This window comes from Bos mutus, chromosome 9 (genome assembly GCF_027580195.1).
Source record: "Bos mutus isolate GX-2022 chromosome 9, NWIPB_WYAK_1.1, whole genome shotgun sequence".
Lineage (NCBI taxonomy): Eukaryota > Metazoa > Chordata > Mammalia > Artiodactyla > Bovidae > Bos > Bos mutus.
In genome coordinates, this window is record NC_091625.1 from 23,857,857 (window position 1) to 24,002,035 (window position 144,179).

Sequence of the window (144,179 nt, forward strand, 5' to 3'; positions counted from 1 at the left end):
GAAGAAGAAGAAGAAACAAAAAACTTCCTTCCTCCCATCAATTCCTTTTGACTCCATGCTTGCCATAACCTGCTACCGTGAGAATGTTAGGTTCAGCAGCTTTCAGATCTTCGTTTTACAGCGGTAGAGTGGGGTGGTGATAGCGCCTCCCCGGGCGAAATGAGAATTGACAATTCTGCATCCTATTTGTAAAGTCAAGGCTTCTATAAAGCGCCTTTCAAATCTCATTTTCTAGGGCTTCTCCTGTTGGGGGAATCAGCCTTTGCTCTGTAACAACGCAGACATGCTGTGTGCTTTCCTTCTTTTGTTTCCGTCTCAGATTAGAAAGGAAGGTTGGTGGCAGTGAAGAGGGAAGCGAATGATCTGGTGATGGACTATTGTAAATCACGTCCCTTAGATTCTTCCTAGACCGCCATGAGTCAGCCACCGACGGGGGGCGCTGCCCCTCTCACAGCCGCGGCTCCTGCCGCCACCGGTGCCACTGAGGCTCGCTTGCACCCGGAGGGCAGCAGCAGAAAGCAGCAGCGTGCTCAGTCACCCGCTAGACTGAGGGACAATTCTGTCCGACAGGCAACCGCGACCACCCGGGCCCCAGTAGGGGCTGGCACTAAACTCAATTCTAGTCGACAGCAGCAGCTGCAGCAGCAGCAGGGCAACAAGACCGGGAGCCGCTCAGCGCCTCCGGCCAGCGCCCGGGGAAGCGGAGGCGGAGCGGAGAAGGCCGCGCCCCCGGCGCCCAAGGGGGCGGCCTCGGGAGCTGTCCAGCCTGTAGCTGGTGCTGAAGCAGCCCTAGTGGCGACCGTGGCCCCGGTGGGTGTCAGGAGGCCTGGTCTGTCGGAGGAGCCGCTCCGGGAGCTAGAGCCCGCGTCCTCTAAACTCGGGGAACCCCCTCCGCTAGGAGAAGGAGGAGGAGGGGGTGGGGAAGGAGGAGGAGCCGTCAGTGGCTCCGGGGAAAGGGAGGGGGGCGCTCCGCTGCCACCGCCGCCGCCCAGGGGCTGGCGAGGGAAAAGCGTCCGCGCTCAGCAGAGGGGCGGCAGCGGCGGGGAGGGGGCCTCCCCTTCGCTATCCTCCTCCTCCTCTGCGGGCAAAACCCCAGGCCCCGGCAGCAGAAATTCCGGTCTTGGCGTGGTGGCGGGTGGCGGCGGTGCTGGAGGGAGCTACTGGAAGGAAGGATGTCTGCAGTCTGAGCTCATCCAATTCCATCTGAAGAAAGAGCGGGCAGCGGCGGCGGCCGCGGCTCAGATGCACGCTAAGAACGGCGGCGGCAGCAGCAGCAGCCACCGCAGCTCTCCGGTCGCCGGCGCCCCTGCCGTTTGTGAGCCCCTGGCGGTCCCTCCCGCTTCCCCAATGGCGGCGGCGGCAGAGGGCCCCCAACAGAGCGCAGAGGGCAGCGCGAGCGGCGGGGGCATGCAGGCGGCTGCGCCCCCTTCGTCGCAGCCGCACCCGCAGCAGCTCCAGGAGCAGGAAGAAATGCAGGAGGAGATGGAGAAGCTGAGGGAGGAGAACGAGACTCTCAAGGTGAGTGGCGGAGGGGGCGGGGGGGTGCGGTTGGGGGAGGGGAGGAGTGGGCCTCGGAGGATTAGGGCGTGTCCTGGCAAAGTGAGAGGCGGCTAACCCTCTCTCACTTAAAGAAGAAGGGAAGGGGGACAGGAAATGAGAAGAGGGGGTTCCTAGGCCCCTTCCGGATCTCAGAGGGCTCGAGATCAGTAGCGTTAGGTTTTTATTTGGCTCCAAATCCGGGCCTTCGTTTCTCTGGTTATTATGGTTTGTCTCACTTTTTCATGGAGAGCACTCGAGTTAGGAGAGCGAGGGAAGGCCAAGGGCCCGTTTCCTTAGTTTCTTGTTCGTTCAGCTCCGTGTCATCCCTGTCCCATGGAAAGGGGCCGCTAAAGCTGAGGATTTGGAGTTGGAATGGGGTATACGTGCTATGTGTCCGAGGGGTGTGGTGGGGTGGGGGGGCGAGGCCAGTTTTGATCCGCGGCCTGTCCCCGCCTCAGAACGAGATCGATGAGCTGAGGACCGAGATGGACGAAATGAGGGACACTTTCTTCGAGGAGGACGCCTGTCAACTGCAGGAAATGCGCCACGAGTTGGAGAGAGCCAACAAAAACTGCCGGATCCTGCAGTACCGCCTCCGCAAAGCCGAGCGCAAGCGGCTCCGCTACGCGCAGACCGGCGAGATCGACGGGGAGCTGCTGCGCAGCCTGGAGCAAGACCTCAAGGTCTGCGGCGGGCGCGGGGGACGGGACGGGGGTGGGGACGCGGATCCAGGGCTCTTTGCGTCGAAAGGCCTTCAGTGGGGAGAGGCCAAGAGCTTTAGGGACGCGGGAGTTTTCGCAGCGCCTATGACAGCAATTCAAGGTCCGGGAAGGGGAGGAGGAGGAACAGACAGGTGGATGTGAGAGTCCTGTGTGTACGGAAGGTCTTTCGGAGGGCGAGCTCGGGGTACTCTCCTGGGAAGGAACCGTGACTCTTACCGAGGTGGGAGGAGGGCGCCTCCCTCCCTAGCGGAACAAGGGTGTGGCAGAGCGCCGGCTCCGGCCTGGATCTGGCTTCCAGAGAGCCTCCTCCAAATGCAGGCCGAGTGGATGGATTCAGGCACTCAGGAGCAGCGCGGTGAAGACTCCTCGGGGGAGTTGAAGCCCAGAATAGGGACAGCTCCGGGGAAGATACTAGAATTGAGATTTCTCTCTGAAAGCCGCCCCCCCCCCCCAATCCCCGCCTTCTTCCAGAAGTCCTTCCTTTCTGTACTTAACCATTTCAACCACTCCCAGAAAGGAACACTGTCTCGTGTGGTTCCTTTAGGAAAAGTAATGGGAGAGTGAGCTAAATGAAAGAACCTTGTTCTTAGTGAAGTAGCTCCTTCAGAATCTCTGCCAGTGGAGAAATTTCAGCTTGGAAACGCGAGTTTGGGGCAGGTGCGGTCTGTTCATTGGGTTTGACTGTAGGCAGATTCATGGACAATGCAAATCAGATGTTATCTTGACTGTCTTGGACAACAAATGAAATGCGATTTCAGTTGTATTAATTTCATCAAGATATCAAAACTGAGTGTAATTATCTTTTTTTTTTTAAGCTATGGGAAAACATTTTATGCAAGTTGTATTATTTCTTTTTCCTTTTTCTGACATTTGTGGAATGTCGGTCGTGCACCAGGCACTTTGGCAAGCCTTGTTCCGTACATTATTATTTCACTTAGTTCTCAAGGGGAAAAAAAAAAAAACTATGAGGTAGAGATTATTAATAACATAATTTCCCAGGTGACAAGATGACCCCTTTACAGAAGTTAAGCACCCAGCCCCTAACTCTGGAACTTGGCTAGTAAGTGGTCAGCCTGGCTCCTTACCTAGTCTAGATTCACTGTCTGTGTCCTAAGTCACTGAACCAAACTACTTCACTTTTGTTCCAAACTCTAAAATTTCTGAGGTAATCTTAAAACAGGAGGCAAAAATGCACACACTAATTTTTTTAACTTAATCTTAAAGATTAAAATGTTTCATAAAACTAAGCACCGAGAATGATAGGATCAAAATTCAAGCCCCAGACTCTACCTGGAAAAATTTTATTTTCAAGTGTTTTAAAATAAGTGATAATGGGGGCACCCGGAATGAGAGGAGATTTGTGAAATTTCTCTACGCATAGTAAAACACGATTGAACATTTATAACCATGATATCATGTAGACATTAAGGGAACAGAGTGTAGAACCAGACTACCTGGCTGCTTGTTAGCTCTGTTACCTTGAGCATATTACTTTACCGTGATGAGCCTCAGTTTTCCTCATCTATAAAATAGGAATAATACTCAAACCTATCTTGTGGGATTGTTGTGGTGGTTAAATGGTTTATATGTGTGAATGGTTTATATGTAAAGCATCTGGAAGGATGCCTGGCATATGGTAGGTACTATATACGTATTGGCTCTAATACTTTTAATGTAACTAGTCCATTTATTGTATTGTCTTTAATTATATTTTACTGGTAAAAAACACTTTAATTTAGGTTGCAAAGGATGTATCTGTGAGACTTCACCATGAGTTGGAAAATGTGGAAGAAAAGCGAACAACAACAGAGGATGAAAATGAGAAACTGAGGCAACAGCTTATAGAAGTTGAGATAGCAAAGCAAGCATTACAGAACGAACTGGAAAAAATGAAGGAGGTTAGTAATTGGTTATCTCATGGCATGTTGTGTATATTTAGCTCTTCATAGAGAGTGCCAAAGACTAATATGACTGTTAAAGTAATTCCATTTTTATGATTGTAGGACAGTTTGTTGTTCTCACCCAATATAGTTACAGATACAAGCTTTCATACCAATAAATAAGTAGCAAAGAAATAATTCTGACCTCTGCCCTGCTTCTGACTTGACATATATGAACTGTGACTGATGCTTTGTGTGTGCCCTCTAAATGGATGTTAGTGAAATAAATTACACAGCTATGCCAAACCCAAAGGGTATCACAAGTATGAAGGACTGAGCCTTCAGTTAGTTGAGGGGGAAGTGCTAATCCTGTGAGATTTCTCCAGAGTTCATAGAACCACAGACTTTTAGGATGAAAAAGACCATCAAGGCAATTCAATATGATCTAACTGTTGCTTGACTCCTCCTTATAACACAACCCCCAAATGATCTAATGCTTAGAGGATCACCAGCACCCAGCCCTTAAGATCTTCTCTTGCAACCCCATGACTGTAGCCTGCTAAGCAACTCTGTCCAAGGGATTCTCCAGGCAGGAATACTGGAGTGGGTTTCCATTTCTTAATTTTATCACAGCATAACTCTGTTTAAGATTTTCTTTCGAGTTGAAATTTATTTACTAGTAAGTTTAATACATTCATCTTAGTCCTACTCGTTCAAGTAGAAGAATCAGAGTTCTCTTCCACTTTAGCTACTAGACGATTCTTAGCAAGTTTCCCTGAATCTTCTCAAAGAACAAAATCAGTAATAAGAAAATAACTAGAGAGTAAAAGAAACAGAAAAGATATATCAAGAAATAATTAGCTTTGTGGTAAGTAACAATTGGAAATAAAATAGTATTCTTCCTTGAAAACTGCCTGAAAACGTATGGTGCAACTTGTGAAAAGCATTATTGAAAATTAGCAAATACACATGTGGTTCTCTGAACATGTAAATGAAAATCCTGATCTTTCCATACACTAATTGAGATATTGCACTTTCCATTGCTGTGCTTATCTCAAAGTGGTATAAACATGTAACTACACCCAGGTAAGTGTTATTCGCTCGGTTGAGTCTGGCTCTTTGTGACCCCGTGGACGATGGCCCGTCGGGCTCCTGTCTGTGGAATTCTCCGGGTGGAAATGCTGAAGTGGGTGGTCATTCCCTTCTCCAGGCGATCTTCCTAACCCAGGGATCGAACCTGGGTCTTCCTCATTGCAGGCAGAGTCTTTACCATCTGAGCCACCAGGGAATCCCTGAGGGACCCAGAGTGAAGGAAAAACTGACATTCTTTTAACAATGAATTCTTTTAACATTTCTTTTAACAAAGCTTATTCCCTAGATGTTTACAGTGAAATTCCTTTGGAATGTACATGGTGTGTAGTATCTTCCCAATAAAACTTCTCATTCAGCTTTTACTAGGATTTCTTTTAGAAACAGAGGATGGATGGCAAAGATTAAATAACATAGAACCTCCTTTTCAAGTAAAACCAAGACTTTAAGAAAAGCTCAAGTTTGTTTTGGGATTAAAACCCTTAAATTTTTCCTGCTCTAAGTGAGTTTTATTGGTGAGTGAATAGCTTCCATGAGGCAACCATTTTCCACACAGATCACCAACTCTCTATTTCATTAGCAGTGACCTCAACTTGACTCCAAATTTAACTGTACATGTCTAACCTCAAGGGCAGCTTCTCCAGCAAAACCCAGGTTGTCCTTATTTTGCTTTCTAAAGCAATGTGTGTACTGTAATTGGTTCATGATGATGGTGATTAGTATATTAATAAAGCTATTGTTCCCTGGGGGAAATAAATGCAACTACAACGTAACAATGAAAACATCAGTAGTCAAGAACATGTGGCAGGAATTTGTAGAAAGCTGTTTCAGTGGGATAAACTATTTTACGGTCAAAGTTTCTACTTATTTTACATTATCATGTAAACACTTTTAACATGACAAATCAGAGCAACATCATTGTACTGATACGTGATTTTTAGCTAGTACCTGAGGGTGGCTGTGTGCTACAGTAGAGACAGCCACAGGGCTGTCTTCACCAATAACTTATTGGGTGACTTAAAAGTTCTCCAACTTCTATTTGCCTCAGTGTATTCAGTTGTAAAATGTTACTTTCAATGATTTCAGTGAGTCTCAGCACCTTCTGCAACGATCATGCTTTTTATTGTGAAATCTGGGACATTGCCATTTAAGATTTTTTCCCCTAAATTTGAGAAATCAAATATTAACATAGGTATAAAGATGTTTCTTCGATAATAATATACAGTTGAAGTTTGTGAAAAATGGAAAGTTTGATTGCCAGGAAAATGGAAAGTTTGATTGCCAGGAAAATGGAAAGTTTGATTTCCTTACTTTTTAAATTAAGGAAGTAGCTGGGGCTGTCATAACAGAATACTACAGAGTGGCTTAAATATAGACATTTATTTTCTAAATAAATAGGTCCAAAAATCAAGATGTTAGCAGGGCTGGTTTCTTCTGAGGGCTGTGAAGGAAGGATCTATTCCAGGCCTCTCTCCTTGGCTCATAAATTGGATCTTCACGTAGACATGGCATTCACTTTGTCTGTGATCAAATTTCCCCTTCTTATAAGACACCAGTCAAAATAGATTAGGACCTACTGCAATGACTTTTTTAAGGCTTGATTGTCTCAGTAAAGACCCTCTCCAAATAAGGTTGCGTTCTGAGATATTTGCTTGGGGTACGATTTCAACATGTAAATTGGGGCAAGGGGTATAATCCAGCCCATAAGAGTAGCTGTTAAATACCTTCTTAGTAACAAGCAAAAAGAAAGCTCGTTGTCACATACATAAATAAGGCTTCATTCCTTATTCAGACCTTACTTGCATTCTTCCGTATTCTTTGTCTAGGCAATTAAAAATTTTCAAGTCGAAACAAACTTCACTAATTACAAGGGATGAAAAAGAAATGCCTTGTGATTTGGTATTATATGAATGTTTTTCAAGTGACTACCTGAAAAGTTGGGTTTAAGAATGGCATAAGAGCTTTCTGATTTTCATCCTGTGTCTGGGAAAGGGGAAGATTCCTGTAAACTGCCTGGCCATTAGCCAGAGAGATGGGACCTCTTCTGTCTTTAAAGTCAAAATAATCTTACTGCCAACAACAACAAAAAAGAAACCTGGGGATATCCTCATTGTAAAACTACATTTCATTGATTCTGTCTCCCATACTTTTTTCTTATAACCATTTCCTCCTTCGGGGTTCTAACTCTGAGTTGGGAAAATACTCTTGCTGCATTAGGCAGTGTGAGTGTATGTTCATGCCAAAAAGGAAATTCTCATGCACCTGGGAAGAATAAAAGCCAAACCCAGCCTGGGTTCGATCCCTGGGTTGGGAAGACCCCCTGGAGAAGAGAATGGCAAGCCACATCAGTGTTCTTGCCTGGAGAATCCCATGGACAGAGGAGCCTTGGCGGGCTACAGTCCATGAGGTCGCAAAAAGTTGGGCACAACCAAGCAAGTAACACTTTCACTTTCATCAGGACATCAGCTTTTAAAGTAACCTTTTATTTTTAAAATGGGCTCTAAAATAGCATTCAGTTTGGGAATTTGAGTGGTGGTAGGGAAAATAAATGGAAATAAAGAGGAAGGGAGAGAAAGCAGAAAAATATCTGAAGGATTTTAAATATTGTTCTAAAGAGAAAATGAAAAATATTCTGGCAAGAAAGTTTTGTAGTCATATGAAGGTCAGTTGAGGTTGACCTTCATAATGTTCTAAAGTATCAAAGATAGAAAAAGTAGTTTTAAATATGTTTAAAAATCAGAAATGTTTCACTTACAAAAAATAAGATTTTTGTAATGCTGATTTTGTTAGCTTCTAAAAAGATAAATATAAAAACTGAGGTGCAATCGTAACTGGCTTACTTTGTGCAGTAGAGGTCATGGGTTTGGAGCTGACTTGTCCCCCATCTGATTGCAACAACTTCAGTTAATTATCTGCTTTTATGGGTGTAAAACAGAAACAGTTTTTAAGTCTTTGGTGAGTGTTAATCACACAATTGTTAGCCCTTTGTGGTGTCCTACCAGTGGAGTAAAGAGAACCAGGCCAAGCTTTCCATTATGAAAACAATGTACTAGTTATGGAGTAAAATCATAAAATGTCAAACAGAATATACTAGAGAGAATCAGTCTTCCAACTCACAGAGTTTGGTTACTTGTATGGAGTCATATAGATGTTGAACAGCACAGCAGGGACCAGTACGCCATCTGTCAGAGTTTGCAAACCGTTTACTGGGAGTTTAACTGGCTTCGAGGGTGTTGACCAATCCCTCTCGGGGTTGGTGGCTGTACAAGGTCCCATGCACCTGCTCACATCCATCTGCTTATCTTCTCCCCCTGAGAACACAGAGTAAGCACCAGGGGTTCAGAAGAGTTGAGTAGAGGCAGGATGGATGTAATTAGCTGATTCTACTGCTACTCATTGCCTGTATTGAAACAGCTGATGTTCTGCCAACTGCAAACAAGAGGGACCTCTCAGGATGCTGGCTTGAAATCTTAATTGCATTCTCATCGCAATTATAAAACATTGATAGAGACTGGCAATATGCTTTCTTGCAGCAGAAAAATGCCGTTACCTTTATGTAACTTAGTAAAACTGATTTTCTGTCTTTCAGCATCACAATCAGTGAGATAGAGGTTTTTTTAAAAGTTATTTTATGGAACCAACAATCAACCTTTGGAATTCCGAATTGGGGTACTGCACCTCTAGCATGAGAATATCGAGGGGTCAGGGACTGCCCTGGTGGTCCAGTGGTTGAGACTCTTGTTTCTGATGCAGGGGGTGCTGGTTCCATCCCTGGTTGGGGAAGTAAGATTCCACATGCCAGGCATTGTGGCAGGAAAGGAAAAAAAAAAATAAAAAGAATATAGAGGAGGCTATTTACAGTATGGAGAAGGCTCTGTGAGGGGTGAGTCTCTGCTACAGTTAAGTGAAGGTCACTGCCCTTCATGAAGTCTTACCTCTGTAGAAACCACCTTGATTTTCAAAGCTTTGAAAGCCCTGTGCTCTTCAGAATGAAGGGGTCTTCTCATGTCACCTCTAAAGTCTGGCATTTGGAGAAGCATTGGTGATAGATATTTGAGAAATGAATGAACCAACAGAAGTTCTTTAAAGACCTTTTGTCTTTGAACATAAAAAAGGAGAAAAAGAGTAAATTAGATGATGATGATGAGAATGTTTATTAGATCTTTTTAATTTCAGAATCTGTACTCTTTGTATTGTCTCATCCCCAATCCCAACCCCAAAATCTCAAAATAAATTAATTTTCTTAACTTTTTCTGCCTGTTGCTCTAGGGAGCTCTTAACTGGCCTACTGCAATAGCACCATCTATCTTGGGACTTTTATTTTCTGTGCACTTGGTTAATATAGCCTATCTATTGCCGTGAACTTTCACTCTAGAACACGACAATAATTAGTACTATAAATTTCAACAGTAGTGTCTTTTTAAAATTTTTATAGAGTACATGGAGATTATAGCTGTTTATTCAGACTCTTTGTACAGACAGAACACTTTAATAAACAAATGCTTTTCCTGCGTTTTTACAGTTACCTGCTTATTTTCTTATGTAAGATAAAGAGCTGATGGTAACCATGCTGCATTTTGATTGGGCATGTTTAAGGTGCAACAAGAAATTCTGAGTGATAAATCGGCAAAGAAACAGCCCTAAAGACGTTAAAGTGGGGAATTTCTTTGGCATCCAAGTTACTTCTCCCTGGTCCTGGTAGTTAACTTATGGTCTGAAAAATGGAATAGTAGTCATTGATCTTTATGGTGAAATTACCATAAATATTTTGAAATGTATCAATTAAATACTATGACTGTAGTCACATCTTCTCAGAGGCCTTAGTTTGTTGAGTAACACAGGCAGGAATAAAAGAAACTAAAGTAAACGCAAAGCATAATGTGGCACCTAAGCATAGGAAAGCTTGTCTTCAAGGTTACCAATCGTTGGATTTGTAAAGATGCATTAATTTACGAATTGTAAGCTTTGTTGGATTTTTTAAAAATGAAATCACATTTGCAGTTGTATGCACTTTGAAGTGATTCCCAAGGCTCATTTGGGTAAATGGCCCTTTTCTTTTACCCACATGCCAAGCTCTCAGTAAAAGCAAAGTGGTTCACAGATCAGAACATGCCTATTGGTGAAACATACTGATTTTTTATTATAAGTTTCAAATTTATGTTTTTCTCCACGTCAGCAGTACACACCCTATATAATGGATCAGATTACAGTTCCTTTCTTGGCTGGAATTTCGAACTTTATATTCTTGAAACAGTAAGGCACTAAACAGATGATGAATTCTTAAAATAACGGACTAAGCCTCTGCCCCTTGAGTACATATGCAGTTCCCAAGGCTTTGTAGGAATTGTTCAATAAATGTATGTTGAAACATTTATTGGAATGTTCAATAAATGTATGTTCTGTTTGCTGATAAACCATATCTGTGGGAACTAAGTCTCTACTCTGGACTCTGCCAGTTTAACAGAGGCTCTAGGGGCTTCCCTCATAGCTCTGTTGGTAAGGAATCCACCTGCAATGCAGGAGACCCTGGTTCGATTCCTGGGTGGGGAAGATCCGCTGGAGAAAGAAAAGGCTATGCACTCCAATACTCTGGCCTGGAGAATTCCATGGACTATACAGTTCATGGGGTTGCAAAGTCAGACACGACTGAGCGACTTTCACTGGGGCTCTAGACTGAACTTTGAGTGGCCTGAGCAGCTGACCTGTGTTTCCGTGCATTTATGGAAGCATGTGACCTACATAGTCAGTGAAAAGTAGCTTGCTTCCTGACTTCTGTATCTAACCTACCTTAAAAAGGGATTTGAATGGTTCTCAGTCAATTGAGCCACACTGTTGTTGCTAAAGCTCAGGGCTTCTCATTGAAATAAAGAGTTTAAAATTTGGTCACAGAAAAATTCTGGGACCATGAAGGAAAACTTAATCCGTAGATGTACACTATTAATCTAAGTTAAGTAGCAATCAAGGCAGAGGGAGAAATATTGGAAGAAATTCTCACCTAGCTGTGATCAGATATAAAGGCAACCCCAGGCCTAGAGCAACCATGAAGAAAATCAATTCTAAACAGACTTTATATGTTGATGGATGGCAGCCAGTGGATGGATGAGCCTTTGTTACAATTGTCAGTTCTCATCTATACAATCAATAAATTAGGAATTTAAATTTTGCTGAAAATACAGTTAAGACATTTTGTCATTAGCTGTGAATTTTAGGGTGATTTATTTGAAAAAACCTCATATGTCATGGAGTTTAGAAACTGGCTTTGCCTCATCTCTCATTTCCTATGTTGCTGGTAAGTCTCTTCAGTCATGTGTGACTCTGTGTGACCCCATAGACAGCAGCCTACCAGGATCCCCTGTCCCTGGGATTCTCCAGGCAAAAACACTGGAGTGGGTTGCCATTTCCTTCTCCAACTCATTCCCTATAATGTTGAACAATAATTTGAAAGGTGTAGGCCTTAGTTTCTTTACTCATAAATGTAGAAATTAAACTGAATACTCTCAAGAAAAGTGTCATTTTCTCCTTGATAAAGTTATCCATCTCTGTGTTCCCTGAAAATTCTATTTGTAGTCAGGATGCCATTTCATTTCACTACTGTTATTTTATTACTGTAATTATTTTTTCATTTATACAATCAACAATATTTACTGAATAGTAATTTAACACCTGCTATAATGTGACCCTGAGTTCAATCCCTGGGTTGGGAAGATCCCCTGGAGGAGGGCATGGCAACCCACTTCAGTATTCTTGCCTGGAGCATCCCCATGAACAGAGGAGCCTGGCAGGCTACAGTCCATGGGGTCACAAAGAGTCAGAGATGATCGAGCAATTAAGCACAGCACAGCACATAATGTGGCCATATGGATGCCCCTGGAGAAGGAAATGGCAACCCACTCCAGTATTCTTGCCTGGAGAACTCTATGGACAGATGCTCCCCTGTCTACAGGCTACAGTCCGTGGGGTTGCAAAGAGTTGGACATGACTGAGTGACTAACACACTACACTTTATGGATGCCACAGAGGCTACCGAGATGCAGGTATCAGAATGTTGCATTAAACTGAGAGTGTGCACTCACTGAGGGCTCTGCTGAAGGGTTTTAACCACAGAGACCTGCAATGCTCTCTTTGGTTGTTGCTACTATTCAGCATCTAAGGAGCTGGTTTACTGTGGAAATCAGAACTGAAGACGCTATGTGAGGGGGCAAGAACAAGTGAAGCTTTCTGAATAATCTGTTGTTGTTCAGTCGCTCAGTCGTGTCCGACTCTGCGATCCCATGAACTGCAGCACACCAGGCTTTCCTGTCCTTCGCCATCTCCCAGCATTGGCTCAAACTCATGTCCATTGAGTCAATGATGCCATCCAACCTTCTCATCCTCTGTCACCCCTTTCTTCTCAGGGGTGCCCTCAGTCTTTCCCAGCATCAGGGTCTTTTCCAATGAGTCGACCCTCCGCATCAGGTGGCCAAAGTATCGGAGCTTCAGCTTCAGCATCAGTCCTTCCAGTGAATATTCAGGGTTGATTTCCTTTAGGATGGACTGGTTGGATCTCATTGCTGAGCCCCGCTCAGAGTATTCAGTAGTTTTACTGCACCAGTGGCCTCAGGAGGTATCTAAATCCCATGGTAACTAAAGAATTCACCATCTTTTCCAATTAGTAATAAACCACAGTATGGAATGATAGCATCTAGATAGTCTAAGTTTTTGACTGTAATTCTCTGCAGTGAAATCTGCCCTGGAAGGCTGATCGGTTTTCACCCTAAGGTGTGTGGCATGAGTTAATGAGTGCTGGTCATTAGTTAAACATCCAAATGTTTGTTTTATGCTATTATTGAAATAATATGAGACTTCTCTGATGCTTTTTTTTCTATTTATTTTTTATTGAAGGATAATTTCTTTACAGAATTTTGTTGTTTTCTGTCGAACCTCAACATGAATCAGCCATAGATGTATACATACATCCCCTCCCTTTTGAACCTCCCTCCGCCTCCCTCCCCATCCCACCCCTCTAGGTTGATACAGGGCCCCTGTTTGAGTTTCCTAAGCCATATAACAAATTACCATTGGCTATCTATTTTACATATAGTAATGTGAGTTTCCCTTTTACTCTTTCCATCTCACCCTCTCCTCCCTTCTCTCCCCATGTCTGTAAGTCTGTTCTCTATGTCTTTTTCTCCATTGCTGCCCTGTAAATACATTCTTCAGTACCATTTTTCTAGATTCTAAGTATGTGCATTAGAATATGATATTTATCTCTCTCTCTCTGATGCACTTCACTCTGTATAATAGGTTCTAGGTTCATCCACCTCATCAGAACTGACTCAAATGAGTTCCTTTTAATGGCTGAGTAATATTCCATTGTGCATATGTACCACAACTTCTTTATCCATTCATCTGTCGATGGGCATCTAGGTTGCTTCCATGCTCTAGCTGTTGTAAATAGTGCTGCAATGAACAATGGGATACATATATCTTTTTCAATTTTGTTTCCTCAGGGTATATACCTAGGAGTGGGATTGCTGGGTCATATGGTGGTTTTATTCTTAGTTTTTTAAGGAATCTCCATACCGTCTTCCATAGTGGTTGTATTAATTTTCATTCTCACCAACAGTGCAAGAGCATTCCCTTTTCTCCACACCCTCTGCAGCATTTATTGTTTGTAGACTTTTTGATGATGACCATTCTGACTGATGTGAGGTGATATCTCACTGTAGTTTTGATATTTCCATTTCTCTAATAATGAGCGATGTTGAGCATCTTTTCACGTGTTTGCTAGCCATCTATATGTCTTCTTTGGAGAAATGTCTGTTTAGGTCTTTTTCCCACTTTTTGATTGGGTTGTTTGTTTTTCTGGCATTGAGTTGTATGAGCTGCTTGTATATTTTGGGAATTAATCCTTTGTAAGTTGTTTCATTTGCGTTTATTTTTTCCTGTTCTGAGGGTTGTCTTTTCATCTTGCTTATAGTTTCCTTTGCTGTGTTCTCTGATGCTTTTTAAAGGTGAAAGTCTTTATATTTCTAAGCGTGAAATAATTATTTTGAGATGGCTTGGCTTGTGTGTGTGTGTATGTGTGTGTTTGTGTGTGACAGACAAAAATCTCATGTAGAACCAGCTCTCATTTAACAATCTAGTCCATTCCTTACTCAGGGTGTAGCTGTGCCTGACTTCTCCCCGTGGTGCGTTAGGCTTTGGGATCTAAACTACCAACACTGTTCTCTACCACTGCCCTCTACCCATGGCCACTCTTGGCTACCTGAGAATGGCCCTGCCTCTAGCAGTGGCATAAAATGCATCTGTTCTCTGTCTCAGCCTTTTCCTTGAGCCTAGAATCCCCAAACTTTGATCTGACTTTAATTTAGCAAGTATTTTTAAACATTTACTGAGTGTGTACATATAGTGTGTATAAGGGAATAACAGTTAATGTCACCATGAGAGTAGTCCCTGGACTCAAGTTAATTACTTTCTGATGGAAAAGATGGTCTTGTAGAGGTTTTATTTGACAGCAAAGTATTTGCATTCCTGTGCTGAATACTTTCGGGCTTCCCAGGTGATGCTGGTGGTAAAGAACCCGCCTTCCAATGCAGGAGACATAAGAGATGTGGGTTAACTCCTGGGTGGGGAAGATCCCCTGGAAGAGGGCACGGCAACCCACTCCAGTGTTCTTGCCTGGAAAATCCTATGGACAGAGGAGTCTGGCAGGCTATAGTCGATAGTGTCACAGAGTCGGACTCTGCTAAAGCGACTCAGCATGCACACTGGTGTTCGCTGTCTCATCGGTGAGCACTGTGAAGACAGGGCCCCACCTATTGTGATCACTGTCGCACTCCATCCAGCTCAGTGCCTGGCTTGTAGTCAATGAGACCCTGTGCTTCTGTAATATTGTAACAACTGATATTTCATATTTCACTTGTCTGTAGCTTTTTTCTGCACTAGAGTGTAAATTTCCTGAGGGTAAGGACTGAGTCTGTCTTATTCACCACTGTATCCACAACAACTGGAAGTTGTTGACAACATTGGACAAGCAATAAATAATTTCTAATGAGCGGATGAATGGAAATTAGGAAAGGTGTTTCAGGCCCTCTTTTGCAGAGAGGACAGGAAGCTGACTCAGAATCAGGGCTCTTTCTTTGGTTGCTGAGATTGTACAAACAAGACGAGAAGGAAGTAGATGACTAACTCCAGCGCCACCCCACTTCCAGCATTAGAGGTCTCTTGAGACTTTCCTGCCTCCTAGAAATTTCCAGGCCTCTACCTTGCTTCCTGAAAACCCCAATTATTCCCCAGAAGCAGCAAGTCTTCCCTGAAACAAGATTTCATTGGCTTCTTGGAAGGGGAGATGACACTGACATCCTGGGCATCGAATCTGCAGTTGAACTTCCATGTTCTTTGGTGAGAAATCGTGAACTGCAGGTTTAGAGAATGGAAGAAGACTGCAGATCCTTTCACCCTCAAAGACTTATCTAAATTTACTTTAAATGGCCAATGTTTGGGACATTCAATTAGCAGTTAATTTGGCCTGGGAGATGTGGAAAATCACCCCAGGGCTGCAGTTGTTCAATAGCCATCAGTGTTGAGTGCTAATTATAAGCCAGTCACTTTATGTATCATTGTGTTAATAGTTTCATTTTCGAGATGAACACTTAATGCTCAGAAAATAGGCCAGGTCCGCATCAGTCCATCTACCTCCAAACCCCTGTCTCCACTGGCCAGCTTGGTCTCACTGCAGAGTCTCAGGCTGCCACTTCATCTTTTTCCTGACCCCACAAATGACCTGTCCTCTATAGGCACCTCAGTACTTCTGGAATCTTCAAGGTCTGCATCTCCAGCACACATTTAGGGAATGCTCTGGACAAGCATTAAGAGAATACTTTCAAGATGTCTATAAGAAAAATCTCTTTTATCTCACAAAAAAGGGAATCTTTGAAGAAAAAAAAAAAAACTAAGAACATAAAGCTAGAAAAATATTTTCAGGTCTGTTGATCCTGCCTGTTCTTTTTACAGACTTAATACCTGTGTTTTTTCAGATAGATTTGTTAATGGCTGACTCTTGTTTAGTCGCTAAGTCATGTCTGTTTTGCGACCCCATAGTTTATAGCCCACCAAACTCTTCTGTCCATAGGATTTCCCAGGCGAGAAGACTGGAGTGGGTTGCCATTTCCTTCTCCAGGGGATCTTCTGAACCAGGTATCAAACCTGTGTCTCCTGAATTGGCATGCAGATTCTTCACCACTGAGCTACCAGGAAAGCCCAACTCTCAGTTTAATCACTGAGAGTGATTTTCCTTTAATTTATTAAAGGAAATAATTAAAATAAATAATTTTAATTTATTAAAGGAAATAATAAAAAATATTAAAGGAAATAATTTATTAAAGGAAATATAAAGTGATTTTCCTTTATTTTCCTTTAATTTTTAAAGGAAAATAAGTATGTTCCCTGTCCAATCTGTTCACAAGGATAACAGGAGATAAAATGTGAAAGTGCTTGAAAAACTGTCAGGTATGATGTAGACATCAGATTTTGTTGTTAATATAATAATAATAATAATAATATCAAATAGCTCTAGATTAGCCGATTAAGACAACTCCTAGGAAGAATTTTTAAGTCCATGTAGTTGAAATTTTAGGTCTTTCTAGGACTCCAGTTCTTTTATGTAGTCCTTTGAAACTCTTTTGCTTTCTCTTTTCCCATGAATGTCTGCTACTTTCTGAAGCTCCCTATGACATCTAACTTCACTATAAAACCACTCTGTCCGTCCCGAGGCAGGAAGCAGGAGGTATGTCCTTAGTCCTTGCTGCTTTGCCATCCATTAGCTCACATTTGCAAAGGTTTGGGGGGGACCTGCTTACAGTGAGGCTGCCCTGCCTGCCCCTGCAACCATCAACAGGGCTGACAGTGCTCATGTGTCTGGATAAATGTTTCTCTCCTACCTCCGCTGCTCAGTGAACATTATTCTTAAAGAGAAACATCTTAGCAGAGAGAAGAGGGCTCTTGTATTCAAGCACAAGATACTTTTGATCAATTTTTAGCTTTTATTGACTCCACAGCTAAATTCTATGCTCTCTGAATTCAAGAACCATATTTCATTTAACTCACACAGGCAGACTGTTAAACATGCAAAAGCTGTCAATAAATGCACAGTCAAGGGAAGACGTGTTTAAGAAGACATTGACTGCTGTCAGAGGAGCCCAGCTTTAGCTCCTAAAATTAGAATTTACTCGGTTCCTTTGTTTTCCAGTACTTGTGTTACATTTGAGTAAATATAACATGCAATTTCACTGTATATTAGGAAATGTTTTCCAAATTGAAAATTCAGTCATATCTTGAATATTTTGTACTTGATTGCATTTTAATGGAAATGCAGCCACTTATTTGATGTCTGTTCTAATTCCATTTTTACACTTCAGGGTCAGTTAAACTGATCTTTATCCAGATGGTAAACGACATTTGAAGATGACATTTAAAGATGTCATTTAGCTGCTCTCCTGACATTTTCCATTTTATACTTAAATATTTCACTTAATAAGGCCATTTGTATTCAGCATGATTCAACTCAGAAGTGCTTAAAATTAAAAATTCAAGTGTTCTATATTCGTTGTCTGGCTAGCTCAGTTATTTCTAATTTGTCTAGCCAGTTAATCATAGTGGTAAATAAAATTAACTACATTATTTTTTCTTTCCTTCACAAAGTAAGCATTCTTCAATTGGCCAAGAGCCTTGACTAATAGTAGAAATAATTAGACAACCCAACTGATTATTGCATTCAAGTGCGTAATGAGTGTCTAATATGTTGGTATGTGATTATATCCACTGCCTCTTTACACATGGAAGAAAGCATTTTCATAGAACTTCATGAAATGGTAGCTGTCTGCTTGTATTTAGGAGAATCTGTTATATGGAAAGTATTGTCCTTCAAGGGTAAAATGCAATGATTGAATTCATTTACTTAGAGATATGGCTAAATTAGAATAATTATGTTCTATAATGATTCAGAAGATAAATTTTTAAAAATATATTTTAAAGATATTTTTTAAATTTTATTTTATTTTTAAACTTTACATAATTGTATTAGTTTTGCCAAATAGCAAAATGAATCCGCCACAGGTATACATGTGTTCCCCATCCTGAACCCTCCTCCCTCCTCCCTCCCCATACCATCCCCCTGGGTCGTCCCAGTGCATTAGCCCCAAGCATCCAGTATCGTGCATTGAACCTGGACTGGCAACTCGTTTCTTATATGATATTTTACATGTTTCCATGTCATTCTCCCAAATCTTCCCACCCTCTCCCTCTCCCACAGAGTCCATAAGACTGTTCTATACATCAGTGTCTCTTTTGCTGTCTCGTACACCGGGTTATTGTTACCATCTTTCTAAATTCCATATATATGCGTTAGTATACTGTATTGGTGTTTTTCCTTCTGGCTTACTTCACTCTGTATAATAGGCTCCAGCTTCATCCACCTCATTAGAACTGATTCAAATGTATTCTTTTTAATGGCTGAGTAATACTCCATTTTAAAAGACATTTTAAATTCTGCTCGTTTTTTTTTTTCCTTTTATATCTGAATATACATTTTCTTTTTAATACATGTATAAGTTTCAGTTTTCACTATTACCAAAACCAAGAATGGAACACAGAATTAAGAATTCTTTTACTTAGTACGGTCCCTTGGATTATTTTCTGTGCTGTGCTTAGTCACTCAGTCATGTCCAACTCTTTGTGACCCCATGGACTATAGCCCGCCAAGCTCCTCTGTCCATGGGGATTCTCTAGGCAAGAATACTGGAGAGTTGCCATGCCCTCCTCCAGGGTAACTTCCCAACCCAGGAATTGAACCAAGGTCTCTCCCATTGCAGGAGGATTCTTTACCATCTGAGCCACCTACTGTCTTGTATTTGTTAATTTAAAATGGGATTATAGAATGAGATTACTATTAAAGTATTCATTGTTGCAGTATCAAGTTTCAATTTAAAGAATATCTTTGCTTCCTGTGTAATTATATAGTCACAGAAACAATTCTGTATATTCAATTTCAGTACTTATTGTCAATGATGTTAAACCACAACTTCTACGTTTCTGAGACCTCAATTGTATATCATCTTAAGTTGATTAGATAATGCTCTTGAATTTTTTTTTCAAGGAAAGTTTGTAGATGTTTTATTTTCTGAGACTTTGCACTTCTGAAAATAGCGTTTGCTTGACTTCACATAGGAATGGCAGAATGAAAATTTTAAGTCAAAATTTTTATTGTAAAGTAAAAAAAATTTTAAAAAAAGGAATCATGGAGAAAAAAAAATTTTTTCCACGTTATGTGTGAATTTTTTTCACATTCATATTACATATTTTGTTCCATTAGCTTCTGTCATTTTTCTTGCAGTGGATAAGTGTGAGATTTATCTTGATTTTGATTCCTTTGTGTATCAAATTACTTTCTCTCTGCATGTTTCTGGGTATTTTTTCTTTACCCTTTGTATCAATCAGTGTGCTTCAGTAGGAAATAAAATTTGCCTTAGATGGTGCAAATGAATAGGATTACTCACAGTGGTGTGGGTAGGATTGAAGGAACATGCTCTTAATTTGGGGCTTCCCTGATGGCTCAGCGGGTAAAGAATCCACCTGCAATGTAGGAGATAAAAGAGACACGGGTGGGAAAGATCCCCTGGAGGAGGAAATGGCAACCCAGTCCAGTATTCTTGCCTGGAGAATCCAGTGGACAGAGAAGCCTGGCAGGCTACAGTTCTTGGGGTTGCAAAGAGCTCAACACAGCTGAGTGACTGAGCATGCACACATTCTTAATTTAAGCTGGCTAGGCATTCAGAGAAGACTAGCAACACTTGGAAACCATCATGGCTCATCAATGGGGGAGGGTTCCAATTTAACACCATCCTCACCAACATTATTTTCTTTTTCATTATAGCTATTTTATTAAACATTGAACATGAACATTGAACATGAGATTTAGGTGTCTAAATTCATCTTTTTGCACGTGGAGTTCCAACTGCACCAGCCCTGTTCATGGGAAAAACTTATCCTCTACCTGTTGAAATGTCTTCGTCCCATATACTTTCATCTCTTTTTCTAATTTTTGTTTCTTTTTAAAAAAATGTTATCACTGAATATCAGATTTTCTTTTTATATTTCATCATGGCTCAAGACACTGTGTAACTTTTCCATAGTCCTTCTCACTGCCAGTACTCAGATCCAAAGCTGTGGTGCAACTTGATATGCACAACTCCAACCTAATTTCTGGCAGCTAGTAGACATTTCATTATTACACAGAGTGGCTAGTATGAGAGTAAAGTAAGGAAGTGTAAGTGTCAGTTGCTAGGTCATGCCTGACTCTTTGCAACCCCATAGACTGCAGTCCACCACCCTCCTCTGTCCATGCAATTCTCCAGGAAAGAATACTGGAGTGGGTGGGAAAACATCCCCTTCTTGAGAGGATCTTCCCTGGTGGCTCAGTGGTAAGGAATCCGCTTACAGTGCAGGAGCTGCAGTAGATGTGGGTTCGATCCTTGGGTCGGAAAGATCCTCTGGAGGAGGTCATGGCAACCCACTCAAGTATTCTTTCCTGGAGAATCCCATGGACAGAGGAGCCTGGTCGGTTACAGTCTATAGGATCTCAAAGAGCTGGACACAACTGACGTGACTTAGCATGGACAGCAAACATTCGTCTTTTTGGCCTATTCCAAAAGAATATAAGAAATATAAATATTTTCACATTATTTCAACTGCATCTCTAGTAAATGTCTATTATACTCGAATAAAAGAATATGTAGGCAGAACCCTCTTGTAGCTATCAAGGAAAATACAAGTAAGGAAAGAATAAAAAATTGTTAATATCCTAGAGTAATAATCCCAAATTCATAATGAAACTTAATATGAATAAATGTGATCTTACTATTTGATTTTTTAAATTTCTACAAATACAAAAAAAAGAGAGAAATATATTCATAGCTATTTACACAAAGAAAAGTTTAGGAAGTTAAGTTAACCATAAACTAGACATGAAATCATGTCATATGATGAAGAACTGGGCAGTACATGGGGTTCCCTGGTGGTTCAGGCAGTAAAGAATCTGCCTGCAGTGCAGGAGATCTGGGTTTGATCCCTGGGTCGGGAAGATCCCCTGGAGAAGGGAATGGCAACCCACTCTGGTATTCTTGCCTGGAGAATCACATGGACAGAGGAGCCTGGCAGGCTGCAATCCATAGGGTTGCAAAGAGTCGGACACGACTGAGCAACTAACACACTTTGGGCAGTATATGGCTTCCCAGTGGTGCTAGTGGTAGAGGGCCCACCTGCCAATGCAGGCGATATAAGAGACATGGTTCGATCCCAGGTCAGCAAAATTCCCTGGAAGAGGGCAAGGCAACCCATTCCAGTATTCTTGCCTGGAGAATCCCATGGACACAGGAGCCTGACAGGCTACAGTTCGTAGGGTCTCAACGAGTCAGACATGACTAAACTGACTTAACATGCACGCGTGAGCAATATATACAGCCTAGAGAAGAAAATACTTGAGATGTGATCACTTTCTTCTAAGTGAAAGGATATAGTACAGAAGATAAAGTAGATTTATTTTTTGAATTGCTTTAAGTGATTTCTACTTTAAGTAGATTTGAGATAAAAATAAAGATATTTTATCCATTAGAGTCATTTGTGAAGGGATTGTATTGCCTTCTATAGAAGCAAACTACTAGAAAAGTACAGGCAGGGTCTAGGTTGAGTTTCTTGAGCTCCTTCCACATATGTGACCTTAGCGTTCCAGGGCAGACTTTGAACTTTTCTCTGTTACTAGGGGTCAAAAAGGTTATATGAATGAGTGAAGTTGTCTGTGTTAGGAGTGATGGGACTAATTGGATATTGTGTGTATGTCTCAATATTTGGTTCCAGCCCATGGTTGCCCCGCCATAATCAAGGCCCAACTTTACCAGGTCTTCTAATTTTTCAACTGAAACTGGAAATCTTCCTTTTTAAAATGGAAACTGTCCACATTTTAAAATTTAGCAACTAATTCCAAAATTTTTAAAGCGCAATTGTGGGCTATCACTTTTAAATCTCATCCAGGAATTACCCTAGAACCTTGCTTCTACTCCCCTGAAGTGCATTTCAGGAATTACTGAATACTCTGACCTTTGAAGTGCTTCCCTGGTGGCTCAGACAGTAAAGAATCTGCCTGCAATGCAGGAGACCTGGGTTCAATCCCTGGGTCAGTAAGATCCTCTGGAGAAGGGAATGGTAACCCATTTCAGTATTCTTGCCTGGAGAATTCCATGGACAGAGGAGCCTGGCTGGCTATAGTCCGTGGGATTGCCAAGAGTGGGGCATGACTGAGTGACTAACCGCAACACACACACTGACCTTTGAAATTTTATCATGAAATATCTAAATGTGTGATTGCATAAAGAACAATTTTAAAGCACCTATGCGATACCGCCCTTAGCATCCTGTCGTCTTAATGGTACTTCAAGCATGTTTCTTATAAGTTGATACAAAATGATGTTAAAATTAAATTAATCATTAAAATCAAATGATGTTAAAATCTACATTAAGTAAAGGTGGTTGATACACAATGTAGAAACTGGAAAAATCATTATTTTAATTTACAAATGCTGGCTGCAATTTTTTTCTTTGCCCTATTAGAGAGAAAAGCCATAAGAAACTGCTTTCACTGCCCAGCTACAATTTTCTAAATGAATTTTAATTGCTAAATGCAGTGGTGCTTAGAACTCAATTCATTAACAAGAGCAGTTTAGAAGGGAATATAAATCTCTGCATTTGCTGATGACTTTCATAGCTTAGCAATCATACATTTATAGTGGATCAAGTATCTAAGACATAAAATAATTTTTTAATTATTATTATTTCAGAAGTCATTAACCAGGCTCTCAGGTTTGAAAAAAAGTCTCAAATGAGAAAGCTTCCAGTCCTGTATCTGTTTGATTGTGTGAGACTTTCTTAGGCCTTTTAAAGGTATACCTGTCCAAGTGTAATATGGGATATGTGTATCAGAGAATAATAATCAACACTGTTATCATGTTGACTTTGCTTTTTTAATGCAAGGTGATCTTGCTTTGGGATCAGTTTATTGCTGTATTAATAACTTGGAAGACCCTCTAAGAACCTATACCCTGCATCAAAAGAGGATTTCTTCAAAGATGTATGAGATTTTAGTACTAGAAAATCTCTCACCAGTAGCCTTGAGCCCCTTGAATGTCCTCAAGTAGCTTAGAGAATATAGACACTAATTCCCCCTAAGGATCCGGGAGATAGTTTGATCATATGATAGAAAGCACAATACAATGGGAGGCAGGCAATTACTGAGCCCAAACTTAACTTTTTAAAGGGATGTTTTTCACAGAGGTTTTATAAGCCCCCACTGTTACAATATTATCTCAAGTTTCCTCCCAATGTCGTTTCCTCTAGTTCTGTAGTAAGCACATCCCATTAATAAGAGAAACATTCGTTTTCCTTTTTTTTCCCTTCTGATAGTCCATGGTCCTTCAGATCTTCTGAATTTTCTGGAATTGAGTTCGGTATTTTGCTTTTCAAGTTTCTGGCTTACCTAAATTTCACTGTGCTAATTATGGAAAGTGGGTTCCAATCTAACAACATTTAAGCACTAATAACAAGCAGTATGCTAGGAAGGGAGCAGAAGAGATCTAAAGTGATGATGATTGGCAACAAAGAATGACTTTTATAAAAGGAAAGACACTATGCAAATCTAGAGCCATTCAAAGCCATGTGGCCCTGAGGAGATAACCCCTATTCCCATATAGGCAAAGGTTCAAATGTTTTCCCTTTCATTGGTGGTCCGGTTTGATAGCATGTTCTACAAAGCTCATGCATTGATGTTCCTTGGCAATAAAGAATTTTTACTCCTCTACAGCCAACCTGACCTCTGCTGTAGATATCTACAGCAGCACAAAGGGAGAAGGATGAAGGAAACAAGGAAAGGAAAATTTATTGGATTATTTTATTAAAAATACAAACAAACAGTAGATAACTAATAGATAGCTATTGAGAACCTACTGCCTAGCACAGGGATCTCTGCCCATTGCTCTGTGGTGACCTCAGTGGGAAGGAAATCTCAAAAAGAGGGAATACATGTATGCATGTATGGATATATGCAGAACTGATTCGCTTTTCTGTACAACAAAAACTAACACAACATTGTAAAGCAACTGTACTCCAATAAAAATTTTAATAGTTAAAAGAAAACCTTGAAATAGAAAAGAACATGCATGATCCCATGATCCTAGCTATTTCAATTTGGCTTTGGTTTGAAGTAGTTAGAGCAGAAAGCTAACATTTCCAGCTTTTAAAAGTGTTTATTTAGGCAGTCACTGGAGGTAAGGAAAAAATAAGTTTGGAAGCCTCATAACTCAGAAGATAGGAGTGGGGCCTGGGCTTATGGGACAGAAGACAGTAAGTAACCTTCTGACAGAAGAGGGTAGATTCATTCTTGCAGATGTGGAGCTCCGCCTCTATGACATACATTTCTGTATGCCAGATACACCTCTCCACTATGACTTATACCTCTGTGATAATATTCAGATCACCATGTTCCCCAAGAGAGGAAAATTCCATTTTTTATTTATTGTTTTTTTTTTCTGGGAACAAATCTAAGATTTAAATTGTTGATTAGCTTTCTTTCCCAAACCTTCCAAAGGTTTTTCTTAGAATTTATTAATTTCTTTTTCTCTCTTCTCTATTCTATTCTTTCCTACATTCTGGCCTTTGAAAATAGCAAGCAGTAGAAGTTTGGGAAATCTAGTCCTTAAAATACAATTGAGAATTTTCTCAGTACAGCTTTCCTTGAATTTTTATGTTTCAACTCTGCATATTGACTTAATTAGGGCATCTTGCAAGATTTCTTTTCTTGCCTTGCCTAAGAAGACTATAGAAACAAAAGGACAAAAACCTGGATCCAGGGAAGCACTGTAAAGATATATATATCATTTCTTTAAAAAGAAGAATAAAAACTAAGTTCAAATAGAAGTATTTCAAAAATATGCTGAGCCAGACCCTGCATTAAGCTTGACTGTTAGGATGAACTTTATTAGCATTTAACTTGTATCACACCTTTGGTGCTAATTAAACACCTTCTTTTATGAAAAGAAGCATCTTAAGTATCTGCATTTTAAAACTGGAAGGTGAGCTTTTATGATAACTTATCTAAAGCTCAGTTTTATTTTAAAAAATATTTTATGGAATCAAAATACTGACACAAGTAGGGGCAAGGTAAGAACAAAGAAAGTATATTGAGTTTTATTTTTTCCTATGTTTTTTGACCCTCCCTTCAACTTTTTTTTTCCTGGATTCTTACATATGTCTTTTGCTTTTCTGGGGTTTGAATAAAGGATTTGTTTTTTTAAACTTAACTGAATCATTTTTCAATTTCAATGGTGAAAAACGTTTGGTAAATGAAATAGCTTTTTATATGCAACAAACTATCACAAAACTTAGTGGCATTAAACAACCGTCATTTATTTGCCCAATTATTTTGCTCTCTATATAGATTATTCTGGTCTCAGTTGGGTCTCCAAACATATTAGTGGTCATCTGCCAGTTAGTTGGAGAAGGCAATGGCAACCCACTCCAGTACTCTTGCCTGGAAAATCCCATGGACAGAGGGGCCTGGTAGGCTGCAGTCCATGGGGTCGCTAGGAGTCGGATATGACTGAGTGACTTCACTTTTCACTTTCATGCATTGGAGAAGGAAATGGCAACCCACTCCAGTGTTCTTGCCTGGAGAATCCCAGGGACAGGGGAGTCTGATGGGCTGCCGTCTATGGGGTCGCACAGAGTCGGGCACGACTGAAGCGACTTAGCAGCAGCAGCAGCAGCCAGTTAGTTGGGAGGTTCTGCTTCTGGGAGTTGGCTGGATATTGACTAGGACCATGGAAAATAACTGGGCCACGTGACTCTTTCCATCTAGCACATTATCCCAGACTGTCATATGGGACAGCATGAGACCAACAGAAAATGAGCAGAAATGAGCAAGATCTCTTGAGGGTTAGTCAGAATTAGCTTATCATCTTTTCTACCACATTTTACTCCTACCATATTTTATTGGTCAAAGCAGGTCACAAGGCCAACCTGGTTTGAACAGGTACAGGAAAAGACTCTGCCTCTTAATGGGGGCACATTGCAAATGGGCTGTCTACTGGGAGGGGAGAAATACAGTCAGCTTTGTAAACGTTTTTACTGTGGAAAGCCTTCATCACTAATGAAGTCTTAGATCTGATGTATAAGAGACACTGGTTGGAGCCCAAAGTTAGGTTCCTTTATGAACATCATTTCCAGGTTGTTTTGTAAAACCCTGGTGAATTATATTACATGGAAACCAACTTAGTTCACATCAGAATTACCACATTGCTGTTTCCCCAAGGCTGGGGCAAGTGAAAGAGTCAGGAGAGTCATTAACTTGGTTCCTTGCATGACTGAGGGCAAAGGTCATTTAAGAAAGCAATTTGGGGACTTCCCTGGTTGTCCAGGGGTTAAGACTCCATCCTTCCACTTCAGGGGCATGCAGATTGGATCTCTGGTCTGGAACAAAGATCTTGCAGGGCATGCCACATGGCCAAAAAAAAAAAAAAAAAGAATTGACTTTGGGGAAGAGTGTCAAGACTCTGGGGACTTCCAGGGCCAGGGATAGAAGAGAAATTGTTGAAAAGGTGCTGATAAGTAGAAGCCATAAAGGCAGATAGGCCATTAAAGAGTGTTGGGACCAAATAATCTTTACAGAATGATTTCGAGACCTAGAATCTTAATTTATCACTCTGGAAAAATGAATTGATAAAAAAGAAATTTTTTTTTAGAAGTAATAGAACAGAACAAAGGTGTTTCATATGTCCCATTTTAAATACTTTTCAGCTCATACATATTTTTGCTCTTCAGTCTTTTGTTGAAAAAGTAGAGACATTTTGTTTTTCTAAGCTTTGTTGTTTTTCTTTTTTTATTTACTTTTTGGCTGTGCTGCGTCTTCGGTGCTGCTTGGGCTTTTCTCTAGCTGCAGCGTGTGGGCTTCTCACTGTGGCGGCTTCTCCTGTTGTGGAGCATGGGCTCTAGGGCTTCAATATTTGGGGCATGTGGGCTGAATAGTTGAGATTCCTGGGCTCTAGTGCACAGGCTCAATAGTTGTGGCATGCGGGCTCAGTTGCTCCGAACATATGGGATCTTCCTGGACCAGGAATCAAACCCATGTCTCCTAGATTGATAGCTTCTTTATCACTGAGTGAGCAGGGAAGCCCTACTAAGCTTTAAATGGAATTTTTTAAGTGGACTTTTATTTATTATTTTGTTTTAACCTACCAACTTCTTGGTAGTGTGCGTGCATGCTCAGCATCTAAGCTGTGTCTGACTCTTTGTGACCCCATGGTCTGTAGCCCTCCAGGCTCCTCTGTCCATGGGATCTCCCAAGTAAGAATACTGGAGTGGGTAGCCATTCCCTTCTCCAGGGGATCTTCCTGACCCAGGGACTGAACCCAAGTCTCCTCCGTTACAGGTGGCTTCTTTACCGCTGAGCCACCAGGGAAGCCCCAGAAAGCTTAGGACCCTGCCTCATTTGTTTAGGGGAGAGAGCGGAGGATGTGGTCTTGGGCAAGATCTCTGGGTACGCTCACCTGCCTCTCCTCTGCCAGGTGTCAAGGATGCAATCCAAGGGAGGGAGGAGGACTTCTCGTGACCCGAGCCACACCTGCTTCCCTCCAAACTGTGTTGCTGTGACAAAATACCACAGGCTGGTTAGCTTGGTTAGCTTATAAAAAGCAGAAATTTATTTCTCACAGTCTGGGGTGCTGGAAGTCCAAGATCAGGGTGGCAGCATGGCCGAGTGAGAACCCTCTTCCAGGACACAAACCAGTATACTCACATGACTGAAGAGGCTCGAGAGCTCTGTGGGGTCTCTTTTCTGTCTGCATTTGTCTTTGTACATGCTCAGTCACATCCAGCCCTTTTGCGACCCCATGGACTGCAGCCCACCAGGCTCCTCTGTCCATGGAATTCTCCAGGCAAGAACACTGGAGTTGGTTGCCCTTTCCTTCTCCAGGGGATCTTCCCAACCCAGGGATCGAACCCAGGTCTCTTGCATCTCCTGCATTGGCAGGCGGATTCTTTACCACTAAACTACCTGGGAAGCCCGAAGTCTTTTTGATAAGGGCACTCTTGAAGGCTCCACCTTCGTGATCTGGGCACCTCCCAAAGGCCCCATCTCCTGTCACCACCATCTTAGGCTTTAGGATTTCAAGATAGGAATTTTGAGGAGACACAAACATTCAGACTGTAGCAGAGCCGGACTTCCTGCCTTTCAGTTTTCCTTAGATTTTAGTCAGAAATCCTCGTGCCTCACTTCCAATGTTGCCCTGAAGTCACAAGCATTTACAGGATGACTGTGAGAACCAATGGGTGTATATGTCACTTCTGCCGACTCCTATGTTGAAAATAGGAAAATACATTGCTCCTGTGTAATCTCTGTAGACCAGTGCCCCAAACCCCATGCAGCTGCAGCCATGGTGTAATAGCATGCAGAAGGATATGGCCAGAAATAATATAACTCTGTACTTTAATTCTTTTGGAGTAGCAGTGGGATGTAATGTATTTGTTCAGAGCAAGAGTTGTGAGCTGGATAATGTACATCCTGGCTCTAACACAAGCTGAGAGGTTTATCTCTTGTTTGCTTCAGATGATGGTGGCAAATTCCTAAGACTGGTAAGATTAAGTGAGTGGGAACATATCAAGTATTTGGAGAAGTATGTGGCATACTTTTAGTGCTCCATAAATCCAATATTGGGTTTCCCTTGTAGCTCAGATGGTAAAGAATCTGCCTGTAATGCAAAAGACCTGGGTTTAATCCCTGGGACAGGAAGATCCCCTAGAGAAGGGAATGACAACCCACTCTGGTATTCCTGCCAGGAAAATTCCATGGACAGAGGAGCCTGGGCAGCCGTCCCAGAGGTGGGTGGCAGTCCATGGGGTCACAAAGAGTAGGACACCACTGAGTAACTAACACACAAACAAATCCTATATTAATACACTTATGGTTTCCTTCTTAATTTAATTGCTATGCAAATAGGCCTCTCTTTAATTTTATTAAAAAACACAGGAGATTTTTATACATATAACATGTATAAAGATAGAATTTTAGGCAGGTTCCTCTCTGTTGTTTAATATCCTAAAAGCACAAAGATGCCACATATTAAGAAATGACCCAAATTTTAATCGCTGAAGGAAGTCAGTCTCGAAACATTTTAGAACACAAGTCCAAATTATATAATTGCTATGCAAACAATTTGGGGTAAAACTCTCTAATTCTTGGCCTTGACATGGATAAAAAGAATTTCAGTCTTTTGGATAGCTGAGGATGGGAATGCAAAGAATTATGATGTGGAGAAGACATGATTTCAGTATATTTCTCTAGAGAGTCACCTGAAGTGCCTTCTATGAGAACCAATATGAGATTTAGCTCTAGCTTCCCAAACTGGTCCCCTTATAGAGGTTCCTAGATTTAGTACATGAAGATGGGACAGGATGATGGGGAGTGGAGGGAGGTGACAAATGTTATCCTCATAGGAAAGAGGCTGTTTAGACTTCACTTACTTCTCCAGCTTTCTCTACCCAAGTGAATCTCTTGTCTTTGTTTCACTGGAGTCAGAAAGTTAATAAAAACTTACTGGAATATGAAAAGATGGTCAAATATTTATTGAAAATTTAAATGTGTTACTTAAAGGTATGTGTGGCCCTAGATGTGCCTTAAAGGCAATATATTTTTATTCAGGGGGAAACCTTTACTCAGAATTCTATTTGAGTTTGACATCCCACTTGAGTGATATTTAAATAAAAGTAAAATAGAAAATGCCTCTTAGGAAAAGATGGCCTAGTTTCAGCATTTCTCCTATATTAATTCAGAGGGCTCATTTTAACATTGCCCACAGGATAAAGTGTAAATTTCTTACCTCCACATGCTGACCTCAATCCCTGAAGCATTATACCTCAACTCTAGTGTCTCTACCTCCATCACTTCTTTTCATAAGTCAGCAAATCTATAAAGCACATTTATTTCTCCACGTCTTTGCCCTTGTTGCTTACTTGGTTTTATTTCTGTTGAAATGTCATGTATCCTTCAAATATCAGCCCTCTTGGGTGATTTTCTCTGATTTCCCCAGATCTGGAGTCATAGGGAATTCCCTGGCAGTCCAGTGGCCAAGGCTTTGTGCTTTTACCCCTGGCGGCCTAGGTTCAATCCCTGGCTGGGAACTAAGATCCTAAAGCTGAGCTATGCTTAGCTGCTCAGTTGTGTCTGACGTTTTGCGACCCCATGGACTGTAGCCTGCCAGGCTCCTCTGTCCGTTGGATTCTCCAGGCAAGAATACTGGAGTGGGTTGCCATGCCTTCCTCCAGGGGTCTTTCCAACCCAGGGATTGAACCCAGGTCTCCCACATTGCAGGTGGATTCTTTACCATCTGAGCCACCAGGGAAGCTGTACCAGCTGAGGGACACAGCCAAAAACAGGAAAAAAAAAAAAGAGAATCATAGCTGTTTTTTCCCTCTCTCCATCTTTTATTTGTTCTTCATTAATAAATAGAGTTAATTCTGTCTACTGATTTAGTTAATCATCTGCATTCTTTTTACCATCATAAATAGTTAGCCCTTTGGTGGGAGAGTGAAACATTTCCCAATCCTATTTGTATAACCATATAGTACCACAGAAAGTGAAGAGGAACTCAAAAGCCTCTTGATGAAAGTGAAAGAGGAAAGTGAAAAAGTTGGCTTAAAGCTCAACATTCAGAAAATGAAGATCATGGCATCCGGTCCCAGCACTTCATGGGAAATAGATGGGGAAACAGTGGAAACAGTGTCAGACTTTATTTTTCTGGGCTCCAAAATCACTACAGATGGTGACTGCAGCCATGAAATTAAAAGACGCTTACTCCTTGGAAGGAAAGTTATGACCAACCTAGATAGCATATTCAAAAGCAGAGACATTACTTTCCCAACAAAGGTTCATCTAGTCAAGGCTATGGTTTTTCCTGTGGTCATGTATGGATGTGAGAGTTGGACTGTGAAGAAGGCTGAGCACTGAAGAATTGATGCTTTTGAACTGTGGTGTTGGAGAAGACTCTTGAGAGTCCCTTGGACTGCAAGGAGATGCAACCAGTCCATTCTGAAGGAGATCAGCCCCGGGATTTCTTTGGAAGGAATGATGCTAAAGCTGAAACTCCAGTACTTTGGCCACCTCATGCGAAGAGTTGACTCATTGGAAAAGACTCTGATGCTGGGAGGGATTTCGGGCAGGAGGAGAAGGGGACGACAGAGGATGAGATGGCTGGATGGCATCACTGACTCGATGGACGTGAGTCTGAGTGAACTCTGGGAGTTGGTGATGGACAGGGAGGCCTGGCGTGCTGTGATTCATGGGGTCGCAGAGAGTCGGACACGACTGAGCGACTGATCTGATCTGATAGTACCATATACATGCTGTGCCAGCATGCACATTCGCTTAGTTGTGTCCAGCTGTTTGCGACCCCATGGACTATAGCCTGCCAGGCTCTTCTATCCATGGAATATTCCAGGCAAGAATACTGGAGTGGGTTGCCATTTCCTTCTCCAGTATATTAGGTTAGAAGTCAACAAATATTATATCTATGTAGTGAATAAAAAACAAAGCCCCCCCGCTCCCCCCACCAAAAGTTCTCAGAACTAGAGCATGCTTTCCCTCATTTCCCTTTAATGTCATCCCTTTACTTCATGGTCATTTGGACTGCTTCCTTTGTGTCTTTGTATTTCTTCTATGACAGTCTGATTATGGACACTCCTTTAAAACATTAATAACTTGATTTAACAATTAAATTCAATTAACCTAATAATGTAATCTAATCATTAATTAATTATTCTAATTTACTAATGAAATGTAATAAATTAATAATTAGACTTCTTAATTGTCCTAATTGACATCAGGACAATAGTTTGACCTTCCTGAAATAAAATCGAGGCTTTATTCAATGTCCTTCAAGATCTGATAGTAAATCCCATGTCACCCTCTCCTCACACTTTGTTACAGAATCCCAAATATCTTTGTCCCAGCAATGGTCTTTCTACATGGAATGCTTTGTTTTTTCCTCTCCTCTCCATCTTCGGCTGTGTTGCTGCTGCTGCTAAGTCGCTTCAGTCGTGTCCGACTCTGTGCGAGCCCATTCTCCAGGCAAGAACACTGGAGTGGGTTGCCATTTCCTTCTCCAATGCATGAAAGTGAAAAGTGAAAGTGAAGTCGCTCAGTCGTGCCTGACTCCTAGCGACCCCAAGGACTGCAGCCTACCAGGCTCCTCTGTCCATGGGATTTTCCAGGCAAGAGTACTGGAGTGGGGTGCCATGCTGTATTACTCCTCATCTACCAGAGTCAAGATAAGATTCTACTTCTTTCTGAAATCATCTCTAGCTCCCCATTCCATCTCCAGCCCTAGGCTGGATCAAGCCTTTCTTCTTTGTGGTCTAGTAAATAATAAAGATCAGAATCAAGCTTGCTGGAATCAAGATTTCTGGGAGAAACATCAACAACCTTGGATAATGCAGAGGATACCACTCTTATGGCAGAAAGTGAAAAGGAACTAAAGAGCCTCTTGATGAGAGTGAAAGAGGAGAGTGAAAAAGCTGTCTTAAAACTCAACATTCAGAAAACTAAGATCATGGCATCTGGTCCCATCACTTCATGATGAATAGAAGGGGAAAAAGTGGAAGCAGTGACAGATTTTATTTTCTTGGGCTCCAAAATCACCATGGATGGTGATCATAGCCATGAGATTAAAAGATGCTTGCTCCTTGGAAGGAAAGCTATGATAAAACCAGACAGCATATTAAAAAAGCAAAGACATCACTTTGCCAACAAAGGTCCATATAGTCAAACCTATGGTTTTTCTAGTAGTCATGTATGGAGGTGAGAGTTAGACCATAAAAAAGGCTGAGCACCAAAGAATCGATGCTTTTGAATTATAGTACTGGAGAAGACTCTTCAGAGTCCCCTGGGCTGCAAGGAGGTCAAACCAGTCAATTCCAAAGGAAATCATCCCTGAATATTCACTGGAAGGACTGATCCTGAAGCTGAAGCTCCAATACCTTGGCTACCTGATGCGAAGAGCTGATTCGTTGGAAAAGGCCCTGATGCTAGGAAAGACTGAAGCAAAAGGAGAAGGGGGCAACAGATGATGAGATGGTTAGATAGCATCACCAACTCATTGGACATGAGTTTGAGCAAACTCCAGGAGTTAGTGAAGGACAGGGAAGCCGGGGGTGCTGCAGTTCATGGAGTCACAAAGAGTTGGACACGACCTGGTGACTGAACAACAACAGCAACAAAAGATCAGAAAGACTTGGGTCAAGGCCTGATTTTGCTACTTACCAAGCAGTGACTTTAGACTAGTGTTTCTCAAACTTTATCATGCATCAGAATCACGTGGAGAGCTGGCTAAACCATGGCTCACTGGTCCCCATCTCTTGACTTTCTGATTCAGTAGCTCTGGGATGGGTCCTGAGAATTTACACAAATAACAAGTTTCCAAGTGACACTGATGATGTTACTGTGGGGACCATACTTGGAGAACCACTGCTTTAAATAATCTAATTAACCTCTCTCAGCTTTATTTTTACCATCTATGTTTGTGCTAAGATGCTTCAGTCATACAACGATTCTGGGTTGCACGACTCTGCAACCCTATGAACCATAGCCTGCCAGGCTCCTCTGTCCAGGGATTCTCCAAGCAAGAATACTGGAGTGGGTTGCTCTCCAGGGGATCTTCTCAACCCAGGGACTGAACCCATATCTCATAGTCTCCTGCATTGGCAGGCAAGTTCTTTACCACTAGTGCCACCTGGGAAGCCCCTTATCATTTACAAAGTAAACTTAAAAAAATTGTGTTTGATATGAATAGTACTCAATGGCAGTTAATATTGCTTCTACATTATCATTGCTTTCACCACACTATTAAATTGCAGACTGAACAGACCATTTGTTAAGTAAATCAGGAAAATCATAATGAGCAGAAACTGTGTTAGTGTTATTATCGTACTGCTTCCCTGGTGGCTCAGAGGTTAAGCGTCTGCCTCCAGTGTGGGAGACCTGGTTTCGATCCCTGGGTCGGGAAGATCCCCTGGAGAAGGAAATGGTAACCCACTCCACTATTCTTGCCTGGAGAATCCCATGGACAGAGAAGCCTGGTAGTCGCAAAGAGTCGGACATGACTGAGCGACTTCACTTTCACTTTCATGAAGTACATTAGCAAGCACTAGATAAACATATAATGGAATAAATTCAAAGTAAGAGCATTCCATAAATATTTAATAAAATGAACTTAGGCATGTCTTCATAGATAGCCCCTGTACAGATGGTTCCACGAGTCCCTAGTGATGGCTTACTGTATTCCTGGTTTTCTTGAGACAGTTTTTGCTGCTTCATTCCTAAATCACTTTTGGTTATGGTGAATCAGTCCCCACAGCTTCTAAGAAAATTATACAAGCAACATGGAGAATTTCTGTAAAAGAGAAATAAGTAACCACGTAGACTATTCATTTGGCTCTGTAGTTACCATTTTATACTGAATGAAAGCAGTTGCAACCTGAACATATGCCTGTGTTTAACACTGGAAATGGGTTAGAAATTAGCATGTAAGGAATTTAATTTGCAGTTCTTGGCAAATTCATGAAGCCTGTTCTTTTGAGAAACCGAGCCTGCCTTTACTGTCAGCCTGTACGGCCATCCTTCTCTTTGACCTCAGAATCTCATATTTCACATTCACTCATTAGTTCAGCAAATATTTCATTTCAACATCTGCTCTGTGGCAACCATTATTCTCATGGTGGAGATGCCACACTGAGACAAAGTCCTTTCTTTACAGAACCTAAATCATGGCATTTGCCAACTTGCACTAAATTGTTTGCATTTGTATCTCTGTCTTCCTCGCCAGGTTGTGAACTTACTGATGGTCGGTACATTATATGTTTGATCCTTGTGTGTCCAGCTCAATATTTGGTACATGATAGATTTTCATACATATGGATTCTTACTCATACAGAATGACTTTACTTTACTGGTGGTGAGAAATAGAACCGAGCACCAGAGATCAAACACTGCTGGTCTCAGAGGATTTGGCACTCAATGTGTATTTTTTTTGACCTGCAAAGTGTTGTTTGTTTGAATTTCAGTTAAGTAAAACGTGGAAGATTTTACATAACTATCCAAATCTCCAGCTTCTTTTGAAAAAGCCTATATTTCTAATTCCTTCTCATCATCCTGCTCCTTTAGAAAAAGCATGATGCCTCCATTTCACTGTAACCCCTACCACTCCCAACTGTATTACACGCGTGTAAGTGTGTACATGGACATGTGTATCATATTTGTTTACATGAGTGAGTGATTAGGAAAGAGCAAGATTCTTCAAATTCTATATAAATCCACTGAGAGTTGGTCTTGATAATCTTATAACAACCTTAAGTCCAACCAGAAATAATACTTTCTTCTTTTTTTTTTCTTCCATGATGTAGAATGATAACAAGGATTTGCTTTCATTTGCAATATAAGTATATTAAGTTATTGATCTAAATTTCCTCCAAGTTGCTTTTCTGCATTGTTACAGTAGTTTTCCTCTATTTCTCAGTTCAACATGATAATTGCCAGCTATCCTTCTATTATGATATATATTCCCATCCAAAGTAAGATATATATGGTTTGGATTTTTTCCCTCTCTTACAATTATTGAACTTTTTATTTGGCTTATTTTTTTTTTAATCATAGGAGATTAGAACTCTTAAAACTAAAATTGAATTTAAATTGTAGTTTATCAAACTAAACCTATTCATGCTTTGTTTCAGCTATCTTTAAAGAGAAGAGGAAGCAAAGATTTGCCAAAATCTGAAAAAAAGGCTCAGCAGACTCCCACAGAGGTATGTGGAAATAAAATTTCAACTAGTACATCAAACACCTCTAAATGTACATAATGATAAGCTACATCTATATGTAGACATATAGGGCTTCTCTGGGCTTCCCTGTACCAGGGCTTCCCTGGTAGCTCAGATGGTAAAGCTTCTGCCTGCAATGCAGAAGACCTGGGTTCGAACCCTGGGTTGGGAAGATCTTCTGGAGAAGGAAATGGCAACCCACTCCAGTACTCTTGCCTGGAAAATTCCATGGACGGAAGAGCCTGGTAGGCTACAGTACATGGGGTCATGACAAGTCCAACACGACTGAGCGACTTCACTTCATATGTAGACATATTAACGAGACATACTTGTGTAAAACAGAATTACATTATGTGTATCCATTATGTAGCTATAAATGCAGGAGGCAATATAAAACATTCAGTATCTTTGCTTAAAAAACTACCACTAACATTCCTGTTACTATTGCTTCTGTGTTGTAATCACATAGCAAAATGTCTTTAGTCCTTTATGCGTTGCTGCATTTAAGAACTGTACCCATGGTGCTAATCTTGTTCACCCATAATTAATAAGGACATTAGAATAGCTGTTCCTATAGTATCAGGAGAGGAGAAAGAAAGGAATGCTGTAGGAAAGATGGCAGAGGGAAAAGAGAGACTCATGATGGTTTTGGAGAGTCCCAGAATGAAGTAATTCTCTCTACCATGATTGGGGGAGCCAAGAAAAGAAATGAAAGAATAAAAATAAAACTTAAAACATGTCCTCAACATGGGCATGTTAAGAACCTAGAACAGCTACAGTAAAGACTAGCTTTATGGTGAGCAGAGGTGCTGGTGGATGTAATAAAGGAGATTTTAAAACAGAAGACGAGATATTTAGGGTCAGCTATGACATTGCTATGCTATGCTAAGTCACTTCAGTCGTGTCTGACTCTGTGTGACCCCATAGACGGCAGCCCGCCAGGCTCCCCCGTCCCTGGGATTCTCCAGGCAAGAACACTGGAGTGGGTTGCCATTTCCTTCTCCAATGCATGAAAGTGAAAAGTGAAAGTGAAGGCATTCAATCGTGTCTGACTCTTAGCAACCCCATGGACTGCAGCCCACCAGGCTCCTCCGTCCATGGGATTTCCCAGGCAAGAGTACTGGAGTGGGGTGCCATTGCCTTCTCCGAGCTATGACATTATGGCTCGCTAAAATTACTTGGCTAAATATTTATTCTTAAAGATGTAAACTGGGATCTATAATACTATAGCATATGTTTTTTTTTTTTCATTCTTACAAGGTATTTTCTCATTTGGTAATAATTTTAACTAAAGCAATGTTTAAATATTCAAATTTGAAAAAGTTGATCTCATTCTTTTTTAAAAGCATAACATAGTAATTGTTAAGTTTCCTGTTCTCTCTCTCCCCTCTCTGTTCATTTTCCCCTTGGTACTGACATGAACATTTATAGGCCTCAGCAGTTCTAGAATCCCAAGTCTTCTACCAAAGTCATCTCCCTTTTGTAACTGTCTTGTGCATGCATGCTAAGTTGCTTAAGTTGTGTCCAGCTCTTTGCAAACCCATGGACTATAGCCAACAAGCTGCTCTGTCCATGGGATTTCCCTGGCAGGAATACTTGAGTAAGTAGCCATTCCCTTCTCCAGGGGATCTTTCCCACCCAGGGATCAAACCCAGGTCTCCTGCATTGCAGGTGGATTCTTTACAATCTGTACCTGTCTCATCCTTCCTTAATAAGTTCATATATGCTCTGTCACCACAACTCTCTAACTCTGTCTTGCCATAATTTTATCCATCAATTTTCTTCCCCAACCTCATTTAGGGAGAAGGTGCTTTATACTCCTTGCTTTAAAGTCTTAAGTCAGCTTAACTAACAGTTTATTTTTTTTAACTTCAGTTCAGTTCGGTTCAGTTCAGTTTTAACTTGTGTTTGTCCTATTCTTATACTTCCCGTGTTAAAGTTTATTTATTCTTTTCACCCATATTCTCTAATCCAGGAATCCTTAAGTGCTTGTTCCTGGCTCTGTGGACCCCCACTCCATGTGCATGTAGGCACTTTTCTTCAAAAGACACATGCAGCTTTCATTAGCTTTTCAGTGGGACCTGGGGCCTGCATTGCAGGCAGGTTCTTTACCCTCTGAGCCACCAGGGAAGCCCCCATACTGTAGCCAGGGACCATCTTATTCAGCTTGTGCTCATCAGTGTCTAATGTCTGGCACTCTGGAGTAGGATCAATACACACTTTTGAATACTTCCATGTACCCCTTTTCTAGATGAGCCATATGAAATTGCCAACATACTGTTGATTCTGACCTACACAAATGGCTATTTCATATGGTTCAACCTGCTACTATTGGATAGCTTTGTATTTCATTTTGTTCACTTTCTTTTACGTATTCCCCACATATTCCTCCAGCGGCACAGTGACTTTATATACTGAGAAATGGTCTTGCAGAGCAGTTAAAAACAGTAACTTTAGGACTGGGTTGCCTACATGGAAATCTCTGCCATATACCAGCTACATGACCTTAGACAAGTTACTTATTCTTTCTATGCCTGTGTTTCCTCATCCTTAAAATGGGGTCATAATAGAGAGTTGTTGCACAGATTAAATGAGTTGTTGTTGTTGTTCAGTCACTCAGTTGTGTCTGACTCTTTGCGACCCCATGGATTATGCAGCACACCAGGCTTCCCTGTCCTTCGTTATCTCTCAGAGTTTGCTCAAACTCGTGTCCATTGAGTTAGTGATGCCATCCAACCATCTCATCCTCTGTCGTCCCCTTCTCCTCATGCCCTCAGCCTTTCCCAGCATCAAGGTCTTTTCCAATTAGTTAATTTATTAGAGTGCAGTTTAGCTCTAGAAATGGCTAAGTTAAAGTTAAGCTCAGCTCTCTTCTTTGGGCCCTCATCATCTTAATGTTCCCCTTCCTCTTATGGTTATATCTTCTTAAGAGTGAGTCTTTACCATACACACACAAAAAAGATAACTTGCTTTGCATCTCAAAGCATTGTAATGTTTCTTGACTGCCATTAGTTGTGGAAAATAGGAGCAAACATTTCTGATCAGTTACATTTCAACCAGGCACTTTCCATACAATCTCTGATTTACTGATTCACATTTACGTATGGGATTTCCCTGCCCAGTTCCAAATGGTGCCTACAATACTTGGGTTACAGGATGAGGATACAAGGTACCTTGACATACAGGATTCTGACATACAGGATGCAAGGCACATTGACATACAGGATTCATGACTTTGCTACATGGAATACATGTCCAACTCATAACATACTTCTAATGTTTTCATTGCATGAAATGGAATGAAAGAATGGACAGGAGAGCTTACATTTACACAAATGAGATATCCTCCTCTTTTATATTTGCTTGTCATTCTATTCTAATCTATGACTTATATATTAAACTGTGTTGCTGTTTTAGTTAGATTCAAACTGCAGTGTTATGTGAACATTTTTTTTTTACTAGCAGCTAAAGGCCTTCCTTGCAGTCAAGGACTTTGACAGAACATGGAGCCTAGCTGGTTTCCCCATCTCACCTACTCTTACTTCCTGACAGAATCTAGTCTAGATAAAAGCATATTCGGCATGCATATTGTTGGTCACCTTTCTCTTCAAGCATTATTTCCAATTCTTGGCTTTAATGACTTTGTCTTGCTCCGGGCTCCAACTTTTGATCATTTCTTTTCAGTCTCCCTTTCTTTTCTTCTCCCCTTTGATTGCCTCTGAAGCCATTGCAATAGCCTCAGCCATCACCTCTGTGCATCTCATCCTCATGTCCTCCTCTCTGGGCCCAAGCTGTCTCCGGGTCCAGGGCTGTAATCTTGCTAATCGTGGGCCTGAGATTCCCACTGATAGATGTTTCTACTGGGTATCCCTCTGCGGACACACCTCAAAGGCAACATTTTAATATACTTAAACCCATATTCTTCCCCTAAAAGCTGATCCTTTTTGTTCAGTCTCTGTTCCTGTTATTGGCAACACAATTCATCAAGACACCTAAGCTCAAAAACATCAGGGTTATCTTTGACTCTTCTGCTGATGTGATATTAGACACTGTGATAGGTCCTTAGGCTTGTGCCTCAGATGGTAAAGAGTCCACCTGCAATGCAGAAGACCCGGGTTCAATGCCTGGGTTGGGAAGATCCCCTGGAGGAGGGCTTGGCAATCGACTTCAATATTCTTGCCTGGAGACTCTCATGGACAGAGGAGCCTAGGGGGCTACAGTCCATGGGATTGCATAGAGTCGGACATGACTGAGTAACTAACACACACAATATGTCCTTGGTTTCATTCTCACTGAATTAGTCCAGGGGACCCCCACACATAGTCTCTTACAAGGCAGCTTCTTTCTTTCCTGGTGAAATGGATTTTCATATCTAATCTTCCTGTGACATATATTCTTAACCCCTTTCTCTCACTGTGCTCCTGGGGTTCTCTCATCTCTCTGGGCTTCTCTCCTTTCTTGTGAACCCCTTCTAGAGGAAAGCATACAAGCCAACACATCTGATTTTGTTATTTTAACTCATTGTCCTACTTTTTTCCTTTTGCACATCGTTTCTAGAGGCATCATGTGCAGTGGAAAAACATGATTTTGAGAATCAGTCTGAATACAGATGTGCTCTGTCACATTAACTTGGGCTCTTCCGTGAAGCTGCCCTATCTATAAAGTAGATTTTGTATATCAGCTTCCTCGTGGGGCTAGTATGAAGATGTAATGATATAAAGAATGTGACATTAAGGCTCTGCACATTCAGCAGCTCTCAGACCTTCATACTAATTCTCATTAGTGGATGGGAGCATAAGAGCCCGTGCCCCACTCTCCCTCTCTTCCATCTGGAAAGCTCTGGGCTGTATTTACTGAGCATCCCTGGCAGAAGCTCGTTATTCTCCTCACCTTCACCTTCCGTGGTTGCTACATTTTTACCAGAATTCACCTCAAACACAGCTGACTCAGTGCTGGAAAAGAAAGGCATTTTTATTCCCATTTTTTGAAATAAAGAAACCAAAGTCCGCCAAAGTCACATGATATGCCCAAAGTTCCTGCTTAAAAGAGAATTTGGGGAAATCGTCCTTGGGAAATATGTCCTTGAACATTATAATGTGCTTTTATATTGGCTCTCAGAGAAAGAGTTGATTTCCATTTTTCTGTTTGTAATTTTCCATTTAGTTAATGATTAGGGTTTGAAGGGTGCCCACAAATGTGTGAGAAGAACTTCTATAGCAGCAGTCCCCAACCTTCTTGGCACCAGGGACCAGTTTTCATGAAAAGTGAAAGTGAAAGTCACTCGATCGTGTCTGACTCTTTGAGACCCCATGGAATTCTCCAGGCCAGAATACTGCAGTGGGTAGCCTTTCCCTTCTCCAGGGGCTCTTCCCAACCCAGGGGTAGAACCCAGGTCTCCCGCATTGCAGGTGGATTCTTTACCATCTGAGCCACAAGGGAAGCCCAAGAATACTGGAGTGGGTAGCATATCCCTTCTCCAGCAGATCTTCCTGACCCAGGAATCGAACCAGGTGTCCTGCATTGCAGGCAGATTCTTTACCAACTGAGCTATCAGGGAAACCAGTTTTCATGGAAGACAGTTTTTTCCACAGACAAGGGCATAGTGGGCGAGGATGATTTCAGGATGATTCAAGTGCATAACATTTATTGGACTTTATTTCTATTATTATTACATCAGCTCCACCTCAGATAATCAAGCATTAGATCCCAAAGGTTGGGGACCCCTGTTCTGTAGGATCTACTCTACCATTCTTTCATCAGGCAGAACCAGTTCTAGCCATTTCAGACTTATGGGAATACATCCCATTTTAAAAGTGATCTAGGTGGAACCAGTTTCTTCTTGGATGGACCATTCCTGTGTTAAACTTTACCTATTTTAAAGGCTGTAAAAACAATTCTCCCTTGAATAAAGATGGTGGATAGATTATTTTCCGTATGGCTCTGTGATCATGTGCCTAACTGAGCCTTAATGTCAGAACTGAATTCAAATTTCACCTCGGTCCTCTGCTACTTAATAGCCATGTAACCTTGAACAATTTGTTGAACATCTTTAAACCAGTTCTTGTAATACGTACTACTGAATTTACTCTACACATTAAATTAGGTCATATATGTTGAGAACTTTATAGACTCCGGCTAAGAGTCAGAGCTCAATAAATGGCAGGGAGTACATACCAACCACATCTTCCTTCCAGGGAATGTTTTTCATATTTACTGCATTCCGGGGAATTCAAACTGCAAGAAAAACAAAACAAAGTGAACACTGTTGAAAATGACAGTCAAAACCAGTGGTATGCATTGGGAACATATAATTTTGTGAATAGTGATGACCACAGTTTTTCTCTTCTTATATTCCCTTCTCTTTTTGTTTTCAGGATGTAATATTGTCCTGATCTTTTATTTGCCAAAGAATTTAAATGATTTGGAGAAAACATACAGCATCTATGTCTCTGTCTCTCCCTCTGTCTCATTAAATCTTAAATTACAAGGAAAGGGAATGATTTCCGCAGGTGTCCCTTTTTGGTTGTTTTCTTTCTTTACATGAAAAATGAGCTCCTATCCCCTTCCTTTTCTTTTTCCCAATTGAGGAGGACAATGAAGATCTGAAATGCCAGCTGCAGTTCGTGAAGGAAGAAGCCGCTCTGATGAGAAAGAAAATGGCCAAGATTGACAAAGAAAAGGACAGATTCGAACACGAGCTCCAGAAGTACCGATCCTTTTACGGGGATCTGGACAGTCCTTTGCCCAAAGGAGAAGCCGGGGGCCCGCCCAGCACCAGAGAAGCCGAGCTCAAGCTGCGGCTGAGGCTGGTGGAGGAAGAAGCCAACATCCTGGGCAGAAAGATCGTCGAACTGGAAGTGGAGAACCGAGGCCTGAAGGCGGAACTGGACGACCTACGGGGCGACGACTTCAACGGCTCGGCCAATCCCCTGATGAGGGAGCAGAGCGAATCCCTGTCGGAGCTGCGGCAGCACCTGCAGCTGGTGGAGGATGAGACGGAGCTGCTGCGTAGGAACGTGGCTGACCTCGAAGAGCAAAACAAGCGCATCACGGCGGAGCTCAACAAGTACAAATACAAGTCGGGGGGCCACGAGAGCGCGCGGCACCACGACAGCGCCAAGACCGAGGCCCTGCAGGAGGAGCTGAAGGCGGCGCGCCTGCAAATCAACGAGCTCAGCGGCAAGGTCATGCAGCTGCAGTACGAGAACCGCGTGCTCATGTCCAACATGCAGCGCTACGACCTGGCCTCGCACCTGGGCATCCGCGGCAGCCCGCGTGACAGCGACGCCGAGAGCGACGCGGGCAAAAAGGAGAGTGATGACGACTCACGGCCGCCGCATCGCAAGCGAGAAGGGCCTATCGGCGGCGAGAGCGACTCAGAGGAGGTGCGCAACATCCGCTGCCTCACGCCCACCCGCTCCTTCTACCCCGCGCCGCCGCCGGGGCCCTGGCCCAAAAGCTTCTCTGACCGGCAGCAGATGAAGGACATCCGCTCGGAGGCCGAGCGCCTGGGCAAGACCATCGACCGCCTCATCGCCGACACCAGCACCATCATCACCGAGGCGCGCATCTATGTGGCCAACGGGGACCTGTTCGGACTCATGGACGAGGAGGACGACGGCAGCCGCATCCGCGAGCACGAGCTGCTCTACCGCATCAACGCGCAGATGAAGGCCTTCCGCAAGGAGCTGCAGACCTTCATCGACCGCCTCGAGGTGCCCAAGTCCGCCGACGACCCCGGCGCCGAGGAGCCCATATCCGTGAGTCAGGTACAGTTCTGCCTATTGCGAGCCACGGCGCTGGCGAGGCTGGTTCGCGGAGCCGCGGTCCCCGGAGGGGCGACTCCGCGCACCCACCTCCACGCCCCGCTTTAGGGAAACCCCAGCTCAGAGCCTCTCTGGGCTTGGAAGCTCCACGGCGCACTTGTTCTTTCACCCTGTCCTTCTTCAGGCCTGAGGTTTTCGTCATCCAATCGCTAAGTTAATTGTTCCCTCTCTGATCTGTTTCAGAGAGAGATATACCCACCTCTCCCTTCCCCCAGTTTTTGTGTAAAGATGAAAGGATTTCTAAGATACATTATTATTGAAGGTCGACATTTTCAGTATTAACTCTACTGATTCTAATAGATTTTGCCGCAGGAAGATCCCGAATAGAAATCTTCAATTGCTGGCCTGTGGTTTTCTAGCCGAGATTCAAATTAAGCTTAACATACTTTTAAATCACTAAATGATCAGTATTGATGCATCACTACTGGTGGTGGTGGCGGTTGTTGAGTCGCTCAGTCGTGTCCGACTCTATGTGATCCCGTGGACTGTAGCCCACCTGGCTCCTCTGTCCATGGAATTTCCCAGGCAAGAATACTGGAGTGGGGTGCCATTTCCTTCTCCAGGGGATCTTCCCAATCCAGGGATCGAACCTGTATCTCTTGCATTGGCAGGCGGATTCTTTACCGCTGAGCCACCAGGGAACCAGCTAAAGAGAGATGCTTTTGTGTCTGGAGCCCTCCCTACAAGAGGAGCAGATAGAAGCCGCTGTTGTACCTACCACCAGTCAAAGTAACATGATATTTATTTCTAGAGAAAATCACTGTCCGTTCTATAGAAGACCCTCAGGCTGGGGAAGGAGTGTTACACTTTAGCCTCAAGGCAACACTAACTCAGAGAAATAGTAATAACTATTCCCGAACAGGGAAAACCAGCATTTTTCCTTCATCCTAATTGTAGAGGCACATCTGATGAATTGGACTGATCTCCTCTAGCCAGGTATGGTGGCCAAAAACCAATGCATTTTGTCAGAGTTAACCACATAAAAGAGAGTTTACAAAACAAACAGGCAGTACTACCCTTCTGGCAAGCCTGGTATCTTATATCCATTGGAGAACCCACAGAAGAGCAACAGCATGCATGGCTTTTAAGGCACGCAAGAGGTTTACATCTAAAAATCAGTTTATACACAGAAGCATGATATTAGATTAACTGCCTGTTAGTCACAACTAGAAAAATCCCAACCCTATTGCTTATTTATCTTGCATGCTGCTTTGCTTTGCTATTAAAAAAAATAAAAAGTTTTATGATAAAACTTGTTGAATTTTGAAATGTTAATGATTTTTTTCTCTATGTATTATGTCAAATAGTTGGTTTTTAATTTCCTTGTTGCAGATTTTGAATACTTTGCGCATGTGTTTTTTCAATGATACTCTCAGAAAGAAATAGCAATCAGAGTAAGAGAAAGTATGTATATAACAGTAGGCTTTCAGACTTTGTAAGTATATATGAGGGAGGGGTCTTTATTTTAAGTTGAATGGATATGTAGATTAGTTGATATAAACTTAAGTTTTAAAAATTATTATTAATTAATTCTTCTTTTTGTCTTTGCATTTACCTTCCCAGATGTTCCAGCCTATCATTTTACTTATTCTCATTCTTGTATTATTTTCATCACTTTCTTACACAACAATATTTAAACTTGTCTTCCTTTTTACACTGTTTTTTGTACTGTAAACCTTTCATCGTTTACCATTCATTGTAGTATTTCAGTTTGTTTGTTTTGTTCACCCTTCAAGACAAGAAGTAAAAGAAGTATAATTTCTGTAGTAACCAATGCTATAAAAACACTGAAGACTGCTTATTTCTTTAAAAAGACGCATCTTCCCACTACCAAATTCAGTAAGAAGCCTGAGCATTAAATATTTCAGGTAAGGGTGGAAGTACAACTTCTCTTTTTATAAATCATTTTCATTTTTACTACTTTCTTTTACATTTTGATTTGTACTCTTCTTAAATCACTGTAAGAATGACTGTGAACATTTCCCAAGTCTCTCAATTATTTCTCAGTATTTGACTATTATGATAATTCAAAATCTGGACATTCACAAGTTGGTCACATCTTAGAAAATGTATAGATTTATAAAGTGCTTTTGCTAAATTGCATCAGATTAACAAAATAACTTTGATAACCAATAAGTATCAGCAAAAATTATGGTGAAGAAATAAAATGTGACCATCATGGAAACTAAACAAGTCATTGTGATGCTGATGGTGTTTTGTCTACGTGTTTGGAAGCATGAGACTGGATTAGTTAGTTCATTGAGAAGGAAATTATCTTTGTCCTCTGCATTTGACCAGTTTCAACCATTCGGACCAAACCAACCATATCTGTGTTTACTTATTATGTGCGCGCGCTCAGTCACTTCAGTCGTCTCCAACTCTTTGCGACTCCTGGGACTGTAGCTCACCAGGCTCCTCTGTCCATGGGATTCTCCAAGCAAGCACACTGGAGTGGGTTGCCATGCTGTCCTCCAGGGGATATTCCCAACCTAGGGATCGAACCCACATGTCCTGCATCTTCTGCATCGAAGGTGGATTCATTATTGCTGAGCCCCCAGGGAAACCTTTTTACCTGTTATACTTGGAGCTGTATGTTGCTAATCAGGTTTGTTGCCTGGCATCCTGTCCTCTGTAATAGGTTACCATGTAGGACTGCTTCTGGAGCAGGAAATATGCTAGAAATTCAGTATATGAAGTATTTTGAGTAGGGAAAAAATAGTAAATCAGTAGAATTTCATGAAATCACAGTCCAAAGCCAGTAGCATAGTTCCAGTGGGAGTTGCTCTGTAGACAATTTTACTTTGGTGAATCTCAGCACTGCCCTTTCTCCTCCTACCTAAAGTGGTTTGGATAGGTTTCCTGTAGCCAAAAGGTCTTATGCTGTCCATCTCACTGGCAATTTACAGAGTATAAAACTGGACTCAGTCATGTTGAGTCATGCTGATTGAGTGATTGAGAACACTCACTGACGTTACCTACTTAGAAATACTGCTGAGTTGGTGGATAGATATGAAAATCTGTAACAAAATGAAGTATCTTGCCCCAGGCATAAAGAATGACATATGGAAAATCTTTGCTCCAGTACAGAAGTTGGTGCAGGCCACAGTCTTTTGAGTCCTCATCCCTCGGCATGTAAATTTCCCTTTTAGTGTTAATTTAGTAAAAACTACATAATAATTAAAAATTGAGTTTATAATGTGCTTAGTTCCTCAGTTGTGTCCGACTCTTTGCAACCCGGTGGAGTGTAGCCCCCCAGGCTCCTCTGTCCATGGAATTCTCTAGGCAAGAATACTGGAGTGGGTTGCCATGTCCTCCTGCAGGGGATCTTCCCCACCCAGGGATCGAACCTAGGTCTCCCACATTGCAGGTGGATTGTTTACCGTCTGAGCCATCAGGGATACCTACTCTTAATGTACCTGATTTTTAATTTAGTTTTAGTTTTTGCTTTGTTTTGGAGAAAAAAGAGACTGGGAGTGAGGAGTGGTTAACCAACAGTTAGAATCTGTCAGTACATACTTCCCAGCTTTTCATCTTAAGATTTCAAGTGGTTAGATAGAGCTTCATGACAAGAACAAATGAAATAGCATAAATGCTATAGTTAATCAATTATACAAATGTTACTTTAAAAAATATTTCATCTCCAGGAAAGAAGCCACTTTAAAAATAAAAAATTAATTAAAAATCAGAATTTGACTGTTAGAACCTTGATTAACCCCCAGATTGCCATCCTGGGGGCTTCCCAGGTGGCTTAGATGGAAAAGAATCTGCCTGCAATGCAGGACACCCGGGTTTAATCCCCAGACCAGGAAGATCCCCTGGAGAAGGGAATGGCTACCCACTTGAGTATTCTTGCCTGGAGAATTCCATGGACAGAGGAGCCTGCCGGGTTACAATCCATGGGGTCGTACTACTGAGCAACTTTCACTTTTGCTGTCTCAGAGGAATCATTTTGGCAATGAAAGTGGAACTGAAAGTAAATGTTTGAGGCAGAAATTTAAATGAAATGCTTATTGCCTTTGGACTGGAATACAGTCAGCTAAGCAATGACTCTCTCATCTACCTATGAGGCATTTGGTAGTTATTGGAGGTGTTTCAGGTTCCAGTCACGGTGACTGAAAGGTCTACTGGCATTTAGAGGAAAAGGGCCAGAACTTCAAATACGTGTCATCCCCAGATTCCTAGCTTTGTTCCTATGAGGAAGCATGGTGTGCAGTGCAGGTGTTCACTTCAGAAATGTTATAGATATTCAGTATCCTGTGTGGCTTTAAGAAACTGGCTTTGGAATTGAAATTATCTTTACCACGAGGAGAACCAAAAACTAAATATTTACATTAGTGGTTTTCAATCCTAGCTGCGCATCAGAATTCCTGGCTTGTTTTTAGAATTGAGATGCTACTTTACATTAATTGAAATCCAATACATGAACCCAAGCAGATATATATATATTAACTCCCAAGAACCACTTCTTTAGATGTTTGAATTATTAAAATATGCATATAAGGTATATACAACATATATACCAATGTCACAGCAAACTGTGTGATACTATCATTGGTTGTCTAGATTTTAGTAGACCTTAAAATTCCAAGCATTCATTGAACATCTGTATCCTCTTTATAGAGCATGTCTACCTTTGTCATATGGCCTTTGCCAGAGACCTGTAATGACAAAGCAACTCTGTTTCCATACTGGTAATGGTGTTAGAAAATTCCCCCTTTCATTCAAACAGGTTTTTGAAAGAAACAAAGCTAGAGAAGACAAATCAGAATATGTGTCAGAAAGGAGAACCACGATGAATATTGTGTGTGTCAGGGTCACACACACACCTGGAGATAATGGTGCATGTAAACGCTGAATTAAAACCTCAAGATAATCCCCCCCAACACATCATAACAAACCACCACTTTGTTGTTACACAATCATCTCTGCCACAAAGCTTCCCCGTGTGATCCACAGAGAGGATATGGTGTCCCACAAACCCACCAGGGATAACAGATGCCAACTGACTCTAACCTCCAAACCCCAAAGAGAAAGCATACATAAGAGATGTGAGCAAAAAGATAGAGCATGGATCCTTTGTTTATTTAACACACATTTTGAAGTATTGGCTGTGTTAAGTATAGAAGAAATTGAGGTTCAGTTTCTACGTTTTCACAGCTTTCAACTGGCTGATTGACAAGGACAGAGATATAGACAGCTAACTCTGACTTGTATTCTTACCAAAGTGCAAAAAACAGATTTGTGGTTGCAATTTATTCTTTATTGCATACCTGATAGCATGTTAGATTTCCCTCAGAGAACACAGTAAACCCCCTAGGCATTCTTGGATAGAAGAATACAGAAATCAATGCAGGGGTAGGCTTCCCACATGGCGCTGCTGCTGCTGCTGCTGCTAAGTCACTTCAGTCGTGTCCAATTCTGTGTGACCCCACAGACTAGTGGTAAAGAACCTGCCTGCCAATGCAGGAGATTCAAGGGATGTGGGTTTGATCCCTGGGTTGGGAAGATCCCCTGGAGGAGGGCATGGCAACCCACTCCAGTATTCTTGCCTGGAGAATCCCATGGACAGAGGAGCCTTGTGGGCTACAGTCCATAAGGGTCACAAAGAGTCAGACACGACTGAAGAGACTTAGCATGCGTGCAGTATATATATCAACAATATCTTGTGACCTGAACAAGAAAGGAGAGGGTAACCAAGGGAGGTCCAGGCTATCCAAAACATCAGCCTTGTCCTCAGATCTCTTGTGAAGCATTAAATTCTTCCTGGCAACAGTGTTATTAACCTTACCTGTGGATCCCTAAGCCATTGACTTTATAGAAGAATTTCATGAGAAATTTGAACTCCATCCAGGCTCTTTGTATATAAACCCCAGTAAGAAAAAGATGAGGGGAAATAGGACTGACTTGGAGGCTCTTCCCAACTCTGCCCCACCCACTGAAGAACTGATTACCCAGTCTGTGCCTGTGTGTGCACACACATCTTTATACACTGTGATGTACAATGGGAAATGCATCCAGTGTCAGGGAATTCAGGCCTGACTCTATCTCAGGGCACTGCTGGGGGCCAGTAATTGGAAGGTGGTCTCAGCAAATTGCCAGCAGACGGAAGTTAACCTTGTCCCTTTCGGCCTTCTCCTTGGAACCTGAGGCTGTTCTGTGAGCACCCAGGATCTAGGGTGAATGTCTTCCTTACACTGCAGGATATAGTCATGGGAAGAAAAGTTAACAGAGATGACTCCCAAGACCTCAGAAAGGAAATCTCTACTATCTCCCTTCCCCTCCCCTTTGATTCTGTTCCTTGCATGGTCTTTGTCATATAAAGCTAGTTCTAAGAGAGCAACATCCAGGCTCCTTTATTCATGAAGAAAACACAGTCCTCCAATTATTGAAACAGGGACTCTTCTCCTATTTGCACCTTTGAAAACTGTGCTATTTAAACATCACCCTGAAAATAAATTCCAACAAACAAAAATTCCATTGCTTGCACATTCTTGGGCGTAGGAAGGAGTGTCTTTGGTAATTTGGCTGAGATTTAAGAAAAAAAGAATTCAGTTGGCTATTTTTAAGCAGAACAGGCTCAAACTCAAAACAAGGGAAAATTCAGTGCTGAGCCTGGAATGTGTATTGGCCTGCATTCCCTAGCCTTCATTTCATTCTGTGTGGTAGAGTGGGATACGATTATTTCCTCAGCTGCCAGTGAACTTTGGAATGTCAGTTTGGTCGCTAAGCCTTAACTCTAAATATTCATGTGGTGTTGGTAGCTATATTCTTATAGAACCACAGTTCATTTTCATCTGGCAGTCATGCTTCAGGTCAGATGCTCTAATGTAAAGTCAGGATTGAAAGTGAGAAAAGTTGACACTTTTAGGGGCCATTTTCAAGTACAGCGCTGTTGCAACCTCGCTTGATCAAAGAATAGGAGCAGGAAAGGCAACACTCAACTCTTAAAAACAAGGAAGAATCTCCACCTTTCACTTGCCACTGTCAAACCAGGTGGTGTTGTCTCAAAGGACCTATTCTTATGTTATACCTCAGATGTTTATGTTTAATAAGCTTAAATATGTTGACATTTCCTGATTATTTTATTTCATTGTTACAATTATAAAAGCTTTTTTAGTTCACACTTGTATGAGTTTCTCTATAGCTAAATAGGGTACCATCCACATCCAGCATCTGAAAATAAAATTGTAAGATTTTACGAATTCACAAAATTTACTACACGTGTGTGCTAAGTCACTTCAGTTGTGTGTGATTCTGTGGGACGCTGTGGACGGTACCCCACCAAGCTCCTCTGTCCATGGGATTCTCCATGCAAGAGTACCGGAGTGGTTTGCTATGCCCTCCTCGAGGGGATCTTCCCGACCCAGGGATCGAACCCACGTCTCTTATATTTCCTCTGTTGACAGCCGGGTTCTTTATCACTAGCGCCACCTGAGAAGCCCTAAAATTTACTATACACGTATATAATCAATGGTGTTTAGCAGTTTTTCATCCTTTCAGAAAATATTCATGTAACGCTTTTGACTTGAGGATGAGAATATTTCTTTGAATGTTGTTGAAACCAAATTTCCTGTTGAGGGTTTTTCAAGTTCAGTTCATAATATTTTACTTATTTTGATTGTTTTTCTTTTAAATTATCGATGCATTATTAGATAAATAAATACTCTTAAGTTTTATTTTGTACCAAGATAAATGTCTTGTACCACGGTAAAGGATCTGAAGTATGACTGCGGGCCTCCCTTTCTAAACTCTCATCTCCAGATCCTTTAGCGTGGCCTCCTCAAGTCATGATGCCACATTTTCTTTGCACCTGGGTATCAAGACCTCTCACATTAGCCCCTCAAAATCTAGCACCACTCATTCAGTTCCTCTTTCTGACCTTCTGTCTGTCTGTCTGCTCTACAGCCCACAAAGGAAACAGCTTCGTTCCCCAGGCTCTGATCAAAGCTTACCTATATTGATTGTTCTTTCCAGCCCTTTTTGTGTGTTGGCTGTTCTCCTCTTCTTTTAGATGGGTTTGTAATCATGGCAATTGAGTTATCTATTTTCCATTGGTTCCTCTTTACAGTTTCTGGTTCCTTGTTACAGTGCTCTGTGCTTCTATTAATCATCTTTCTTAAATCCTTTAGCATTTTTGTTAACCTCCTTTTTGAACTAGGAGTCAAGTAGACTAGAGAGATGGGTTGTTCTTTTGGAGGATTTCTCGTGTTCTTTTCATTGGTTCTCCTTTTCTGAATGAAGTTGTGACTAGCCAGTAATCGCTTCCTCTGTCAATGGCATTTTATCAGACAGTTACTTAAAATGTAATGCTGTCACTTAGTGGTGATAAATCTAACATTTCTGGTAGAAGATAAAGGTGGGGTGGAAACACCCTGGGATGGGGCAGGGTGGGGAGAATACGAATTACTGTGTCCTTCAAGTTATAACACCCTCTCAGTGGCCTCTCCGGAGAAGGCAATGGCACCCCACTCCAGTACTCTTGCCTGGAAAATCCCAGGGACGGAGGAGCCTGGAAGGCTGCAGTCCATGGGTTCGCTGGGAGTTGGACACGACTGAGCAACTTCACTTTCACTTTTCACTTTCATGCACTGGAGAAGGAAATGGCAACCCACTCCAGTGTTCTTGCCTGGAGAATCCCAGGGACGGGGGAGCCTGGTGGGCTTCCGTCTATGGGGTCGCACAGAGTCAGACACGACTGAAGGGACTTAGTAGTAGCAGCAATGGCCTCTGAGCCGTGCTCTATCGCTGGAACTTCCTAACAGAAGTGTCTCAGGGTGGCCCTCTTGTGGTGGACAGGCATTCCCAAGGCCCTTTTCTGGAATGAAATGAGAAGTAGCCCCAGAAGAGTCTCTGTGTCACTTAGCTTTTATTGTCATCACTATCAACATTATCATTATCTTCAGTATCAACATTTCCCAAGTCAAGAATCTGGAAATAATATAGTGAGATAAAAACAAATAATAATATAATAACAAAAAAATTTAATACAGTGAGATGCCAGAAACAAATTGGAAAATCGTCAGCAAGATGTGTCTCTAGTCCTAAATAACTAAACATGTTTTAAAAATGTTTTGTTTCTTCAAAATATAGGCCAATACTTAAAAAAATAAATCAGATAGTTTGAAACTCTTTCCTTTGAATATTTCTGTCATCTGGAAATGCCTGTACATAAACCCCATGACAGACTTGCTTGGCTAACATATTTGACATGTCGCCATCCCTCAGAGTAGAGGAGACGGCCAGCATCCCATGATTTTAAGGGGAAAACATCCAGCACTGGGAACATAGCACATTAGCTGGAACATGACAATCTGAACATGTAACTCCATGGAAAATAGATCACCCCAAACAGATTCTAGTAAGTATCGACACAATATTTCTTTTACTAACACAAGAGTCTAGACTCTGTCATTCTATGACTCATAAACACAGGACCAAACTTGACAGAATCAGCTGTAGAACATTATAAAAATTAAGAAACCTGGGCCTCATCACTGGGTGGTCTGGTTCAGAAAGTCTCTGGAGGAGAGTTTTTTAAGTAATTGAGTGATTGCAGCATACAGCAGGGTCTGAGAGTAACACTGAATGGTGCTCCCGGTGGCAGAATGCTGTGGGGACTACCAAGAGAGGTGCTCCGTATTTGTTCATTTGTTTCAAGGAATACTCAGGAAGTGGGTAGTCACGCTGCAGTTGCTATTGCAGGGATCTTCAGAGGCGATGGAGCCAGTTGAGGACAAAGATTTGCTTTATTCTTGCAGTCCTCAGAATCCAGCCCTACACCTGGCCCAGAGTTGGTGCTCACAAATATTCATTAAGTGGAATGTTAAAAGTACCCAAGACCTCTCTTTAGAATGGAAGATTAAGATTCAAGAGAGTTCTATTAAACAACTGAGATGTTTCATGAAGCACTTTATTTTTATTAAATAGATATAATTTGTTAAAATTTATACTTTTCAAATTAGAAGACTTTTTAAGCAGTTTTGGTTTCAGAAAAATGCAGAAAGTCCTGAGAGTTTCCATATAAAGCATTTTAAAAATTGCAAAGGGCAGATACTATACTGTAAGGAAGGATTATTTAAGATTTGCCACCTGTAATAGCTTCTAAATTTTAATATGCTATGAGTTCAGTTTTTCAAAGTCATCCCTTCCAATTTTTTCCATCTCTTTACAATAAAAATAGAAAAACAGTACTCCTTTAGCTGGCAAATGTGTTTAAAGAGTAAAGGAAGAAGGGCCTGAAAATTGTACAAGCAAGAAATCAGAAGCTACCCAATCTAATATACGGCCAGAGCTGTAACCGCATAAAGAGATGAAATAAATAACTACTTTGTGGTGCTTCAAAATCATTCTTCAGATAGAGAACTGTAAATGAAATGTGCATTATATGCTAAAGACAAAGTCGGTGCTTTAATCCCCAGGTTTTTTATGATCACTCAGTTAAAATTCTTTTTCTTCTTATTCTGACCAAGGACTTATATTATTGAACGATACAAACTTTTCAAGATAAATAGTTACAAATACTGTCTTATATGACTCCTGCATCATACTTGGAAGATGAAATATTAGTATTAGTCCCCTCATTTGGACTTAGAAAAAGTGAGTTTAAGATTTGGCAAGGCTAGAAGTCAGTGTCTTATGCCCAAAACTCTCATCCCTGGGTTCTATTCCTTACCTTGAGCTCGTTGGAATTTTAAACTTTGAGGCACTCCCCCAGGAATTAGCAGACCTGGATTCTGTTCCTGATGTTGCTAGTAAATGGCTTTGTGACCCTGAGTAAATAACATCAAGGCCTCTTCCCTCAGCTGTAAAATGAGAAGCTTGACTGGACAGTTGCAGTTTTTTCTGGCTATAAAATTCTATAAGTCTGGAAACACCTCCTAGTGACATTTATGCTCTCAATATTCCTCTTGCCCCCTTTCCAAAACGTTTTAGTTTGTGGCTTAATATCATCATTTATACAGATCATTTCAAACCCTTTCCAGGATTTTCTGTTTTTGTTTCTTGACAGCAGCTTGTGTTTCTACATTTACTTTAAGTATTATTATATGCATTTTTTTACATATTTGTTATACATTGAAAAAGGATTAGTATGACATCAGATACAAATGATTCTTCCAAATTCTCTCCAAGGTATAGAGCAATAATTTGAGTCAGTTTCACATTAGAAGTTTTAAATATTTAAATGGGTTCAAAGTAACCTGTATTATGCAACAAACTGCACTTTTTCTATAAGGTTTTCAGCCATTATGACTCCTGCTTGAAAATGTCAGGAACTTCTAAATGTCTGAGTATTACTCTATGGCTGGGCATACTGGCATCAGTCTTTAAAATCCATTTGCTTTGTGTACATAAGAGCAGGAACTTTTCTTAAAACAAATTTCCTTAAAAGTTTTAGTGGTAAGGTTCAGAAATACCTGTGCTGAATATTTATTGCCTTTATATGCTGTCATCTAATTGTATTACTTTATTTCTTTAAGTATGAAATATAGCTTGGAAATATTAGCTAATACACATAAAATTATACAACAGAAAAGGTTGGTAAATACTAGAAAAAAATGGTAGACTTGGGTGAAATTCCATCAGTTTTTCATCCCTCATTTTTATTCTATATATAATTTAAGGTCAACTTTACCATGACAAGATGCAGATGAAACAACTGCAAAAAATAATTACTGGAACATCTGTCAAAAATGACATTGAAATAGGTACTATTGAGTGAAGTACAGAGGAGAGAGCAATGTAATTCTTTTGTAATTAGCTACATATTATCTGAAGTTCTGACAGGGTGTGGAAAACTGTCTGAATTTGATTTACAAAAGACACATTGAAATTAAGAGGTCTGGAGTGACAGAGAGGGTAGGAGAAACAATTTCATTAGATAATTCTGTAGAGATGCCTTGGGGATATTCCTTTCCCCCCAACTCCCACCTCCACCCCCATGCCAAGATCTTCCTTCTGTCCTGATAAGGATGGAGGCAGAATGAGCTAACATTTCCTAGTACCTGGTACTGTAAGTCCTTCCCCACCCCATACTCTTAAAACATCCCTACTAAGTAAATTATCCCTTTACAGAATTAACAAACTTGAAGTTCACACAGATAAGTGGTAGCAGTAATTTGAAACCAATATCTCTGTGACAAAATTCCAGGGTCCTCAATTAGAGAATCCAGTTCTAAGACCTACTCCTCTGATGTAGTCAAGCTTCTGTGAATTTCAGCAAGATACTTGGCCTCTTTGAGCCCTGATTTTATCAGTAAAATTGGATTCATATCTACAGACACATTTTCTGCAAGAGTGAACTAAAATGAAGATACATTAGTTATTAGAAGTACTTAGCACAGAGCTGTGCAGAGTTGTCTCTCCATGAGTCATCACTATTATTACTATAACTACTATTGTTGTTAATTGCTTTTGAGATTATGAGGCTGGGCTTTCGAAACACAAAGTATGATTTCATTTAATTGTCCTACGTATACTAAAGTCCTACTATGAGAAGGTTATACATAGTAAACATTTTAGCTCCCCATGAACCATTTATCTGGAAGCAGCAAAATACTGTGAGAGTGAATATGTAGTGCCTTAAGGACCACACAGACTTTGGACTTGAGGATAAGCCCTTATTATTTAAAGTTTTATCTAGCATATTTGCTGAATTAGGCTGCAGCATGCCTTAATTGAAAACAAGTAACTCATTGTTTCTTTTTTCCTTCCCACAATAAATACCGTCCTTTCCCATGGTATCTAATTTCCTCTAGCAGAAAGACATCACCATCGCTATGGATATAGGCAGCAAGCTACCAATGAATCACAAAGAAGGAGGCTAGTCTTTATGTGCCATTTCTACCTTATTTCAAGACAGAAGTTTGATACATCTTCACAAATCTTTTGAGATTATATATATGAAATTTCTGCCACATAAAACACCAACTTCCAAAGGGACCAAAAAGCGCAGTTCTGAAAGGGGGGAAGAGAGAGGTAGGCCAGATGATTCTTGCCTGTAAACAAGGAGTTAACTTTTCCAAATAAGTGAAATCTAAAATTGGCCATTGTCATCGTGAGATATTAACACCAGCTCTTTTGGCAAGTTTAGAAATACTGGGCTCCCTTATAAAAGTTAAAAATGTCCTGGACCTGGAGTTGTTTACCCAGAGTAGGAGCTGCTCTAAAGTTACAGAGCTCTGGTTGGAAGAGGTGACTCGAAGGCCGCCTCCGAGAAACTGACGTCACAGTAGTCTCAGCTGCCGCTGTGACACTGGGCTGAGCAGCTTTTTGATTTGTGAAAGTGGTAGAGATTTCAAAGGGACTTGTCAGTACTTCTCTGTTGAATGGTTGGACTGATTTTATATTCCCATTTCATGCAAAGAAGCAAGATTCACTGCTCCAAGACGTCAAAGGCTTTTCACTCTAAAACAACCAGTTGTCCTCCCATTGCTAGGTTGACCGGTGGTTGGACCTCTGTAGGATTTCTCCCCAGTGCAAAAAGGTATGTTTGTTTTCTGACAGTTTGAAAGCAAGTGAGTAATTGTGGCAAAATATAGAGAGGGGCTGCTGCTGACATGTTTAAAGCTGTGGATACGGTTTAAGTGGAGGGTGATTTCAACATCTGCTTGATTCAGCATCAGTGCCTGGGCTTCAAAACAGTGGGGCGGGGTGCGTAACGGATTTTACTGACTCCCAGGGAAGAAAGGGTTCAGCTGCCGTGAGTGGATATCCTGACTCTGGACTGATGGTGCCATCCGCTCTGTGAGACGGTTTTTCAAACACTGCTTCTCAGAACTTTGAAGACCGCTTTCCCTGCTGTAGGATTTCACTTAATTTATTTATTTGAAAACTAGTTTCATTAGGATGAAGACTTTTTAACATTTGCCGAGTAAAGTTCACAGTCTTTGAAATTGTTGGCATTTGAAAATGGCAGGGAAAAATAAATCAGTGTGGTTTCATCCAAGATGATGGTTTACTCACTGCATGATAAGTGTTTCTGTAATTTGAGTTGAAGTGCATAACATTCATAATGGGTTCATCTGCAGTTAGGAGGGAACCTTAATCTATGTCTTCTACTGTTTAAGCTGGTTAACTTTAGGCATCTGTTTATCCTTGGATATTTTCTAGTTTGAATATATAACTGAAGAGAGAACAAAAAGATAATGGAAAGGCAAAATTGATTTTTCAGAATTGTGTGTGGTAATATCCCTTTGACCCTATTGGAAGATAAAGAACATGTTGAAATAGCCAGTTTTAAAAATTCCCTTTTGCCTTGTAACAGAATCAAGTCATGGTTTTCTTTGGAAAGATGCCTTTGCCAGTGAACACTAAGGGAGGAATAAGGTCTGTTAATCAGTTGAATTGTTGCAAGTGATTCCTAATAGCCTGGAGAAAGGGCTGGAGAATCCTGGAAGCAAATGGTGTGTAACTTTGATGGGTATAGACAAGGGAATTCCTGATTCCTCAAAGTTAAGAGGAAGCAAAGCATCTCCAAGGCAAACGGTTGTTCTAGGAATTGTGAGGTTGGCAGTACCAGTGGCATTCCTATTGGAATGTGTAACCTCCTACAAATGAAAATGTTTCCATGATATGAAAAGTAGCATGTTTAGGGAAAGGAAATCAGAGAATAGGAAACAAACTAGGAACAAAACTTTCCAAAGGGAGAAGTTGCCATCCAGTCTGCTCTCCTAACATTGTTTCATTTGTTTGGCTAAAATCCAGTTTTTAGTGGGGAAGATGAAGGTTGAACTGGTAATGATGAAGGTGTAGTTAAGAGTGGAGCATCCCTCAGATGAAGAAGTGTTACCATGGCCTACATGAGCCTAACATGGAAAATGGAACTGATTTATTGTGAAATTCCTGTGTTGCTCCTAAATTTTGCTTCCTAGTAGGGCCGGAAGGTTAGCAGAACTTCTTTTCCTCTCATCATCATACTTATGCAACCCACTCACAACTCTTCTACAAATCTGGCTTCCGGCCTTGGGGAGGGAGAGGTGGGTTAAAGTGGATTATGTAATGCTCACTTAGAGTTGTTGGGGGAAGAATGTGTGCATGACTGAGTAATGCAACTCCCTCTGATACTTCACATGTGCTCTTACACATTTTATTCTGAATGAAATTCTGGAGACAGTGAAGTGAAATGGAGAGTCAAGGAGACCTGGGGAGGGATGTAGATAGCAGAAATTCTTCTTTCTCTCCCACGGAGATACCAGTATCTGTGGGCGAAAAAGAGAGATAGCTAGGAACAAAGAGAACTTTGATATTGGCCTCCGCAGAAAGCATTGAAATTGAGTTTTTGAATCGGTTGAGCCATTTTACCCCATAACTTTTCATTTCAGAACATTATGTCCCTACAAAATTGCCCTATTTAGTTGGATTTTTTTTTTTAACATTTAGGGAGAATTATAACAAGAACGGTTTTATGTAGGATTCATCTACTCAGATTTTTACTAACAATAAAAAAAATTCCTAAATCTTTAACTTGCCTTCTGTTCTTAAAATACTTGAAAAACACTGAAGGCAAAGGAAAACCATTAAAAATATGAGTCCACACAATTATACTTGCTTCTGTGAATTTTCTAATTAAATCAAAATCATAGTTTTATCTAGAGGAAGATAGATTAAAGAAAGAAGGGTGCAGGGGAAGACCAAAAAAAGAGAGAGGGAGAAAGGAGAGAGGAGAAAGCAGCCCTTTATTGAGCACCTAGTATGATCCGAAACGGTGTTAGGTGCTTGGATTAAGCATTCTCTCTCTTGCATATTTAATCCTCACAAAATGCTTTGGACCCCACTTTATTTTTGGAGGAGAAAGCAATATATTCAGCTGTATTATATTTGACATTTGTGATAAGACATAGACAGTGAAAAGTACAATAAACCCACAGAATTTGACACAGACATTGCTCTATAGGAATTTGCTCTCAAAGGCTTGTTTTTGATCCATAGCCATTGAGTTTTGTGGCACTAGATGTGGCTCTAGTCTTGGAAAAGAGAAGCTCTGTAGAAGCTCTGGTCCTTCTCCGTATTAAGTGATGAGTTTGGCTTTTTGCAATTAAGTGCAGGGTTCTGTCTGCTTCAGGAACATTACCTGGATTCATGTGTAGTCCTGTTACCAGGAGCAAGCCTGATTGAAGGTTTTCCTGGATGATGTTCTTCAAGTAGGTAAAAAAGAAAAGGGTCTGTTGCCCTTTAACCCTGATTTGAAAGTGGTTCAAGAAGAATTTGAAATGAAAAGAAAAATTGAAGCCATTTGCTACATAATTGTAGGAGACTCTTATGATGATTTCTGTACATTTAGTGTTTAAAGACGGAATGAAACATGGACTATCATAGCACCTCTTTTCTAGTCGCTTGAAATTAGCCTGCTCTCTTTCTATAACTTGATTGGTTAAATTTGCAACTTTCTCTTGATATCTTAAAGCATTCCACTCTTCCTAAGAGGTTTTAATGTTAAATATCTGCTAGTCTGCAAGATAGTTTTAGCTCACAAGTAATTACATATAGTAAAGCAGTCTGTATTCTCTGAAAATTAGCACTGTCTCCATTTCCTGTGAATTAGATGAACCCAATGGCACCCCACTCCAGTATTCTTGCCTGGAAAATCCCATGGACGGAGGAGCCTGGTGGGCTGCAGTCCATGGGGTCGCTAAGAGTTGGACATGACTAAGCGACTTCCCTTTCACTTTTCACTTTCATGCATTGGAGAAGGAAATGGCAACCCACTCCAGTGTTCTTGCCTGGAGAATCCCAGGGACAGAGGAGCCTAGTGGCCTGCTGTCTATGGGGTCACACCGAGTCAGACACGACTGAAGCGACTTAGCAGCAGCAGCAGCACATTAATAAGTAATCAAAATCAGTAACAGATTTACTAAGACACAAAGTTCTGTGTATTCTTTACTCTCTTTCTTATGTTATGTCTTCATCGACACATTATTTTGGGGCAACTTCCATTTGCTGTGGCACGCACCTCTGGTCACTGTCTCATAGGGCTGGAGGGTAGCAAAAGGAGGGAAGGGGGACAGAGAGGATGGAAAATGAGATTAGCAAAACTGGATAAAATTGAGACACGGTAGTGTTTTTAATGGCTAAATCTGAAATTACTTCTTTTTCTTGGATAAATTAGTCACAGTAGAGTGCCAAAGAAGTAGGTAAGAATGATCAAAGTATCTGTAACAAATTTTTTGAGAGAAGAATAACCATATAGGTCCTAACATTATTGGGGTGTTTTTTGAGGGTGGAGCCCTGCATATAGCACTGATATTCTTTGACCCTTATTAGTCTCTTATAATTCATTAATAGATTGCAGCTCAAAAGTGTATGTTTGGCACAGTTTAGCACATGATATGCACATTCAGGACAGCCTGACCAAAAAAAAAATCAAATGTCTTCAATGTTTATATTTGGGATATGAAATATGCGGCCTTCTATGACTGCAAACTGAGGCTTGCTGCCTGGTTTTGTGGGCTTCATTTGACAATGCCAGCACCCAGGCAGCTATGACTCTTGAGAATTAGCTCAAAAGTAGCATCATCTGCCACCTCATAAGTCAAGGCACTTTGGTCGTGGCCTAAAAAGTTGAAGAGTTAAAGACTTCTTTTAGGCATGATTATCTTAGATGGAGATTTGAACATTTTAAGCATGCTTTTCTACCCATTAAAAATGTATCTGGCTTTACTAACAAAAATACTTTCAGTGGAAGTCAGCACAAGATTTTTTTTTAAACAAGAAATAGGGGAAATTTTATCTTTCTCAAATCTCTTTTTATTCATGTCATTTAATCTTTATAATAACCTTGTGGATATCCCCCATTCTAATGTAAGTAAATAAATCTCAGAAATTTTAGATGAGTTATAAAAGAGTTACCAATCAGGTATTTTAAAATTCATCTTAAAATCCTGAGTACACATGCCCTAAATGCTAGAAATCTAATTATTTCAGTCAGTGCTTAGTATGATCAAAGATTTCCCTGCAAAGTGATTAAAACATTTTCTTCAATACTCTAAATTCAGTATCAGAACATACATTCTGATATCTAGTCTATTCAGTTCAGTTCAGTTGCTCAGTCGTGTCCGACTCTTTGCGACCCCATGAATTGCAGCACCCCAGGCCTCCCTGTCCATCACCAACTCCCGGGATTTACCCACACTCATGTCCATTGAGTTGGTGATGCCATCCAGCCATCTCATCCTCTGTTGTCCCTTTCTCCTCCTGCCCCCAATCCCTCCCAGCATCAGAGTCTTTTCCAATGAGTCAACTCTTCGTATGAGGTGGCCAAAGTATTGGAGTTTCAGCTTTAGCATCAGTCCTTCCAAAGAACACCCAGGACTGATCTCCTTTAGAATGGACTGGTTGGATCTCCTTGCAGTCTAAGGGACTCTCAAGAGTCTTCTCCAAGACCACAGTTCAAAAGCATCAATTCTTCAGTGCTTAGCTTTCTTCACAGTCCAACTTTCACATCCATATATGACCACAGGAAAAACCATAGCCTTGACTAGATGGACCTTTGTTCTCTGCTTTTGAATATGCTATCTAGGTTGGTCATAACTTTCCTTCCAAGGAGTAAGCATCTTTTAATTTCATGGCTGCAGTCACCATCTGCAGTGATTTTGGAGCCCAGAAAATAAAGACTGCCACTGTTTGCACTGTTTCCCCATCTATTTCTCATGAAGTGATGGGACCAGATGCCATGATCTTCATTTTCTGAATGTTGAGCTTTAAGCCAACTTTTTCACTTTCCTCTTTCACTTTCATCAAGAGGCTTTTTAGTTCCTCTTCACTTTCTGCCATAAGGGTGGTGTCATCTGCATATCTGAGGTTACTGATATTTCTTCCGGCAATCTTGATTCCAGCTTGTGCTTCTTCCAGCCCAACGTTTCTCATGATGTAGTCTGCATATAATTTAAATAAGCAGGGTGACAATATACAGCTTTGACGTACTCCTTTTCCTATTTGGAACCAGTCTGTTGTTCCATGTCCAGTTCTAACTGTTGCTTCCTGACCTGCATATAGGTTTCTTAAGAGGCAGGTCAGGTGGTCTGGTATTCCCATCTCTTTCAGAATTTTCCACAGTTTATTGTGATCCACACAGTCAAAGGCTTTGGCATAGTCAATAAAGCAGAAATAGATGTTTTTCTGGAGCTCTCTTGCTTTTTCGATGATCCAGCGGATGTTGGCAATTTGATCTCTAGTTCCTCTGCCTTTTCGAAAACCAGCTTGGACATCTGCAAGTTCATGGTTCACGTATTGCTGAAGCCTGACTTGGAGAATTTTGAGCATTACTTTACTAGCGTGTGAAATGAGTGCAAATGTGTGGTAGTTTGAGTATTCTTTGGCATTGCCTTTCTTTGGGATTGGAATGAAAACTGACCTTTTCCAGTCCTGTGGCCACTGCTGAGTTTTCCAAATTTGCTATTAGAAGGAAAAGAGAGCATGGATAAGTTCTAACATGGTTTTCAGAATAATTTTGCTGCTTTAGTATTTTACTTGATGAAATAAAATAATGACAATATTTTTCCATGCTTTAGTTTCGTTTCTTGCTGATACCATCAGTCCCAGATTGACTACCAACATTGGGGTCTTATTGATACAGTAACTACATTTGCCACAAGATTGAGCTCTTCAGTATAAAGTGAAGACTGTAGCATAGCACTGTCTCAGGACTTTAAAAATCATAAAATTATATAATCTGGTTGCATCAGAACAGAAGGAGTAATTCTACTGCAGAAGAATCTACCATAGTTGTGTAGCTGTGACTATCCGGTTGAATTTCATACTTCCACTCTTAAATAGTCATGAAAAATTCTATCTTTAGATTAGGTGGTTAGTTTAAGGAATACTTATATCTCACACATGCATTTAACCATCCTGTCCACTGTAATTTTGCTGTCTGGTTTCAGAAAGAGGAAGAAAAAAAACCTGAACGATACTTTTTTTTTGTTTTTGATTGTGCTAGTCTCTTCTTAAGCAGATATTTTTGTCATCTCTTCTTTTGAGTCCAATTTTCCTGTGGTTTGTTTATGTCAATGGCTCTTGACAGTCTGATAAAATGTTTCCAGAAAGCACATGGATTTGGAACTCTCTCTTGTTATGTTTATATTAGGCTTTGTTTTAAAGGCAAGTGAGACGGCTTCAAATAAAACAGCTCCAAGCTTCCAAGAAACAGTTAAGAGAAGGCAGAGACGAACAGAAATACCCCTTCACTAACACTCACACGGTTGCCATGGACCTGCACAAGCAGTGGGAGAACACAGAGGCTATCTGGCACAAGGAAAAAATGGAATTACTGGACCAGTTTGACAATGAAAGAAAGGAATGGGAAAGTCAATGGAAGATAATGCAGAAGAAGATAGAAGAGGTACGTGTTGATTTGTTTGAATACTTTGGAAACTTAAAACTCAGAATGAAAATCCTTTTGGCTTGTTTTGTATTGGAAACTGTTTTTACTTTCCAATTCTACCTAAAAGATACATGTCTCAGTGATACTTAATTAGACTGAAAATAGCATAACCTAACCCATTGGTAGTGTAGAGACTATACTTATTTTATAACTTGGCATGAAAACTCTAAAATATGTCAATTTACTCTTTTTTGACTAAAATTCTGATGGCATCAAAAGTGAGGTATGTATTTTGCATGAGTTTTCAAATGCTGAGCTCAGTGTGAAAATAAAAGAAAAACATAATTAGTGGAACATACCTTTGGATTATTACAATTGGGCATTAAAACTAGATCTTTCCTGAGATAATTTATGAATAACATCTACTAAAGGAAATTATGTACTCAATAATTCAGTATAACCAAAAGGAGTGTCGTATTTCAAAAAGAAAATGACAGTGGACATATTTATCCTGGCAAGGTGCACCACATTTATTGGCACATTTATTATAAAAGAGTATGAAAAATGACATGCCCAGAATCTGATACAAATAATAATTTAATCCCTTCAGCCTGTTGGACCTTGAATATTTCCTTTAGTTATCTGCATTGACGTATATTCAGGCTTGTTCCAACTGAAAATTATTTATACTTATCTTGCTTTATTGTAACATCCCTGCTGTTGACTTACATGGTTTTGGGCACATTGTCAAGACAGTTATTTTAACAGACTCCTTGGTCTTCATTCACAGGCAATCAATGCTGATGCTTTGTTTATAGTGCAAATAATTTTCTTATTAACAGCCATGTAATTAGTTATGAATAAAATACAAATTGGCATGCTAAAAGGAAAAATAAAAAAAGAATAGCCATTACTCTATTAGAGAATTCCATGGACAGACCATGGGGTTGCAAAGAGTTGGACATGACTGAGTGACTAACACATGGCCGTTAGACTGTTCTTGGAAAATCCAGCTGAGAAGTCAGGCATGTAGTAGATGATTGCAGATTGAAAGGAGAATTTGCTTCTTGTCCTTCTATAGTTTGGAAAATACATTTTGCTTCCTCTGTTAACTCCTCCACCCAGAGTTCAATTGGATCAAAAAGGAGATGGCTAAGTCAGAGTCTACAATGCCAGTTTGAAACCTGAACTCATAGGTCACTGGCTTCTCAAGGTTTGGAAAATCCATTAAATAATAGTCTCAGATAATTCTAGCATCTGAGCAAAATAATTAAGGGAGTCAGGATTAGTCTAGCCCATTGTTTAAGCCATGTAGCTTAAGATGGTAGCTAAGACAGTCTGCTGTCTGGTTAAATTTGTTATTGTCAAATAATTATTCTGACAGCTCTGCTGATTCCATCTATGGAGGATATGAGCCCTATCAATTAGCAGGCATTAAACATACTTCCAACTTAGGTGATAGTCCGTAAAAATACTGACAGAAGGAATGGAATATTTTTTCTTTATCTTGGATAGTAGCTGTGGTGCTATTTATGTCATGATGCATGCATGGTACAGCACCATACCTGAGAATATGTTTGAAAAATGTGCTTACCCAGACTACCCACCCAGAGAGGATGCTCTACAATACCTGAAGACTAGCATTGTGTCCCCCTTGTCATAACAATACAGTTGTCCCTCAGTAGACACGGGAAATGGCTCCAGGAGACCCCATGGATACCAAAATTCATGGATACTCTCAAGTTCCTTATATAAAATGGCAGAGTATGTATGTATCCTTTTCCACTCCCAGTATTTGTACCTGTAATAATGTACCTTTAATATCTTCCTGCTTAGAAGCTACAAAGCTGGGTTAGAAAAGATTGGGAAAAACAGGAAATTGTCCTCACATGTCATAGAAAGTCAAGACAATATTGTTAACTAAAATTAAAAGTCTACACTTGGACAAATGTAAGATACTACAAGCGTGTGCACGTGTGCGTGCTAGTCACTTCAGTCGTGTCCGACTTTCGCGACCCTGTGGACTGTAGCCCACCAGGCTCCTCTGTCCATAAGGTTCTCCAGGCAAGAATATGGAGTGCATTGCCACGTCCTCCTCCAGGGGATCTTCCTGATCCAGGGATCGAACTTGTGTCTCTTATGTCTCCTGCATTGGCAGGCAGGTTCTTTAGTAGCACCAGACTAAGAGACTGTATTTCTTTCTTATTTATCACAAATTCTGTGTTTTAAATCAGACACAACTTATTAAGTCATATGCTAGAAAATTTGACAATTTTAGGTACAGGCTTATAACTTCTGTGATTCCAAGTAAATATATCATTAGTGAAAGGATCAGTATTGGGTATTAAGATGCTAATGATTCTTTTTTCAGCCACTATCCACAATCATTGCATTTGCTGTTACAAAGTGAAGATGTAGATACTTGGATCTTTGAAACCTAGACTGATCCAGATAGTTACTCTTAACAGAGTTAATAGACAGCTGGGAATTTTTCTTTTTTTTAATCACTTTGCCATCTTTCCTGCCTGTGTCCTTTGTTTGAATGATCAGATACCCATTGAAAACAGCTGAGGACCAAGTAACAGATTTCCTTGCACAGAATAAATGGTTTCCCAGTAGTATAATGTTTTTTGTTTTTTCATACGTCACCTAAGTCCCCAAGAGAATTTAAGATGTCAAATAGAATTCTGTGTAAATTAAAGTATTTCAAAACGAGAAGAGAAAGGTGAAATGAAGATAAGAGGAAGGATCCCTTGCAAAATGCATGCAGCAGGTCTGTCTTTCTAGCAAGTAACAAACAATTATCAGATGCATATTTCTCAATATTCAGGAAACAAAATCAGACTAATTTTCCAGAAATAGTACTTTGGTCCCTAATTTTACATTGAAGCAATTTTGTTTTCACCCATGACTCCTCTATAAGAGGACAGTGCCACCAAGAACATCCTTAGATTTAGCCTCGTGCTTTTGAGGGTTGCTTCTTATTATGCCCCTCAAGGTCGGCCAAAATTATAATGCCCACAGAAGTTCAGTGCAGATAATTTTACAGGAGCCAAAATGGTTGATTCATGATGGCAATTTGATGCTATCCTGACTTTATCCAATGACAAATTTATGACTAGGGCAATAAATGCACTGCATATCCTTCAGGCATTAAATATGTTCTAGTGCTTCTCTCTGAGATTTGCATAAATACTGAGCAGAAATTAATCTGTTATTCTTTGATTAATAGATCTCGTGCAGATATAGGATGTGATTGTAAAATGTAGAGTCATTTGCTTTAATAGTTCTCTGACAGTCTTTGGAATTTGACAAGCTTTCTCAGAACTCAAGCCTGAAGAGAAAGTCACTAATTGCCTGCAGGTTAAACTAAATCCTCAAGAAATAATTTGGGGCAATTAATAAACTAATAGATGATCAAAGCCTTAGAGTTCAATTGTATTACATAGGACAGGCTCACATTTAATTAGGACAAAGGAAGAAACTTTTTTTGAATGTATATAGCCTTGGAAGTAAAAAAAAAAAAAAGCAAGTCTGAGAATTACCTACTCCTCACTCACGTAACGTCCTAAAGAAGCGTCTTTTGATGATGAGACAATTACTTAGGGGACAGAATGAGCTGAGTTACTATGTGAGATTGTCAGTCATTTAGACAGTTCAATGTTGACTTACAAGTAGGATCATATATTTTTAAAATATGGCTTTAATGTTGGTTAAATTAGAGCACATTGCCAGTAATTGGAAGAAGGCAATGGCAACCCATTCCAGTACTCTTGCCTGGAAGATCCCATGGACGGAGGAGCCTGGTAGGCTGCAGTCCATGGGGTCGCCAGGAGTCGGACACGACTGAGCGACTTCACTTTCACTTTACACTTTCATGCACTGGAGAAGGAAATGGCAACCCACTCCAGTATTCTTGCCTGGAGAATCCCAGGGATGGGGGAGCCTGGTGGGCTGCCGTCTATGGGGTCGCACAGAGTCAGACACGACTGAAGCGACTTAGCAGCAGCAGCCAGTAACTGATTGAGGTCATTCCAATTTTGTTAACAGTGCTCTGTATCATTATGACATCTATATATAAACGCAGGTTTCTGTCATTTTTGAATGAATTGATTTCTAGTCAAATAGAAATTACCTTCTTTGCCCTACTACATGTAGTCTTTATGGTTCATCAAAAGTTGCTCCACCTAATCCAGATTTTAGAAGCATAGTTTGGAAGCATAAGCATTAGTGCCCTGGAGCAGTCTATGTATGCATGCGTGCTAAGTAGCTTAAGTCATGTCTGACCCTAGGGACTGTAGCCCACCAGGCTCCCCTGTCCATGGGATTCTTTAGGCAAGAATATTAGAGTGGGTTGCCATTTCCTTCTCCAAGGGATCTTCCCAACCTAGGGATCAAACCCAAGTCTCTTATATTTCCTGCAATGGCAAGTGGGTTCTTTACCCTTAGTGCCACCTGGGAAGACCCACTATATAGTAATATGGCTAAGAGAACTCAGAACACTGTGTTTAGGATCAAAACTATTGAGAAAGTGGGTTAGGGGGAAAACTTTATCTTTGTTTTCCTTATAGCTCTGCCATGAAGTAAAGCGTCGGAGGAAAATCAACATGAGTGAACGTGCTAAGGTCATTGATCTTGATTGTGAGAAGGCTGTTGGAGATAAAATGGAATCTTCTCCAGATTACCCCAATTCAGGACAATGTAAATTTACAGGGATACATCCCAGGGACATTCTGGGAAAAAAAGATAAAACAGAGCAGAGTTTACTCAGGGAAAGAAATCAAGTGTGCAAGGAACAAAAAACAATCAAAAAATCAAAAGTAGGGTATATGGATTCTGAAGCCAGAGACAACCAAAAAGAACATGGGGCCTGGCCTGACCTGAGGACTTCTGAGGCAGAGAACAAGAGCTGCTCTGGCGCCCTCAACACAGTAAGTAAGACGGGATTTGCCTTGGACTGTTTCTAAAGAAATATTTACATTTCAAAGGGCTAACATGATATTGCTTATATGTATAAAGGCTCTTGAAGAACTTGCCAAAGTTAGTGAAGAATTATGCAACTTTCAAGAGGAAATTCGGAAGCGGTCTAACCACAGAAGGTAGGCTGGTACATCTATGATGATTTTTATGTTGAAAAATCAAGACGGATATTGTTTTAAGTTAATGAGTCCAAATTACCTTTCACATTTAACACTTTGTTAGCAAGAATTAGTAATGTTACTAAAATCTGTTATTTTAGGAGATAAAAGCTTAAATTGTACATTTCTTTGTTCATTAATTCTTAAAGTAAATCTTGTTTTCTTTATAATTTGACTATTACGTGTACTTTACTTTTTATTGATGTTTAGTTTAGTTATACTTGCCCTTGTGCTCAGTCACTCAGTCATATCTGACTCTTTGCAACCCTAGGAACTGTATAGCCCACCAGGTTCCTCTGTCCATGGAATTTTCCAGGCAAAAATACTGGAGTGGGTTGCCATGCCCTCCTCCAGGGGATCTTCCCGACCCAGGGATCAAACCCACATCTCCTTTGCCTTCTGCATTGGCAGGTGGATTCCTTCCCACTGAGCCACCTGGAAAACCCCAACACTCACCATAATAAATAGTAAATTAACAAGTGTATGCAATGGCATTCTTTTTGTTTGGAGTATTTGCCCAGTGGAACAGTATGCTGGGTTAACCTAGTTAAATACATCTTTAAGCTAAGTCGCTTCAGTCATGCCTGACTCTGTGCGACCCCATAGACGGCAGCTCACCAGGCTCCCCCGTCCCTGGGATTCTCCAGGCAAGAACACTGGAGTGGGTTGCCATTTCCTTCTCCAATGCATGAAAGTGAACAGTCAAAGTGAAATTGTTCAGTCGTGTCCGACTCTTAGCGACCCCATGGACTACAGCCCACCAGGCTCCTCTGTCCCTGGGATTTTCCACTCCAGAGTGGGGTGCCATTGCCTTCTCCAAATACATCTTTAAGCTGTGTCAAATTTAACAGTATGGTGTTTTAATTTTATAATGATGTTCTGCTGAAATATTCTGAATTATTTATTTCTCTACATTTATTATGTATATAATGAAAGCATTCATAATTTTCAGAACAACGTACTGTAAATACATACCCACATATGTATTTACACAGTGCTGTAAAAATGCTGTTTCAGTTCAGAAACACCTATATAATTCTAAGGGTAAGTTTTAGCCAAATTGAAAAATAAATTGGATTCTCTGCAAGTTAAGTGATGGATTGCTCTAAAATCACCATTTATCTCCTTGTGGGACAGCGTACTTCTCTGAGAAGCTATAGCAATGTGAACCCTTATTTTTCTTCATCTCTTTGGAAGCTCAGAGAGAATTTTTGTACTGACTTAACAACAGATTTTACTTACCCAACCATGTTTTATACATAATTTTGCCTTCCACTTTTCCCATTTAGCTTTTGCCTAGTAGGCATTCATCTGTGCTTTATTATAAGCTATCTCATAATGGAAGTTAAATAGGTATAAATGTGGTTTCTATTGATCAATATGATTAATTAATGTTAATTTGTGAACCCACATTATTGCTACATTTAGGTTTTTATTTCGATAATTCAGAAAATTCTTACTTTCCAATTTGCTTTTACAAACCATCCCTGGTATAAAGTTCTCACTGTGACTTCATGGCCTTTATAAAAAAAGCTCAAAATTCTTAATATGTAATTCAAAGTTGTTACAATTTGACCTAGCATTTCTCTCTTATTTGTCATCATTCTTTCCCACTCTGTTTTATATTCCATCTATGCCAGATTACTCACTGTAGCTTGAGCAGCCACATGATTTTTACTGCAGCTTTTTAAAAAAAATATGTCCTTTACTCATCAGAAAAAAAAAAAAAAGCTCACTTTTCTTTCTTGTCCAAATAACACCTCCCATTTGGTATTGCTCATGTCTCTCTGTGCTTTGATTCAGATTTCTGGAATGAAATAGAATGTTATTTCATTAATTTCTTAGAGTGTTATTTCAAATTCGAGGGGAGGAGATTGAGCTCAGAAGACATTATGAATAGGAATTCAGTAGGCCAAGCTGACATAAGGAAATGGCAAGAGAAAACCTATGGAAATGGGAACACCAATAGGAGACACCCAAGAGACTACACAAAGTCTAAATGTAGGTGAAGTTTCAGGTAATAGAAGAAAATGAGAGACAGTTAAAAAGACAGTTTGGGTCAGACTACGTATATAGTCTTGAATACAACACTGAGTGGTGGTCTTTATCCTACAGCAAAAGTGACTTGAAGTTTTGTACTAGGAAATTTATATAAAAATATTGTTTAAGGAAGTTGTGACTCCTTTTCCTATATCAGAATCCATTGTTTTAGGCCCAGTGTCTTTTAAGAGCTTATCATAAACAAAGTCATCACTAATATAGCATGCTTTATAATTTTTAGGATGAAGTCAGATTCTTTTCTCCAGGAAACACCAAATGTAATGAATACTCCACATGGAGGTCACATGATCAACAACAGCCAGTGCATTCCTTCAACCAGTTTAGAAAACGAAAAATGGAAAAACAGAAAAAATCTGAGCTGTACCAATGTTTTCCAGAACAATTCCAAGAAAAAAGATGGAATTGATACAACTGATCCGAAAAGAAGTGAAACTCCACCAATTCCTCCTCCAAGAAGCACATCTCGAAATTTTCCTAGCTCATATTCTGCACAAGCCCATGAAAGTTGGAAGGAACGTTTAGACCACAGCAGCTGGGTGGCCCAAGAGGGTCAAGGTGAAAAGAACAGCCACCCTCATTTTCTCTGGAAGCATGATGAGATGCCACTGCTGGGTCTAAATGAAGGGAAGACTCTGAATGATGGTATCACGTTTCCTTCTTTGGCACCAGAAGCCAAAGTAGATAACAAGCCTCCATGTAATGAAAATGCTGGACTTAGCATGTGGTCGTGCAACCCTGGGGTTTGTGCAAAAAATAGCCCCTCTACACTGTGGTTTCAGAAAGCCTGCTCTACTCCCAATAAGCCGAAATATGAAAAGGTAATTCCAGATCACTCTGCTAAACCTCCTTCTGATCTTCATATAAGCAATGACTGTAGCTCCTTAGCGTCACAGAGCAGCGGCCCACTGAGAAGTTTCAGTTATGGCTTTGAAAAGACTACTGGGAATGAAAAGCTGGCAAAAAAGACTGATGAATTTAACAGAATTGTATTTAGAACAGATAGAAATTGTCATGCTGTACAACAAAGTCAAAGCTGCTCAGAACGATCCGAAGATCTTCAGCGCTGTGAGACCTTGACTGCGTGCACAGACAACGTCTCAGTCAGTGAGAGTGTTTCTGATGTTCTGAAAACCAGTGCCCCCATGCCTGTGCCCAGGGAAAATGTGCCTGATAATTCCACCAAAAAACCCACACCAGGCCAGTTCAGACAAACGCGGGAGCCCATAAGCCCTCGCAGTTACCGGAATATGCTTCACGAGCATGACTGGAGACCAAGTAGTTTGTCTGGCCGGCCAAGGTCTGCGGACCCCAGGTCAAATTATGGTGTGGTGGAAAAGCTGCTGAAAACCTATGAGACATCTGCGGGGTCTGCATTGCAGAATTCTCGATGCTTCCAGGCCAACTGGACCAAATGTAGTTCTGATGTCAGTGGTGGAGCCACATTAGGTCAACATTTAGAAAAGCTCCAAATAGAACAAGAGCTTGAGCACAAGACAGCAATGCATGGAGCACAGCAAGTGAGGCAAGGAGTAGATCGGAAAAAGGTAACTGAGGTGAGAAAGCAATTTAACATATTTTGGTGGAACTGCATCCATATTTAGCAATGGCTCAGAGTTCGGTCATTTGCCCATTCATATAAATAGAACATAGGCAAATGTTTTGACATCTTCTTAGTTCTTTGACCCTTCATTTGTGAATAAATATAAACCTTAGGATTGTAACTCAGCACGAACTTTTAAAAGTTTAGTTTTTAAGTCTGGGGTTAGCACATTACAGCTTTTGTTTAAATTCTGAAATAGCAGAAAATATATGTAATAAGTGGGCTCCAGAACAAAATGATCAAGTATTTGTTGTGTTTCTTTCTTAAAGAATATTCTGAATGTGAGTTTGTTCATTTATAGAATTTTATCCTATTAAAGTGTTTATATTTGTTAAAGTATATGGAAAGTATTTTAAAAATAACTTGTATTTTTCTGTTATTAGCTATGATTGGTTCAGTCATTCCCAGAATTTGATTTGTGTTCTTCCTCATGGGATTATTCACATGAATATGAGTTTGGTTTAAAAAAAATCGTTTAAAATAGTGCCTCATAAAGTTATCTTATTGTGGAGCTAAAAGGCAGTATATGAAAAAAAAATGATAGTATAGCATAAAAACTTTAAAGTTATTATTGTAGGTATAAATTCTTTATGTGGAAATTGTCCCCCCAAAATGGGTATTTAAACAAACTGTTACCTTTTTTTTATTACAGTGTGCTTGCAAAAGAGTATAATCTTAGAGGGGAGAAAAGAGGTTGAAGAGATCTGTATTTACAGTGAAGAGCTATCCATCAGTACCTTATACACATAATTTATAAAAAGCTCCAAGGTGACATATTATTATAATAGGCAATACTTTGAAAATCCTAGTTTTACAAAGCACAGTGTGTATGCAGCATAGTTTTTAAAGGATGCAAGTTGCCTCCTTCTGGTGTGAGCAATTTTTATGTGGTTTTCAAGTCCTACAAAAATATCAGTTTACATCCAGTTGATCAGAAACTTTGTCTGTTTGCCCAAAGTGCAAATAACTATCCTGCTTTTGTATGTCTGTTGTTCAGTTGAGCCCATAGATACCTGTAAGGTCCTCTGGCTTCAGATGGAAGGGCATGGACGTGGGAGCATGTACACAATGATCAGCCCAAAATTCTCATTAACAAATATTATTAAATATTTCCCATTTTTGCAATGATTGGAGATTTGAGAAGGGTCCTCTACTGTAGATCCTTAAGAGCAGTTCTTATATTTGGGACACCCCTGGTGGTCCAGTGGTTAAGAGTCCACCTTCCAATACAGGGGACATGGGTCTGATATCTGGTCAGGGAACTAAGATCTCATATGCCCAAGGGGCTACTAACCCCAAGAGCCACAACTAGAGAGATGCCTCACACATGGTAACTGAGAGCCCACTCAGCAACAAAAGACCCCACATGCCCCAATTAAGACCCAGCACAGCCAAAAGTAAATATTTTTAAAAAGAACAAAGTTCTATTTTAAAGTCTTTTGAAGATAATTTTGAAGCTTTTAAAAGATTGATAATAAGAGTGGTTCTTAGTGAACAAAAAAAAAAGATAGCATCAGACAAATCATTTGGTGATTTGTGTCCCTTTTGTTTATGATCTCTAAAAGTGTCAATAACTTGACATAAAATAACCGGACGCAAATTAATTCTTCTTTAAATTATTATCTTTAAAAAACTGAAATATCCTAACACTCCACTAAGGAAAATCTTTAGTTCCATCATATCAATGTTACCTGACATAAACTTTGAGTTCTAACATAAGATTAACTTACATGGTTAGTTCTATGAAATTAGAAATTAGTTGTATTAAAACTTAGTATGACGAGATCCACAAGATTAGAAAATGCCATATTCATATTCAAAGTGAGCTGTTTTGATGAAAACATCCCAGACCACAAATATTAGACAAAGAGATTCTTCAATTTTTCTTGCTTGTAAACATGGTAAATACATTAATCCTACAGTTGGGATCCATAGTATATTAAGCTCATTGTTGGTGCCTGAATGGTGAGGTGAAGGTCTTCTTTTGTGTCTTAGGAATCCATGGCAGTGAAATCCTCACCTGGAAAAGGATTTTCCCGACCTGCCAGACCAGCAAATCGCCGTCTCCCATCCAGATGGGCATCTAGATCTCCTTCAGCACCCCCTGCCTTGCGGAGAACTGCCCACAACTTCCCCATTCCTCTGCGATCAGAAGCATCGATGGTCTAAGTCTCTGGCCTGGATTGCTAGACTACGAAAGTCCTGATTGCCAAACAGAGTATTCCGAGTGTTTACAACCAATTCTATCTCTTCTGTATCTTTCAAGATTACTGGGACAATTTAAACCTTAACTTCCCATCAGTCTTCAGTGTTTTTAATCTATGGAGTAATTATCTTCTTGTATTTTGATTTCCTAGATCAGAATTTTTTAATGCCATCCTCATTAATTTGCCAATATGATTTACATCGAAACAGTGTACTATATTGTATATTCTGACTTTCTTGCAAGTGGCAGAAAGCAAGGTTATGTGCATGGCTATGTGTTTTGTAGGTGCATGTGTTGATACAGGAAATGTCAGTATGTATTTAGATAAGTAAAACTTATGTGCTAGTGTTGACTTTGAAATTATAACATATATACCTATATATTCTTTGTGTTTATTTAAAAATTTTTAAAATACACAGTATTATTTATATTTTTTGTACCTTTTAATAGGTATCCACTTAAGGCGTTTGAGGTACATATATTAACTAACCACTTTCTTGGCCCCAGCTACATAGAAAACTAACTATACATATACCTAAGGTTAGTAGGTTTCTACAGCCAACTCAGTTCCTTAACCCATACAAAGATAGACTAATACCATTGATCTCCTCATTTATTCTTTTAAATATTAATAAATAAAAAGTTTAAATAGGTTGAAACAGATCAGCCTTCTAAAACAAACATAAAATGTCCACAAAAACTTTTATATATCATTCAGCAGTCTATTATGGCTTTCGCTGTATACTTGATCCTCAGAGCCAGCGTAAGACTGCTTTATAAACAACATAACTAAACAATTAATTTATTTTGACAACTTCAGTAACAAACATACCTTAAATATGGTTTAAAAAGAAATTTGGTTAGGCTGAATTCTAATTTTGGCAAAATTTTAGTAAGCTTTTTTTCAGCATTTGGAGCAATGCATATTGTGAGAGGTAAGTTATTCACTTTTTCCTTTTTTAACCTTTTCCCTGAAATTAGTAGATAAGAGACTATTTCAAATTTTTATTAACAAAGAAAATCAGGAACGATATTTCATTGAGAGCTGAATTGTATTTCTTGCAGTGTGCTACATTCAAAAAGCCTTAAACTAACCTTTGGCATCTGTGGGTAGCATAAGGGGCAGAAACTTTTTTGGTGGTTGCACTTTGCCAACAGTGAATATCCATATACTGAGAGCTGACAGAAATAGGAACGTTGAGGTGCTTGGAATTCTACATGAATGATCTTAGAAGCAACTTTGCTGTCCACTGTCTCTGTATAAAGCCAACTACATTATTAGATAGTAATTCTATTTAAGCTTTTCTTTTACTACCAAAAGCTTAACGAATTCTTATTACAAAGATATTCAAAGAGCCTTCTCCTTGTGATACATTCTAACAATTTAGGAAAATTCACTTCATCACACCATGATTTGACGTACAGTAATTAATTTTTGAATCCCAGACTGCCTTAAAGGCTCAAGACTGTTGCATGGTGATGGCCAGATTCATATTTTCCGATAAGAAGAGTTTCCGGGAGTTGAGCAGAATTAAACTTCTAGAACGTGAGGTTGGAGCAGATGGTAAGAAAGTGCTACAGATCCAGTCTTTTAATTCTTTTTGTTTCAGGCATATCCTTTTCCATAGGAAGACTGTAAGAGAAAAGTACCCTAGATATCAAGTGATGTCACTCATATAATATGCTGTTCATCTAAAAGGGAGAAGACCCTGGGGAGGTGGGAGACTATGGCATAAGATAATGAACCGGAAGATCCTGCTGTGTAACAGTGGAGCACAAGCCTGCCCAAGGGCTGTGCGACAAAGCTCCTCCTCTCCTTCGCTGTATCCCAGGTAGTCTGACGTGGGTCTGTGGTCCTAACTTGAATTACAAGTCAAATATTGAGGGTTGTTTTTTAATTCTTGGCCTCACCCCATAACTACTAAAAGAGAATTTCCAGGGGTGGGGAGGGAATTTTGAGTCCTTAATAACACAGAACAAAATACTTGCTAATTAGGGAGATTTGGAAGCAGTGACATTCATTGATACCCTAATGATGTGTATCATTGGATATATTCATGTTACTTCTCTGGGACTTCCTTATCTGTAAATTAAAAGGGTGATATTGTCACACATCACAATTTTGTGCCACTTGTTCTAACCATCTGAATAAAACAGTGGGATACATTTTAACATCCTATGTTGACAAAAATCATAGAATATTAGCGCTGGGAAAAAAAAAAAACTTAGTATCTACTCCAACTCCTTGATTGTAAAGTTGGAAAAACTAAAACAAATATTATTTGAATATTCTGTCTTCTCTTTTACATATTTTATAATTTTTTATGGAAAAACCTATCAGTTAAATGGAAATTATCCTGGAAAATACATTTTTGATGTATTGTGACTTTTAGCCAGTAGTTTTTCTACTTTGGATGGGCATTTTCTTCCCCCCAAACTTACCTTTATTATACCATCATTACTGGATTTTAGGGGTTTATAAACCTTTCAGAGGCACTTGATTAGAAGTTTTCCCTGGCAGACTTCTGAGGGGAAAAAAATCTTATATTATTTCAGTAGAGTTACTGATGTTGTAGATTGATCTCAGAAAGGAAGAAGAATGAGGCAGAGGAGAGTGTGAGTTTCTGTGCCCGTGTGCCTGTATGTGTGTATGTGTGTGTGTACATGTGCACAACCCTTGCCCATGCTCCCTATGTTGCTTTATGATCAAAGCCAAATACAAATGATGTTGTATAATTCACTTTTTTAAACATTATTCATAACTTTATTTTTACATAGACAATGACAAAGACCAGATATTATCATGCACAAAACATGATTACTTCTACATAGAGGATTTAGCCAGTCTCCACGTCATACTAAGAAAACATTTGGACCTAAATACGAGAATCTGCTTTCCCACACAGACTTTTTAAAATGATTTTTAGTCACGCTTGCTGACAAACAGCTACTCAATAATGAAATCTCTTTCAATCATTGGAAACTATCAAGTAAAATAGGTGTGGAAACACTCGTGGTGGCATGTGTATACATGAGGAAGAGCATTTATATTTTCCTCTTTTACTGGTGAAACTCCAGCTGAGAGTTTTCTAAAGTCTAAACTCAAATATGTACACAGTTCAACCTAGCTTCTCCTAAAATATCTCAAGATGGTAGTCTAAAGACCAAGCCTGCTTGAACTCCTGCACCCAGTCATATGCAAACACATCTAGTTTCTCATGTAGTGACACCACTTGGTGTCTATTTATCTGCTTATTAAGTCTGATTAAGTTTGTTTTAAAAAGAAATACTCCTCTGAAATTTGCTCCTACATTATGAAAGCAGTTACATTATTTTTAGACACACACAGATTTCTTGTTATTGTTGTTTTAGTTGCTAAGTTGTGCCTGACTCTTTTTCAACCCCATGGACTGTAGCCCCTCAGTCTCCTCTGTCCATGGGATTTCCCAGGCAAGAATGTTGGAGTGGGTTGTCATGTCCTTCTGCAGGGATCTTCCCGACCCAGGGACTGAAACTGCACCTCCTGCTTGGCAGGTGGGTTCTTTACCACTGAGCCACCCGGAAAGCCCCACAGATTTCTAGTAGAGTGCTATTTCACTTCAAATTCTGCACATTTCTTAAGTAGCAAGTACTTAATCAGAGGGACTTCTCTGCCAGCTCAGCAGTAAAGAATCCATGTGCAATCCACATGCAGGAGCTGCAGGAGACATGGGTTTTATCCCTGGGTTGGGAAAATCCCCTGGAGGAGGGCATGCAACCCACTCCAGTATTCTTGCCTGGAGAATCCCATGGGCAGAGGAGCCCGGCAGGCTTCAGTCCAGAGGGGTGCAAAGAGTTGGACATGACTGAAACAACTTAGTATGCATGCAACTTTATCAGAATCTAGACCCATGACCTTCATTTTATTACAGCTCAGAAAATAAGCCTCTCCAAAAATGAGCTTCATAAAGTAAAAGAAAGCAAAGAAAAAAATTGCAGGAGGAGTTTTAAGGCAAGTGCCTAGCCATTTTTTATTGTGGGAATTCTTATCATAGAAAATAATCTTTGTCTCAGTGAGAAAAAAAATCTTAAGACTTAAAATCTGATACATATTACAATGATCTCATGAATCCAACAGGTAAGATTGGCAACTTCTGGAAAGAAAAATGATTCTGTTTTTATGAATCTATGATGGAGTCTAGAAATGAGAGAAGAAGCTAGAGTAGGAAGGACCTTAGAAATCACACAGAGCCATCTCATCTGACTTTAAAAGACAGGCAAGGGTGGTGCCTGTAGACTGATAATCTGTTCTTTCCACCGTCCTTTTATTGTCATCTAAAATTTTATCTAGATAAACCCATAAATAAAATCTTCATATAATAAGAGCAAAATTAGATACCCCAGAAACTGAACGTGACATTTTTCTTCAATAAAAAAAAGAAATAGGCACAACATCAAAGAGTAAGACCATGTCTAGAAGAACTTAGAAAATGACTGTATATATGAAGTGGAAAAGCATAGGGGACACCCATATTGCATCTGGGAATAAAATATGGTCTCAGGGAAAAAGAAGTGCAGCGATATTATAACTAAAGAAGGTGAAGCTTAATCAGCTTCTCTGAGCTCTGTCCTGAATGGAAAGGAGGTGGGCTGCATGGAGCAGAGGAAAAGATACTTGAGAGCAAGAGTATCCACTGCTGATGCTCTGCCATCCAGTTAAAACAAACCAAAAGGCCAGGGCCTGAGGACATGAAATTTCTGGCCATTGTACTACTCCATTCTGTCTCTAGGGGAGGAGGTTCCCGCAGACTGTCAGTGCCCCACAGGTCTGCACCAAAGGGTCACCCAGTTCCATCAGCTCACTTTTCCCACACTCACTCAAGTACCGTTCTGATTCTCAAATTAACGACTTGTTTAGAGAAATAAGAGAGTATCAAGACCAGTGTTTTTTTTTTTTTTTTTTTTAACATTTCCAGGAAGTTCTCTCTAATAGTAAAAAAAATAACTACCCAAAGTCTCTGTCTGTAGAGAGCTTTATCCATCCTTGGCTGCAAAGAACATAATCTGATTTCAGTATTTACCATCTAGTGATGTCCATGTGTAGAATCATGTTGTCGGAGTAGGGTGTTTGCTATGACCAGTATGTTCTCTTTACAAACCTAATCTGTTAGCCTTTGCCCTGCTTCACTTTGTAATCCAAGGCCAAACTTGCCTATTATTCCTACTTTTGCATTCCAGTCCCTATGATGAAAAGGACATCTGTTTTTGGTGTTAGTTCTAAGTGTTGTAGGTCTTCATAGAACTGGTCAGCGTTAGCTTCTTCAGCACCAGTGGTTGGGGCATAGACTTGAATTATTGTGATGTTGAATGGTTTGCCTTGGAAATGAACAGAGATCATTCTGTCATATTTGAGATTGCACTCAAGTACTGCATTTTGGACTCTTTTGTTGACTATGAGGGCTACTCCATTTCTTCTAAGGGATTCTTACCCACAGTAGTAGGTAAAATGGTCATCTCAATTAAATACACCCATTCTCATCCATTTTAGTTTGCTGATTCCTAAGATGTTGATGTTCAATCTTGCCATCTCGTGTTGGCCATGTCCAATTTACCTTGATTCATGGACCTAACATTCCAGGTTCCTATGCAGTGTTGTTCTTTATAGCATCAGACTTTACTTTCACCACCAGACACACCCACAACAGCATCAATTCCACTTTGGCCCATCCACTTCATTCTTTCTGGAGCTACTAGTAATTGCCCTCCACTCTTCCCCAGTAGCATGCTGGACACCTTCTGACCTGGGAGACTCATCTTTCAGTGTCCTCTCTTTTTGCCTTTTCATATTGTTCATGGGGTTCTCAAGGCAAGAATACTGGAGTGGTTTGCCATTCCTTCCTCCAGTGGACCATGTTTTGTCAGAACTCTTCATCTGACCATCTGCCTTGGGTGACCCTGCATGGCATGGCTTATAGCTTCATTGACTTATACAAGCCCCTTTGCTACAACAAGGCTTTGATCCATGAAGGGTGGTGTCTAAAATCATTTCATTTAGGGTAGTCATAACTTGAAAATTTTTATAGTCCTTAAACAAGCCAGGATTGTGTTTGCTTTGTTCACTTACTGTGCCAAGTGCTTAGGAAAGTGCCAGCAGAAAGTAAGCTCAATAAATATTTGTTGAATAAAAAAAAAATTGTTGTTAACCGTTTAACAGTAACAAAATGCTTTAATCATTTGTTATCAGGAAAATCAAAATAGGTTTTCCTCTCTGCTTCCTTATTTAATTACCACGGACTGAAATTATTTATTTCCCAAAATTGAGCCAGCTGAATTTACTTTGTATAGTAATTTCTCTTCTTGATGGTGTCACCATATTTTCAGCACTTAAAATATGCCTACAAATAGAGATCATTTGTTTTCACTGTTTTGTAAACTTTATAAGCATAATCACTGGCATAAAATGACAAGAATACTACCAACGAGATAGTATTCTTGAATGTTTGAATTGACTGCTGGTAGAAACTTAAGTATCTTTTAGCTGAAAAGTCAGTGTGCTATGTGAAATATTGTAAGGCTCTCTTTTTTATTGTCTGAGAAGAAACATAGTTGAAGGGCTTTTGTGAAGACAAAAAAATAATAATATAGGACTAACTTTTACCACATGTCACTGAATTAAAATTTCCAAAATTTCATGGTCGATGTCAGTTCTTCACAGCTGTCACATTTTAACTGCTGTCTTATCACACCCGGTGAAAGCTTTCACAGATAATTCAATCTTAAAATGGTTTTGCTAAATAAGCCAACTTTGAGAACTACTGTTTGCCGTTAGATAAAGCCGTGATTCATCATTTTAACCCATATTTTAGCCATTTTTCCAAGTTTTTAATTTTCCTCTTAAAACAGTAGTTTTACTAAATTGAAAATCTTTTTAAAATCGTTACTTATTTATTTTGGCTATGCTTGGTCTTGGTTGCTGTGCGGGGACTTTCTCTGGTTGCAGAGTGGGGCTCCTCTTCTTGTTGCAGAGCACAGGCTCTAGAGCTCGTGGGCCTCAGTAGTTGCAGTACGCCTACGCAGCACGTGAAATCTTCCTGGACTAGGATCAAACCCATGTTCCCTGCATTGCCAGGGGGATTCTTTAACCACTGGACCACCAGGGAGGGCCCTAATTTGATCAGCAGATTTCTCTGCCTAAACCAACACATATACGTGTCAAAGCGCAGATTTTCAAACTCATTTCCCATTTCTTTATAAGTTTATCTAAAAGATAAGCATCTAAATAATTATTTCTGTTAATTTTCAACAAAATCCAGCATTTATGTCCAGCCCACTAATCCACAAAGAAAAGCAAAAAAACAAATTCTTTGAGAGGGGATATTATTGACGCACCACCCCAGGGATGCTGATTCATGCAGAATATAAAAGGGTGACCCCTTGTTGACATCAATATCAACATCATAGATTCATTTCTCTGCAAACACTCATCAATGGGCATTTTCATTAATTAAAAAGAAATCTCATATACAGTTTAAAAATCATTTTCTGTAATTTCAATCTGTATAAATTGGGATAAAGATTTTTAAATTACCAAGTTATCAGTGTCCATGCTTTCCAATTTAAAATAAAGAGCAAGGTTAGGGTTCATCTTTCAATCAGTCATTCTTCTTGTATGTTAGAACTATCAAACATCAAACATCATTTAATAATTGTATCTTTTTCATCCTGTTGGTTTCTTTTTAATCTCCAAACAGATATAATCATAACTATAGCGTGGAGTTTCACCAAGATTGGGGTTATTTTCTTTAAACAGATTTTAATAATCAGGCAATTTTGTCTTTTCAATTGTGCTTTTCACTCCTGGCTAATATTTTTTTCCTCTGTTGGTGCAACATTTTCTGCTCCTTTGAACAGTTTATTTTAATGTTAACCACAAGAACAGTGATGGTTTATGCAGTTATTCTCAGAGTTTTATCCACTGAAAGATATAAACAACTAGACCTTTGGCAGTTCCACCATATTATAGCTCATATTTCAAATATGCCTCTAAGTACATCCTACTATTTTTAGATGGCAGCTACCTAGTACCAGTTCAGTAGTAAAGAGAGTGGTCTATGACCTTTCCATCATCATTTCATTGGTAAAACTCATCTCTCCAACTTTTGCTGATTTCTGGAAGTACTAAGAAGTTTAAATTATCTGTTTTACTTTACTCAATATTCAGCTTGGGACCCAAACTTCCTTTTTAAATGACATAATATATTTCCTGAGGAAATACAATTTTAAAATTGTTGTTGTTGTTCAGTTGCTTAGTCATGTCCAACTCTTTGTGACCCCAAGGACTGCAGCATGCCTAACTTCCCTGTCTTTCACCATCTCCCAGAGTTTGCTCAAATTCATGTCCATTGAGCCAGTGATGCCATCCATCCATTTCATCCTCTGTCATCCCCTTCTTCTCCTGCCTTCAATCTTCCCCAGCATCAGGGGCTTTTCAAAAAATGATAACATAACATGCAATGCAGCTTATTTTAAAATACTTATTCTCTATTGGCAGGAAGTAGAACTTAGAAGGAATCAAGCACTTGTAAACAAAATACATAATCACGGTAATTGTTAGAAATTCTTAAATTCCATTTTGCAATCAATGACTTTCTGTGGCATGTAATCTAAAGGTTAAAAACACTGATTCTTTCTTTTTCAATAGTGAAAGATGTGTATCAGTTTTCACAATCAATAGCCAGACAAAAAATAAAAGAGGATCATAATTGCAAGCCATATTGGGAACATGATTAACTTGCTGCTGCTGCTGCTGCTAAGTCACTTCAGTCGTGTCCGACTCTGTGCGACCCCATGGACGGCAGTCCACGAGGCTCCTCTGTCCCTGGGATTCTCCAGGCAAGAACACTGGAATGGGTTGCCATTTCCTTCTCCAATGCATGAAAGTGAAAAGTGAAAGTGAAGTCGCTCAGTTGTGCCCGACCCTTAGCGACCCCATGGACTGCAGCCTACCAGGCTCCTCCGTCCATGAGATTTTCCAGGCAAGAGTACTGGAGTGGGGTGCCATTGCCTTCTCCATGATTAACTTAGCAATATAAAATAATTATATAGAATTTGGGGGGTCAATCAGAGTGATGTGGTAAGTGAAAGTGCATACATGGATGTGTTTTCATCCACTCAGCCAATTTATGTCTTTTGGTTGGTGCATTTAATCCATTTACATTTAAGGTAATTATCAATATAAATGATCCTATTACTGTTTTCTTAATTGTTTTGGGTTTATTTTCTATAGGTCTTTTCCTTCTCTCATGTTTCCTGCCTACAGAAGTTCCTTTATTTGTTGTAAACCTGCTTTGGTGGTAACTTTTGTTTGTCCATAAAGCTCTTGATTTCTCCATCAAATCTGAATTGAGAGTCTTGCTGGGTAGAATATCCTTGGTTGTATGTTTTTCCCTTTCATCACTTTAGAGATACTATGCCATTCCCTTCTGGTTTGTAGAGTTTCTGTTGAGAAATCAGCTGATAGCCTAATGGGAGTTCCCTTGTATGTTATTTGTCATTTTTCCCTTGTTGCTTTTAATATTTTATTTTTATCTTTACTTTTCATCCGTTTGATTACTATGTGTCTTGGCTAGAAACACTGATTCTTGCAGCAACTGAATAATTAAAGACTGGCTGTCCAGGTCTCTGAGGACACATGGGGAAACCCCATTTTTCAGCTTTTCCTGCTCTAGCAGCCAATGCCAGGAGAAATCTTAACACACTGTTCTTCCTCTAGTAGCATGTTCTGTTCATTTTGTGGGACCACACTGTTGACAGCACTTTATTCCCCAAAGCACAAGAGTACTAAACTTCCCAGTCAATAATTGTATCTAAAAAGGTTATGCTTTCTTGGCTGACATAAAAGCCACAAAATATTCACCAACAAAGAAAATCAGGTTATCTAATTTTTATTGAGTTGGCTTGTACCCAACACAGTTTTATACACTTTTTATTTTGAAGTAACAGTTGACTCATAGTAAGCTGAGAAAATAGAACAAAGAGTCCCAGCTTCCCAGCTTTTTACCCAGCTTCCCCGATGATGACACCTTATAGAGGCTCTAGTGTAAAATCAAAACCAGGAAACTGACATTAGGACCTGCATTTTAAAACCTGCATTCATTTGTGTGTGTGTGTGTAGTTTTATGCACCTTTTTTCATGTACAAATTTGTATAATCACCACCACAATCAAAATACATGTTTGATGCACCATCACAAAACAATTCCTTTGTGCTGCCTCCCCACTAAACCTATCCTTGTGCCCAGACAGCCGCTAACCTGTTCTCTACCCATCTAGTTTATTGTTTCAAGGATGTTATATAAATGGAATCATACACTATTAATATTGTGGGGGTGAAAATCTAACTTTTTTCACTAAACATAATGTCCTTGGGGTCCATTTGGTTTGTTGCACATATCTGTGTGTGTGTGTGTGTGTGTGCGCGTGCGCACACACACACATACACTTCTGTCCAATTCTTTACAGCCCCATGGACCGAAGCCCAAGAGGCTCCTCTGCCATGTAACTTTCCATGCAAGAATACTGGATGCAGTGCCATTTCCTTCTCTAGGGGATCTTCTCGACCCAAGGATCAAAACTCTGTCTCTTGCATCTCCTGCATCGGTAGGCAGATTCTTTACCACTAGCGCCACCTGGGAAAGGGACAAAGGTTCCAAAGCTACTTGTAGTCTAGGAAATCTAGTGGCTTCAAAGCAGTACTTTGTCAGGGACCAGTCAGGAGGATAGAAACAATAGGAATTGAAACATGTAAGAACGGGAAATTGATAACAAAGGGACAGAATATCTGGAGAAACAAACTGATGATGAGGGCTAGAGGAGCAAGAAAGAAGATTTAATACCTAGAGATTAGGACCTGCTAATGTTCCCTAATGTTGAAGCCGCACTGTTGGAAGCTCCGTCAGGGCTTGTTCTAGGATGCCAAATAAGAACCATTTCCTATAGAAAAATGCAGCTTCCATTTGGACTGTTGAGTTTAAAATCGCCTCACCATCACTATCATTACAACAACAATGGCAGTTATCACTGGGTGGGAGCTGGAAGCCAGAAGCTTCTCTTTCTTTATCATCCAGATCTCCTTCCAGTACCAAAGGGGCCTAGAAGATACAGTGTAGTCTCACAGCCCTCGTCATACACAGCAGAGTATAAAAGGGAAGTGGGAAAATCCAAAATGTTACTGCAGAACTTACTCTAAAATGAAACGTTTAACTTAACATTAATGCCTTAAACATAAGGAAAAATGATCAAAGATGGCACCTGTTGGCCAACTTTTTATTTTCTCCAGTATTTTAGAGCAAAGTGAAATTATCACTGATGTGTAACAGGATCATTTACTTATGGATCTCAGTAAAATCAGAAGAGTTTACAGGCTCAAATTGGTAGAGAGTACTACATGGAAATTTCAAACTTCTAGTAAGAGAATAAAGGAATTTATGGAGTTTTTTCCCCCCAAATTGTACTTCAGATATTAACATTTTTGTGAAGAAGAATATGGAATAAGTCTTTCACATAAAGGTATTCAATCTGTTTTTAAAGGGAAGAAGATTAACAAATCACTGAGGATCATTCTTTAAACTACATTTTACATTTGTGCTCCAAGCAAGCACCTCTTACCCTGATCATCAATTTACAAAACCTGAAAATATATTAATTCACCTGGTATCTCTTCTCTAACTCTGAAATTTACACTCTAGAATTGTTAGGGGAAGCACACTGACTGAAACCACCCACCCTGGCCAGGCCCTTTAGTAACCATTCACATGAGTTGTTTTATGACAGGAGATCCTGGTAAGGAATATGGAACTAATAAGCCACCACCAACCGGAAGAGTTCGGGAAAGGTCAAAAGGAGACGCCACGTGTCTGTCCACTTCCCAGAATCCCTCTCGCTAGCATCCATCTTGGCTGGGCGATGTGTGCGCCACCAGGAAAGACTGAATTAGAATGATTGGCCAAAGACAATCCAGAAACTAATCCCATGACCATAAAACCCGAGACTGCAAGCCACGTGGCAGAGCAGTTCTCCCGGGTTCTCTTATCCTGCTGCTCTCCACCCGGGTGCCCTTTCCCAATAAAATCTCTTGCTTTGTCAGCACATGTGTCTCCTCAGACAATTCATTTCCGAGTGTTAGACAAGAGCTCAGTTTCAGGCCCTGGAAGGAGTCCCTCTTCCTGCAACAGAATGTTCATGGATTATTCAACAAAGCTTCCAAAATTATTTAAATCTCAAATCCATTTCAAGAGAAGAAAAAAATATGGTACTGGCAAAACCTAATCGAAAATCTTGACCTTTTCAAATATTTTTTTTCCTTAGCAGTTCTAATTTCTGAAATTTTATAAAGTGCAAAGGGAAATTTTCAGAATGGAATGAAGAATGGCTTTGATGTCTGTTTTCCACTCTGGGGTAGGGGTCCATGCCCTTTAGGTTTCATAAGACACAATGAAAAGATAGATCTGATTCTAAATTACCTGACTGTTACGGTCCCCCAATTCAGAAAGTACACATGCAATGAGGGCAAAGAAACACACAACATTAGCAACCAGAAGTAAAGTGAACGCTTTGGGAAAACATACAGTCGGGGAAAACAGCGAGGCAAAGCCATCCCATTGCCCTGCATATGCTGTGTAGCTCTTTGCGGGGCTGGGGGGCATGTGGGGGGCAAGCTGAGGAGGGAGAACAGGGATTGTCAGAAGAAGACCTCACCAGATACTACTATTCTACATATTGAGAGAGAAAGAGGAGTAGGAAATGGCCACTTGATTTTGACAATGTAACAAAGGGAGCTTCTTTTCACAATGTCATGGGACATTAAAAACAGGCTTGTTGGAAAAGGGGAACCCCAAATTCAGGCACCACCTTCTGCTTGTTCTTTCCTCAGCCTCAGACGGGAGTCTAGCTAGCTACCAAAAGGGGGAGGAAATGAGCTACTGACACCAGCCATCTCAAGGTGTCTCTCATTATATACGTGAACTATAGCACTCAGGGGAAGGAGAAAGAAGAATATAGAGAAGTTTAGAGGACTTAGTAGCAAACAGGCACTTACTTACTCTTTTGACTGCAAGGAAAAAATTTTGCTATATTGTAGAGTGGGAAAAAAGTAGTGGGGTTTCATTTATGTATAGCAAAATACTTTTGTATTTTCTACTCAAAATTTTACAGCAATGTATTTGTAAAGAGGAAAAAAAAATTTTTAAATCTATAAAGAAAATATGATTTCTTTGATTTACTCCTTCAAATGATGCTTATCTTCCAGTATCTTAATTGGAAAATTAATTTTCCCTAAAGAATAGGAGAAATCTTTTTATCTGAGAAATAAGTCACTTTCTACTCATTTAAATTATGTGTTTTCTGTTAGCTTCACTGTGTCTAATCTATCAACTTATTTTAAATAATAGACTATAGAATTACCCTGACCTGGGTAAAGAAATTATCATCTGGAGGAAAATGGTTCCAATAAGCATATTTATGATGATCATACATGTGGGGTTTCTATATTTAAAATTATAAATACATGATGCCCAGTTAAATTTGAACTTCAGATAAACAATAATCAGTTTATAAAACACTATTGGTTTATTCTATTCTGAATCGATTGTTAACACAAAGATAGATAGATGATGATAAGTAGACAGAAGATAGAAAGATAGAATATAATATTTAGGACATCCTTATAGTAAAATATTTTTTGTTGTTTTCTGATTCTCAATAGAGGAAAGAAAGAAAAAGAGAAATATTTTGAAGGCAGAGCCCAAAGGAAGGCTAACCAGACTAACAATAAATTGGTTGCTTTGAAAAGCAGAGGAGATTTTAAGCAGATCTCCTTGAGAGATCAATGGAGCTCCTAGCTGCAACAATATGTTAAACAGGTATTTCCCAGGCTTAACACCCTACAACATGCAGCTCAGAAGAAAATGGAACAGACAGTCAAAAGAATTCTTTTGACTTGGAAAAGTCGATCTAGAGCTAAGAACAGTTTATAGTTTAGAGCAGGATAAACAAATAAAGTGGTTATTAACTGGTGGTTAACAAAAAAGATTAAGAAATCAATTACAAAAATAGAAGCTAATTATAAAATAAAATATTTCCCATTGTATTCATAATAATACTCATTATATAAAATTTGAAATCATTAGAGAAATATAATTAAAAACACAATGCTTTCCCAACCCAAAAAAGATAGTAGAGAAAGACAGTACTTTTATTTTTGAATAAGGACTAAAGCAGACTATAATGCACATCACAGGTAACCTGCTAGGAGACTGTAAAGATAGAAAGGAGTTTCACCCTCTTATAAAGCAAAGCTGATAGAGCCCATTGCAGGCTAAGTCACTTTAGTCATGTCCGACTCTTTGTGACCCTATGGACGGTAGCCCACCAGGCTCCTCTGCCCATGGGATTGTCCAGGCAAGAATACTGGAGTGGGTTGCCATGCTCTTCTGCAGGGAATTTTCCCTACCCAGGGATCGAACCCACATCTCATGTATCTTCTGCATTGGCAGGCAGATTCTTTACTGCTAGCTCCATCTGGGAAGCCCAATACATACCTATTTTCAAGATAATAATAACTAATCCTCACGTGGGAGGGCTGGACAGCACCATCAGTCATACAGAATTCATTCTAAATTCACCTGGTAATTCAGTGACCATCTATGCTAGGTAACTGAACTAGCCAGAGGGAAAACACCGTTTTCTTATTTTTATGACAGAAAGTAGTTTCATACCTTGGAGTGAGGTGCCCATTCAAGTTAAGGCTCCTGTCCTCCCACAGAGACTGGGAGACTGTCTCCTTTAATGTTTTCATTGCCTTTTATGTGTGGTGGGGCCAGGGCCAGAGTAGGGATGGGGCAGAGGAGCTCAAACAAACATATCCTTCTCACAGCTCTGAAGGCTGTGCTGTGCTGTGCTTAGTCGCTTAGTCATATCCAACTTTTTGTGACCCCCTGGACTGCAGCCCGCCAGACTCCTTTGTCCATGGGGATTCTCTAGGTAGGAATACTGGAGTGGGTTGCCATGCCCTGCTCCAGGGGATCTTCCCCACCCAGGGGTCGAGCCCAGGTCTCATGCATTGCAGGTGGATTCTTTACCTCCTGAGCCACCAAGGAAGCCCTGCTGCTGCTGCTGCTGCTGCTGCTGCTAAGTCACTTCAGTCGTGTCCGACTCTGTGCGACCCCATAGACGGCAGCCCACCAGGCTCCCCCATCCCTGGGATTCTCCAGGCAAGAACACTAGAGTGGGTTGCCATTTCCTTCTCCAATGCATGAAAGTGAAAAGTGAAAGTGAAGTCGCTCAGTCGTATCTGACTCTCAGCGACCCTATGGACTGCAGCCCTCCAGGCTTCTCCGTCCATGGGGTTTTCCAGGCAATTGTACTGGAGTGGGGTGCCATTGCCTTCTGCTGCTGCTGCTGCTAAGTCGGAAGTCCAAAATCAAGGCAGACAAACTGAACAGATTAGATGTCTGTGAGGTTGTTTCCTAGGTGGCGCTAGTGGTAAAGAAACCGCCTGCCGGTGTATGAGACTAAGAGACACGGGTTTGATCCCTGGGTCGCGAAGATCCCCTGGAGAAGAGCATGACAACCCACTCCAGTATTCTTGCCTGGAGAATCCCATGGACAGAGGAGCCTGGAGGGCTACAGTCCATAGGGTCACAAAGAGTCAACAGGACTGGATTGCCTTAGCACACTGTACTCACACTCACAAGGACGCTTCCTTGTTCGTAGACTTCCAGGTTCATTCTGTCCACTGTGTCCTCATAGGGAAAAGACTTTGATGTTTGCATTTCAAAGAGATAGTTCCCAGATAAGAAATGTTCCTGGTTCATGAAGCTGACAAAGGCCTATCTAGTTTCCAAAAGGGTTTACATATATTTCAGAAAGAGAGGACGTACTCACAGCTATGGGGCTTCCAAGGTGACTCAGCGGTAAAGAATCTGCCTGCCATTGCAGGAGATGCGGGTTCCATCCCTGGGTCGGGAAGATCCTCTGGAGAAGGAAATGGCAACCAACTGCAATATTCTTGCCTGGAGAAATTCCATGGACAGAGGAGCTTAGTGAGAGGAAGATCTCTTCCTATATTTTCAACAGGAAGAAATAGCCTCTTATTTTAAAATTGCAAAAAAAAAAAAAAAAAATTGCATTTGCCCTTAAATGTTATGAGAAAAGTTAAGGCGATATCTACCTACACCTAGATATAATCCTATTAGCATTTTGTTATATTTTATACATTACTTTGTTTTTTATAGTTTTAATCAAATAATATAAACCTAATTTTGTGTCTAAACTTTTTCTATTAACATTATCCCATATTACAAATATCACTTTTAATGGTACTCTTTTAATTGTTGCATTATGGTTCATTTCATACAGCAGTTAAAGCTTTTATTCCTTCATATTTACCATTAGTTCATTTTGAAAGATTGTCAGGATTCCTAAGTAAATACAAATAGAATAGAATTAGAATACAAATAGAAATAGAATACAAATAGAATTCTTAAGTAAATACAAATGAGTCTTTTAAAGCTTTTGTTAGGTGTCTCTGAGCTGCTAAAAGTTGCTTTTCTAAGTAACACAATTATGTCTTATCCAATAATTTTTCTCTCCCTAATTTTTCAAGCAATTGCACAGTTTCTATGATTTTTAAAAAGTGACTTGAACAATTCCCTTATTCTTAATTCAATTAAATACTTCAAAGCATTTAAATTATAAGGAATCATGAAAAATAATATTCCTGTTAGTTTTGTAGTTCTAAGGCGAGCCCATGCTTTTTGCCCTCATTGGAAGCCATCACTTGACAGTGAGCCATCACGAACCAATCAGTAGCAAAAAGGAATACTGGGTGAATCTCATGTTGCCTTTGACCAAGCTTTGAAGCTCTAATGAACACTTGTAATCATTGTATCCTCATATAGAAAAACAGATTGCTCAACTTCAAATTAATAACCAAAACGTGTTTTTAAAAATAATCTATTTGGCTGCATTACATACTTTCCTTGCTCTGCTGCAGGCTGTCCTGTTTACCCTAGAGAGAAACTAATGTAAACCCTGGAGACTCCACTGATTTGAGTCTCTGAAGCAGCCACTGAGGTCCTTTGATCAAGATAAAAAGGAAAAAAAAAAAAATAGGTCCCTAAAACGAAGCATCTTTTCTCTCTCTTTACCCCACCCTCAATGTTTCTTCTTTTGTCAGCTGTTTGAAAGATCTAATTAAAGCACTGTGTTTTGATATACAGTCGGACCCCAATAGGTTGAATTACAAGTCACCCTGAAGTCAGAGACTCAAGGCAGGGTCCTAGCTTTTAAAGCTAAAATGATGAATAACAGGTGACATTTGATCAAACTCAGCACTGGTTTTCTGGCAGAGAGATGAAAAGGAGGGATATATAATTTTTTAATTAATATACAGAACTTAGATCCTCTTTGTCACAATTCCATTTTAAATTACCCCATGTCCCCTGTAATTAACAACAGCAAAGAATTAAGCACTATCCTTACATATTACTAACCAACTAATAAGATACTTAACATGAGATACTCCAGAAGCATTTTGTCACTGTATTAAATTCATTCCATAAATTGAGAAATGCCTTTGTTTATATAGAATAGAAAAAGACTTAGCCAGGCATATACAGCATATACTACACAACACTCTCAAGAATTTCAGGGTGTAGATGGAGAAATGGGATATTTATATATAAATGGTAACTACTATAACCATACATGGTATTGAACAGAAATTATGATATATCTAATATTTCTATGATTTATTAGAGTCTGCTAAGTTTGGCCTTCACTAAACTCTGAATTTGATATTTTTACCACCATTCAATGTATGAAGAAATTGGGATTTAGAGAGACAAGAATTTGCCCAAGATTTCACTTCTAGTAAGAGATAAGATCTGACATCGAATTCACTATCTGGAGTACTCCAGGCAATTAAATGCCTAGAAAATCAAAATTGGAGCATAGCTTTATCAAAAGAGCATTTATGACAGATGCTGGATTTAACGATGTAGGCACAGAGGTCATGTTAAGTGAATGAGAAGTTTGTTGGCAAAAGCACACCAAACAGGAATCCCTGAGGCCTTTCCACTGGAATCTGAAGAACAGTGACTGAGCCAGCTTGTCTGAGGGGAGATTTCAGGAGAGACCGAAATGCTAAGGCTAAAATGTTTACACTTTATTAAGGAAACCAATGGGTACTAGAGAAAATTTTGAAACAAGACTGTGACATTTTATCTTTGAAGAAAATGACAGTTTTGGCTTCCATAACGTAGAAACTCAAGCCTGCCATATTAAGCCAGAACACATTGTTCAGACCACTGAACTTGGCGCTCATGGTAAAGAACACGCCTGCCAATGCAGGATTCATAAGAGATGCAGGTTTGATCCCTGGATCAGGAAGATCCCCTGGATTACCGCACAGCAACCCACTCCAGTATTCTTGCCTGGAAAATTCCATGGACAGAGGAGCTTGGTGGGCTACGACTTATAGGTTAGCAAAGAGTTGGACAGGACTGAAGTGACTGAGCAGGCACTCAAACGTGGCAAAATGTTACAGGCATCAACAATGTTAAAATCCCTTCACAGATGTCCCTGCTGTGATAGCAACACATGTCAACTGTTTCTCTGTTGCAGTGCTCCAAAATTCTGAGGACCATTTTTTGAATTACAAACTTAGGCCATTTTATCTCCAATAATTAGACTTTATTCTCAGGGACTTTGAACATATTCTGAGGCACAGTGTTGTTTCTCTAAAGTCTTGAGACACCAGGAAACTGGGAGGAGGCATGCCAGAGAGGAAGTGAAGGGCACAATCATAACGTGGGTTTGGGTAAGACTTGAAGAGAGCCAAGAGATTCTGATCTAGGATTAGGGGACATTTCTTTGTGCTTCTTTTCCAGCTCGGAGCTGACTAGCTTCCATCTTGCAATGGAATAAAGCTGTACACCACTAGTACTGGCTCCACCACAACTTTGCCCCTCTTCTAAAACTCCTTGTCAGTGAAGCATAGGGAAAACCTATGAGTCTGAAAAATTCACTAAAATTGTTCTTATGAATACTATACCAATTAATTTTATAACACTATATGGAAGCAAGACACATCAAGTTGAATAAGATTAATTAGCATTCTGAAAATGTTCTCAATGCATAAGTAAACTAGAGATAAAATTTGAAGTAGTATAATAGAAAATTATTCTTTCACTTACTCTTTTTCTCCTACTCTTTGATTCTACATATCTTGATATTTTAAAAACATGCAAGATTTATTTGTTCATATGTAGCTCTTGAATAGCTTGGTATAATTGATACCCACAGATTACGATTATAATTTATGACATTATTTGACTTTCAGAATTAAAAGACAGTCATCACTGCACCATAAATATGAGTCAACCTGTACTTTATTGAGCCTTTGCATACACCACCATTTTAGATATCATAGTCACACGGATCTTTGATCTCAAGTATTAAAACATGGTTATAGAGAAAAATATACATGCTTTGAAGCATTTCCAAAATTAGCAGTCAATATATTGAAAAGCAGAGACATTACTTTGCCAACAAAGGTCTGTCTAGTCAAGGCTATGGTTTTTCCTGTAAGAGTTGGACTGTGAAGAAGGCTGAGTGCCGAAGAATTGATGCTTCTGAACTGTGGTGTTGGAGAAGACTCTTGAGAGTCCCTTGGACTGCAAGGAGATCCAACCAGTCCATTCTGAAGGAGATCAGCCCTGGGATTTCTTTGGAAGGAATGATGCTAAAGCTGAAACTGCAGTACTTTGGCCACCTCATGCGAAGAGTTGACTCATTGGAAAAGACTCTGATGCTGGAAGGGATTGGGGGCAGGAGGAGAAGGGGACGACAGAGGATGAGATGGCTGGATGGCATCGCTGACTCAATGGATGTGAGTCTGAGTGAACTCCGGGAGTTGGTGATGGACAGGGAGGCCTGGCGTGCTGCGATTCATGGGGTCGAAAAGAGTCGGACTTGACTGAGCGACTGAACTGAACTGAACTGAAGCATAAAACAATACTGTAACAGCACAAATTAAATGCACACATGTAACATAGAATCAGGGTGGAAATGACAGAATAGGCAGATAGAGTAATAATTTTCCTGACCATAAATGGTGCCCGTGTCCCATCCAGCAGATGGAAATTTTTTTTTTTCAAGATTTTCATGATTTGCTAAACCCCATTCTATGACCTACAAAAAACAGGCCATCCTTGTTCAGTCCAATTAAAACCCTAATGACATGGCTAGTCCTCCTGAATAAAAAAACAAAAAGGAAGCTTCTAACACTGTAATCCAAAATACTCATGGGGATGAAGAAATTCCTCTAGATTCATAGAAATCCATAAGAAGGTTAACAGTTACTTTAACTAGACAAAAGACCCAAGGCAATGCTAACTCACAATCTTCCAAGAATAAAAGATCCCACTTATTTCATTCAGCAAATATTAATTGATCATCTTCACATATTAAGCATTGTTGTAGGGCTGGGTGAATACAAGTTGACCAAATCTCTTCCTTTGGTGCTTACAGCCTATTGAAAGAAGAAAGACCAAGAAAAAACTTACAAAGGTAAGATTTTGAATGCCAGGTGGGGAGTAGGGTGTTGGAAAATGAACTAGAAAAAAGAGAGAATATGCTGGAATGGGCATTCAATTTAAATAGAGTGATTAGTGAGGGCTCATTGAGAAGAGGATGTTTGAGCCAGGATGATAAGAAGGTGGGCTTCCGAGGTGGTGTTAGTGGTAAAGAATCTGTCTGCCCACCCAGAAGAAACAAAAGACTCAGTTCAATCTCTGGGTGGGGAAGATCCCCTAGATGAGGGCATGGCAACCCACTCCAGTATTCTTCTTGGACAATCCCGTGGACAGAGAAACCTGATGAGCTACGGTCCATAGGGTCACAAAGAGTTGGACACAACTGAAGTGAGTTTGTTCTTGTTGTTCACTCCCTCAGTTGTGTCTGACTCGTGCAATCCCATGGACTATAGCACACTTAGCTCCTCTGCTCGTGGGATTTCTCAAGCAAGAATACTGGAATGGGTTACCATTTCCTCCTCCAGGGGAATCTTCCTGATCAAACTTGGAACTCCTGCATTGCACACAGAGTCTTTACCCACTGAGCCAAGAAGGTGAGGGACTGAACTCTGTAGGTATCTGGGGGAAATATGCTCAGGTAGGATTAACAAGACCAAATGTCCTGCAGCAGTGGGATATCTGGTGAGTGAAAGGCCCAACCAGGAGGCCAGTGTGGCTGGAGAACAGGGAATAAGAGAGAGATAAATAGAAGAGACTGGAAGGGTCATGAAGAACTAGATTGTGTAAGGCTGGCAGAGATATTTCAAGGGCTTAGAGTTCCACTCCAAGGAGAACAAAAGTCCTGGAAGGGCTTTAAGCAAAGGAATGATAAGATCTTAAACATGTTTTAAAGGCATGGCTCTGATGCCTTGTTGAGAATTTAAAAGAAAATTCCAAACAAATAGTTCTCCTTTACCTTAAAAACAGAGTCCATAAAGTAGTATCTATCAATTGAAAAAAGAAATGCCGTGTCCTTTGTACAAAAATGTGGCTCCTTTTTTCTGGCATTTGGCAGAAAAATGGTCAGTTTGGAACTAATGTATCCACCCTCTCTAATCTGGGTTCTCCTGTCCAGTTGTACTCTCAGAGCAGCCAGCTGGCTGGGATTAGAGGCTTCCTGCTCACCCCGGGGGAATGAAGGAAGTCCGTGGGCTTTGGGAGTTATCATTGGCAAGTGTAAGTTGAGCGACTTCTCTCCCTGCTCCTGCTTCTACTAAGATGAAGACCAGCTTCAACTCAAGAGGAAATAAACAGTATTTTTATGGATAAAAATAAAGTTTCTTTACTTCAATTACTTTCTCCCTAAAAAAAAAATATACAGCATGCAAACTATCAGAATAATACACAAGATCCCAAAGCTGACATCGGAGGCTTCATCACCAAAGCCCTGCTCTTTCCCACACGTTCTATTTTTTTCTGAACGCAATGAGCTTTAGCTAACCCAAAGAGCTATTTTCTGTTTCTTTGCTCATGCTGAAACACTTCCCTGACGCCCATTTCTCCAAGTCCAAAATGCAGCTACGAAGTGGAAGGAGTGAAAACTTAAAATGAAGAGCCCTGGGTGAAACTGTTAAACTTTGACCCCAGGAACTTAAACTTTTTCAGCCTATTTCCTTATTTGCCTCTCAGAGGATGTTATGTACCAATTAGATAACAGAAGTGAGTCTTTATAAAATAAAAACATCACATTTATTTAGTCAATAAATACTGATATCTATTTCACTGAAGGAGACAGATTGAGGGGAATAGAGGGAAGGTGGGAAGATATTTAGGAATAAGAAAGCTCAGTGGTAAGTACTACTTAAGGAGGCTCTCCTCCACTGCACCTGGTCATACAGTGAAGGGAAAGCAGTCAATCCCGCCTCTAATATTCACCGGGTTTGGGACAAGAGCACAAAATGAGACATACCTCATAACAACAAAATTGCAAAATACCAGTAAAACTATGGTTTTCACACAACTTGAAAGTCTGAAAAACAGCAGAGTTAGCTGCTACACAGATTCACAGATTACTGTTACACAGATTGACTGTTCTATTTATAGACTGGTGTTGTAACAAGTAATAAAATAAAGACAAACCTAGTTCATAAATAATCATGCATTCTATTAAATTTATTTTTATTGTCTTCATTTTGACAAAGCCACTAAATGAAGTTGCTATAAGTATAAAATGGGCTTCCCTGGTGCCTCAGTTGGTTAAGAACCTGCCTGCAATGAGGGAGACCTGGGTTCCATCCCTGGGTTGGGAAGATCCCCTGAAGGAGGATATAGCAACCCACTCCAGTATTCTTGCCTGGAGAATCCCCATGGACAGAGGAGCCTGGCAGGATGCAGTCCATGGGGTCACAAAGAGTTGGACACGACTGAGTGACTAAGCACAGAACATAAGTACAAAATACACACAGAATTGGAAGACTTGCTACCCCTCAAAAGAAGGTAAAATAGCTCATGAATTTTTGTGTTGATTAAATATTGATATGATAATGTTTTATAAAGATTGGATTAAGCAAAACATCATTGAACTTTAAGAAACCATATATAGCACATATTGGAGAAGGAAATGGCAATCCACTCTAGTGTTCTTGCCTGGAGAATCCCAGGGACCGAGGAGCCTGGTTGGCTGCCGTCTATGGGGTCACACAGAGTCGGACATGACTGAAGCGACTTAGCAGTAGCAGCAATGGCAATCAGAGAAGAAAATTAGCAGCAGCAGCAGCAGCACATATTGACTTTTATATATTTTAGATAAAGCTAAGCACTGAGCAGTCTCATGCTAATTTGGGATAAACCTTTCATTTTATTTCTGAGGCAGGGAAGATGATGGAACATTTTGGTGATCTCTGTTCTTTCAACTCTTTCCTTGAACAGACATAAGAAGAACACATCAGGAGTAAGGGCTGCAGCTCCAGAAGCTGACTTAGTCTAAGTCCAACTTTGGCCATGCTGTGCCCCAGGTCTCCCTACCTAGAGAGTAACTATGAGCCTGAGTATTATGAGGAGGGAAGGTGAGGGAGGACTCTGAAAAACACTGGCCCTGTGAACAGGAAGAGTCTGCACACCTGGAGGGCTGCATGATCTTACAGTTCCCAGAAAAACCCCCTTCCTCACAGAAACTTGAAATCCTGGAAAGAATTTCTTTCTAAAGTCACAGGAGGAAAGGGACAGCATCCAAACTGTGTGTGTGTGTGTGTGTGTTAGTCGTTCAGTCATGACTGACTCTTTGTGAGCCCTGGACTGCAGCCTGACAGGCTCCTCTGTCCATGGAATTCTCCAGGCAAGAATACTGGAGTGGGTTGCCATTCCCTTCTCCAGGGGATCTTCCCAACCCAGGGGTCAAACCTGAATCTTCCACATTGCGGGCAGATTCTTTGTTGTCTGAGCCACCAGGGAAGCCCAGCATCTAAACTACCTCCCATAAAACTGTATTTCATGTTTTATGTCAGTCAAATTGTATCTGTGAAATCAAGGACTTCAGAGCTCCCAGAAATAACCTTGAAATTAAAAAGTACTTGTAAATGACTTACAATCTGACAGACGCATTCTGTACCTTTAAGCATGGCATTGGTATGAATTATTACCCAGCTAATTTAAATAAAAGCAGATTCAGGTAACTCTAGCTTGACATTTGTAAATATTTCCCTTTTAATCTGGACTCTTTAGGTGTGGCAGTAACCCAGGGATTTAGAACATTCAAGATGTGTGTGCATAGGATAGGGTTTGGAGTTTGCTCACAGGGGGCAGGGAATTGAATTTCTTCCCACCAGAAATGGAGGGTTGGAGAAAAGATGTGAGGTTGGCACATCCCACTGGACAGTCCAGGAAGAATGGAGAAAAAGATTCAGTGTGCACTTCTTAACATGACTTGGAGCAGAACAACAGGCCAGGAAGCCAAGCAGGCAAAGATGTACCAGATAGACGAAGACAGAGAGGAAAAAGAGCCTGTTGATGTTGGGTAGCTAACCAGCTGCTGTCAGAGAATGTTGTTCATCCCAGTAGGATACAAAAAAATAATGCAACTGGTCTTCTAGCAGCTGGGGTACAGGTCTCCTCTTCCTGAGCTGTTTACTTCCCTGTATAGTTGGCTTTAGACAGGTAGAAAGGTAAGTGAGAGAAAAAGGATCAGCTCAGGAAGGACTGAAGCATCGCATTTAAACTGAGGTTAAATGTAATTAACCTTATTACTTACATTATTAATTACATAAGTATATTAATTAAATGTAATTAATAATTATATCAGGGCTCAGATGGATATTAACTTAGAGAAAGGCAGGGCGAACTTCCTCCCTGAAATTCTTTTATGTTTTTTGATGTACCTTTTACTGCCTGTAACCATCAGAGGCAGCCTGTTTGTGAGTCTTCTTTCTGGAAGGCAGATATGCAGATGTACATTGATGTTTACTTTTTTTCATTCTTCAGTCAACAAATATTCACTGGCTTTTTTCTTCCGGTTACAGCACAATGAAAAATGAAAACAGGAAACTTTCCAATCTTTTGACTCATATCTTTTTATGATATAATTTAAAAATAATTTTTCTAATTAAACATTTCTCAAAGAGGTGATGTTTGAATGAGCACTTTATAGACTTTGAACATGGAGAATAGTTACTTTATTTTTTCTTCTAGTCCAACAATTTCCTCCAGTCCAAAACTGCTTTTCCAGCAATTTTGAAAACTGCAAAAAACTTTTACTTACAAGATCATATCTGGGCAAAAGATACTTGATAATGATTAAACTGGCTACAAAAGAAGATTGAGATTAAAAAAGATAGGCCATTCTGCATATTTTAAAAGCAGGGCAGGGAACAAGGGTACCTGCCATTCATTTTCAGTAAAGTATTTTGAATCTAAATTTCCCACATGCCTGAGACATAATTTTATCATTATAAAAGGTTATTTTTAATTAAAAAAATATATATACCTTTTTATAGATTCATTGGTTTTCATTACATACACAATAAAATCAGGCATTCAAAAATGTAAATAATTATAGTATAATATATATAAAATATAATATATATTTAAATATAAATATAAAATATAATATACTTACCAGTATAAGTATGTGTGTTCATGTGGTGAGATGCATTCTTCCCTCATTCTTCTGCTTTCTAACTTTTAGACTTTCTTCTATGATTTAAGTAACATATTAGGAGCCCCAAGGAAGGAGCTTCCCTGGCCACTCAGTGGTAAAGAATCCACCTGCAATGCAGGAGTCGCAGGAGACATAGGTTCAATCCCTGGATCAGGAAGATCCCCTGGAGGAGGGCACAGCAACCCATTCCAGTATTCCTGCCTGGAGAATCCCATGGTCAGAGGAGCCTGGAGGGCTACCATCCACAGGATTGCAAAGAGTCGTACATGACTGAACACGCACAGGAGGAAGGGGAGGTACTTGCACCTAGTCATGATATTCTCCTGGGAAAATCCCACATCTATATCAATCTGTTGGCTTCTCTTACCTACTGATCAAGCTGGAGGAAATTCTAAGCCTCTAAAGGTTAGTGTGTCTCCCCAAGGGGCTACTGTCAAGCTTATCAGGACCTCAGTGCCAGCCACTTTTTTATTTCTCCCGAGCCTCTCTCTCCTACTGCCTGAGGGTCATTTCAGTCCTACACCTTCCCAAAACCATCTGTTTCATATGCCCTCCTTGTTTTGAACAGTTTACCTTATCTTATTTTTAACTTAATTTAAAGATATTTAAAGATATTTAATATCTTTAAAGAAAAGAAAAATAGAGATCTGTCTGCACGAACTGTGTCCTCTTTCTTCACATACACACATGACACCATCATTCTCTCCTCCTCTCAAACCTTGGCTCTTTCTCCTTGTGCGGTAACAACTTCTTTCAGTCTCTACCCTATTCTAGACAAGGGAGATGGTAGAGCTTATACTCTACTAGAAACTTCATTGTTGGCAATTCCAACCCTGAGGAAATCTAGGGTCATCTGTTCCCAGACATGAGGAGTACCTGCAGTAAACAGTCACTGGAGCAGAAAAGGGCCTCGATGGTTACAAGAGTTTCATGTTACTCCTATATTTATTTAACAAATATTGAATGTCCACCAAAGTGTTTACCATCAAGAGGGAGGACACATGTTAAACCAGTAATTTCACAGATCATTAGTTAATTATATTCTATGAAATGCTCTGAAGGAAAGATACAGGATATTGAGAGCATATAACTGGGGGACCTTGCATAAACTAGCACATTACAAAAAGCCTTCCCTGAGAAAATGTCAGTTAATTGAGAGGTGGAGGCTGAGTAGGAGTTTGTTAAGCAAACCAACAGGGAAAAGGCCTTCTAGGCAAAGTGATCAAAAAGCCTCGCATGAAACTGGAAAAGCATAAAGATTGAAAGTAAGTCAGGGTGGCTAGAGTTTATTGAGCAAGGACAAGAAAGGGTAAAAAAGAAGTTTCATAGATATGCTGGGACCAGATCTTTGAGGAGCCTGGTCTTTTCCTATGATCTTATCCTATGACTTGGGCTTCCATGGTGGCTCAGAGGATGAAGAACCTGCCTTCAATGCAGGAGACCCGGATTCAATCCCTGGGTTGGGAAGATCCCCTGGAGAAGGAAACAGCTACGCACTCCAGGATTTTTCCCTAGAGAATTCCATGGACAGAAGAGCCTGGCAGGCTAGAGTACATGGGGTCACAAAGAGTTGGACATGACTGAGTGACTAACACTTCGACTTTCACTTTATCCTATGAGCAGTGGCAATCCACTGAAGGATTTAAATCAAGACCGACCTCACGTGCTTTGTTTTTAAAAGTTGATTTCAGATTGTGTGTTACCAACACCAACTAAAACACTGATTTAATTCACAAAAAACTCTAACAAATTACGAGAATGCATTCCTCTTGGCTTTACTTTCCAGATATCTAAATCCCACTTCATTGAACACACAGTTCACCATTACTTCCACAGAGTCTTCTTTGAGCATTTCAGGGCTGAGTCATTTACAGTTTCGTGAATTCTTAGAGCCATTGCAGCCTTGCTGTCCCCCTACCAGAGTGTTAGCTTCTGGAGGACAGGAATTACTATCTACTGTCTTCACTGATCTATCCCTATCACATAAATCAGGACCTAGCCATGGCTGGTGTTCCACTCAGTTCAGTTCAGTCACTCAGTCCTGTCTGACTCTTTGCGACCCCATGGACTGCAGCATGCCAGGCCTTCCTGTCCATCACCAACTCCTGGAGTTTACTCAAAATCATGTTCATTGAGTCAGTGATGCCATCCAGCATCTCATCCTCTGCCATCCCCTTCTCCTCCTGCCTTCAACCGTTCCCAGCATTATGGACTTTTGTAATGAGTCAGTTCTTCACATCAGGTGGCCAAAGTATTGAAGTTTCAGCTTCAGCATCAGTCCTTCCAATGAATATTCAGGACTGGTTTCCTTTAGGACGGACTGGTTGGATTTCCTTGCAGTTCAAGGGACTCTCAAGGGTCTTCTCCAATACCACAGTTCAAAAGCATCAATTCTTTGGTGCTCAGCTTTCTTTATAGTCTAACTCTCACATCCATACATGACTACTGGAAAAACTATAGCCTTGACTAGACAGACCTTTGTTGGCAAAGTAATGTCTCTGCTTTTAATATGCTGTTTCAGTTGGTCATAACTTTTCTTCCAAGGAGAAACTGTCTTTTAATTTCATGGCTGCAGTCACCATCTGCAGTGATTTTGGAGCCCCCAAAAATAAAGTCTGGCACCGTTTCCACTATTTCCCCATTTATTTGCCATGAAATGATGAGACGGATGCCATGATCTTAGTTTTCTGAATGTTGAGTTTTAAGCCAACTTTTTCACTCTCCTCTTTCACTTTCTTCAAGAGGCTCTTTAGTTCTTCTTCACTTTCTGCCATAAGGGTGGTGTCATCTGCATATCTGAGGCTATTGATATTCCTCCCAGCAATCTTGATTCCGGCTTGTGCTTCATCCAGCCCAGTGTTTCTCATGATGTACTCTGCATATACGTTAAATAAGCAGGGTGACAATATACAGCTTTGACGTATTTCTTTACTTCCTAGTTTTGCATTCCAGTCCCCTATAATGAAAAGGACATCTGTTTTGGGTATTAGTTCTAGAAGGTCTTGTAGGTCTTCACAAAACCGTTCAACTTCAGCTTCTTCAGCATTACTCATTGGGGCAGAGACTTGGATTACCATGATATTGAATGGTTTGCCTTGGAAACGAACAGAGATAATTCTGTAATTTTTGAGATTGCATCCAAGTACTGCATTTTGGACTCTTGTTGACTATGATGGCTATTCCATTTCTTCTAAGAGATTCTTGCCCACAGTAGTAGATATAATGGTCATCTGAGTTAAATTTACCCATTCCTGTCCATTTTAGTTTGCTGATTCCTAAAGTGTCAATGTTCACTCTTGCCATCTCCTGTTTGACCACTTCCAATTTGCGTTGATTCATGGACCTAACATTCCAGGTTCCTATGCAATATTGTTCTTTACAGCATCGGACCTTGTTTCCATCACCAGTCACATCCGCAACTGGGTGCTGTTTTTGCTTTGGCACTGTCTCTTCATTCTTTCTGGAATTACTTCTCCAGTGATCTCCAGTAGCATATTGGGCACCTACCAACCCTGGGGGTTCATCTTTCAGTGTCCTATCTTTTTGCCTTTTCTTACTGTTCATGGAGTTCTCAAGGCAAGAATGCTGAAGTGGTTTGCTATTCCCTTCTCCAGTGGAATTTTGTCAAGCAGCGGCTGCGCAGCCCTGGAGCCAGTGGCTGTGAGGAGATACCCCATATCCAAGGTCAGAGAAACCCCAGTAAGATGGTAGACGATGCAGCGGCTGTGAGGAGATACCCCATGCCCAAGGGCAAAGGAGAAGCCCCAGCAAGATGGTAGGAGTGGCAAATTCGCATTTTGAGTTGGACCCCATTCCCACCAGAGAAGTTCAAGGGCTTGGGCAGGCCTTGTGTGCACCGGGACCCAGGGACCCCACAGAGACTGGGACAGAACTGTGTTTGAGTGTCTCCTGTGGAGGTATGTGTCAGCAGTGGACTGCCCCAGGGACAGGGGCTCTGGGTGCAGCAGACTTGAGTAAGTCATAAGCCCTCTTGGAGGAAGTCGCCATTGACCCCACCGTAGAGCTGACAGAGCTTACTCAGGACTGGGAAGTAGACTCTTGGAGAGCACAGGGGGAACCTTTTGTATGCCAGGACCCAGGAGAGGGGAGTCAGACCATGGGAGACTGACCCAGACTTGCCTGTGAGTGTCCGAGAGTCTCCAGTGGAGGTGTGGATGGGTGGTGGCCTGCTGCAGGGCTATGTGCACTAAGTGTAGCAGTGCATACGTGGGATCTTTTGAAGGAGGTCACCACTGTCTTCATTACCTCTGCCATAGCTTGGCCACAGGTAAATAGCAGGGAGGGAACACAACTCCACCCATCAACAGAAATTTGGATTAAAGATTTACTAAGCATGGCCCTGCCCATCAGAACAAGACCCAGTTTCCCCCTCAGTCAGTCTTTTCCATCAGGAAGCTTCCATAAGCCTCTTATCTTTCTCCATCAGAGGGTGAAAAAGTGAAAAGTGAAGTTGCTCAGTCCTGTTCGACTCTTTGTGACCCCATGGACTGTAGCCTACCAGGCTCCTCCCTCCGTGGGATTCTCCAGGCAAGAGTACTGAAGTGGGTTGCCATTTTCCTTCTCCAGGGGATCTTCCCAACCCAGGGATTAAACCCCGGTCTCCCACATTCCAGGCAGACGCTTTAACCTCTGACCCACCAAAGAAGCCCCAAAATCACAATCACAGAAAACTAACCAATCTAATCACATGGACCACAGCCTTGTCTAACTCAATGAAACTATGAGCCATGGTGTGTAGGGCCACCCAGGACGGATGGGTCATGGTGGAGAGTTCTGACAAAATGTGATCCACAAAATGTGTTCAGCTAGTAGTTGTTAAATGAAAGACTGTATTGCCCTCAGTAAGGTTTTGGGATTCAGGATTTGTTATATTCAGTTTTGAAGTAAGCTATATTAATTTCTTATTAAGTCTATTTTGGCTAGAAAAAAAATTCTGGCAAAATAAAAAAATATACACATGTGTTTATGATATATATGGTATCTTCATAAATATCCTGCTTCACATATCATTTATATATCCTATAGTAAATTATACATGGGCTTCCCAGGTGGCTCAGTGGCAAAGAACCCACCTGCCAGTGCAGGAGATGCAGGTTTGATTTCTGGGTCAGGAAGATCCCCTGGAGAAGGAAATGGCAAACCACTCCAGTATTGTTGCTTGGGAAATCCCATGGACAGCCTGGCAGGGACAAATCCTACAGTCCATGTTGTCACAAAGAGTCAGACACAATTTAGCGACTGGGCATGCAAGCAAATCATACATATTATTAAATAAATATGTTTACACAAAGCAGAACATTTTTAAAGATACAAACAGTATTGAAGAAAATGCTGAGCAATCAGATTCCAAGAAATAAAAGAACCAGGGTACCTCTGGGAATCTCAGCCACAGACACTCTTGATGGTCTTTTAGGGCCCTGACTTCTGGTGTTTGTGTCACTTCACTTCAGACTGAGATTTTTAAGAGATGACAGCACAGTATGGAATATATGCATTGCTTGCCTTTCACCTCCTTTGAATTGGGATGAAGGAAGGAAAACTTCCAAAAAGAAAAGTGAGGTGCTGTTAACAGGCACTGGAACAGCTGATAAGGGAACATCTGCAATAAACCACACACAGCTGACCCTCCAAACCCACATCCTCTGATTCAATTAACCACAGATCAAAACTATTTAGAAAAAAACATTACAGAAGATTTCCAAAAGCAAAACTTTATACTGCCACATCCTGACAACTATTTAATTAGCATTAACATTCTATTATATATATATATTATAGTATAGTGTTATTATATATTAATAAGTAATTTAGAGGTGAATTAACATGTACAGGAGGATGTACAAGGGATATATGCAAATACTACATCATTTCATATAGAGTACTTGAGCTTCCTTGAATTTTAGTATCTGGGGGCAAAAGAGAGGGTGGTAGGTCCCGGAACCAATCCCCAGTGTAAACAGAAGAATGACTGTGTTCACTTTACCATGATGCAGTGTCTCTTCCTTTAGTTACATGTTGTAATAGACAAGGTATAGGGCTTCCCAAGTGGCACTAGTGGTAAAGAACTCGCCTGCCAGCGCTAGAAACATAATGAGACATGGGTTCGATCCCTGGTCAGGAAGATCCCCTGGAGGAGGGCATGGCAACCCACTCCAGTTCTTGCCTGGAGAATCCCATGGACAGAGGAGCCTGGCAGGCTGCAGTCCATAGGGTCTCAAAGAGTTGGACGCAACTGAAGCGACTTAGCAGGTATGAAGAGGCTTCAGTTCCTGAAAACATAAAACACTATGGAACTATCATCTGAATTTGTATTAACAATTATTATAATTAATAATTTATTTATAATTTTATATTATTCATATTAAGATGTAGACGAGTTCTAAAAATGACCACAAACTCTTTCTCTTCCAGAACCCATGTCCTTGCAGTTTGATTTTACAAGTCCTCCCATTAAAGGTGGAATCTGTTTTATCACCTTTGATTTGAGCATTACCAAAGGAGACACGAGCAACAGAAGCTTGACAAAAACTTGCACATTGGAGCTTGCCCATGTGAACAAGCACACACAGTTAGTCAAGACAAGGATGACAAATTGCATAGAGAGCCATACCAGATCAGCCTCCAGCCAACCTGACTTGATGGCAGACCCACATGAGTAAGACCTGAAGACTCAGTCCAGTGGAGCCCAAACAAAATTTCATGAGCCAAATAAATATTGCATGTGTGCTAAGTCACTTTAGTCGTGTCCGACTCTGTGTGACCCCATGGACTGCTGCCCACCAGGCTCCTCTGTCCAAGAATTCTCCAGGCAAGAATACTGGAATGGGTTGCCATTATCTTCCCAACCCAGGGATTGAGCCCAGATTGAGTCTCATGCATTGTAGGCAGATTCTTTACCCTCAATAGTACTCACAGAAAAACCCAAGAGCACTAATTTAAAACTTTCTTTGTCTGTTACAAGATTTTATTCAGATGTGGATCCCATACTATATAAGTTGCATTACTTAAAGAGCTATGATAAGATATCTATAACCTGCATACTGCACTAAAGAAATGAATTGGGTCAAGTTGCAATTTCATTGTGCAACAGCTAGTCTTAGAATCAGGGTCTATTACTCTATTCCCAAATTTACCCGATCTTTGTATTCTAATGCTACTTAATATACAGTATTGCATGCTGAGAAGCAGAAAATCATGATTAAATCATGTGATAGAAAGATCACATTAAGAAAAACAACAGGTGGTGCTCCAAATTGTTTAAAAATTAGTGATGAAAGCCAATTTCAACAGTTGACAGTGGTGGCAGGTGCTGAGCTACATCACCAGAACTGTTGGGTGTATGAGCTAACGAGCCGCAGATGTCCAGCAGACAAATGCAGACTCCACAGTTGCTCCCATAATGTGAGCAATATATAACTGTGTGATTATCAACTTAGTCCTTGTTAACATGCTCTAGAGGCCAAGGAAAGTATTCTAATCCAGCGTGATGTTCTCTGATTTACAAGTTCTATCAGATATTTCTTAATCATTTTTTAAAATCATTGATTTTTTTTTTAATCCCCAAAAGTGTGATGATATTTTAAAATGAGCTGCACATTTGTTAAAAAGAGAGCACTTTAGTATTTTTCCTTAGTGGCAGAGCAAGCAATATTGAGGAATATATCCAGAATGCCAGAGTAAATCTTTCGTTTATGTTTTGAATGTTAAAAAGTAAAATGTTTTAAATGGCTCCATGTGGGCTAAGTCAATTCAGTCATGTCCTATTCCTTGCAACCCTATGGACCATATCAGGCTCCTCTGTCCATGGGATTCTTCAGGCAAGAATACTGGAGTGGATTACCAGTCCCTTCTCCAGGGGATCTTCCTGACCCAGGGATTGAAACTGAGTCTCTTGCTTCTCTTGCATTGGCAGGTGGGTTCTTTACCATTAGCACCATCTGGGAAGCCCCACATGGCTCCATAGAGCTGATAAAATATGAGTTAACTGATTGTGGAGCTGGGGTAAGGAAGGTACAAGATGAATATGGAACCCATTGTTGTACAAGAAATTAAGGATGGATTCATGAAAAAGGGAAAAAAAAACAGAATAGGGGCACAAATAAATCTTACAGAGGCCAGCCTGAAGTGTCTCCACTTTGGCAATCTGAGACATTTTAATTATTCAAATAAATAAAGATAGTAATAGTAGTAATATCATCAAATGAAATAGGAATCCATGGGTCCACATTAGAGATAGGTAAATAGAGGAAAGGAAAAGCCCTTTCTTAGAGTAGAACGACAACTAATTTCACTGGAGTTGCGAATCATTTTGCCTCCATTATATTAAATATTGATTTCGGCAAGAATAATCAATTGTTGTTGCTGTTGTCCAGTCAGTAAGTCTGTCCAACTCTGAGACTCATGGACTGGAGGACACCAAGCTCCTCTGTCCTCCACTATCTCCTGAAGTTTGCTCAGATTCATGTCCAGTGAGTCAGCGATGCTGTCTAACCATCTTATCCTCTGCCACCCGCTTCCCCTTTGGTTTTCGATCTTTCCCAGCATCAGGGTCTTTTCCAGTGAGCCGCTCTTTGCAGCAAGTGGCCAAAGTATTGGAGCTTCAACTTCAGCATCAGTCCTTCCAAAGAATATTCAGAGCTGATTTCCTTGGGGATTGACTGGTTTGATCTCCTTGCAGTCCAAAGGACTCTCAAAAGTCTTCTCCAGCACCACAAATTGAAAGAATAAACTCTTTGGTGCTTGAAATTCTTTTTGGTTCAAATCTCACATGCCTACATGACTACTGGAAAAACCATACCTTTGACTCTACAGACATTTGTCAGCAAAATGATGTCTCTGATTTTTAATATGCTGTGTAGATTTGCATTAGCTTTCCTTCCAAGGAGCAAGCATCTTTTAATTTCATGGCTACAGTCACCATCTGCAGTGATTTTGGAGCCCAAGAAAATAATCAATAGATGGATATGATTGAGTTTGATCATATCCAGGGGTTAGGGAATGAGTTTGATGGGTATGTTGAACAGCAGAATGGTTTCAACCCCTTGGATTGTTTATTAGTTTCAAGGAGGAAGTTAGTAAGGATATAGTGGAGAAACCAGACAACAAATTGACCAGTGATCGAAATTAACATCACCAAGGGGGGATTTGTGGACATCATGTGATTCTAGATATGACATTCTAAAAAGAACACAACATCACTTTCTTAGCATTCTGGCCAGGAAGGCATTACCTGAATATAGGCAAATAAATATTCAGGAATATTCTATGAAATAACTTTGCTATAGCCTTCAGAATATCAATTTCATAGACTAGTGAAATATTTCAGATGCTAGAATACAAAGATGTGACAACTTCCTGAAATGTATGAGCCTAGACTAGTCTTGGTCTTGTACTGAAAGCAAAAAGACTATATAAACATTATGAGAAAATTGTCCAAAGTGTAATATAAATTGTTGATTTGATAAAACTGTTATATCAATGCTAAATTTACTGAGTGTGATATTGTAGCAATATAAGCTATTCAAATTTTTCTTATAACTTTTCTATAATTTGGAACTATTTTAAAATAAAAGGTTAGAAAAAAGAAAACTATAAGAAATATATTATTCTATTCCAATAGCTCATAGTACTTTTTATAATAGATTACTTCATGTAAATACATACATGCTATGCTATGCTAAGTCACTTCAGTCGTGTCCGACTCTGTGTGACCCCATAGATGGCAGCCCACCAGGGTCCCCCATCCCTGGGATTCTCCAGGCAAGAACACTGGAGTGGGTTGCCATTTCCTTCTCCAATGCATGAAAATGAAAAGTGAAAGTGAAGTCACTCAGTCGTGTCCAACTCTTAGCGACCCCATGGACTGCAGCCTACCAGGCTCCTCCATCCATGGGATTTTCCAGGCAAGAGTACTGGAGTGGGGTGCCATTGCCTTCTCCGAGATACATACATAGAAGAACACATATTTACACCACATTTACACCAAATTAGAAAACCAAGTTGGTAATATAAATCAGTTAACTTTTTAATATAATTAATAGATTTATTTCCCCCACCGTGATCTAATTTATTTTTAGTACGTGCATTGCAACTTTGTTCTGACCCTATCCATCTGCATCCATTCTAATTTCAATTGTTTTAATAACTAGCATTTTACGTTACGGGCTTCCCAGTGGTAAAGAATTCGCCTGCCAAACTGGAGACCCAGGTTCAGTTCCTAGGTTGAGGGGGCAGTCCTAAGACGGCAGAGGAATAGGACGGGGAGACCACTTTCTCCCCCACAAATTCATCGAAAGAACGTTTGAACGCTGAGTAAATTCCACAAACCAACTTCTGAATGCCAGCAGAGGACATCAGGCACCCAGAAAAGCAGCCCATTGTCTTTGAAAGGAGATGTTTTATCAATGGTGCTGTATAGATGGAGAAGTCTAGAGGCTACTGTAAGAATAAGACTGAAAACCAGAAGCAGGAGGCTTAAGTCCAAATCCTGAGAACACCAGAGAACTCCTGACTCCAGGGAACATTAATCGACAGGAGCTCATCAAATGCCTCCATACCTACACTGAAACCAAGCACCACCCAAGGGCCAACAAGCTCCAGAGCAAGACATACCACGCAAAATCTCCAGCAACACAGGAACATAGCCCTGAGCTTCAATATACAGGCTGCCCAAAGTCACTCCAAACCCATTGACGTCTCATAACTCATTACTGGACACTTCATTGCACTCCGAGAGAAGAAATCCAGCTCCACCCACCAGAACACCGACACAAGCTTCCCTAAGCAGGAAACCTTGACAAGCCACCTGTACAACCCCACCCACAGTGAGAAAACTCCACAATAAAGAGAACTCCACAAACTGCCAGAATACAGAAAGGCCACCCCAAACACAGTGATATAAACAAGAGGAAAAGACAGAGGAATACCCAGCAGGTAAAGGAACACGATAAATGCCCACCAAACCAAACAAAAGAGGAAGAGATATCTACCTGATTAAGAATTCCAAATAATGATAGTGAAAATGATCCAAAATCTTGAAAACAAAATGGAATCACAGATAAATAGCCTGGAGACAAGGATTGAGAAGATGCAAGAAAGGTTTAACAAGGACCTAGAAGAAATTTTTTAAAAAAGTCAATATATAATGAATAATGCAATAAATGATATCAAAAACACTCTGGAGGGAACAAATAGTAGAATAATGGAGGCAGAAGATAGGATTAGTGAGGTAGACGATAGAATGATAGAAATAAATGAATCAGAGAGGAAAAAAGAAAAACGAATTGAAAGAAATGAGGACAATCTCAGAGACCTCTGGGACAATGTTAAACGCCCCAACATTTGAATCATAAGAGTCCCAGAAGAAGACAAAAAAAAAAAAAAAAAAAGACCACGAGAAAATACTTGAGGAGATAATAGTTGAAAACTTCCTTAAAATGGGAAAGGAAATAATCACCCAAGTCCAAGAAACCCAGAGAGTGCCAAACAGGATAAACCCAAGGCAAAACACCCCAAGACACATATTAATCAAATTAACAAAGATCAAACACAAAGAACAAATATTAAAAGCAGGAAGGGAAAAACAACAAATAACACACAAGGGGATTCCCAGCTGACCTTTCAGTAGAAACTCTTCAGGCTAGGGAATGGCAGGACATACTTAAAGTGATGAAAGAAAACAACCTACAGCCCAGATTACTGTACCCAGCAAGGATCTCATTCAAGTATGAAGGAGAAATCAAAAGTTTTACAGACAAGCAAAAGCTGAGAGAATTCAGCACCACCAAACCAGCTCTCCAACAAATGCTAAAGGATCTTCTCTAGACAGGAAACACAAAAAGGGTATATAAACTCGAACCCAAAACAATAAAGTAAATGGCAATGGGATCATACTTATCAATAGTTACCTTAAATGTAAATGGGTTGAATGCCCCAACCAAAAGACAAAGACTGGCTGAATGGATACAAAAACAAGACCCTTATATATGTTGTCTACAGGAGACCCACATCAAAACAAGGGACACATACAGACTGAAAGTTAAGGGCTGGGAAAAGATATTCCATGCAAATAGAGACCAAAAGAAAGCAGGATTAGCAATACTCATATCAGATAAAATAGACTTTAAAACAAAGGCTGTGAAACGAGACATAGAAGGACACTATATAATGATCAAAGGATCAACCCAAGAAGAAGATATAACAATTATAAATATATATGCACCCAACATAGGAGCACCGCAATATGTAAGACAAATGCTAACAAGTATGAAAGTGGAAATTAACAATAACACAATAATAGCCCACTCACACCTATGGATAGATCAACTAAACAGAAAATTAACAAGGAAACACAAACTTTAAATGTTACAATAGACCAGTTAGACCTAATTGATATCTATAGGACATTTCACCCCAAAACAATGAATTTCACCTTTTTCTCAAGCACACATGGAACCTTTTCCAGGATAGATCACATCCTGGGCCATAAATCTAGCCTTGGTAAATTCAAAAAAATTGAAAGCATTCCAAGCATCTTTTCTGACCACAATGCAGTAAGATTAGATCTCAATTACAGGAGAAAAACTATTAAAAATTCCAACATATGGAGGCTGAACAACACGCTGCTGAATAACCAACAAATTACAGAAGAAATCAAAAAAGAAATCAAAATATGCACAGAAATGAATGAAAATGAAAACAACCCAAAACCTGTGGGACACTGTAAAAGCAGTGCTAAGGGGAAGGTTCATAGCAATACAGGCATACCTCAAGAAACAAGAAAAAAGTCAAATAAATAACCTAACTCTACATCTAAAGCAACTAGAAAAGGAAGAAATGAAGAACCCCAGGGTTAGTAGAAGGAAAGAAATCTTAAAAATTAAGGCAGAAATAAATGCAAAAGAAACAAAAGAGACCATAGCAAAAATCAACAAAGCCAAAAGCTGGTTCTTTGAGAGGATAAATAAAATTGACAAACCATTACCCCAACTCATCAAGAAACAAAGGGAGAAAAATCAAATCAATAAAATTAGAAATGAAAATGGAGAGATCACAACAGACAACACAGAAATACAAAGGATCATAAAAGACTACTATCAGCAATTATACACCAATAAAATGGACAACTTGGAAGAAATGGACAAATTCTTAGAAAAGTAAAACTTCCCAAAACTGAACCAGGAAGAAATAGAAAATCTCAACAGACCCATCACAAGCACGGCAATTGAAACTGTAATCAGAAATCTTCCAGCAAACAAAAGCCCAGGTCCCGATGGCTTCACAGCTGAATTCTACCAAAAATTTAGAGAAGAGCTAACACCTATCCTGCTCAAACTCTTCCAGAAAATTGCAGAGGAAGGTAAACTTCCAAATTCATTCTATGAGGCCACCATCACCCTAATACCAAAACCTGACAAAGATCCCACAAAAAAAGAAAACTACAGGCCAATATAACTGATGAACATAGATGCAAAAATGCTTAACAAAATTCTAGCAATCAGAATCCAACAACACATTAAAAAGATCATACAGTATGACCAAGTGGGCTTTATCACAGGGATGCAAGGGTTCTTCAATATCCACAAATCAATCAACATAATACACCACATTAACAAATTGAAAAATAAAAGCCATATGATTATCTCAACAGATGGCAGAGAAAGCCTTTGACAAAATTCAATATCCATTTATGATAAAAACTCTCCAGAAAGCAGGAATAAAAGGAACATACCTCAACATAATAAAAGCTATATATGACAAACCCACAGCAAACATTATCCTCAATGGTGAAAAATTGAAAGCATTTCCCCTAAAGTCAGGAACAAGACAAGGGTGCTCATTTTCACCACTACTATTCAACATAGTTCTGGAAGTTTGGGCCACAGCAATCAGCGCAGAAAAAGAAATAAAAGGAATCCAAATTGGAAAAGAAGAAGTAAAACTCTCACTGTTTGCAGATGACATGATCCTCTACACAGAAAACCCTAAAGACTCCACCAGAAAATTACTAGAGCTAATCAATGAATATAGTAAAGTTGTACGGTATAAAGTCAACACACAGAAATCCTTTGCATTCCTATACATTAATAATAAGAAAAAAAAAGAGAAATTAAGGAAACAATTCCATTCACCATTGCAAAGAAAAGAATAAAATACTTAGGAATATATCTACCTAAAGGAAAAAAAATACCTATATATAGAAAACTATAAAACACTGGTGAAAGAAATCAAAGAGGACACTAATAGATGGAGAAATATACCGTGTTCATAGATTGGAAGAATCAATATAGTGAAAATGAGTATACTACCCAAAGCAATCTATAGATTCAATGCAATCCCTACCAAGCTACCAACGGTATTTTTCACAGAGCTAGAACAAATAATTTCACAATTTGTATGAAAATACAAAAGACCTCGAATAGCCAAAGCAATCTTGAGAAAGAAGAATGGAACTGGAGGACTCAACCTGCCTGACTTCAGGCTCTACTACAAAGCCACAGTCATCAAGACAGTATGGTACTGGCACAAAGACAGAAATATAGATCAATGGAACAAAATAGAAAGCCCAGAGATAAATCCACTCACCTTGGACACCTTATCTTTGACAAAGGAGGCAAGAATATACAATGGAGAAAAGACAATCTCTTTAACAAGTGGTGCTGGGAAAACTGGTCAACCACTTGTAAAAGAATGAAACTAGAACACTTTCTAACTCCTTACAGAAAAATAAACTCAAAATGGATTAAAGATCTAAACGTAAGACCAGAAACTATAAAACTCCTAGAGGAGAACATAGGTAAAACTCTCTCTGACATAAATCACAGCAGGATCCTCTATGACCCACCTCCCAGAATATTGGAAATAAAAGCAAAAATAAACAAATGGGACCTAATTAAAATTAAAAGCTTCTGCACAACAAAGGAAACTATAAGCAAGGTGAAAAGACAGCCTTCAGAATGGGAGAAAATAATAGCAAATGAAGCAACTGACAAAGAACTAATCTCAAAAATATACAAGCAACTCCTGCAGCTCAATTCCAGAAAAATAAATGACCCAATCAAAAAATGGGCCAAAGAACTAAGTAGACATTTCTCCAAAGAAGACGTACAGATGGCTAACAAACACATGAAAAGATACTCAACATCACTCATTATCAGAGAAATGCAAATCAAACCCACAATGAGGTACCATTTCACTCCAGTCAGAATGGCTGCGATCCAAAAGTCTACAAGCAATAAATGCTGGAGAGGGTGTGGAGAAAAGGGAACCCTCTTACACTGTTGGTGGGAATGCAAACTAGTTCAGCCACTATGGAGAACAGTATGGAAATTCCTTTAAAAACTGGAATAGAACTGCCATACGACCCAGCAATCCCACTGCTGGGCATATACACCAAGGAAACCAGAATATAAAGAGACACATGTACCCCAATGTTCATTGCAGCACTGTTTATAATAGCCAGGACATGGAAGCAACCCAGATGTCCATCAGCAGATGAATGGATAAGAAAGCTGTGGTACTTATACACAATGGAGTATTACTCAGCCACTAAAAAGAATACATTTGAATCAGTTCCAATGAGGTGGATGAAACTGGAGCCTATTATACAGAGTGAAGTAAACCAGAAAGAAAAACACCTATACAGTATGCTGCTGCTGCTAAGTCACTTCAGTCATGTCCAACCCCATAGACGGCAGCCCACCAGGCTCCCCCATCCCTGGGATTTTCCAGGCAAGAATACTGGAGTGGGTTGCCATTCCTTCTCCAATGCATGAAAGGGAAAAGTGAAAGTGAAGTCACTCAGTTGTGTCTGACTCCTAGCGACCCCATGGACTGCAGACTACCAGGGTCCTCCAACCATGGGATTTTCCAGGCAAGAGTACTGGAGTGGGGTGCCATTGCCTTCTCCGACCAATACAGTATACTAACGCATATATATGGAATTTAGAAAGATGGTAACAATAACCCTGTATGCGAGACAGCAAAAGAGACACAGATGTATAGAACAGTCTTTTGGACTCTGTGGGAGAGGGCGAGGGTGGGATGATTTGGGAGAATGGCATTGAAACATGTATAATATCATATGTGAAACGAATTGCCAGTCCAGGTTTGATGCATGATACAGGATGCTAGGGGCTGGTGCACTGGGATGACCCAGAGGGATGGTATGGGGAGGGAGCTGGGAGAGGGGTTCAGGATGGGGAACACGTGTACACCCGTGGGAGATTCATGTTGATGTATGGCAAAACCAATACAATATTGTAATTAGCCTATAATTAAAATAAATTTATATTAAAAAAAAGTTCCTAGGTTGGGAAGATCACCAGGTCAGGATGATCCCCTGGAGTAGGAAATGACAACCCTGTATTCTTGCCTGGGATAACACCATGAACAGAGGAGCCTGGCAGGCTATACAGTCTGTGTGGTCACAAAGAGTTGGACACGATACCACTTAGTAACTAAGCAACAACAGAATTCCAAGTTATTTGTGTAACTGCTTCAACTAATTTAAAAATGGATAATACTAGAAAACTGGACCACACTACTCTTTAAGCCCTCTGGGCTAATTAAATAAGTGTGGTAGAAATACAGTCCAGATTTCCAGTATTATTATCTACAATGTATAGTGTATACTGTATACTCTCACTCTGCTATGTCCAATTCTTTGCAACCTCATGGGCTTTCCAGGCAAGAATACTGGAATGGGTTGTCATTTCCTCCTCCAGGGGATTTTCCCCACTCAGGGATCAAACCCACGCTCGTGGGTCTCCTGAATTGCAGGCAGATTCTTTACTGCTTTGCCGTATGGAAAGCCCTATTATTATCAATAGCAGGAAATAAAGTCTTTCTTTTTTTAAAGCTAGTGGCTGCCACTGTATTTTCCTATTCTTTTATTTCCTGACTATTTAGAACAAAGCAAGACCATCTATATTGGTGGAAATTTCTTTTAACTACTGGAAAAGCAGAATAAGAATTGTTCTACAAATGACCTCAGGGTTTTATACATTCTCAGATGTTCCAAACTGAACTCTATGCTATATTCTTAGACTTGTTTAAAGGTTTTTTTTTTTTTTTTTTTTTACTATATGCTGTATTTATTCTATTTCCTGAGCTAGAAAACCTGGAGTTTCTTTTTCCAATGTTCATCCAGTTAAACCTCTTGATTACATCTGAGGTTGATTACATCTTTATTCTGCCCACATGAAACTGTTCATCATTTCCCAAATACTTTAGAACTTTGTGCTTTTGTACATGATGTTACTTAGAAGGAAGGATTGTTCTTTCTGTCTGGCCAACTTCTCTCATCCTTTGTGCTCTGTCTCAAATGTCCACAAGCATACTATGCAACACCCTCCCATGTACTCCAACAGCAATTCTATCATTTTTGTGGTATTCTGGTATTTTAATTTATCTATTTCCAGGCATGTCTGACACAGGAGATTGTGAATCCTTCAGAACGTCTCTTAAACATCTTTATATCTCACCCATGGTGTGGAATGTGCTTCATATAAGGCAAGTGTTCAATAACTGTGGAATCAATGAATGCAAGAATGAATAAAAATAAGCAAACAGATGGATGAACAACACTAAAATGAAATTAAAGAGCTAACATCTCTGGGGAAATCAGGGATGATGTAAGACTTTAGGAAATAAAGAGCTATAGAAATGTTCAGTTATTTGAAATTTACGGAATATCAATATATGTATGTGTCTGGTCATATGTACATTGCATTTTTTTTTTGAATGGAAGTTCTCTGGGATCCAGAAGAAGAGATTGTAGATCACACTTGAGAATGACTCAAGTTATTGGCAGAAAGAATGCCTGAGAGTTTAGTTATGATGAGGCGAAATGTGTCACTCAGGTCCTGGAAGGAAAGACTTTCTTCTCAACAATGACGCCCTTCTTGCACAGCAGCTCGCTGTGAGCTGTCTTTCAGCCTGTGACAATTCTTACCCTCTGGGATTTTCCTGGTGGCTCAGATGGTAAAGAATCTGCCTGCAACGCAGGAGACCTGGGTTCGATCTCTGGGTTAGGAAGATCCCCTGGAGAAGGGAATGGCTACCCACTCCACTATTCTTGCCTGGAGAAATCCATGGACAGAGGAGCCTGGCGGGCTATAGTCTATGGGATCACAAAGAGTCAGACACAACTGAACAACTGACACTTTCACACTTTACATGTTTCTATGGTGTAGATGATCTTTCTGTCATCATCCTTCTTTGTCCACCATGTTGAGTCCTGTAGCTAAGAATTACATGGCCTTGGTCTGTATAAAACTCTATGATTTCACTTTGGTTCATGGGATAGACTTGTATCACCACCACTGGCCTGGACTCAACTTCCTCCTATCTAAAATAAGAGAGAGGAACTCTAATAGTCCAAATTGTGTGACTCTAATGATAATCATGATATTATCAGGCTATACTTGTTACAGGTTATCTGGTGGGTTGCCAGTTGAAAATTACTAGTCCGTCCCATGGATGAAAACTCTGAGACTGGTAGTGACATCATAGCTCAAGGGGACTTTTTCAGTGGTTGAGCTGAGAGAAATCACCCTTCCAGTGAGCCTCCAGGGCTAGGTAGACAGCCATGTCACTGACAGTGTGCTGAGCTTTACTACAGAAGACTAACCTCTCAGATGTCCTTCAGTCCACGTGGCCAACAGAGCTAAAAATCCTAAATAGCTCCTAGGTCTCCTAGGCTCTGTTTTCACAGGTGTAAAAATAGAAGAACATTGTGGATGAGTTCTTTTATAAACCACAAAAATCGGAAAGACCAAGGCACAAGCTTCCACTGGAAAGAAAGGGTAGGAGTTTGTCTTCTGCCTGGCCTGAGGGAGGGCACAGGATAATTGATGTTCCTGTTATTTATAGTCAGGTGATGATATCAAGCTGGCCATTTGAGCTGTTTAAGAAAAGAATGTTTTTAATTCCTGAGTAAGTCCTGAATTGTATTTAAATGATATGAAGCATCCAAATGAGAAAAGAAATCTTTGTGTGGTAAATGAATGGGACTATAAAGGAATGCCTATCAGCTTGATGTTATTCAGGCAAAATAGCTTATAATTTAATGGAATGTTACACATCCACACAGATCATGCTTGGCATTACACAGATGTAGCCTTAGGCTTTGTCAGAGGTGACACACTCAGAAAATTAGGAGCTTTGGGAGACAGGGTGGTGAATGAGTTGCCTGTGAACTGGTTGCATTGTTCATACATATGCTATTTCTATGAAGTTTTCATTTAGCAGACCAGCCAGCAGCCGGAAGACTGCAGAGCTTCGCGCCCTTGTCCTGCCAATTAGTCTGTCTGTACATAAGGAGTTCCTGGCTGCATGATGACTCCAAGACACTGGACTCTTAGTCATGGAAATAGCTACAGAATTTCAAAAAATGGGTGATGCTCTCTGCCTCACATTATAGTTAGTGCTTTATCTGTTTTTATTCAGTCACATTAAAGTGTCCAGAGATTTCTTGGCTGTATAAAATGTGTGTTCTCATCCAAACACAATTTCTGGCTTGTCTCTGTCCTCTTTTCACAAAAGGTATTCTGTGTTCATTTATGGTATTAGTTCTAGTAGAGAAGAGAATATCAAAATCTGTCTAGTCTGCTGAATTAAATTCCAAGGGGAGTGCTATTAGTACATTTTTAAAATAATTGTATTTATTTTTGGCTGTGCTGGATCTTTGCTGCTACATGGGCTTCTCTCTAGTTGCAGCGAGTGGGGGCTATTTCCTAGTTGCGGTGCGCGGGCTTCTCATTGCAATGGCTTACCTTGTCCTGGAGCACAGGTTCTAGGGCACATAGGCTTCAGTAGTTGCAGCACATGGGCTCAGGAGTTGTAGCTCCTGGACTCTAGAGCACAGGCTTAATAGTTGTGGTGCACAAGCTTAGTTGCTTCACGGCATGTGAGATCTTCCTTGACCAAGTATGGAACCCTTATCTCCGTATTGGCAAGTGGATTCTTACCCATTGAACCATTGGGGAAGCCAAGTACATTTTTCTTTACTTTACCAAGTACATTCCATACTTTAATGGAAGTATTAAATAAATTAAGATGCCATATATCTCTTCTTCAACATCTTTAAAAAACTGGCATGTTGAAGTTTCCTTCTTCATTTTTGCTAATTTATGTCACCAATGATATCAAAATGCAGCTCTTAAAAATACTGCTTTATAAATTTGCATTTGCCTCTTACAGAGAATTACCAGTGAATTGGTAACCTATGAAGCTTGGAGATTCCTTTTTTTTAAAAAATGCATTGTCCGTTTTTATTTTGCTTTGTGGAAACATACATTCACCAGGGGCTGTGTGATGATGGTAAAATGGAGAATATATCTTCTTGAAGGCTATTTATAACTCAACGCTGCTGCTGCTGCTAAGTCACTTCAGTCGTGTCCGACTCTGTGTGACCCCATAGAGGGCAGCCCACCAGGCTCCCCCGTCCCTGGGATTCTCCAGGCAAGAATAGTGGAGTGGGTTGCCATTTCCTTCTCCAATGCATGAAAGTGAAAAGTGAAAGTGAAGTCGCTCAGTCTGTCTGACTCTTCTCGACCCATGGACTGCAGCCTACCAGGCTCCTCCATCCATGGGATTTTCCAGGCAAGAGTACTGGAGTGGGGTGCCATTGCCTTCTCCGATAATGCTAAATAGTTTAATTACAGTGGAAATTCTGTACAGTTAAAGGTGTGGCTCTGAACTAGACTGTAAATATGGACCAGATTTGGAAATAAAACACTTTTTTCAAGTAAAAAAAGAAAAATTAATTTAAAAAAATACAAGGAAGGAGAAATGAAGAGAGAAAACAAAAGCAAATGAAGCTCAACAAGTTTTCCTGGAGTGAAGTTTCATCATTGCGGTAAACTAACAAAAATACAGGTGAAACCTGGAGATTCCTTTTAACTGAGTTTTTTTTAGCTTTTGAAAGAAGCTAAAACCAAAACTAAGAAGAAATCTTTTAAGAAAAGCACATGGTTGACAGAGTATGATTTTAAAACCTAAATCTGTAGTTTGAATTGTAAGTGTGCTCCTTACTAGCTTTGTGCAGTGGGAAGAATTGAATGTCTGTTCCCTCACCTTTGATATAGGAAAACACTTTGCATGGGAAATATCTTTTGAAAATTGAATGTGATAACCTGTCCAGCTCCTAGCACAGAGAGTCACAGACTAGCCAACAGTAAATATTAGTTCCTTGTCTAGCTCCTTGTCTATTCCTCCTTCCTTCTTCATAACCTTAGATTATATATTTACATACATATATATATTATCGCCTTTATTTTCTACAACCAGTAGAATATTAACTGTTTCTAGACTTTACCCATTATTTTATTCAGTTCCAAAATGCTTCACAGAAGCATTTTATTTTTTTCTACATTGCTTTTATTTTCTACGTCAGTAGAACATTAACTCTTTTTAGACTTTACCCATTATTTTATTCACTTCCAAAATGCTTCACAGAAGAAATTGGTTTGAAGAAATCCAAGCCAAGTAAGCCTAGAGAACACTGAGTCACCATTCCGTGGAGAACTTGCTCTGTGTTAGGGGTTCTTATACTTGCCCAGTCTTGAAGTGCAGCTGCACAATAAGAATGAGAATGAATTACAGTCTCTCCACTGGGAAAATTCTCAGAGGCATTTCCTTAAATGGTATTGTTATGGTTTCTGGCCCAACAGCTCTGTGAAGCCAGTTTCTTATGACTGAACTGCATAATTGAGAATCTCTTTCAAAAGACATTCATTCAGCCTCCCATACAATGCATTCTTTATAAAGTTTTGCTGTCAACTTAGCTCTGACCTGGGGAAACTAGACTAGGAAGGGTGTTATTTTACCACACAGATATACTCAGTTTCACAGGGAAAGACCAGTTAGTGACCATTTTGCCAGAGTGTGGAGGTTAACGGTAAGAAGAGAGACTATTACAGCTTCTTCTACTGGTACTACTATTCTTGATGCAAGTCAGAGAGCAAAACAGGCCCAGCTGATGTGCCAATTCATCAAGTCAATTTGGAAGCAGGAGATCTCTCTGGACTTCACCATTAAACACCCAAACTTTCTGATTGTCTCCTTTTTTTTTTTTTGATTGTCTCCTAAACAATAGTGGGGAGCTCTAAATCAGCTCAACTAAATTCTCTTTAAAATATATTTCTACCCATTGAATGAGGATAGAAAATAAAATTTTGTAAATCCAAAAATATTGCATGTGTGATATAAAACATATATGGAAATATGGCAATTTCAGTTTTCTATCAAATCATAACTAACCTGCACCTAAGGAATAGGGCACACTAACAAATCAAGTTAATTATTTATATTTAATTTAATAAGGGTAAAAGGTTGAAAAGATTTCTTGCCTTTGAGTGATGTATCTTGAGATGCTTTTTAACATGTGAGCATTATATGTAAGATGATATTTACTTGCTCTCAGGTAAGGAGACTGATGCTGAGTTATATAGACTGGTAGGACAGGATTATAAAGTCTATGTATATAACACTATACATTATTCTGAGAGGAACAGAGAGCCTTTGAAGACCCAACTAAATGACACAGTATGGATATCTGACATGACAGATCTTGTATCTGACTATTTCAGGAAGAAATAATCAGTACTTTGGCCATTCCTAAATTTCTGTCATTTTATATATAATACATAAAATCTGATTAGTCCAAACTAGTTCTTATCCCTGTACTGTAGATGCAAAGAAGTTTGTGGGTGTGAATTTTCTGACATCTACCTTTGGAAAGCAGGACTCATAGTGTGAGGAATTACAAAAATAAATAGAGGTATTCAAAGGAGTTGGCCAACCACAGATGAATGTCCACTCAATAGCAGATTGGGGGAATAGATGAAGTGGATTTTTAAGGCAAGATGAAATTTCATCTGGAAATATTACATTTAAATGTTAGGTTGAATAGATAGGAAGACATACTTAATAGACTCTTTGGAACCAAGGTGTGATGTCCGAACTACAGGTATTATTGTCATTGTTTACTCTCTAAGTAAATGGACTCTTTGAGACCCCATGGACTGTAGCCTGCCAGGCTTTTTTTGTCCATGGGATTCCATTTCCTTCTCCAGGGGATCTTTCCGAACCAGGGACTGAACCTATATCTTTTGCCTGGCAGGCGGATTCTTCACTGCTGAGCCACTAGGGAAGCCCTGAAGTACAGATAAAGAGTGAGAATATTTGTATATAATCTACAAATGTTGAAGATAAAACATTGCAGATAAAGCTGCCTAGAAAATGATGGAAAAAAAAGGCGGGGGGCAGGGGAAGAGTGGGGTGAAGGTGTGGGGAGCTAATAATGGAGCCTTGTAGAAGAGTTGCTCCCAAAAGAAATTTAGCAATTAGTAAGAACAGTTTCACAATGGAGAGAATAGAACTCAACTTCCTTTGGAAGAATATAGGGAATATTAAGAGATAAGGAGTTCTGCAAGGAAGAAGAGAAAAAGTTTTACATTACCCCTGATTGTCTGAGGAGTTTTTCGGACCCTACACACGATTCAGAGGAAAGGACGTGGGCATTAGCTGAATGGCCACTAGCAGGCCCACTGCACTATTCAGAATGACAGCACAGGCAAAGATCTTAACAGCAGATTTAAAGAATTCACACCCCAGGTCCACATGGTTTAATACTGTTAACAGACATGAATTGTGTTTTACACAAGGGTTTTGTCTCTATAATTTCTTCGCTTCAAGTGTGTGTGTTGTTGTTGTTGTTGTTTAATGTGAATTACATTCACCTGCAAAAAAAAAAAAATGATTGAATGAACTGAGTTGGTCTAAAGAACACAACTGCTATTGAGGAGGAGACACAATAAACTCTACAAGCTTGTTCTGCTTCTTCATTAAGAAACAAATGGCATCAGAAATTACAGCCTCAGTTACAAAGCCCTTGAACATGGCTAATTAACAGATCCTTCTTGGGGGCCTAGGAATGAGCATGCTAGTCATGGAGCCCTTTACATGTATTCAGGCCTCTTCAACTCCTGCTAGTTTACTGGTTTATCTGGCCCTTTGTTGCATGCATTTCTAGTAGTTTTGGAATTCCTGTCACTTTCCCAGGTGGTGCTAGTGTTGAAGAACCCGCCTGTCATTGCAGGAGACATAGGAGACATGAGTTCAGTCCCTGGGTTGGGAAGATCCCCTGGAAGAGGGCATGGCAACCCACTCCAGTATTCTAGCCAGGAGAATCCCATGGACAGAGGAGCCTGGCGGGCTACAGTCCATAGGGTGTCAGAGTCAGAGACGACTGAAGTGACTTAGCACTCAGTCACATGCTTATTACCAGACCCACCTTTCTCTGGGACCAACCCTAACACCAGGAAGTATGGGTTCCTAAGGGCCCTTATCTACCGAAAATGTAATTGGCAACATGCATACATGCATGCTCAGTCACTTTAGTCATGTCTGACTCTTTGCACCCCTGTGGATTGTAGTCTGCCAGGCTTCTCTGTCCATGGAATTCTCCAGGCAAGAATACTGGAGTGAGCTACCATTTCCTCCTTTAGGGAACTTTCCCAAACCAGGGGTCGAACCTGAGTCTCTTATGAATCCTGCATTGGCAGGCGGGTTCTTTACCACTAGCGTCACTGGGAAGCCCCCATTGTCAACATAGCCATAGCTATTTGATCCAAGGATGGATTCCACAAACTGGGGTATACTATAAAACCTTACATTTCCTGCCTCCCCTGTTTTTAATGCAAGCACCTGACTTAAGCTTTGGTTCCTGAGGTATCCACTTCAAAGACACTTTCTAGAATAAACACATTGGCAGCCATAGGACTAGATAAAGAGCCAGGCCACCTCCTCCTACTAAGATCCCTTTGTTTTAAAGATCTTTGTTGATTTCAATAAGTGACTAATTGGACCACTTGTTTTTTTCTCTTCTCAAACTTTAAATTCCAACTCCTATATTTTAAATATTCTTCAATAAAGTGTATATCCCTGAAACCCTAGGCCCCCATCCTTGACCCCAATAAGAGCAGTTCTCCAGGTCCATTCTCTCTCTTTCTCTTCCTCTATCCTTCAAAGGACTTCACCATGAGGCCCAGGGGTGCCATGTGCTCTCCAGGAACCATGGATAATAAATCTCCCCTCCCCCCAAACTTTCCTGATGGTTATTGCTGAAGGGCCTCTTACAGTAGTAAGAAGAACCACAGGGCTGGTCCAGCCACACTGGTTATTGGTTTTTGATAGGCTGGGTTCCATACAAAACACCTGGTCAATCAGGAGGAAGACTGGAGAGCCTGAGAGTTTGTTAAGCTGAGTTCATTAAATGGCACAAAACGTGTATAATCTCCTGCTCCTGGGTTTCTGGATCTGCCTTCTTCCTTTTTTTGCATCCTCATTTTTCTTTTGATTTTGTAAGAGATGTCCACCATCTTCCAACAAATTCCCCACTTTTGCTTATGCTAGTCAGAATTGGATCCAGTTGCTCCCAACCAAAAGAATTTAAAGAATGCTCTTAAAATTGAAATGACTTGACGTTAAAGAAAGGCACATTTCTTGGAGACTGCATGGTAGCATTTGCGGTCTCTGGTTTTCCTAGGAAGCTTCTGGCAGTGCTTGTGTGCTGCCCCATCAGAGCACCTAACCATATCCTATACTTTGTCTGTTTCACTGTCAGCTTCTCCAGGAGACTGTGAGCCTCACGGAGGTAGTGATTTGCACATCAGTGAATCCCATGTAATCAGCTCAGAGCCTGACATTTCATAGTTGTGCCGATATTGAGTGAAAGAGTTAGTAGGTACCTCATCATCCTTACCATGGTCCATTTAGCCAAAGTGGGTAATTCATTTTGTATTACCACCAGATAACTGATAATATTATTCTCTTTTGATATATTGTAGGGCTTCCCATTTATACTGACATATAATTTTCTTCTACTAAATCTTAAACCTACGGCAATTCCATCGTTTTGTCGGGGGAGTTTGCAATTTCCTCGGTTCTGTCTCATCGCAACAAAAATTTGAAGCAACAGATGGACCGATGTTATAGCCCCATGTAATTTCCTAGGATGGACCAGTGTTATAGCTCCATGTAACAGCTCAGTTTTATTTAGAAAGCAAAGGAAAATACACCCTCAAGGCGTGAGGGTGGGCTGACCCAAAAGACGCAAAGAGAAGAGAAGCCCCAGGTTCAATTTTGGCTCCTCTTTTTATGTGTTTTTTTTTCTCCTCTCCCTGAGCCTGCCCTATATAAACTGTGCTAGCCAGGAGGGCTGTTTGTTTTACTTGAGGTCCTCACTCCAGTCCTCAGATCTTTCTTTGTTCTGTTTTCATGGGCTTTTCCCTTCTTTGTCTTTTAGCCACCACCATTTTGGACTCCTTTTTCCTGTTCTAACTACCTAACAGCTTTATAGGGCTAAATTCATCCTGAACTCATGAGCATAAGATCATGACTTTACTTGGAAACTGAGTTTCAAACATGAAAAATGAAGAAAATGAAGTGCTGACTGACAAAAAAATAACAAAAATGTAACTTGCAAGGAACTACTAACAGCTGACCCAACAGATTATTCATTCATGTGAGAAAGAGAAGAGATCCCTTTCCAGCTGAGCCTCTCATTCAATGGAAAGCCAGTAGTCATCTGTTGGTGGACATCTAGTGAAGCAAGTATAATAATCTAATGTTAGTCTTTCAGTTGTGTCTTACTCTTCGTGACTCCAGGGATTGTAGCCCACCAGGCTCCTCTGTCCATGGGATTTTCCAGGCAAGAATACTGGAGTGGGTGGTTGCTATTTTCTTCTCTAGGGAATCTTCCTGACCCAGGGATTGAACCTAGGTCTCCTGCATTGCTGACAGATTCTTTATGTTTGAGCCAGCAGGGAATCCCCAAGTGAAGTGAGAGCAGTTTGCAAAGCATTAGAAGCAGAAACCTCACATTCTGGGCTTAACTCAAAGGACAAAGGGAGGTTAATGTCTGGTGAGTGATCCAAGTCTAGTTTAAAACAGCTACAAGTCGAATTTTAAACTAGTTTTCAGATCAGATCAGATCAGTCGCTCAGTTGTGTCCAACTCTCTGTGACCCCATGAATCGCAGCACGCCAGGCCTCCCTGTCCATCACCAACTCCCGAAGTTCGCTCAGACTCACCTCCATCGAGTCAGTGATGCCATCCAGCCATCTCATCCTCTGTTGTCCCCTTCTCCTTCTGCCCCCAATCCCTCCCAGCTATGCACAGGCCTGTACTATAATTAACAGGATTCTTTGAAAAATAAGAATGACTTTCTCATCACCCCCAGGCGAAGGGCTGGGAGCAGTAAAAAGTACATCTTGGAAAGACATCTTGAAAACAAGATGTTGGACTACTGATGTGGCTGATGGAAAACCGTTAGCGACTGTTAACATAACCAGAGCCTTGAAGGAACTGCTGAGAAAGGGCATCACTAGCCAAAGGCTAAACAGTCATGAAAGGCTTGAAGGTTTGACATTGAGGACTATGATAGTAAAGAACAGATATCTCTAGAGTACGAATAAGGAAGTAGAAGTTAACAATAAAAGTCATGCAAGGATTAGGATCTGGGCTTTTGCCTGTGAATGGCATCAGCCCCCTGATTACCACTTTATTTCTGGGTCTTCTTTTTCTTTATTCTTCTGTGGCACCACTCCCTCAGGTCAGTTCGTTGTTGGGCTGGTCCTGATATGTATAAACATCTGACCCAAGAATTGGGGTTCTGAATGTGGGTCCTGGTAATTGCTTTACAACTGGTTTTCTGGGGAAAAGAACCCATAAAAAACAAACAAATACCCTGGTTGTCGCATTTGCTGATTTCCATGGTGTACATTGTTTCTAACATGCCCAATTTCCAGATACCAGTATGATATCAAGTAGCTCACACAATTCCTGAAAATTTATCAGTTGATAAATTTATCAGCTCTCAGGAGCTGGTGCAGGTGAACTCCAACACACCACTGATTCTCTTCCTTGGAGGGTGTTTATCACATACCCTTGTCCATTTACTGACACAGGCATACTTATATGCATTTACTAAACTAACACCTATGAAGTAAGTGTCTTGGACTTCTCTGGTAGCCCAGCTGGCAAAGAATCTGCCGCAATGCAAGATCCTCCAGTTCAATTCCTGGGTCGGGAAGTTCCCCTGGAGAAGGGATAGGCTCCCCACTCCAGTATTCTTGGGCTTCCCTGGTGACTCAGATGGTAAAGAATCCGCTTGTAATGTGGGAGACCTGAGTTCAGCCCTCAGGGTTGGGAAGATCCCCTGGAGGAGGGCACGGCAACCCACTCCAGTGTTCTTGCCTGGAGAATCCCCATTGACAGAGAAGCCTGGCGGGCTACAGTCCAGGGGCTCACACAGAGTTGGACACGACTGAATTACTAAACCAAGCATGTGAAGTGTCTTATGACAGAAATGGGAGGTAAAAAGACTAACTCTACCCTCTAAGGGTTAATAGTCTAACAGAGACAATTTTTTTAAAAAACAAGTACAGGTACTATTAGAGGTACAGTCTAAATGGGCCACAAACAGGAAAGTACTTAAATCTGTATGAGGAGGCAAAGGAATATAACATTAACTATTTAGCCATTTAATGAGTATGCTTTCAGCAATGAATATATACCAGGAACTGCTAAGCATTTGATCACACAGAGGAAATTAGTTACTTCTAGAGAGACCTTCACACAATAGCAGGAAAGATAAGGAAGCAAATGATCAGACTCTGGTATAATTACAATAAGTACAATTACAGAAGTGGATGCTAGAAAGAAGGATGGCGTATAAAAAGCATAAAATCTACACTACTTAGTGTAGGCCACAAGACCCCAGTCACAAGGCCCATTTATGTTCGTCTATACTCATTTCTGACATATCATGTAATCTATGCTCTAATCTAAGCGTCTTGAAGATGCTCAGATGCCTCTAAAATGCTCATTTCCTGCCATTGAAACTTAGGCTTTCCTCTTCTAGATTCAAATGATCCTGAGTATTTCCATATAACTTTTTTGAAGGGAAATATACTAGAGCACGGGGGTTTTCCTGGTGTCTCAGGCAGTAAAGAATCTGCCTGCAATGAAGGAGATCCAGATTCAAACCCTGGGTCAGGAAGATATCCTGGAGAAAGAAATGGCAACCCAATCCAGTATTCTTGCCTGGAGAATTCCATGGATAGCGAAGCCTGGTGGGTTGCAGTCCATGGGGTCGCAAAGAGTTGGACATAACTAAATGACTAACACACACACACAAACACACACACTTACTAGAACACTCTTTATTGTTTTGTTAGACACCACAGGGAGCAAGGAACCTTCTTTTCACCACCTACCATCCCCACCTATATTTCTACTTGTATCCATCTTTGGAAAATTAGACCCTAAGGGTATGCCTTACCATCTTTTATTTAGTCTTTTTTGAAAAAATATTCTCAAAGATTTCCAAAAGCTGAGGAAAAATTATGCTTTTGTTGTTGTCATTATTATTCCATTTGTAATCTGTTATCTTTCACCATTCCAAAACGTACATATTTTAGAATAAGCTAAAATTAGTTCCAGATAACAAGAATTTGTCCAGGGCCTATGATATCCAGATTTGTACAGGGTATCATGAAATTTAATAAAGCAATTAATAAAGTTCAATAAAGATGAAAAGTATACAAAAATAAGCAACCCAAATATAATTCTAGAGGTGAAGATATGTGATATAAGCAAGATAAAGAGGTATGTCTCTGGGCATGAAGTAAAATGTCGATGGGTGAGTTGGCATTAGTCAGATAGTGTAGCATTTTGATTGATAGTGGAAAGGTAGGAGGCTTCTCTCATTGGGAGAATAGGATGAACAGAGAACATGCAGGGGAGAGAGAAGGAGGGTGATCTCTCTGAGAAGTCTGTCAGGGAACAAGGAATCACAGGCCACTGTAAGGTAAGGGGAGCGGACAGGGCCACAGCATAGTGGTTAAGAAGTTCGGCTCTATAGCCAAGTAGCTTGAGATAGAGTCTCCGAGGCGTATGAACAGAGGACTTACACTTCAGGCTGCCACTTCTCAAAGATCATAAGGGATAATATTTCACTTAATTAAATTTCAAAGCGAGTGGTGGTTATATTTTCTGTTCGTCTCTCCGTCTTTTAAAATATAAGTTGCTACATTCACCTAAACAAAAACAGTTGGTGATCAATTTAAAGACATACGGCACAGACATTTGACCCTCCAAGTGTGACTTTTTTCCAATTGTGGTATTTTCTTTCCTGAAATTCAATGTTTAAAGCTCTCAGTGGAAGCATTTCTAAAATATAAATGATGACGGCAGCGGAGAAAAATAAACATACTGATTACTGAGCTTAACTATAAGAGCAAATGAGTTCTGGTGGGGTATGGATTGTGTGACGACATGCAACCTAGTCATGAGGTCAAGAGGCCATGACGTCAAAGCCACCCTTACTTGTCTGAAGAGTCACTGGCTGCCTAGGCAATGTTCCTGTAGGGACAACAGAAAAGATGCCTGTCACTCAAAACAACTCCCCTGTCTATAGGCTGACTTCAGATGTCTTTAAAATTTCTCTACAAAGAGGACTTTTAAGTGAAGATACTCTGTGTGATGTGGGCTTCCCAGGTGGCACTAGTGGTAAAGAACCTGCCTGCCAATGCAGGAGATACTAAGAGAGGTGGTTTGATCCCTGGGTCAGGAAGATCCCCTGAAGAAGGGCATGCAACCCACTCCAGTATTCTTGCCTGGAGAATCCCATGGACAGAGGAGCCCGGGAGGCTACAGTCCATGGGATCACAAAGAGTCGGATACAACTGAAGAGACTTAGCACACACATGTGCACTCTGCACAATATAAAGAGTTGGTTTACATTTACTTGAAGATACAAATGAATGAGGTTGTTTCAGTCGTGCCAGTCTCATGAGTGTTCATTTTTTATCTAATGAGATCATCTGACCACATATCACAGCACTCTTTCCCCAGGGTGAGTTTGCATAGTATATTTATATACTCTGTATGGTGTGGAATAGCAGGATTCACTCTGGGTCACTTATTTACTTATGTAAATAACTTACTGAGGTACATTAGCAAATGCAGCTTCGGTTTTTCCTACCACTCTTCATGATAGAATTTGTGTTTTGAGTAACATTTAAATTTCAACCCCTTCCATGCCTTCTGATTTAAAAAAAATTTTTTTTTAATTTACAATTCTAAAGAGTATAGTCTCTGATATTTAATAAGTGCCGTTTCTTAGATATCAAGGGCTTCATGCCATTTTAGGAAGAGAAAACATCATACGAGAAGCAGTTAAAATGGAATTACTTTTAGATTCTATATCTATTGCTGTAAAAGATAGTTACAGTTATTATCTAAAAACCACACAGCTTTCAAACAGATTCCATCTGGAACTGTGAGCAATTTCCTCCAGGCAAAAGAAATGAGGGGACAATTTAACAGAAGCAGCAGAAGGAAAACAAGGAAAGTTATTATAACAATAACACATGCATGTCCGTCAATTTGAGCTTTCCAGGTAGCACCAGCAGTAAAGAGCCCATTCGCCAATACAGAAGACTTAAGAGCCACATGTTCGATCCCTGGGTCAGGAGGATGCCTTGGAGGAGGGCATGCAACCCACTTCAGTATTCTCACCTGGAGAATCCCAAGGACAGAGGAGCCTGGAGGGCTGCAGTGCATAGGGTCACAAAGAGTTGGACATGACTGAATTGACTCAGCCCACAGGCATGTTCATCACTTTGGCAACTACCTTAGTATCTTGTTACAACGCAAATCTAGTATATATTTTATGAGCCATACCTGTACTTTGAGTATTGCAGGTTGCAAACACGAGTTTCTTTTTTAAAACTGAAGTAAACACACTCAGAAATTACAGAAGTGAGACAAAAATTATCATATACTGCTGGTGGAAGAGTAAATTGGTCTAAACTTTCTAGAAAACAAACTGGAGTCAAATATCAAATGCCTTTAAAACTTGTTCATGGGACTTCCCTGGCGGTCCAGGGAAGAATCCACCTTGCAATGTAGGGGATACAGGTTCAATCCCTGGTCAAGGAACTAAGATCCCACATGCCACAGAGCAACTAAGCCCACATGCCAGGACCAGAGAGTCCTTGACCACAACAAAAGATCCAGATATGATACAGTGAAGTTCCTGCATGCCACAACTAAGACCCAAGGCAGCCAAATAAGTAAACGAATATGGGGAAAAAAACCACCTTATTCGTAATATTTTAACACTTTCAGCAATCTATCTAAGGAACTTGTCAGTGATCTTTTAAAAAGAGAATATGGATGTTTTGCCCAGTACTCTTCTGAAGAGCAAAATTTAACTCTACAACAGGGGAATGGTTAAATAGATTGTTCCATTTCCACATGTAATATTGTGGAGCCCATAACTATATTTTGAAAACTTAGTCTTATTTTTAAAGGCTTAAAAAAAAAAAAAAAAAATAAAGGCTTATGAGTTAACATTAATTTTTTGCAATATGAGTAAAATTTTACACGTGACCATTAAAGTTTATAAAAAAAAATAAGTCAAATGATGATATTTCAGTTCTTCATATTTTCCACTACCAGACAACAACAGCTGTAATATTCATTGATGGATCAGTCTTAGTCCTGCTTATTTATGTCACATAGAACAAATCTATTTCAACTTCTTCACCTTTCAAATATTTGAAACTAGGTAAAGAGAGCTGTCAGATAATGTCTACTCATTCCCAAATCTAACAAAATGTCACAATTTCTCCAAGTTAAACATTCCTGATACCATCAGCCATTCCCTACTTGACATTTTCTATTTATTTACTTGATTGTGTTTATATGAAATGCTTTCTATCTGCTGCTCACTCTTTTGTGTGCTTTACAAAGGCGAGTTAAAGTACCCTTTACGGTATTTGCTGATCTACGTTACTAGAGATTTGTGTTTCAAGTTCAGGAGTGTAAAGAGAAATGAGACCTTGGGACCATTCCAGGTGGAGAGTTAAACTGAGTCCTGCCCTCCCACCCCTGCATGAAGTTGTGATCTTTGAAGGGCCATGCCTTCTGAAAAATGATAAATGAAGCAAAATCTGTACAGCAAGAAAATGTGTCTGTCTTAAGTTGAGCTATGAGTGAGGAAAGAAATCTCCCTTGAGAACTGGTGAACACAGGCATAAGTCAGGCCATCTTAGGGCTTTACCTTAAACAACTGGGATGGTTAAGTGCCAAATTGAGAAATATACTTGCACCAGCCCTCTTTCAGAGCAATAATAATTGAGACAATGTTGTGTTGGCTCAGAAGCAAACCCAAAATCAACAAAACAGAATAGTAAGCCTAGAAACTGACCACACATAAACAAACTTCACACATGACAAGTGGCATTGCTAATCCATAGTGAAAGTAGGGTCAATTCAATAAATGGTGCTAAATAATTGGTTACAAACATGGAAGATAAATTATATCTGTATGTCACACCACACCCAAAACTCAATATCAAATTCTAGTCTTGAATACAAATAAGGAAAAGAATAAGACTTTTGAATGACAAGGGAGTATTGTATGTATTACAAGAATAAATAAAGAAGTTTAAGACACTTAAGGAGCTAAAAATTAACCTAACAGAGGAGGAAGACATTTGCAGCATAGAGGAGCCTGGCTCCTGGTTGAAACACTGTGTGTGATTTTTCAGGCCTGACCACAGGCTGCATGGAGCTACCTACCCTCCCTGCACCAGAGCTGGTGCAAAGCCCTTTCTCTGCAGCTTCTGAAGGGGATTGCGGCCAGTGACTCAGGCTCCCTGGCAGGTGTGCTCTCTACACTTGTGCCTTCATTCCCAAGCCTCTTCAGCCAAGGCTTTGGGTGGGGGTCTTCTTTGGGCACCTCTATTGGGACCTCCTTATCAGGGTGAGGAGGTTTAATTGTCAATCATTTTAAGTTGATAAAATTCATTTCATTGAAATACAGCAAAGCATAGCTCCATTCATGGTTCTTGATAGAGGGGCAAGAAAAATGTTTCTCCCATTATCCTAGGCCAGTTAAGGATACCAGAATAAACCAAAGCCTGCCACACAGACCAGTGGTCAAGTCACAAGTCTCAGACAAGGAAAATTAATATTTACCACTGTCAGGAGTTTGTTTCCAAAAAACTGTCACAATATTTCAGATAAAAAGTTGCAAAAGTGTCCTGTGAAGTTTACACTATTTCCAAATTTTTCTTCCGTTTGCACCTTCAGGCTTGGCTACATAAACCTGCCAGTGTTATTAATGCAAGTCACTCTGTTATTCTTCACTTTACTAAATATGGGAAGATCAGAGAAGCAGGTCCTTAAGAGAAGCAAATGTTATTCCTGTTGTGGAATGAATGAATGGTTCTGCCTTTCCTTTCCCAAATGTTTAGGGTGCTGCAGGCCTCCCATAGTGTGTGAAAAAGAAAATGTAAAAAGACAGAAAGCAAGGTCCACTGAATGTTCAAAAATGAGTTATAGAACAAAATTTACTTTTCCCAAATCTTAGAAAATATTTCACCCCAATAAAGAGCCTTCAGAGTATGCATGGACAGTAGGCTGAAATTTTCATACTGTTTAACTAGGAAAATTGTTTTGTCTTCCTAAACAATTTTGTTTACTTTTTCAACAAAGGTCTGTCTAGTCAAGGTTATGGTTTTTCCAGTAGTCATGTATGGATGTGAGAGTTGGACTATAAAGAAAGCTGAGTATCGAAGAATTGATGCTTTTGAACTGTGGTGTTGGAGAAGACTCTTGAGAGTCCCTTGGACTGCAAGAGATCCAACCAGTCCATCCTAAAGGAGATCAGCCCTGGGTGTTCATTGGAAGGATTGATGCTAAAGCAATACTTTGGCCATCTGATGTGAAGAACTGACTCATTGGAAAAGTCCCTGATGCTGGGAAAGATTGAAGGCAGGAGGACAAGGGGACGACAGAGGATGAGATGGTTGGATGGCATCACTGACTCAACTGACATGAGTCTGAGTAGGCTTCGGGAGTTGGTGATGGACAGGGAGGCCTGGCGTGCTGTGGTCCATGGGGTCGAAAAGATTTGGACATGACTGAGCGACTGAACTGAACTGAACTGAAACCATTTTTGGATACACAGCTTTTAAGTTATTTAGATTTTTCTTCACACCATTTTCTTTCACATCCAAAAGCTACATAAGCTGGAAATGACAAGTGTAGATGGATCCAGAAGCTTTATAACTATCATCCTCAAGCAGACTCTCTGTCCAGTGGGTGCATCCAAATGCCCAGTGTGTCCCCACTCCATCACACTGTGGGCTGCCCTTACCTCTGCTCAGGTTTCACAAGGCTCTAAGCAAATGGGGCCTGTTGCCTCTTTGTTCTCTTATAACAGATAGGCTTTGTTCACTCCTTCTGTGTTTCTATCACCCTGTCAACAACAGCTCCTGAATTTCTTCTCTCTAAAGCAGAGTATCTTTTCCAGATCCTTTACTCTGGCCAATGGGATGTGAGTAAATGTAAGACAGGAACCTGAAATGTGTTTGAGGAGGAAGATTTACCCTCTTGCATTTCCTGGATGGCGCAGTGGTAAAGAATCCACCTGCAATGCAGGAGATGTGTGTTCAACCCCTGTGTAGGGTAGATCTTCTGAAGAAGGAAATGGCAAGCCACTCCAGTATTCTGGCCTGGAGAATCCCCATGGACAAAGCAGCCTGGTGGGCTACACAGTCCATAGGGTTGTAAAGAGGTGGACATGACTGAGTAAACTCTTATTATGGGGGAGAGTTTCTCTTGGTCAGCTGCTGCCTCCTTTGCCTGGAACCCAGGATATGGACACAGGAAATGACACTACAGCATTTGATCCATGGATCCAGGAGTAAAGTAAATGTTTGTTGCTTTATGCTATTGAGACACTGCAGTTCGTTTTTCTATAGTGTTGTAGCAAAGGTTGGCTGACACTAGGGGAACCAACCCATAACACCTCTTTTTTCACCCTAATTTCAGAATCAATGGAAACAGAGAAAGAGGTAAATAGAGATAGAAAAGGAGGCTGAGACAGAAAGAGAGAGTATTACCGGGGTCCAGCCCCGGTTGGATCCAGGGATATCCTCAGGAGGATGGCGTTGACGAAAGGATAGTTAAAAGGAGAAAGAGACAGAGGCTTGATCTGACTGGTTTACATCGGAAACCAATAAAGTTCGTGACACCGAACTTGCTCTGACCGTGGAGGCCGCAGGAGCCCTCTAGAATAGCTGAAGGTGCCCCACCTTAGGCACCTTCTTGAGTGGGTCTTAGAAACCCAGGCAAGTAAGTGGTCTCAGAGAGCCCCCATGCTCCAAATCAGTCATCCTGAAGGAAGAACAGAGAAGAAAAGGAGAGAAAAGGAAGCAAGAACGACACGGGGAGACCAAGCCTGATGAGCAAGGCCTGAAGCTTTATTTTCAAAGGGAGCTTATATACCTTAAGTTGTGCATAGAGGATAATAGGGGGTGTAAAGTCATGCAAAGTCAGCAGTCTTTCTTTTCTGCAAACTTATCATATACAAACGCTTTAGGTGATTTACATCATCTTCTGGCCAGAAGGCCTATTAACATTTTATGACTCTTTGTTCCAATAAAGGTTAGTTAACCAGAAAACTTGTTTTTTCTAAGAGTAATTATTTTAAAGTTTGGCGCCATCCTTCGAAAGTGTTAGATAAAGTTGCATTCCTATAGGGCAAAGGTGCAGTGGGCTTACAACAAGGCAAGAATTTATTACCTTAATGGTCTAAAGTTGTTAGCACCAAGGCCACTATTTATGTTTTCTATATACCAACTATATTAATTAATATACTCCCAAAGACACAATACAGAAGATGTGGAAACTTGGCAGCAAGCATTGGCTCAACAATGAAATCTTCTACTAGTTCTATTCTAACAATTTCAAACTCCCCTAGAGGCTCTGTACTATTTGAAGTACAGAGTACTTAAGGGGAAGTACTTAAGCTTCCCGTGCCTCTCAGGTTGGGAGGCTGTAAACAATCGTATGCGTAGCTGTAGGAGTCCGGATAAACCTGTCAGGCAAGTTAGAGAGCCATCTGAGGGGTTTGGATTGAAACACTCCTATTATGCCCAGGAGGCTAATTAACTAGAGCTCTAAGTTGATTTTCTTCAAAGAAAAGGTGGTCAAGGATAGACCCCCGTTAATGTCAAAGGAGTTGGTGAAAGTCTTAAAATAGTAAAACAGACAGATTCTGGTTTGCGGGTAGATGCTTGAGCAGTTCCAGGGGGTCCCTTGAGTCCTGACTCGCCTTTGCATGTCAGGCCTCTCTGCATGACCTTTGTCATGGGTGGAAACTCCCATGCTGGCTCCCAGCAGAGTATGAAAATCAGTCAGACGGACTCACTTTGGAGGATGGGGCTTAGAAGTGCTTGAATCCTGGCTTCATAATACCAACCACTGAATCACACAGTGCTCCAGAGCCAGCTAAGGCAGATTTGGTACACAGAACTGTCTGTTCATTGAAACTCTGAAAGAAGGAGGAGGGCAGAAGGGCTGTGTTTGGAGGCAGATCCCCATAGCAGAAGGATAGGAAGGGGTAAGAAATGCAAACTTAGCTTCCACTTTTGGGAAATAGCAAGGGGTTGAATACAGAGATGAAGAAGACGGTCAATTATTCAACCCACCACTAAAATTCTCAACAATTGTAATCCAGAAAATAGAGAAATGCAGGCAGCTAAGTAGGCCTTGAAGTGTCTGTTATTATCCCCACTTTGACTAAAGAGCCTTATTTCCAGCTTGCTGCGTGAACCACACGGTTGCATACTTCCATATCTTTGCACACGCTGTTTCCTTCCTGTTCAAAATTCCTTTCTCTCCAACCTTTGAAATCCCTTTCTCTCCAAGCCTAGTAAAATATTACAAATCTCTCAAGACTTGGGTCACATGGCACCCCCAATTTTTAGTTTTCCATGATTTCCTACCTTGGAGTAATTTGTCCTTAAAAATCAATTTTCTTTACTACATTTGTAGCTCATAACACTTGGAAAGAAACTCCAATTCACAAGGTATTTTTACAGACTGTATTTCACTGTATCCCTACAAGCACTCTGTGAGAAAGTCCTAAGGTTAAAAGGGTCACAGAAATCTCAGCAACTTTGATTGTGTTGTCATTTAGCTTCATGAACCCACCAGTGTGAATTTATCCTGTAACTTACCCACTTGCATTTATCTGTAAGATACTCACCTTGTAAGTGTGTATACACACACACATGCACACATGCCCACTCTTAAATATACATTCTAACTAAAAAGAACCTGAATTGCCATCATCTATCATGTTCTGGGTATTCAAAAGTTTTTTTGATGACTTTGTAAGTCAAAACAGTGAAAGTGAAAGTGAAGTCGCTCAGTCATGTCTGACTCTTTGCGACCCCATGGACTGTAGCCTACCAGGCTCCTCCGTCCATGGGATTTTCCAGGCATGAATACTGGAGTGGGTTGCCATTTCCTTCTCCAGAGGATTCTTCCTGACCCAGGGATCAAACCCAGGTCTCCTGCATTGTAGGCAGAGGCTTTACAATCTGAGCCACCAGAGAAGTCCAAAACAGAGCCAGGAGTTATTACATTACTTCAACACTTTAAATCTGTTCATATTTGTCTGGTTGTTATATTATGGTAAATATGTACTGGACACTCTCTTTAAAAGACAACTTTAATAACACTGCTGCTGCTACTGCCACCGCTGCTAAATCGCTTCAGTCATGCCCGACTCTGTGCGACCCCATAGACGGCAGCCCACCAGGTTCCCCGGTCCCTGGGATTCTCCAGGCAAGAACACTCGAGTGGGTTGCCATTTCCTTCTTCATTGCATGAAAGTGAAAAGTGAAGTTTCTCAGTCGTGTCTGACTCTTGGAGACCCCATGGATTGCAGCCTACCAGGCTCCTCCATCCATGGGATTTTCCAGGCAAGAGTACTGGAGTGGGGTGCCACTGCAAATAACACTACATAATATTAAATACTTTTTTTTGACTGTCCTTCAACTGCCTCATCCCTCCTGTTCTAAAAGGTGCCACATGAGGGCTTTTTGCATGTGCTATGCTATGGGTCTGCTGTTCTCTGGGCTATATACAGCTCACCTATTTCAATTTTGTGTGTATATAAGCATACCTTGGAAATACTATAGTGTTGTTTCTGGCCACCACAATAAAGTAAATGTCTCAATAAAATGAGTTACATGTATTTGTGGTTTCCCAGCACATATAAAAGTTATGTTTACTCTGTACTTGCAGTCTTTTAAGTGTGTAAAAGCATTTCCTGAAAAAAATGTACATACTTTAATTTAAAAATACTTCATTTCCTAAAAATACTTTTAGTGAATTATTTTGCAGTGACTAGAGATTTCTTATCATAGAACCCCATAACAAATATAATAATAATAATAATAATAATAATTAATAAGTTGGAAATATTGTGAGAATTAACAAAATGTGATACAGGGACACCAGGTGAGCAAAGGCTATTCGGAAATGGTGCCTATAGACTTGCTTCACACAGGGATGCCACCAACTTTCAATTTGTATGAAAACACAGTATTTTCTATGTGTAATAGAGGTGAAGCACAGTAAAAGAAGATGTGTCTGTATTTTAAATTTAGACAACAGCTGGAAGTATTTTTCCCCCTTACCCTAAATTGAGCATAAGAACATCCCAGAGTAGCATTTTAGATATATTCCTGACAGAAGAGAATTTGGATTCCAGAAGGATATTTAATGTTGTGCAGTTTCTTTATACAAAGAGATCGTTTCCAGCTCATTGTTTGTTGATGTTCACCAAATGATTGTGGCTTACTCAGTATTGCTTCACTTTCTCCCACTTAATTTTTGTAGGAACAGGCTGCCTTTTTCACAATCGTGGCCAGCAGAAGACTGAGTCGCATCTCCTTTCCTTCTCGCACCGTGAGGCCCTCCTGCTGCCCCTGTAACAATGGAAAAGGGAGGAGAGAGGATCCTGGGATCCTTGAAGAACCCAGAAGCACTGCTCACATTGTACTTCTGGAGAGACCACATGTGACTTTGAACTCTGACAAAGTAACATATCTTTTAAGATTTATGAAATTTTAAAATAAATTCTTCATCTCTTTCCTACTAAATTTGGTAAATAGTAATATCATTTCCAACTGTTTGAATCACTGGTGTGACTCAATCAAATTCAAATCATTTGACAGGTAAAAATGACAGAAAGAGATAAGTTCCATGTTAAAATAAAACTAGTTCAGTGCTCACTTGGTTTTCCTCAGGTCCTATAAAGCTATATCAGGTTAAGCTTTCTCTCGATCAGCTTCTTGAGTGAGTTTCATAAACTTTTTCTTTTTCCCTTTGGTACATTCAAGTAATCCACTCTCATTTTAATTATTTGGGCAGATGTTATTTGATTTTTGAACAAACTGACTTTTCTAGGTGCTGGAAAGATATGAGGACATGCCATCAAGTATAGCTTTGTCTGTTAGCAGTTTATCTTATTCTTCCAAGGCAAGAATAAGAAATGAAGAGGTGACTGAGAAACTTTCAGGAGCGAAAAACTACCACACATCTTATCTATCCGTTCATTCAACAAATAATTATCAAGCACCTCTCATCTGGTGATCACAGCAATGCAGAGCTAAAGGAGACAGCCATGATCTCTGCCCTCAGAGTTTGGCTAAGAATACATTTATTAAATATATAATTACAAGCACACTGAACTTTGTCATGGAGTACAAAGTATATTGGGTATGTGTAAAGAGCTCATCAGGAAAACAAAAACCCCTTGAGTATTTAAAACAGTGGGAATTTATTGCAAAGGAATGGTGATAAAGGTGATGACAAACTGAGAAACCCAACAGAGAACTATGAGGCTATCAAGTCAGAGGCTGGAACAATAAGAACCCATTCTTCTCCCACTTCAGTCTGAAGGGACATAAAGGCAGAGGTGGCATTATGAGAACACAGGGGCCAAGGCCAAGGCCTCCTGGAAGCTGGAGTCTCATTAGGAAGCACAACTGCCACCGATTATGAAACCATGGGCCAGGAGATGGGGAAACACCATTGCTCCTAGCTTCTTCCCACCCTTTAGTTTGTCTACAGTAATCATCACTGGCAGTGAACCATCTCCTGTCATTATGTTTGTGTGTTTGAGTGCTCAGTCGTGTCCGACTTTTTGTGACCCCATGGACTGTAGCCCGCCAGGCTCCTCTGTCCATGAGATTTCCCAGGCAACAATACTGGAGTGGGTTGCCATTTCCTTCTCAGGCCTGCCATTATATACATCTCTAAATGATGCATCAGAAAATCTCCTTGCAACTGAGTCTTACAATTTCTCAGTCTCCACAGTTGCGAAACCTGTCTCCACTTCACCTCTGTCACAGTCTTACAGATCTAAATTGCTCCACATTGAAGATTAAATCCCAAGGCTCCACTTCTATCTAATCTTTCCTTCTTCTCATATTTGTTGCCACTACTCTTCAAGACCTCTGGTTTCCTTTCCCCTTCTGTATTCTTTTAGTACATTAGAGCCCCTTTTACTTCTCTTACTTTTATATTTAGCCTAATTTCATGCAAGCACATTTCAACTCTGCCCTTTTTTCATGCATGCAGATTTTAACTCTGACCTGTTTTTCCCAGTGCTTTTAAATCCTTAAACTCTAACCTTCCATCAACATACAAAATCAGGTCAAAAATCTTGATAACTGCCAGGCCCATACTCTTCTTTCCCTTAGAATGCTTGATGCTCCTGTATGTCAAAGATGATTCTAAATCATATGGATTCTTAATTTTCATCTCAGTTCCAGGAACCTTTTAATTCATTTCTTGTAGACTCAGAATCATATTTCCCAAGGTGACCTTAAAGACCATTTCTTGTCTATGATTTTCTAGTAACCCTGTGTGTGTGTGCGCTAAGTTGCTTTAGTTGTGTCCAACTCTTTGCGACCCTATGGACTGTAGCCCATGAGGCTCCTCTGCCCATGGGATTCTGCAGGCAAGAATACTGGAGTGGGTTGCTGTGCCTTCCTCCAGGGGATCTTTGCAACCCAGGGATCGAACCTGTGTCTTCTACATTGGCAGGTGACTCTTTACCACTAGTGCCACCTGGGAAGCCCTATAGCTACTCTGCTGCTGCTGCTGTTGCTAAGTCACTTCACTCTACCTGCACCAAAACATCTAAAAGAGTAGTTTCTAGCCTTTGCTTTCACTTCATTATCATCCTTTGAGTTTTTAATCAGTTGCACTGTTTCTTCCAACCTTAATGAAAACTGGTCTCTCAAAGGTAACCAATTTCAGGACTCCCACTTCTAGGATGGCAGCATGAGTTCTACGGGCCCATTCCCCAACCAAATAAGCATAATTAGTAAAAAACTGTTTTTAAAAGACAACCATTTAATGTGTGTGGAAATTGGCATAAGGACATGCAACAAATAAAGAAACATTTATTCAAGAAAACTACTAAGTGCAATAAGAACATTGAGAATCTGGGCCATTTGAATCACAACCTATTCCTCTGTCCCTTCCTCTGTTCCAGCTCAGCATGAAAGAAACTTCATTCCAGACAAATGCAGCCAAGAATATATAGTTCCCTCTCATCTTTAGTGCTATGCAAGGGACAGGCTGCCAGTGTTTATCAAACACCCCAGCTACCCTTTTTAGACGTTAAATTCCAGGTGACTGCAATAGAGGTCACAGGCTGTCTTCTTTCACCTAGCCTCAACTCATAGATCAGAGGCTCTACTACAAGCATGGTAGGCTGAAAAGATTAGGACCTTGATTTCTCCCATGCTAGCTCCTGTGGAAGTGAGAGTTCTACTATAGGCGAGGCAAGTCAAGGGGACCAGAGGCTGCTGCATACACCTTGCACCCTCCTCCTAAAGGAAGAGAAGTATGTAGAGAAGTCCCCAGCCTTTGTTCCATGGCTCAGAGATTTATTTTCTCCTCGGGAGGACAAGTAGGCCTTTAGAACAGAAAGTTCTGAAGCTCTACCAAATGGACTAACTTTATATGAATCAGAGTGCAGGCAAAGGTTGAACCTAAGTGTGCTCTTAGAAATAGTGGAGCTGTTTGTTGGGAGTGAGAAAGACGAGCTAAAAGATTGACCAACAAGTTTGTTAGAGGGAAACAGGGGAAAAGTTACCTAAGGAAATCACTCTTGGGGTCAGAGCAATCTTCATACGCTGAGGCCTGGATTTAACTGCATCTAACTGTGGCG

The 144,179-nt window shown here is 40.3% G+C and overlaps 2 protein-coding genes across 3 annotated transcripts; both read left to right on the forward strand.

Moving 5' to 3' along the window:
* Positions 1-370: 370 nt before the first annotated feature.
* Positions 371-45,696, forward strand: MTCL3 (MTCL family member 3). The gene is made up of 6 exons (XM_070376279.1): positions 371-1,518; positions 1,998-2,222; positions 4,001-4,159; positions 36,086-36,157; positions 42,760-43,941; positions 45,562-45,696. Exons 1-6 carry the CDS (start codon positions 415-417, stop codon positions 45,670-45,672), a joined length of 2,853 nt encoding a protein of 950 aa, XP_070232380.1. The 5' UTR covers positions 371-414; the 3' UTR covers positions 45,673-45,696.
* Positions 45,697-45,738: 42 nt separating this feature from the next.
* Positions 45,739-77,492, forward strand: KIAA0408 (KIAA0408 ortholog). 2 transcript variants are annotated; one of them, XM_005903825.3, is made up of 6 exons: positions 45,739-45,866; positions 64,079-64,333; positions 68,887-69,246; positions 69,335-69,414; positions 71,735-73,067; positions 75,110-77,492. In XM_005903825.3, the coding sequence occupies exons 2-6, from the start codon at positions 64,199-64,201 to the stop codon at positions 75,281-75,283; spliced, it is 2,082 nt and encodes a 693-aa protein (XP_005903887.1). In that variant the 5' UTR covers positions 45,739-45,866; positions 64,079-64,198; the 3' UTR covers positions 75,284-77,492. The 2 variants fall into 2 exon arrangements, with proteins under 2 accessions (XP_005903887.1, XP_070232381.1); XM_070376280.1 differs by lacking the exon at positions 45,739-45,866 and adding an exon at positions 57,164-57,481.
* The last annotated feature ends 66,687 nt before the right edge of the window (positions 77,493-144,179 follow it).

What these genes read in the sequence shown, in the direction of transcription:
- KIAA0408 (XM_005903825.3), top strand. Translation starts at nt 64,199, where the DNA reads ATGGACCTGCACAAGCAGTGGGAGAACACAGAGGCTATCTGGCACAAG. An exon ending in TGCAGAAGAAGATAGAAGAG is followed by an intron (nt 64,334 to 68,886) that starts GTACGTGTTGAT and finishes TTTTCCTTATAG; the next exon opens with CTCTGCCATGAAGTAAAGCG. An exon ending in AAGCGGTCTAACCACAGAAG is followed by an intron (nt 69,415 to 71,734) that starts GTAGGCTGGTAC and finishes TATAATTTTTAG; the next exon opens with GATGAAGTCAGATTCTTTTC.
- MTCL3 (XM_070376279.1), top strand. Translation starts at nt 415, where the DNA reads ATGAGTCAGCCACCGACGGGGGGCGCTGCCCCTCTCACAGCCGCGGCT. An exon ending in CTCAGCAGACTCCCACAGAG is followed by an intron (nt 36,158 to 42,759) that starts GTATGTGGAAAT and finishes TTCCCAATTGAG; the next exon opens with GAGGACAATGAAGATCTGAA. An exon ending in AGCCCATATCCGTGAGTCAG is followed by an intron (nt 43,942 to 45,561) that starts GTACAGTTCTGC and finishes TTACCTTCCCAG; the next exon opens with ATGTTCCAGCCTATCATTTT.